Raw genomic sequence first — 143673 nt, 5'->3', positions numbered from 1 at the left:
AGCTGAGGTCTAGAACTGTTTGTACCAAATACAATGCTTTGAATTTTTAGATATGTGCACGATGAGTTTATTACTGGCCACCCATTCTAAAATTGACTGTAACTCCTTGTTACGGGTGTCAGTGACTTCGTTAGCTGTGGTTGCTGACGTGTATATGGTTGAATCCTCAGGACACACATGCTTTGTTTAATTCTAGTGGCAGGTCATTGGTAAAAATAGAAAAGAGTAGAGTACCTAGAGCGCTGCTCTTCGGTACACCACACTTCACATGTTTGACATTAGAGAAGCTTCCATTAAAGAAAACCCTCAGTTCTATTAGATAGCTCTGAATCCAGGTTGAAAAGCCATAACACATACATTTTCTCAACAACAGGTTGTGGTCAATAATATCAAAGGCTGCACTGAAATCCTCTCAGCAATTTCTTTCAATCAATCATGTCATTTGTGTCAGTGCAGTACATGTTGAATGCCCTTTTCTATAAGCATGCTGAAAGTCTATTGTTAATTTGTTTACAGAGAAATAGCATTGTATTTGGTTAAACACCATTTTTCCCCCAACAGTTTGCTAAGAGTTGGCAGCAAGCTGATAGGTCTGCTTTTAGAACCAACAAAGGCAGCTTTACCACTCTTGGGTAGCGGAATGAATTTGACTTCCTTCTCAGATTAAAGAATGACAGATAGGAGTGGCTATAGAGTCAGCTTCCCTCCTCGGTAGCTTTCCACCTAAGTTGTCAATGCCAGGAGGTTTGTCATGATTGATCGATAACAATTTTTCCACCTTTACCACACTAACTTAAAAAATTCTAACTTACAATGCTTTTATTTCATTATTTGTTTATTTATGCATGAGTACGATGGCACACTATTCGTTGGTGGCATTTCCTACCTAAGTTTGCCCACTTTGCCAATTAAGTAATCATTCAAATAATTGGCAACATCAAGTTGGTTTGTGATAAATAAGCCACCTGATTTGATGAAAGTCAGAGCTGAATTTCTCTTTCTGCCCATAATGTCATTTAAAGTATTCCAAAGTTTTTTTCCATCATTCTTTATATCATTGATCTTGGCTTCATAATACAGTTTCTTCTTCTTTTTGTTGACTTTAGTCACATGATTTGTCAATTTGCAGTAAGTCAGCCAGTCAGATGTGCAGCCAGCCGTATTAGCCACTCCGTTGGCCACGTCTTTCAGCCTTCACAATTTTAACAGTCAGTTTCTTAACAGGTGCATGTTTATCAATAATTGGAAGAAGTAATTTCACAAATTCTTCAAGTGCAGTGTCTGGATGCTCCTTATTAATAACATCAGACCTACAAATATTTTAACATCATCACATAAGAGTCACAGCAAAACCTTTTGTATGATCTCTTACACACTATTTTATTCATGGCTTTTGGAACTTTGGCTTTCCTGGATTTAGCCACTATATCATGATCACTGCATCCAATGGGTACGGATACAGTTTTAGACCAGTATTAGTAAAAATGTGATCAATACATGTGGATGATCCTGTTCCTGTAGTGTTTGTAAACACCCTGGTAGGTTGATTAATAACCGGAACCAGATTACAGTCACTGGTTACAGTGAAAAGCTTCCACTTGAGCAGACATGATGAAAACCTGTCAATATTCAGCTCCCCAAGAAAGTAGACCTCTCTGTTTACATCACATACACTATCAAGCATTTCACACACATGATTTATATACTGACTGTTAGCACTTTGTGGTCTATAGCAAGACCCCAAAAGAATAGGCTTTAGATGAGGCAAGTGAACCTGCAGCCACAACACTTCAAAAACAATTGACATGAGATATACTGTAAGCATTACAGGGATATGGCTCTGAATATATACACCAACGCCTTCCCCATAGGAATTCCTGTATCTTCTATATATGTTATATCCTTGTATTGATTGCTACAAAGGAATTATCTAAATTAATCTCAGAAATAGCTAATATATGAATGTTATCTGATGTTAGCAAGTTATTGATTTCATGAACCTTATTTCTAAGGCTACATATATTGTCAATATGGGCTATTTTCAGCCCTTTCCTGGGTAGCTTACCAGTGATAGACATAACATGGAAAAGAGCAAAGCAATGAAACATTCAGCAGTCGATTAATCAGTTGGTGTTGGTAAGTTTCTTCGTGTGCTGCTGGGTTGAAGCTACTAACCTATAGGCTTGGCTCCCTCATCCATTCCAGGCTTTTGGGAGGGAGGACAATGAGCCTGTCATAGCGGATGTAAGCAATGTCACCAAGTGCTCTAGCAGCTTTCATGGCTGGGATAAGTTCTTTCCTCTTCTGGCGCACAGCTGCAGGATAGTCCTTGTTGAGGAAGATATAAGTTCCTCTCAAGTTCTTGGCACTTTCCAGAACAGCTGTCTTGTCCTTTAACCTCAGGAACTTGACCACTATCGACCTGGGCCCGTCACCTGGGCTGGTGATGGGTTTTCCAGTCCTGTGGGTGCGCTCCACCTCAAATCGTCCTGTGATCAATCTTCAGTTTCTTTGAGATAACTTCCCTCACTTTGTCTTTAGATGCCATTCAGGTCTAATGTCGAGATTCTGCAATTCCTTCCCCAACAATGTTGTTCCACCTTGATTGTCCCTCGAGAATCTGATTTCTCAGTCATTGTAATCATGGATTCACATACAGAAATGATGTCCTCTCTCACTGACTTACAGATTGCTGTCACCTTGCAGTTTTGTTTAAACTCATCGAGCTGACCCTGGGAGAACTGCAAACTGCTCTTCGGGTCCTGTACCCCTCAGGTAGTTCATTCTTTTATTAGTTGAATCCACCAGTATTTAGACAACACTTGAAGCCATTTTCTTGTTGTAACAACTGGTTGTAGAACAATTTTTGTTAGTTTAAAAGATCATTCACCGGTGATAGACATCACAGTCCTCAACTGTACTCCCACTGGCTTTGGTCTTTGTCATAGTAGCAACGTAGGCTACGCTGTTACTCCTCGCAGTTCCAGAAAGGGCAGGTCACAAGGAAGATTGAAACAGCAGGGATCAAGACAGACACAAACCCGGGACAATCCGTTATCCCAGCTACAAGGGATAATCCCGTCGCAGGCGGCATTCAAGTCAAGAAAACCCCTCTAGCTTGATAGGCAGCTAGGCCAGCTGCTATGTCAAGCAGTTCCCCAGATCCTTGGTTGGCAGGATCCATGGACAGCTAGTTGCTGAGACCGCTGCTGACACAAACCGCATCGCGGGACCCCAAAAAAAGGTAGCTAGCTAGAAACTTTTTCAATAGAACAGTTGAGACTCAAAACAAACCGAGCTTTCCCTCAATTCAACAGGAAGTTAAAAGAACACACTGCGTTCTGTTAGACAGGTAACTCTCAAGCCACGATATGAGTGAAATAAATTGCCCGAGTACATGATTCTATATCTCTGTACATAATTTTATTTACATGGTACAATTTTGCTGTAATGTTGGGTAACAAGATTATATGTGCGGTACATAAATATAAAGATGGTTTGTACAAACTTGCATAACTAAAAAAAGGGTTAAAATGAAAAAGGTGAAATCTCACAGCCCTACCGAGAGACTAGAGCTGAGCAGCCAGACACACAAAAAAAGTCCACTGGATCAGTTCTGACTACTGAGGAACACAGGTACTTGCACACAATACTCAGCCACCATCCATCCATCAAATGGCATACATTAGACATGTGTTTAATACATAGCATGTGATTCGCACTACACAATATAAATCAGAAATATCACACATTTTCTGGGAAATATTGATCAAAAGATTAGTGGACCTAACCCTTCCAACCTCAGCAATCTGGTTAATTTAGGCTATTTGTCATTGATACAACAACCCAAGCAAAACATCCCATATCCTCAAATAAGATCACAGAATGTGCATCAGCACTGTCACATGACAACAGTTTGGGGTCACATGACCCGATCTCAATTGCAGGAAGTGAACGGTCTTCCGCCAGTCTCCCATCCAGCCAGACAAAGGCAGCGCCAAGTTTCCCCTTCAAATACACATTACATCACAGCATCAGACCTAAATACTTTTTAGAAACCCCATCTTTAACGGATACAAGTAAACCTAAGCAATGGTTTTTAGTGCAGCACACATTGCAGGAAGAATGAACCAGTGGAGCAGGCTTGTATGAGTACACTGATATTCTGTTTGATTCTGATGAGAACCTATAGGGCTGGAACAGAACACATCCATCCTCCAAGTGTCAGTGCCGCTTTCACCATTCATACTGGATGATCATTTCATAAGCATCTTGAACAGGTTGTTCTTTAGGTGATAAAAAAAATAAAAGACTTCATTTGTTAAAGTCACTTCTTCACATCTGATCTCACAATAGAGAATGTGCTTGGGGGTCTCCCCTGAATTGAGGCCCCATACAGCACAGACACAAACATGTCTGGTAGTACATATAAATGGACTGATCCGGTCAGGGCTGTAACAGTCTTATAGGCTACAACGTCCCCCATCTCCTCAGAAAAATCGCATAAATACAGAGTCAAAGTAGTAAACTCATGACAACCACAACACATCAGACCGCCTACTTGACAACAATCAGATTCCCCAAAAACACTAAGAATTAAGCCAGGTCCAGGCGTCCCTGGAAAAGAGTGTCCTAGAGTCTGCTGATTTTTTTTTTAGTTCTTATTTTGTCTTTAATTTCTTGTAAAATCGTAAGCTCAGACAGACAGAAAACAGAAGAAAAATGTGATCGTTCATGCATTGCAGACAACTGGATTCCCCCCATACTGTAAAAAAAAACTAGTCCTTTAGAACGCAGGTCAAGCGCGAGTCCTTTTTTTTGCCAATCACTCCAAGTGTTCAAGGTCAAAGTGAGAGAAGGTCTTATATTCTCTGGATCTTGTCAGCCACCACCACAGGGTTCTCCTTGCGGATCTTGGCGGCGGCGTCGGCTTTGTAGTCATACGGGCAGTTGTGCTTGTCTGAATAACGGTGGAGTCCACAGAACAGGTTCCCACAGCGGCAGTCAAAACCTGACAGAGCAAAAAGGCACAGTGAGTCAGTCACACTAATATCACCTCTGCGCAGTGTATCCTATACTCAATCATAGAGAGGCACATAAGCCATAGTCTTGACTGAGGTCTGACTGAATAAGCAACAATGTTAGGCAGTACTGGATTGTTTGTCCTCACCTGTAAGGCCAACCTTCTTGCGGCACATGAAGCACCTGTTCTTTTTTGGTTTGGCGGAGTCGGGTGATTTGGATTCATCACTGCCGGCAGCACTAGGAGGGGAAGCTGAGGCGGTGGGCTGAGTGACCACTGGAAAGACCAGAAAAATAAGACATCAAAACAACAGAGCCCAGAGACTATTCACAACCACCTCCCATCACAGGCCTGTAACCACTCACGTGACCCCCACCCAATGAGGCACTGAACACCCATATGAATCAGACACGCACCAGGTTCTGCAAGCTCTGCTTTAGGCGACGCTCCTTCCTCTTCACAGGAAATGCTCATCTCGGTCATCTGTTGGGTAACAGGAAGAGCTGCTGCCCCACTACAGTGAGAGAAAGCGAACAGGTGTATTAGGCTAAAAAAAATCCTCCACTTCATACTAGCAATCTCATTCAGATGTAACAATATAACAAACGTGGTGCGAGAGAAGTGAGTCATTTGGTGATACTTGGTCTTAAAGAATGGTTTCCATGGTCATTTCAGAGTAGCAACAGACCCTCACCTGGCAGCTTCGGCCTCCGCTTCAGCAGCAGCAGCATTATTCAAGGATGCCTCAATTCTCTGGATGGTCGAGGTCTCCATTGTGGGGCTACTGGACACACTGCCACCTAAATGAAACAATACATGATTAGATTAACTAAGATAAAATGCACTGACTGCAAAAACATGGAGTTGTAAGGCATCTGCTTCTCAAACAGATAAAGATTAACAAAACCAATTAGGGAGGAAAGGCAGATCTTACCCATTGCACTCAGGGGGCTCACTCCATTGTTCTGTCTGGTCAGGTGGTCCTTATAGCAGACAGAGCACATGCCACTGGTCCTGGGGTTTCCAAAGAAACCACAGCCGGTGGCACAAAGCATGGGCGCTTGGCTCTGATTGGTCTCCTGTGCCATCTCTGCTGATTGAATTGTCCTGGACATAATTAAAATAGAGATTCCTTAGAAAATGGGAATACATTTTTTAATAACACTTTCAATATAAAAACGCTGGTCAAAAGTTTTTTTTATGCTTTTGAGTTTTGAAAATGCAGATTTCTGAACGCTAATGTGACCTCTGTCAATAGAAGATACTGAACCCACAACCTAAGAAGCAACATGCCTACTCCAGCATTCTCAGGGCAGTCCTGTAATCACTGTAGCATTGAGCTGCTTGCCACCATTAAAAAAAATCCCTGCCACTTAATTCAGGTAACCATATATACCCAACCATTGTCCCATTACGGCGTCAGAGCACAGCGTCGCCAGTGAGGCCATCTTCCTTTTGACTTTGAACTAAGACTACTACTACGACCACTACTACCACTACTAAGACTACGTTGGCAAACAACCTGAAAGGGTGCATGCACACTGCCACCTAGAGTCTTGTTTGAACAGATATAAAGTAGGGTTGGGCGATGTCTGGAATCCTGCATCACAACTGATAATGGCGCTAACGTTGTTGGAATGGCCATGGCTGAACTGTTTCGGCCACAATCTCAATGTTACAAACAATTCTCTTAAGCAGGAAAAGGCCAACACTGACAGAGCATTTGGTGTCCGTTGAGCTATCAATGGCGTGTTCTCCAAAAAGCTAGCCGAGAAGAGAACTGCGTGATGAGTTCAGACTCACTCAACACTCCCCAATCAAACTCTATTAATTATTGTTTTAAGATGGTCATATTATGGATCGTTTGGCAATTAGATTTTTAGGAACCCTTTGGGTATAAATAAAATATTGAATTTGGCCTACTACTATAGCCCAGAGAAATGCATTGCATGACACATTCATAAATGGCAAAACAGTCAAAAACAAATCATAAGAAGTGTTTAGCTTACATCTAGGAGATACAATAAAGTTCTAGACAGAGACACACTAAACAAAAATATAAAATGCAATATGTAAAGTGTTGGTCCCTTGTTTCAAGATAATCTATCCACTTGACAGGTGTGGCATATCAAGAAGCTGATTAAACAGCATGATCATTACACAGGTGCACCTTTTGCTGGGGACAATTAAAGGCCACACTAAAATGTGCAGTTGTGTCACAACACAATGCCACCGATGTCTCAAGTTGAGGGAACGTGCAATTGGGATACTGACTGCAGGAATGTCAACCAGAGCTGTTGCCAGAGAATTGAATGTCCATCTCTACCATAAGCTGCCTCCAATGTAATTTCAGAGAATTTGGTAGTCTGTACCGGTGCGTCAATCGACTCTAGGTGGTTAAAGCCAGAAAAATATAAAATGCTTGTGTTCCTTGTCAGAAACCTTTTTGCAAGATATGGCTAAAATAATAGGCAGAAGGGTTTTATTACCACTTATCGAAAGCGCTGCTGTAGGAGCTTATGCAATGCCCTTTGCTCAATTCAAGGCTATGAATAAACCCTTCCATTTTGTAATAGATGGTTCTCGCTCTGTCAATATTACTGTACCATGTTTTTATTTAGGCTATTCACAAACATAAAACTTTGAGACTCAGTTAATGGCTTCTTACATTAATTTGAAGGTTGATCATGAAAGAGTAGGCTATATGCTTAAGCCAACAAGTCACATTCAAATAGAATGATGATTGGGGGAAAAAGGGAAAGTAAGCTTTTAAAACAAGCCAGACAATGGAGTGTCCGCTGCAAAAGGCCCATGATCATCCGACATTGAAGAGGTGAGAGAAATGTTCAGACATTCTGCACAGCTTTTGGCACCATATACATTCATTAAAATAGACTATGGCAAATAAGAATAGGTAGGTCATTTGGTATGTTTCCTGTTGAGTGCTGCCCGACTCCAGCTGTACCAGCCAAGTTAAAACAAGCGTCTGTTAAAAATTCTATTTGCTTCTGTCACATCACGACATCAAACATTGTTGATCTCCAATTACATTGTAGTATCGCCCAACCCTTATTAAGTAAAGGATGCCGATTTACCGCAATCTGTAGTTATGGAAGGTTTCCTCATGAGTATAATTCAGTGTCATTTCCTTCAGTTAACTACTTAAAATGATGAAAGTCCTCAATGGCGCTGCCCATGCTAAAGCAGGCTTCTGGGCACTAGGGTCCTCCATCTACGGGTTCAACTCAACTCGCTCACAGTGGGTTTATTTGGAGGCACATTGAATGTTCTCTAAACAGAGATTTGATAATCCCAGGGTTTTAATAGCCTCGCTGTCTGTAGGCAGTTTTTTTTTATATATATATATTTTTAACAACATTAATTTCAGCACCATCTGTCAGTCACTCTTTCAGCACTATGTTTATCAGTTGGGGTTTAGACCCAGTTAGAATTTAAACCATGATAGCACCATCGGTGAGTTCATCACAGTAAATGTGTGGCTGCCTGCCTGGTTATCGTCAACAGACAAGACAGGGGTCTAAACAGATGGCGGGATGTGAAAACAGTGTTCAATCATTGGCAAGAAGCAATTAGTCCTTCTGGTTGCTTCACTCACTATAATGTCCAGAGATGAACAGAGTGGTGTGTGAACCTTTCCCCAACCCAGAGCGTTCTGATCAGCTACAAACAACTGGGATAGTGGTACAGTAACAGTCTTAAGGCAGGTTGATAAATACCCCAAATTAAGTAGCCAGTTTCCATTAGCTTAACCGTAGCCAACTAGTCTGTTCATGGAAGAAAACGAAAAGCAAGTTGAGGCACTTGTATCAGTCTTCTAGGAACCGAGGAGTGCCGCGCAGGGGTGGGGAGACTCACAAGCCCATGCCACGCTTTCTAGCGAAATGCGTCAGAGGTTTCCCCCAGAAAGGCACTTCAATCGCCGCATCACGTGTATGCCTGCTGACTGCAGTGCTCTTTGCTGCCCCAAACTCGCATGGACGGGGTATTAGCTTTCGCCTGTCACAAGGGTGCAATGTGACAGGCTGATCTCAAAGGCGCACCCACACGACCTCGCTACGCTATTTATAGGTAACCCTGGAAGCACCACTAAAGTTTGGTTACGTCACCAAACCGTAGCGCCTGCTCACAGTGAGACGGGTCCGTTCGTAATTTGTTTCTACAGAAACGTGTGGAGGGCGCTCACGGTTTGACTGAGATATGGTAAATGTTTACATACAAGCTGCAATGCCACACACACGCCTTGAATTGTATTGACAAGAGCGGTGGCTTTGCCTTACACATATATAATAACCCGTGTGTTGCTAGGTAGCTACATTATAAGCCAACACCAACAGTCCCATTTCTTAGCACATATGATTTTGATGTCTGCAATACCGATGAGCTCCCCCCATTAATCAACTAACAATGTTATACAAAACTACAATGGATCTATCATTATCCATTTAATAAATCCCCCACACAGACTGGCAAGCAAGTTGGGACAACAGTTCCGGGGAACGAATCAGACGGTGCAATACCAGTACAGATGGAGTAGAGGCCTCGATTGCTCTTTAAATCCACTGAGTCACGCTAGGCTACGTAGCTAGTGAAGATTGTAATTCCGACATCTAACTAAGTTAGCCTACCATCACTGTACTACCAAACAACGTCGTGATAGATGTTCAGCTAACTACAAATGATCATACAGCAGTAATTACTATGATCCAGCAAGATAACTAGTGAAATGTGGTTCATCCAAGTCACGACGATTACCGTTAGCTAGCGAAGGTTAGCGCTTTGTCTTTTCCTTTTGTTCCCGTTTTGTCAATTCAACATGAACAAATGTAGTTCTTCCAGTAATTGATGTATACCAAAACATCTGTAGCGACAGTCAAATAAAACGGATGTCAATTTAAAACAGACTTTAGGGACGTTAATCATGTAAAATATTCGAAGGTTGAGCAGGTGGCCTCGCGTTGATCCACATCACAGTCAAGCTAGCTTAGCTAACGACGACGCATACGGAATCAGATAGTTGCCGTTTTAGGTCGGCGCTGGCTCATGAGAAGCCTTTGGACGATAAGTCCTACTTGCTAACAATTGTTTTCCGCGGTGTAATAAAAAAAAGATAATTGTTTGACCCCCCCAAATAAACAGCCAGCTAACGTTAACTAGCGTAACTTAACCCCTCATTTATTGGGGAAAAAGTACATATCTGTATTTAGCTAGCTATTGACCCTCATTGTGTAATCGTAAAGTAATGAAACTAGGTTTAAATAGCTAGTTAAACACATTTAAGTTGTATTTTAACGGTAAAACTAGCTCGTTAGCTACTTATCGATACCCTTTCAAAGACACTCAACAGCCAGTAACGTTCGTTAAACATCAACAATACTTTGCTTTTCATAACGCGCAAGCTAGTTCGCTGGAAAATATTTTGTAAAGGAGTTTAACTTACCGTCAGAACTAGTGTTTTTGCACTGTAACGTTAGTTGGTCGTTCGCTGTACAAAAAGTCCTGGCAGACTCTCCCCGTTACCCTTCCTGAGATACTAAGGGCTCCGTCTAAAAGTACGCCCGCTAGAGAAGCTACTGACCGTTTTCCGCTTCTGTTTTTTTTTTTTGGCCTTCTTTAGTACGAGTGGTAACATACGTCATGGAAAATAGCGACCCTCTGATTGGAAGACAGGAGTGTAGGGGGCACCTAGTTTCGGTCGTCGCTGATATGTAACCAGTATGCAACACATACCAGAAGTATTAGCTACAATGTAACCATTTTGAATAATTATTGCGGATGTTTTGGAAAGCTGTGAATTTGAGTAAACACCTCAAACAAACAACTGTCATCATTCGTAGGCTTGGACATGGTGCCCCAACAACACACAACAGGAGTAAATTAAGTCACTTGAGTAATAACTTGTTTACTTTGCACAATAGCTTACTAGAACACCCTTAAATAATATAAGTAATCTTGGGTAGCATAAAAAAAGTGTCATCTATGCAGACTGAATATCACTCCTGTCATTGATCATTATTCTGAAATGTTGAACAAAAAGAAAAGAAAAGCACAGAAACATTACAATATTAAAGATAAGGGTTAAACAAATCAAATGGTACTCTGTTACACCGTGGCCCATTTGCATAGGAAGTTGTCAACTCCAGTACAATTGTGTGATCACATTTTGAGGTGATGAGCGAAAAAGTATTTTGTTTCCCTCAATGGTCTTTGATTGTCTAAAGGTATCTAATTTGATCAAAGGACCATTGATAGAATGGGAGGGAGGGGGGTGAAACTTGTTGATTTCACACTGATGATGTCCTAAGAACTAGGCAAAGACCATTAGATTAAAAAACAAACAAATCTCATGCCCTGCTGACTGCTTCACAACAAGAACATTTAATCCACTATTAATTTGCTCAACCCAAAATAGAACAGCACTTGAATCTTTACAATTAGCATGTTATCTTTGAGATTGGAATGACTCCGCGATAAGGAGTCATTCCAATCTCAAAGATAACATTTGAACAATGCATATCGAACAGTATTTACAAAGTATCTATTTAAACAGTGTATATAAAAAAAATGATTGTGTCAACAAATCTTTTCTGTCAAACCAAAAATGAGAGCTCAGAAAATCATGAACTGGTCATTTCACTATTTGCCCTTGCGGCGGAGGCAGCGTCTCGTGAAGGCCTTCTCGTCCCACTTGTTGGGGGGCAGCATGTGAGGTCCGTTATGGACACACAGGACAGTCATCTCATCTGCATACTGGAGGTTCTGAAGGAGCTGGAGAAAAACACAAACATTAATTCACAACAATCACTAGTAAGTCACCACCTCTGCAGTGACACTTACCTTGGGTGTGATGAAGAAGTACTGGGAGGTTGTCTCCTTGCAAGCTGTCCGTACAACAATGTCAAAGACTCTCCTTTCATTGACTGGGTCCATACCCTGGGTAGAATAGGAAGAAACAAAGCCTGTGTGAATACAGTCTGGATGTGCAAGTGATTTTACCACTTAAGCAGGCAGCAGTTGGTGTCTGTTACATACCTGGTTGATCTCATCCACCACTCGGAAGGGACAGCGGTTGAGCTCTTGCAGGGCCATGAGGTAGAGCATTGTGGAGACACTGCGCTCCCCTCCACTCTGGTGGTGTGCTGTGAGCTCGTGGAGCTGCGTGCTGCTACGGAACTTCACCCGAATACGGATCCCGTATTTATCATACTCCTCCTGCAGGGAGCAGACACCAGTAAGACAGACAGACTTACTACATTTAGGGTTGTCATGATACTGGATTTTCCTTGGCAAAAAGGGAAAGAAAGGAGAAACTATTTGGTCCTTAAAAAAAATTTAAAAAAACACAAAAAAACTACTGTATGTAAAATATTGTGCTCTATAGCTTGGAAAAGATATGTGATTCTGGGTGACAACATAAGGCTTTTTGTTTCCAGCATTAGGACCGTTTTCCTCAGGGAATTCAATCCACTTCATGTTTCTTTGCCACAATACCCCTGAATATCACGATACTTGGTTGTTAAAGTTCATGTTAAGTATCCTTCTATTTCTGTTATTACGGGGCTATGGCTCTGTTAATTAGTGCACCTGCGCAGGAGTCTTGTGGTTGATGAACCTGGCCTGAGTGCAATGGCAACCACGTAGTGTGTTAATACGGTTTAGTAAACGTTGTTAAACTGGAACCTTGTCGTTGTGTCATTTCGATTGCCACCTCGGTTTGACAAGAAGAAAAATGAACATGGAATCTAGACACGGGTTACTAATCTGAACGGGAAAAGGCAGCACTTGTGGTATTATCGCTCGATGGAAGAGCGAGAGAGACAGAACTGGAAATATCCCTTGAGGATTTGAACAAGGATGACGGTATGCAAACTTTGATTAGAGCACTGGATTAGGTGTTTCTTAAAGAGAAAGACCGTGCCTACGAGGCATATTCAAACGGACAGTGTTAGAGATATTTTGTTTGCAATGACGAACTACCTCATTGATTTTGAACAGAGGTACAATAGGATGCGCAAGTACGACATGGTTCTCCCGGATGCAGTGTTAGCTTTCAAGTTGCTAGATACTGCCTGTCTGGATGGTAGGGAGAAACAGTTGGCTTTGACTGCTTGTACTGTGCTGACTTGAGTCAATGAAGTCGGCACTAAAAATATTTTTGGGTGAAAAGACGTCTGTCACGCCAATAACAGATAGAATGCAAGTGAGTGACGCAGCATATTATACACTGAGCAGCAGAGTAAAGACACCAACAAGTCACATACTCAAGACAACCAGCAGAGGGCGCCATTTCCAGGCACAAATCCACTAGACAAATATGGAAGGAGATCAAAATGTGCTATTTGTCAAAGCACTTACCATTGGGTTAAAGACTGTCCTAAAAAAATTAACAATTTAAACTAACAGGAAAATGTAAACAGAGAGCAGTGTAACATTACACTGTTTTCAAACAAATCTGCTTCTGATACGGAGATCTTTATAGTTGAATCCTTACGATCTGTTGTGATTGATACTACATGTGCACACACAGTGTGTGGTGCAAAATGGCTTGATCGCCATGTCAGTGAACTAAACATGAAAGTAGTACAAAGCATGATTGGCACACTAAACTATAGAGCTTTCAAATTTGGAGATGGGAGAATCGTCCATTCTACCAAGAGAGTCAAATACCAGCAAAATTGGTCAGACTAAGTGTCACATTGAAACAGAGGTGGTCCCTACAGATATCCCCTTACTATTAAGTAAAGCTTCCCTCAAGAAGGCAGGGGATGTACAAGGAATAAAAAATGACAAGGCAGTGATGTTTAAACAACCAGTGACCCTTGAACTTACTACCTCAGGCAATTATTGTGTAAACATTTTAGACAAAAGACATCAGAGTCCATGTAAAAATGAGATTCTGACAGACACAGAGCACATGGAGTGTACAACAAACGAGTTGACTGTCAAGAGTGGAAAGGACCGGGAGTAGTCATTGGCCAAGATGGTGTGGTGATATTTGTGAGGCACCAGTGTCAGGGTGCGTCACTCAAGGAAAGTAAACGATCAACAAGATGGAGGGTCTGTTGCTGAGAATCAGCCTGCTAATGAAAAATAACAAAAAGGACACATTAAACAGGCACAAACCTACCAGATGTCACATCCAATGATATGGACACAAATTGACACAGGAAATGGAGCAGACACCTTCAACCATGCCACAGGTAATACTGTTGCGCGTTCAAATGAGGAAAACATTCAACAGACACATGTGTTAAGACAACATGGTTGTTCCAATCTGAAAACTGGACGAACTTAAATCCATGGACAGAGAAAGTGGTACTCCGCATACAGCAACCGTCATTGGACGAGCAGGATAAGCCAAAGGAAAACAGCAGAACTGGTACAACTTGCAGTACTCTGAACCAGCTACACTTTCTGGTACAACAGGGTCAGCTGACCTGTCACTTGTAGATCTCAGAATTGAACCAATGGAAGAAAAAAAAAAACATACACAAAAAACAGAATGACATTGAAAATGATGTACTTGAAACAAAGGATGTATCATTTGACTCAGCTAAGCTTGATGAGCTCAGTAATTGGAGGAACAAAAATGTGTTTGAGGAAGTCAAAAACATTGGCCAAAAATGTGTCTCATCAAGGTGGGTGTGTACCCTTAAGAGTCCTTAACTGGAATAGTGCCAAAAGCATGGCTAGTGGTTAGAGGTTTTGAGGAGCTGGCTGCTAAACAACTCCCAAAAGACTTAGACATTTGCCTCAGAGTCATGATGATGACAGTGATCTGCCAGAAAAAAATGGAACCGTCATTCCATAGATATCAAATCTGCATTTTTGCAGGGAACAGCTGTCAGGGGACATTCACATCCGGCCGCCGTCTGAAGCTAAGAGCAAAGGAACATTGTGGAAATGAGAAAAGTGTATGCATGGTCTCGCAGATGCATCACTCTACCGGTACAACAAAGTCAAGGCAACAATTCTGAGTACAGGTGGAAACATGTCACAAGTGGATCCTGCAGTCTTCTATTGGCTTGATCAAGACTGCAATGTGACTGGAGTACTTGCCTGTCATGTTGATGACTTCATATGGGGTGGCTCAAAGACCTTTGCTACAACTGTGATTCCACACCTCAAAGCTGTTTTCCAGGTCGGCCGTGAGGAGCATGATAATTGTTATGTTGGCATAGAGTTTATTACAGTTGATGGAACAATACTGATATAACAGGAGAGCAAAATCAAGAATTTAACCTAGCCACATGGATTCTTTAAGAGCCGTACAAAGGAATTCCCCTCTCTGTGGAATTGAAGCTGATCAATTGAGGTCAAAGATAGGTCAAATTCTATGGGTTACTAGACAGAGTAGACCTGATGTAATGTTTGATGGCTGCAACTTGGCATCCAACAACACACCACTGTACAAATCATTCATGAAGCAAACAGTTGTTGTGATTACAGTTTATGAACAAGTAACTCAAGTTTCAGCATGTTGGAAAAGATAACACTGAAACTAGTTGTCTTCATCTGTAAGGTGCCCTAGGGAAGCATCACTGGAGGCACACAAGGTGGACATCTAATCGTGTTAATGGGTGAAGGAGGAAGATTCTCACCCATCCGTTGGCAGTCAAAAAGAATCAGAAGGGTTGTCCGAAGCACACTGGCTGGAGAAACACTTGCTCTTGCGGATGGAATTGACAATGCGATCTTTCTTGCAACTCTGTTCTCAGAGCTCACCACTGGTGAGACAAAACGGCACATTCTACCTGTAGTTTGTGTCACTGACAACTACTCCTTAGTTGATGCTGTGAAGTCAACCAAGTCTGTCACAGAGAAAAGACTTCGTCTTGAGATTAGCCGCATCAAGGAATTTACACAAACAGAGAATGCAGTGGATTCTGTGGTCGACCATAAAAGAAACAGCTTGCTGACTGACTAAAAAGGGCGCATCCAGCAGTCTTGTGAGCCTACGGGCACTCAGTAATGGAAAATGGCAGCTTTAGTAATACAAATAAAAACTGTCACACAACCCATTTGTAATGGGGGACTTGAATAATACTTGGACATTTAATTATGTTGTTGATGTTGTCTTTAAAGAAAAGTGGAAGATTGTTAAGTTGATGTTTTAAGTATCCCTATATTTCTGTTATTACGGGGCTATCACTGTTATTAGTGCGCCTGCGTAGGGTTCTCGTTGTTGATGAACCTGGCCTGAGTGCAATCGCAACCATGTAGTGTGCTAATACGTTTTAGTAAACATTGTTAAACTGGAACCTTGTTGTTGTGTCATTTTGAGTTAACACTGGTATAGTGACAACCCTATGTGACTGCTACTAGAGCTCCCACAAACATCTAAGACAACACTCGGGCACCTCCCCCTTAGTCCAGACAGAGGATACAGCAGGTGTTTGGCGTGCCTTACCTCGTTCTCTGAATGCAGGTCCACCTCCCCGGCACACTGCATGGAGCGGAAGAAATCACTGAACTTGTCATTGATCTGCTCTACCAGTTGCTTCAGAGGATTCAGCCAGCGCTCCTTTGCCTGTCAACACACAGAGAGAAGTCTTCAGGAGGGAAACATCTCTGTAGATGACATCAAACCTAGGGTGTAATCATTAGTCCAAACAATTGCAAAACGGAAAGTTTTAAAAACAAGAGTTTCTTTTGGATAAATTCAGGTAAGTCCTTCCCCACTTGGTTCCATTGGCTTCCATTTAGCAACAGAATTGGCATAATGAATTCAAACATGCACTATCCAACACTGATTTGCTAGGCATTTTCAGAAGGAATTTTTTTTTTTAAAGCATTGAAATGATTGGCACAGACTGAGTCACTAATCTGTCATTAGAGTACCTCTGATATGTTCTGTCTGTAGGTTTTCAGGGCATTGCTCTTCTCATCCAGTTCTTTCTCCAGGTTCTTGATCTCCTGCTCTCTCCTGTTGTACTCATCCACCACCTGGGGAAGGGGGGGGGGGGGGGGTTTGTTACATGGTGAGGCAGAATCAATACGTGCACACGCTTTGAGGAGCCTTCTGACTTACATTCTCACTGAGGCCAGTGAAGCACTCTGCCCTGGACCTCTCCTCATTCAACATGGCGTCTATCTCATCCATAGTGTCGGGCAGCTGGCTGAAGGCCTACAGAAAACAAATGAAGAAATTCACAAATTAATGAATGCATTAAAACTGGTAAAATGAATGGAGGACTCAGTGTGGAGTTGTGCAGTACTATACTGACCGTGTGTAGGTCTGGGGGTACAGCACTCTCCCCAGGGTCCATGTTACAGATCTCCCTGGCCCTCCTCATTAGGCCCTTACACATCTCCAACAGACGGGCCTTGCGCTGCTCCAGCATGGCACACGCTTGCTGAGAGGGGAGAAGAGGAAACACACACACAGTGAGTACAGATTACAACTTAATGTGTGAAATTGTATGAGTGCGTGACCTGACCTCTAGGACCCTGAGCTCGGCCGAGCCCTCCCTGCAGTCAGTCTCCAGCTTGGTCTTCTCTGCTGTCATGCCCACGGTCTCAAGAGCCATGTACACCTTCTCCATACTCAACTTAGCCCTCAGCTAGAGACGGAGGGAAAAGAGAGAATGATAAAGAGAGAGAGACTTAAGGCAGTCAGTATACACCACCCAGGTTCTGTATATATGGAGCCTTCAGCATTAACCTGTGACTGTGTACCTTCATGTGGGCCATGAACTCAGCCACAATGGCCACCTTCTGGGAGTTGACTGCTGAGATCTGGGCCTTGGTCTCCTCCTCAGCCTTCTGTAGGTCAATGCCCCCCTGCTCCATCTGCCGAAGACTACACACGCACACAAGAGGAAATGGTGTGTGAGAGGAGAAAACAACAACAGCAGACCACATGTAACCACGCCAGGCCAGCCCAGGACTTCCACATCCAGCTTCTTCACCTGTGGGATCGGCTAAGACAAGCCACCAACAGCTGATGAAACTGGGAGTATCTGTCTAATAAAACATAATTCTGAAACAATCAATTCTGATTGGCTGGGCCTGGCTCCCAAGTGGGCCTATGCTCTCCCAGGCCTAGACATGGCTGTGCACCTGAAATCCATACATTAGGGCCTCATTTATTTAAATTGACTGATTTCCTTATATGAACTGCAACTCAGTAAAATCATTGAAATTTGGACCGTTTGAATTTATATTTTTGTTCAGTATATTAAATGTTAGTAGCTTGGATTAATAAGGTTCCCAGAGTAAACTGCCTGCTACTCAGGCCCAGAAGCTAAGATATGCATATTATTAATAGATTTGGATAGAAAACACTCTAAAGTTTATGAAACTGTTTGAATGATGTCTGAGTATAACAGAACTCATATGACAGGCAAAAACCTGAGAAAAAATCCAACCAGGAAGTTGGAAATCTGAGGTTTGTCTTTTCCTATCCAAGATAGTGTACCTTTTGTCCGATTGCACTTCCTAAGGCTTCCACTATATGTCAGTCTTTAGAAACTTGTTTCAGGCTTCTACTGTGAAGAGGGAGCAAATAAGAACTGTTTGACTAAGGGGTCTGGCAGAATGCCATGAGCTAAAAAAAACGAGTTAGCTGCGTTCCTTTTCATTTCTAAAGACAAAGGAATTGTCCGGTTGAAACATTATTGAAGATTCGTTAAAAACATCCTAAAGATTGATTCTATACATCGTTTGACATGTTTCTACGAACTGTAATATAACTTTTTTTTTTTACTTTGTCTGGACTAAGCGTTTCTGCGCCTCATGAATTTGGATTTGTGAACTAAATGCGCAAACAAAAAGGAGGTATTTGGACACAAATGGACTTTATCGAACAAAAACATTTCATGTGGAACTGGGATTCCTGGGAGTGCATTCTGATGAAGACCAAAGTGAATATTTATAATGCTATTTCTGACTTCTGTTGACTCCACAACATCCACAGTATCTGTATGGCTTGTTTTGGTGCCTGAGCGCTGTTCTCAGATTATTGCATAGTGTGCTTTTTCCGTAAAGCTTTTTTGAAATCTGACACAGCGGTTGCATTAAGGAGAAGTATATATTTAATTCCATGTATAACACTTGTCTTTTCATCAACATTTATGATGAGTATTTCTTTAAATTGATGTGGCTCTCTGCAAAATCACCACATGTTTTGGAAGCAAAACATTACTGAACATAACACGCCAATGTAAACAGATTTTTGGATATAAATATGAACTTTATCGAACAAAACATACATATATATATATATACAATATATATATATTGTGTAACATGAAGTCCTATGAGTGTCATCTGATGAAGATCAAAGGTTAGTGATTCATTTTCTCTATTTCTGCTTTTTGTGGCTCTTCTCTTTGGCTGGAAAAATTGCTGTTTTTCCTGTGACGAGCCTCTGACCTAACATAATCGCATGGTATGCTTTCGTCGTAAAGCCTTTTTGAAATTGGACACTGTGGTGGGATTAACAACAAGGCTACCTTTAAAATGGTGTATAACACTTGTATGTTTGAGGAATTTGAATTATGAGAATTTGAATTTGGTGCCTTGCACTTTCACTGGCTGTTGTCTAATCAATCCCGTTAATGGGATTTCATCCCATCTCATCCCTAAGAAGTTAATTAAATGTCCCCCCCCCCCCATACCCAAACAACCTACTATTTAGGACACAAGTATGGGTATTCGGACACGGCCTGTGTGTGTGTGTGCCACCCACCTGTCCTGCTTGGTACTGATCTTCTGTTCCAACTGTCTCTTTTTACCCTTCATCTCCGAGAGCCCCTTTTTCTGGGCCCGTAGCTCATTGTCACAGTGATCCAGCTTGGCAGTACGTTCCTGCATGGCACTCATCTGGACATCAATGGCCTGCATGCTCTTTTCAGCAGTCTATGCATAAAAAAGTTACACTTAGTTACACTTAATTTCCAAGCTGTAGTGCTATATCAGTGCTTTGCTAAACATCTGGTTATTACTACAACATCACTGCAGGTTAGGCATGTCAACTTACATCATTATGCATCTATGAGTGTCTGATATCTCTAAGGTGTTAAGTCAAACTCTTGAAAAGTTCCTCTTTGGTGTAAAAGGCCAAGTGTAGTTTATTGCTAGTGTAAAGGTGTCGTTTCAAATTCATCACTTATTGGAATTTTTTTTATCCAAGTGGGGGAGGTGCTTGACCGGTGTCTCTGGCCTCACCCTGATCTGCTCCTCCAGCTGGCATTTCTCCTCGGCGTCCACGGCCATGGTGAGGTACTGGGAGGGCCGCACGGCAGAGTTACTGGTACTGGTCTTGCCTGAGTAAAAGGACTTCTTCAGGGAGTACTTCTCCTCAGCTGTGTAAAGCACCTTCAGGTAGGGCTCCTCAATCACCTGAGACATATGGTCGAAGGATTAGAGTTTGGATCAGCTTACTTTCGATTCCAATCTGTTCAGAAATTAAATAAGCTATGAAAATGAAGTAATTCATTGACATTTAGGACTCTCAATCCTCTCAGGCACTCTAGGGTATGGAACGTACCGTCTTGATCATGGCTTTGGTTTGGTCCGTTCCCACGGGAACATCATGCACCTTGTACTGGTTGCAGAGGTAGCTCATAACCTCTTCTGGAGCATCAAAGAGCTCCCGCAGGTACGCAAAGAACCCAAAACGCCTACAGACAAGAAAAGACAAAAAGGGTTAGGTATAGGGTTGATACCTTTACATTCCATCTTGGGACAGTACGAGAAGACTATTCACTTCAGAGACTCGATGGGTCGGGAGGGAGCGCGGGTGGCGCAGGATTCCTCAGGAGCGAAGACTGAATTCACCCTCAGGTTCTGGCTGTCACGCACCTGAGGACAAATCCATCATCAGAGCTCTTACTGACGCACATATTACTTTAATTAGAGCCTATAACTATGGCCGGGTTAGGTGGGTCACATATTAAAAACTCAGGGTCCTATATCATAGCATAGTGCAATGACTGAGTATTACTTTTTCTATTCTTTACCAACAGGTCCGCCTCACCTCCATCATAAACTTCTCCATGTCTTCCCTCTTCTGGAAGACAAAGGCTCGCAGGTCATTGAATGGAATGTGGTTCTCCACGTACTTAGCATGGTTAGGGTTGCGGACACTAATCTGAAAAGAGCAGAACATTTCTTTCAAAGGCTACATATGGGCTTTCAAATTATGTTTACATATCAGCCATACATGCTGTTCTTCAAACCAAGTTGTCTTTTCATTAAAATAAAAAAATAAAAAGAGCAACAGGAATTGAGCCCCACATTGGAGGTGTCATAATACCCTTAAAACAATGCAGTCAAATGGGGAATGGTTCCAATCATTTTTCACCTAGGGAATTTTAAAAGAAATGTAGCCAATGTATTAATTACTACATTTAGCCAACAAACACTTCATCTAGAGATTCTTATAGTTGCCTCGATTCGGCAGGCTTGTCCAGCTCATCATGGCATTTGTAGATCTTTATGATAGACACATTAGCATTTCATTTTCGGGGGGTGTAAATACTGGTGAATATATTGATTAGGACAAGTCCCCTTGTCCTAGAGAGATTTCCAGTTTTCAAAACATCACACCAGGCTAAGACTGCATGAAACACAGGCCTTATTTTAAGTGTTTCTAAAATACCCTATGGGAAAGATTTTATTGTGGAAAAAACAATTGGAACCATTTCCTTGGACTGCTAGGTTTAATGGGTATTATGACTCATACTGTGGTACTCTACTGTGGCCATTTTAGGATATTGGGGTGTAGAATGAAGCGTTAGTTGATAACATATCAAAGAAAACTTCAAAGTTCAGATAGGTCTCCACGAAACAGCAAACAAAGAAAAGTAGGAGGGTGCTTGACAATGACACTTCAAAGTATATGGAGAGAATTAGGCCCATATAGCCTTAACAATCCCTGTAGCGTGCCCTCACCACTAGCATCATAGGTTCATAGACATTGCCACTGAAGATGTGTTTGTTCTGCCTCAGCCACTGGACGGCAGCGTAGGTATCCTTGGAGCGCCCTCTCAGCTTCTCCTCCTTGATTTTCATCATGTCATCCAGACTCCTCAGCCTGTTCTTCAACACTACAGGAAACAAGAAGAGTTACACCAAGTCAAATGGTACGTGTAACGCTCCACCATGGTTAAAATGGTGCAGTGAGCCTCTGTGCCAAGACAGTTTGAGACCCAGAACTCCCCAGACCCTGTGTGTGTGTCTCTTACGTCTACACTCTCCGTTCAAGTTGTCCTTCTCCCTACGCATGTCGGCCTTTTCTCCCTCCATCTTTGCTTTCTCTTCCTGGATGCGCCTCAGCTCCGCATTCACTGCATTGATCCGCGGCGTCACGTCTGATTGGTCGCCTACGTTGGCCAGCTCCGCCCTCAAGTCATCAATCATGCGCCGGGTGTTGCTGATTCGCTTCTGCCGGTCCGCCGCCTCTGTCTGCTTCAGGCTGAAGGCCTGCTTGATATCCTCAATCTAGAGGGATAGGGGAGGATCAAACTTATTTAAAACATCATTCAATTTCCATTGGTATCAATAAGGCAGAAATAGATAAAAATGTGTTTAAGAAAAAAAAAAGAAGTAGTGCCAGACCTCTCTGTGCTTCCGGTCCAGCTGGTCCTGTTTCTGTTTACACTTCTGAGAGGCCTCCCTGATGCTGACCGTCTGGAACACAACAAGGATGCATCACCAGCACCAGTCTAAATTTAACTAGGCAAGACAGTTAAGAACACATTATTTTTTCACAATGACAACCCACTGTTCCCTGGTAGGCTAACTGCTTTGTTCAGGGGCAATACATTTTTACCTTGTCAGCTCAGGGACTCGATCCAGCAACCTTTAGGTTACTCAACACTAACCACTAGGCTACCTGCCACCCCACTGTGTTGTCTATGGGCTAGACAACACAGTGGTTCCCAAATGTCTTTGCAGTATCACCCACCAAGTAAATACAACACATGCTTTCTCCAAGGCCCAGTCTCAAAAGGCATAAGCTGTGAGCCTGGAGCTAAATGGACCTCCCTCTCCCTCCATCCAGCCCAGCTACAAAGCCCAGGGAGCCAGTCTCTGACCTTGTCCTTCATCTGGTTCTCGATGGGCCTCAGCTGACTGTCAATGTGCTGGATTTTCTTCAGCATGGGGGCCTGGGACTCCCTCACGGTTTTCAGCTGCTTCTTGGCGTCCTCCCTTGATTTCTTCACCCCCTCCAGCTCCTTACGGGCAGTCTCATACTCCTGGAAAGAACAGAGGGTTGTCAAAGATTGTTAACATGAATGCTGACATAACATACTTACATATTCATTTTGTTTTTAAATGGAGGAGTATCTATCCATGTCCAGGCTCTTTTAACAAGCTATAAATTACTATAGGGTTGCATTCGTAAGTGCACACTGTAGCAAAATGTTTTGCAATAAACCGTTTCCCCCACATTGTAAAGCACAGGCGTTAAACTTATTCCACGGAGGGCCGAGTGTCTGCAGGTTTTCGCTCCTCCCTTGTACTTGATCGATGAACTAAGGTCACTAATTAGTAAGGAACTCCCCTAACCTGTTTGTCTAGGGTTTAATTGAAAACAAAAAACTAAAACCTGCAGACACTAGGCCCTACATGGAATGGGTTTGATACCCCTGTTGTAGAGTGAATAAACTGTTTACGTTGGTGTGAACTAATAAATATGACCCAACCACTCACCACCCAGGGTTTCTTCTTCTCCAGCATCTTTATGTTGTCCAGGTGTCTCTTCTTCTCGTAGTAGCGCTCTACGTCGTGCTTGTTCCGTTCGTTCCTCTGCTTGAACTTCTCCAGGGCGCTGGCCTTCTCCTTGCACACATTCTACCAAACAAAACAGCTTACCTTAGAACTTACTCTCCCTGAGCCATTAACACTGCAGCAAAAGCTTCTTTATAAAAGAAAAAACAACTAATCTTCATTTATCCAGAGCTAGAACTAAAACTGTTCTCACCTCCAGTTCCCTCTCTTTGGTGCGGAAGGTTTTGAGCTCGCAGTGGAACTCATACATCTCTGGAGGTCCCACTGACTTCTCTGTGGCCTCTAGCAGCTCAATCTTGGTCATCTTGGCAAACTCACCCACCTTCTCCTGCAAAGTCACAGGGCACAAACGGTGGTCAGAGAATTTGAAGTTTGACATGAGTGGATCGAGTAAGAAAAAAAAAAAAAGTAAATGAGCAAGAAAGACAACCTCCAAGTTTACACTCACCTGTGGCAGAAACTGGCAGAGGTTGCTCACTTGGATCTGTAGAGCCTTCACCTCCTCCTCCACAGTCTTCTGGCTGGAGTGTTTCCCATTAAGCAACCACGTCGACTGGTTATTCTCCACATGGATCTCTCTATTGATCACCAGGTTCCCCTTGGCCTTGTGCCTGAAAACACAGGTAGGGTTCCCTCAATGTTATTATACAAAGACAGAGGGAATCCATGTTGGCATTTCTGAATAATCTAAAACAAACTTACAGTACAATCTCAACCGATCCTTTGTTGCACCCACGCTTCACATACAGCCCAACCTAGTCAGAATATATCCAAGTTAAAATAAAATCTCTCCAATAAAATTTAAAAAAATAAATGTAAATACAAGTCAATATAGTGTCATATATGCAATAATGAAAAATCATTCAAAGGAAAGTTTGACAACATATCCTAAGTGTAGCTAGCTAGGACAGTTAATAATAAATAGCCAACTACCTTGTCCCCTCTGCCCAGGATGGCAGTCTTTCCTGCCAGACCCAGACATATGGCACAGACAATACTGGACTTGCCAGTTCCATTGGCCCCCACAATCATGTTTAGGTTTGGTCCAGGGTGAACTATGGAGTGGTCATAGGTCCTGTGGGGGAAGTAGAGGGGAGTGTGTCAGCTTAACTTAAGTACAGCAACTTTATTAGCCAATGTTAGCACATTCAGTTAGCAGAGTAGGGCCGACTCCATTTAGTTGACTGGTCGATATCGCGGTTGACCAACAGCATTACTTTAGTCGAGCAGTCGCAATATTTCGCACCAGTCTCAGTGGATTAATCTATTGCGGAGGCCACGGGGATGGCACAGTCCATCACTAAGACATGTGATACAGAAATTGTATATATAAATTATGTAAAAATAAATGGTACAACACTAAATCAATCAGATATTATTTTATAGCAAATAAGCTCTCACATTGGATATGGTCACTGTAGAATTGCCGCCTTTCCCTATGTTGCCATGTGCATAATAGCAAAGTTAACCAGCATATTGGGATTGAGAACAATGGGGTAGTGCAACAGCAGCAGAGACGAGGAAACCAACTTAATTAGGTCTATAATCAATAGCAAAACTCTTAATGTGCCTGGCTTTATAAAATCATCCATATACAGTACCAGTCAAAAGTAGACACCTACTGATTCAAGGGTATTTATTTATTTTTACTATGCTCTACATTGTAGAATATTGAAGACATCAAAACAATGAAATAACACATGGAATCATGTCGTAACTAAAAAAGTATTAAACAAATCAAAATATTTTATAGATTCTTCAAAGCAGCCACTCTTTGCCTTGACAGCTTTGCACACTCTTCGCATTCCCTCAACCAGCTTCACCTGGAATGCTTTTCCAACAGTCTTGAAGGAGTTCCCAAATATGCTGAGCACTTGTTGGCTGCTTTTCCTTCACTCTGTGGTCCAACTCATCCCAAACCATCTCAATTATGTTGTAGTCAGGTGATTGTGGAGGCCAGGTCATCTGATGCAGCACTACATCACTCTCCTTCTTGGTCAAATAACCCTTACACAGCCTGGAGGTGTGTCTTGGGTCATTGTCCTGTTGAAAAACAAATGATAGTGGGAATAAGCGCAAACCAGATGGGATGGCGTATTGCTGCAGAATGCTGTGGTAGCCATGCTGGTTAAGTGTGCCGTGAATTCTAAATAAAATCACTGACAGTGTAACCAGCAAAGCACCCCCATACCTCCATGCTTCACAGTGGGAACCACACATGCAGAGATCATCCATTCACCTACTCTGCATCTCACAAAGACATGGCGGTTAGAACCCAAAATCTCAAATTTGGACTTGGACCAAAAGGACAGATTTCCACCAGTATAATACACATTGCTCGTGTTTCTTGACCCAAGCAAGTCTCTTCTTCTTCTTATTGGTGTCCTTTAGTAGTGATTTTTTTGCAGCAATTCAACCATGATGGCCTGATTCACGCAGTCTACTGTGAACAGTTGATGTTGAGATGTGTGCTACTTGAACTCTGAAGCACTTATTTGGGCTGCAATTTCTGAGGCTGGTAACTCTAAATGAACTTATCCTCTGCAGCAGAGGCAACTCTGGGTCTTCCTTTCCTGTGGCAGTCCTCATGACAGCCAGTTTCATCGTAGCTTTTGATGGTTTTTGCGACTGCACTTGAAGAAACGTTCCAAGTTCTTTACATTTTCCGGATTGACTGACCTTCAAGTAATGATGGACTCATTTCTCTTTGCTTATTTGAGCTGCTCTTGACATAACATGGACTTGGTATTTTACCAAATAGGGCTATCTTCTGTATACCAACCCTACCTTGTCACAACACTACTGATTGGCTCAAACACATTAAGGAAAGAAATTCCACAAATTAACAAGGCACACCTGTTAATTTAAATGGATTCCAAGTGACTACCTCATGAAGCTGGTTGATGGAATGCCAAGAGTGTGCAAAGCTGTCATCAAGGCAAAGGGTGAAGAATCTCAAATATAAAATATTTTATTTGTTTAGCAATTTTTTGGTTACTACCTGATTCCATGTGTGTTATTTCATAGTTTTGATGTCTTCACTATTATTCTACAATGTTGAAAGTAGTAAAAATGAAAAACACGAATGAGTAGGTGTCCAAACTTTTGACTGGTACTGTATCTACAGAAATAAGACAGATCTTGCTTTGGGCGCCTGTTGAATAACCTACTGATTCCATGTGCGCCGAGCCTCATGCAACGGCAAAATGTTGGATAAAGCCATTTTAGTCTGTTTTTAATCTTTGCTATGCTGTGATAAAGGCTTCACAATTTCTCATTCAAACAGACTGGTATTACTTAGTGTTGTTTACACTGATCCAAACAGGCAGAAAAATAATATTGTAATCTAACAGCACCTGTTTGTCACATGTGGACCAGAGGAAAAGTAGCTGCTGCTTTTGCAACAGCGATGCTAATATAATAACAAAAACATGTACCACAGCTCTCGCTCCTATACCCTCCATTTTCTTGAGCTCATTATTACAATTATGATCGTGATTATAATAAGTAATGTTATCATCAGTAGGCTTTGTATTGTAGCCTTGTATAACCACTAAGAGCGCAACCGGTTTAGTCTTAAGCCTATATTTCAATATATATAGGCTACTATATCAATAAATCATTTGTTCATGCCATCACACAGCATACGACACATTCATGCTTTGAAATGCAATCAAGTGTTTTATTTTTTTTAACTAAAGATAACTTTGAATAATTAGCCTAAACAAATAAACTGCAATTCACAAATGCATGCAACCGTTTTTAGTCTGCTGTAATAAAGGATTTGTATATATTTCCCCCCCGTTAGAACAGACTCCCTGGTACACTTATTTGGTGTTGTTTACTGTTCCAAATGGTCCCCCCAAAAATTATACTGTAATCTAACAGCAACTGTTTGGCACACAATACTCACGCATTGCTTGCTCATATACCCTCCTTTTCCTGGTTTCCAGTAGTTTCCGCAACTAAGGCAAATGTCTTCCACAGATCTGACATGTCCAGTAAACATTTGCCAGTTTCAAGTTTCCACATCTGTCGTATCCATTTTGCTGTCACGTGTTACTGTGTCCGGAGTTTGTTATAACCAATTTATTGATGTGATTATGATAGGCTATAGGTCAGGCCCTATTGGTCACATGCATGCGATGCTCACATGTTTCATGTAAAGAGAGCAAGGGCTGGGAAGGTTTTCCTAAACAAAATAGGGATTTTGGTATGAGAACTTTAGTCAGAAATAAGTAAGAAACTAAATGGCTGAAATTATTTTGCTTCAGCACAGGCAATAAACACTTGCTGTGGTGTGGTGCCTTTTCATTGCAGTAGGGAGGAGAGAACTTGCACCAGTCACACAGGCACGTGCTGTCATTTATTTTAAACACAGTGTAACCATCGGGTTCTTTAGTCATTTTTGTGTCATAATTACTTAATCAAACAGTGTGCTTAAAGCATCAGACAAGCTCAGTGCATCTGCAGTTGATTTTATTCAAACTATATATGGAGAATAAGGTTAAACATTTTGACCAATCGATTGGTCGAAAGAACAGGACACCTCACAACCAAGATTTTTAACTAGCCTTGGCTACAATAAAACAACCTCTGTCGGACACATGCAAATTCAGCAACATTTAGCTACCTAGCTAGATGGTTACAAGACTCGGTCACAGATTATTTTTATAATCTTTGACTTGCAAAACAGCAACATCTCACAGCTAGCTAGTCTGATTAATCAGGCTGCAATATATAATGAATTGGTTTATACAGCCTGAAACGAATGTCTGCAAAATCGTGTATATGTTCCTTACAAGTCCGAACGTTGAATAAGCTGCTCGAAATGAGACAAAACAACAGGAAACTATTGCTTACCCGACTTGAGAGCCAGTAGTTCTGCACAAAGGTAAAGTTATATTGGATATACGTCAAGGGTTTCCAGATAGCACAGACCGATTTTGTAGTGACAACAGGTTTGTGGTGTCAGTCTTCCGTTTACACAGTCACAGGCAGATAGCTAAAGTGAGAATAGGAATTGGTCTAAAGCCAAGAAAAGGACATTCACGATGTCATGACTGTCCAGTGAGGATCCAAATAGATCCGATCAGCTTTACAATAAGTAACTTCAACCAGACCCCCTCACCCACGGGGACCATTCTACTACTCTTTTCAAACCATCGTATTTCCGCTACTCTCATCAGCCCACTGGGAACCATCGGGACGGCTGGCTTGCCTACCTTCAAAAGAAGCTTCAGGAGCGAATGGAAGTAGAATAAACTAGTTCTGTTCAGGACTACACGACAAATCCCTGGTACCGGACGACTGCAGAGGAAAACAGTAGAAGACGGGTGGGGACCCCTTTTGGACAATCAAGAGCCTTACAAGCGTGAAGCATGCTGTGAAAAGGCCCGGTTCAGAGAGGTGGCACGGTTCAGAGATACACAGCGAACCAAGGCATTTTCACGTAAATACATTCATGATTTCTTACTCCAAGCGGGCGGCGGTTTGTGTGTAAAGTAAAGGAGTGCTGTAAGTTAGAGTAGTTTCTAAAATGTACCAACGTTAAGTGTCTCGCCCTCTGTCTTTTGTAACAAGCAGCCATATTGTTATCAGTCCGCTAGGGACCTATTAACGTATTAAGTGTGTAGGTTAATCTTGTGTTTCCATTTAGGTTAGCTAATAAATAAATAATTAAACCAATGTGTAGTACTGAATCGTAAGGCTACGTTTTTTTACAGCTGCAAGGAGGTTACGACTGTTCAGAATGATATGATACAAGGTTATGATTAATAAGTTGACTGTTTAGATGTGATAGGTAAAATACCTTTTAGAGTTTAATAATTGACCTACTACAGTAGCTATGTTGGTATTGGACTTCTAACTATGTGTAGTTGCTTAGGATTCAAACCCTTCTCAAAACAGCCTAATTCATACTCTTCAGAGGGATAATTAAGCAATAAGGCCCGAGGAGGTGTGGTATATGGCCAGTATACCAAGCCTGATTTGATTGTTTTTAAAAAGCAGTTGTGTACTGTTCACGTGAACGGGGCATGTTGAATCCCACCGAATCAATCCTGGATGCTCACGTTGCAAAAAGCAAAGGAAAAAAGGAGGAGGAGCTGAAGAACTGGAAAAGCCTCCTGACGGATTTAAGTCTCATATGGGAGCATTTTGGCTTCCCTGTCAAACATGACAGAAGGGTGGTAGACAACACCATTAAGGTGTGTAGGCATTGCGCCACAAGAAAGCCGTATAAATCATGGAAATACATTGAGCATGGACACCCATTTAAAGCATCATCACCCCGTTGTGTCAGTGACGGGAGGCAACTCAGCCAAGAGACAACTTCTCACCGCAGAATTTAAGAAGCCCTTTGCTGCAGAATCAGACCGGACTAAAGCCATCTCCAAATCTATTGGGATGTTTATAGCTGCAGACATGAGGCCATACTCTGTTGTGGAAAACAAAGGGTTTAAAAATACGGTGAAAGTGCTGAGCCACGCTAGGAAATCCCATCGCACACCCACTTCAGTATCATGCCAGATCTTTATGAACAGGAAAATATCCAAATTGAGCACTGAAACTGCACCACCGTCTGTGTCCATGATCCTAATCTCTGAAAACAAGGATTCTACAATCCATGGGCCCAAGTGAGGAAGACGGCACCAACAATAGAGATGTCAAGGCTGCCATTAGAGAGGACCTGAACCCCAGATAACCCCCTAACGTACAGGACTACCTTCATAGATCACCTGCACTGGATCCAAGGTTCAAGTCCCTGTCCTACACCAGAGAACATAGTGATCTCACCACTGAGATTGTGACCACTGAGGAGGTAAAAAAATAAAAGTGAATTACTTAATAAATATACTGCAGTCTAATCTTAGTCTATGCTATTGCTATTAGAATCATCCATTTTTTATTTGGAATAATGGCTTTTTATTAAATGTTATTGCCACAATTATAGTTCTATGAAATTAAACTAATTATTTATTAGATCGCCATTTTTTCTGCAGGGTCAAGCCACAGAGCCGACAGGAGCAGACTCAAGAGGCATCATATCCACAAAATAATTTGGCCACGAAGGGGCTTTTCGGGGAGACCTCTGCGAACAAGGACACAGGCAAGACGTTTGCCAACACCATCAAAGATGCAGAGGCATCCTACAAGGCAGCAAGCGGCATTCCAGTGGATGGTGATCCACTGACATGGTGGAAAGCAATGAGTGTAAATACCCTCACATTGCCATGATGGCAAGACGCTACCAGGCTGAGCCTGGCACTTCAGGTACTTGCGAGAGGGCAGGGGACATAGTGACTGCAAAGGGGCTCTACACCTCTCCCCAGACAATGTAGACATCCTCATCTTTTTGAAAAATAATTTAAAGTTATAAGCTCAGGTCTGCTTTGCTTACTTTACTTTTTTTTAATGATGTTGACAGGCAATTTTTTCATTCATTATTGTTCGGAAGAAGGTATCGTGCCTCATATTGCACTTTAATTTAACAATTGAGTATTGAATATTTTATTTTAAGATTTTACTTAAACACTTAAGTTCCTTGCATTAAGTGTTCTTTAACCTCATGAAACTCTGGGGGCAGTATTTCATTTTTGGATGAAAAACGTTCCCGTTTTAAAACAAGATATTTTGTCACGAAAAGATGCTCGACTATGCATATAATTGACAGCTTTGGAAAGAAAACACTCTGACGTTTCCAAAACTGCAAAGATATTGTCTGTGAGTGCCACAGAACTAATGCTACAGGCGAAACTAAGATGAAATTTCATACAGGAAGTGAGACATGATTTGAGGCGCTGTGTACCAATGTCTCCTTATATGGCTGTGAATGCGCAAGGAGAGAGCCTACACTTTCTGTCGTTTCCCCAAGGTGTTTGCAGCATTGTGACGTATTTGTAGGCATATCATTGGAAAATTGACCATAAGAGACTACATTTACCAGGTGTCCGCTGGGTGTCCTCCGTCGAAACTATTTCGCAAACTCCAGGTGCGCGCATTTTTCCATTTTGAAGAGAGGAGAAACCAAACTGCCAGGAGTGACTTATCTTCAAATAGATATGTGAAAAACACCTTGAGGATTGATTCTAAACAACGTTTGCCATGTTTCTGTCGATATTATGGAGTTAATTTGGAAAAAAGTTTGCGTTGTTATGACTGAATTTTTTGGGGTTTTTCTCAGCCAAACGTGAAGAACAAAACGGACCGATTTCTCCTACACAAATAATATTTTTGGAAAAACTGAACATTTGCTATCTAACTGAGAGTCTCCTCATTGAAAACATTTGAAGTTCTTCAAAGGTCAATTATTTTATTTGAATGCTTTTCTTGTTTTTGTGAAAATGTTGCATGCTGAATGCCAGGCTTAATGGTATGCTAGTACCCTTACACAAATGCTTGTTTAGCTATGGTTCAAAAGCATATTTTGAAAATCTGAGATGACAGTGTTGTTAAAACCTGTTAAGCCTACCCCCTCCTTTTTCGAACATTCTGTTAAAAATCGCGCAACTTTTCAGCGTCCTGCTACTCATGCCAGGAATATAGTATATGCATATGAGTGGATAGAAAACACTCTGAAGTTTCTAAAACTGGTTAAATCACAGCTGTGACTATAACAGATTGTGTGTTTCATCGAAAAGCGCAAGAAAAACTGCTCACTGAAAGCTAAAAATAATATCCATGCGTCACTTTCATGGGTTGTTAAAAGGGCACAAAATTAATTATGGACCTGCATGCAATTCCTACAGATTCCACACGATGTCGCCATTGTCGTCATTATCCGGGGAGTTTTTTGTTGGTAAATCCAACTAACTGGATTCCATTTCTTCCGGTCTCCGCCAGGATGTTTTGAAGTGCACATTGTCGGCCATTGATTTGAAGACGAGGAGCTATTGAATACACATCGCCCTGTAATCATTTTGATAGATTATAAACGTTTACTAATACCTAAAGTTGGATTACAAAAGTATTTCGAAGTGTTTTGTGAAAGTTTATCGTCGACTTTTTTAATTTTAAAAAATGACGCTGCGTTTTAAAACTGTTTTTTTCTGAATTACACAGCTTCCATAGATGGCTATTTTGGGTATATATGGACCGATTTAATTAAAAAAAAGACCCAATAGTGATGTTTATGGGGCATATAGGAGTGCCAAGAAAGAAGCTCGTCAAAGGTAATGAATGTTTTATATTTTATATCTGTGTTTGTGTATCGCCGGGTACGCTAAATCTTTTGTTTAGGTCGCATTCAGGCATTTTGGGGTGTTGCATGCTATCAGATAATAGCTTCTCATGCTTTCGCCGAAAAGCATTTTAAAAATCTGACTTGTTGGCTAGATTCACAACGAGTGTAGCTTTAATTCTATCCCCTGCATGTGCATTTTGATGAACTTTTGAGTTTTAACGAGTACATTTAGCATTTAGCGTAGCGCATTTGCATTTCCAGGTGCCTAGTTGAGACATCTGCGTCTCAAGTAGGATCAAGAAGTTAACAAAAGGCTAAACTTGAGAGCTAATATATTTATTTAATTTGCGATTTTCATGAATAGTTAACGTTGCGTTATGCTAATGAGCTTGCAGGGATAATTACACTCCGGGATACAGGTTTTTTTCATAGCCAAACAAAACAGAGCGATTAGTCCTACACAAATAATATTTTTGGAAAAACTGAACATTTGCTATCTAACTGAGTCTCCTCATTGAAAACATCCGAAGTTCTTCAAAGGTAAATTATTTTATTTGAATGCTTTTCTTGTTTTTGTGAAAATGTTGCACGCTGAATGCTACGTTAAATGCTACGCTAGGTATCAAAACTCTTACACAAATGCTTGTTTTGCTATGGTTGAAAAGCATATTTTGAAAATCTGAGATGACAGTGTTGTTAACAAAAGGCTAAGCTTGAGAGCTAGCATATTTATTTCATTTGCGATTTTCATGAATAGTTAACGTTGCGTTATGGTAATGAGCTTGAGGCTATGATTACGCTCCCGGATACGGGTTTGCTCGTCGCAACTGGTTAAGTAATAATTGGAATGCAAAAGTTGTCTCCCCCAGTTTTTTGCTGATCCGAAAAATTATCCGATCCTTGACTCAAAACCGGGATCCGATCCTTAACGAGTTCTGTGATCCGTTGCACCATTAGTTACCACCCATACTACAGAGTTCCAACCTTTCTCTGGAAGCAACGACAGCACAAGAACTGTTCGTTGGGAGCTTCATGAAATGGGTTTCCATTGCCGAGCAGCCGCACAAGACTAAGACCAACATGCGGAATGCTAAGCGTCGGCTGGAGTGGTGTAAAGCTCACCGCCATTGGACTCTGGAGCAGTGGAAACACATTCTTTAGCATGATGAATCACGCTTACCCATCTGGCAGTCCAACGGACTAATGTGGATTTGGTGGATGTCAGGAGAACACTACCTGCCCCAATGCATAGTGCCAACTGTAAAGTTTGGTGGAGGAGGAATAATGATCGAAGACTGTTTTTCATGGTTCGGTAAAGGCCCCTTAGTTCCAGTGAAGTGAAATCTTAACGCTACAGCATACAATGACATTATAGACAATGATGTGCTTCCAACTGTGCAACAGTTTGGGGAAGGCCCTTTCCTGTTTCAACATGACAATGTCCCTAATCACCCAAACTCACTAACGCTTGTGGCTGAATGGAAGCAAGTCCAAGCAGCAATGTTCCAACATCCAGTGGAAAGAAAGCCTCCACTCTTCTTGGAAGACTGTTATAGCAGAGGAAGGGAGGGGGGGGGCAACTCCATATGATTGCCCATGATTTTAGAATAAGATGTCCGATGAGCAGGTCTCCACATACACTACGTGACCAAAAGTATACACACACAGCACCTTCAGAAAGTATTCACACATTTTGTTGTGTTCAACCAATTTAAAATGTAGATTTAGTGTCACTGGCCTACACACAAAACCCCATAATGTCAAAGTGGAATTGTTTTTAATGATTTAAAAACAAAATGTTGAGTCAATAAGTATTCAACCCCTTTTATGGCAAGCCTAAATAAGTTCAGGAATGAAAATGTGCTTAACAAGTCACATAAGTGTGTGAAATAATAGTGCTTGGCATGAATGACTACCTCATCTCTGTACCACAAAGACAAATATCTGTAAGGTCCCTCCGCCGAGCATTGAATTACAAACACAGATTAAACCAAAGACCAGGAAGGTTTTCCAAAGCATCGTAAGGAAGGGCACCCATTGGTAGATGGGTAAAATAAATATAAAAGCAGACATTGAATATCCCTTTGAGCATGGTAAAGTTATTAATTACACTTTGGATGGTGTATCAATACACCCAGTCACTACAAAGATACAGGCATCGTTCCTAACTCAGTTGCCAGAGAGGAAGGAAACGGTTCAGGGATTTCACTACGAGATCAATGGTGGCTTTAAAACAGTTACAGAGTTCAATGGATGTGATAGAAGAACACTGAGGATGGCTCAACATTGTAGCTACTCCACAATACTAACCTAAATGGCAGAGTGAAAAGAGAAGCCGGTACAATATATATTTTTTAATCCAAAACATGCATCCAGTTTGCAACGTAGTTTAACTCAAATACATTTGTTGGTAGTCAAAGAAAATATTACTAACAGGTTGTATATCACAGCTGGCCTGGTACATTGTTTACTGCCTCCATTCGGGATGCACCATTTCAGTGTCAATGACTCGATATTTTGGACAACAACTGATAAATATAACTAAGGCTGGGAATGTCAATACAATCAAACTAGCAAGGGTAATATTCACAAGTCAGTCATAACGTTGCTAATAGGCTAGCGTATCCCTTTATGTAGCAAGCTAAAAACACAGAGCCTAACGTTAGCTAGATAGCTAGCTGCTACGAGGATGTCATGTAATTGGAGGAGTGGAGTGAGTGACAGAATTTTTCCCCCTCATTTTTTTGGTGGCTAAACACAGCTAGATGCAGGTGTCATTTGGTTAGCAAGCAAGAACTTGAACATTATCCAGTTAGCATCTCTCTTGCCTTCACAAATTCACTCTGGCTATCTACTCCGATTTCAGAGCACTCGTCATTGTGCCAGAGCGCAGAATAACTGATGAATTTACAAACGTGCAACACCCGCTGAATATTACTGGCGTTAGTAAACGTAGGCACAAAAAAAAGTTAGTCATGAACGCCCTAGATAAGTTGTAAACAGCCTAGCTAACAAGCTCTCCTAGGGAATGTAAAATGGTCAGAGTGAGGGGTTTGCTCATTTATGTTTGGAAGTGGCTAGCTTGAACTTTAACCAGTCAGCTTCGGTGGTTGGTTGGGACAAGGATGCATTGGCAGGCAAGCTGCAGGACGAGTAGGCTAGAATTCCCCATCGTTTATCAGTGAAATTTTCATGGCCAACTAGCTGCAAAAGATTTAGAAGTTTCTCTAATGTTCCTTCATGAGATTTAATCATCACATCTTGCTCTGGCTAGCATTAGTTGCTTATCTTGTTGATGTGCATAAATAAGGGAGAGAGCCTACCTTTTCATGGTTGTTTGATCAATAGGACTAAAGTTCAAATGTAAGAGGACTCCCATGGTATTGACAGAAATCCATTGAGGTGTAGTTTGGTGGATGCTTTCTAATGATCTAAAGTCACAACTGCCTGTAAACACACAGTCCACTTGAAAGTGAATGATGGCAGGCCTGTGTGGCAAATAGCTTGTTTGCATAAAGGCCTACTGCAGCTCTGATCTGACTGGTCCTGGTCAAGACAGACATTTGTATTTATGGCAGTGTCTATTAATTGGCCAAACTCAAGGTCACTTTCCCACTCTATATTGCTATAGAATTTTCACAAATGCCTTAGTACCAAACATTCCAAAAATGTATGAAAATGACTATGTCGCTTTTTAAAGTGTAATATTCTTCCTGGGGGAGTATATGAAGAGATTTTAAGATTAAGAACTGCAAAACGCTGTCAGTTTACCTGAGGTAAACATTCAAGGTTTATGTGGGTAATTCTAATTGCTAACAATAGCGAAAGCGGCATTAGCGAAACAGAACAATTTGCTCGGAATAGAATTTTCGGAATGAGTGTTGGTGCCACCGTGCTCAATATAACTAAGTAGTTGTTGACAGGATGAAAAATATCATAAAATTAGGCCTGCTTTTTCGCGATTACTTCGAAACTACGGCAAGCAGTTGGAACATACGGCAATATTATGAAACTGGGCTCCATGGCAGATGCAATTAACTAGTATAAAAAAGCTTTGTTAAAAATGTCATGTGGCCAGCCTACTCTAGTCTCCTTTTAATCGGACGTCTAGAATTTGAGCTAGGAAGGCGCAAAAAATACCCGATTTAAAAATCAAATTGTTAACGACCCTGTTAAAATCCGGTATGAGGTTATCGGTAATGGACGGCTCATGGCGAAAAAGTGTGTTGTGTCACTCACTACAAGTTGATTTACGAATGTATCGATATTGGTCATATCGGTTTAGATAGGATATTAACGTTAGAGATGTGAATTCGACAACACCATCGTCGCGTCAAACAGGTTGTCAAATATCTTCCGACCTATTTTCCGTAAACATGAGCTTTAACATAGAAATATGGCCGTGTCGGAACCCTAACCATGTAATGTTAAAAGGTGTGAGGTAACTTTTTTTGGGGAAATGATTTCTCGACGATATGAAACATACGTCCCCGATGTTTACAAAACCACACCGCAAGCAATGCATGTCAACGCGTTTAATTAGCGCAGGCGTCGGGGCTCTACGACTCTCACGGCCAGAAGATACGAGTCAATTGGCGCTAAAGGTAACGTTAGTTAGCATATAGCAGCGTCTATGAATGAGGGTACTATCTAACGTTAGGTAAATTGCTATCACGCCGTAATAGCTAGCTAACTTTTTTTCTAGCTAGCTAGCGTGTTTAGAAACATGTTACAGTTGAGTTGACTTACAGGAAGTTTTGCATTGTGATGCGAATTATGGATCCTTCGACAAATCCAGACACCTGGCCATCTCCAACGGTACCAGAGGACGAACCTGCTCCATTATTTGAAGGTTGTGTGTTCGTTACGTTACTAATTCGTTTTTTCTTGCCCGCAGAAGCCATGATGCTGACTTAAAACTTCGAAGATGTGCTAGCAGTCTTTCAGTGGAATTCGCGCGCCCAGTATGGACGGTTGTCGATTGATGATTGGAGAAGGTGGGTCACGTGTAGCGTAGTTCACCAACAACATGCAGCTCATGTCCACTAGGTGTCAGTAACGCCCTATGTTTCATGCCTACAGCAAAGAGAGTTTATTACAGCAATGAAGTATCTGTCTGCCAGATAGTGTCAGTCAGAATACAGTAAGAGGTGCATCAATACCAAATATTCTTAAAATATTAGCTATAGTTCCAGAAAATATGTGCCACTACTCTTGTAGACCTTTAAAATGAAGACAAAGTCATAAGACAAAGGCATGCTTTGTTATTGCTGCTCATGTTGTGTTGCTACCATGTTGTTGGCATGTTGTGTTGCTACCATGCTGTGTTGTCATGTGTTGCTGCCTTGCTATGTTGTTTTATTAGGTCTCTCTTTATCTAGTGTTGTCTCTTTTGTCATGATGTGTGTTTTGTCCTATATTTATATTTTATTTAAAAAAATGTTTATCCTAGCCCCTGTCCTTTTGCCTTTTGGTAGGCCATCATTGTAATACCGAATGTGTTCTTAACTGACTTGCCTAACTGACAAGGACACACATGTTGAATAAGCATCCCTCTTTATTTCAGCATTAATCTAATGCATATTATTTTGAATACAACACAGCCTCTATTACCTGGAAAATGTTGACTGACTACTACCAATTTCTCTACAAAGAGCAAGTAGGGTCAGGTGTGACTGATAATTAAAAACGTGTACAGTGATATAATTTGATTGGTTGTAAATGCAGAATCTCTTTTACTCAATTCGAGGCATTTTTTGTATGACCTCAATATGTGCAAAACGATTCAGTGCCATTAGTACAGTTGCAAAAATAAAATGTTTGTGTACATTTTTGTCCGTATGTGCAACATAGTATTGATGCATGCATCTTATTCAGCACTCTTCCTGTCCTCTGCTCCTTCACTCAATGTCATTTGAGTTTCCTGGGGAATGGGTCATTTTGACTTCAATATCTGTGGATGAAAAATAAAATGAGCCATGAGTTAAAATATTGCACAAAGCAAAACAATTCAACACAATCCTTGTTTGTAGAGGTTGTATAACATTAATCGGGCAACAGAAACCTGGGCATGGTCCACTTTCAAACACAATGTCATCGATGGCTATGTCACTCCTTATTGAGGAACCCCTGATGGCCTCAAAAACAACCTAGAACAATAGGAGAAAAAGGACAACAAATGTAATGCTCAGTAAAGAAAGTATTTAGCCTGAGCACATGTGAATAAGACTGGGTGCTTTAATTCTTCAAATCGTTGCCTGAATATATTGTTGTAATTTGGGGGTGGTGTGTAGTGGAGAAGTGACGTTTTTCACCACTTGCCTGATGCTGTTGGTCACTCTGGTATTCCACAGTTGCTTTCAGCCAGGTGATGCTCTGCTCTCCAGTGTGTTTCCATAGCAACACATCCTTTCCATCCTGTCTCAGATGGATGCTAAGCTCACCTGTGCCTGAGCCGTACATCTGGTAGAAGAAACGTAGGCACTGAGGACCACTGGACCCCCTCAGAGGACTGGAGAGTAACCGGGCATTCTGGCCAGGCAGCATGTTAGATGCCTCAATGTGCATGTAGTACCCTAACAGAGTTTCACAGGGTCAAATTCCAACTATCACAGTATAACATGGAAACAGACTACAATGTCACAATTACTCTTTTTAAGGAATGTTATAGGGCATTGGATACTCACCGACTCCTGTGGTGTGATCCCCCTTCGGCCCGGTGTAGGAGGTAGGGGTAGGCCCTCTCACCAGTACCCAGTCACCCTTATCATCCTCCTTGTCTTGAATATACCCACAGTGACCCATCTCAAAGTTACAATGCCCAGGGACAGACAGGAGTAAACCTGCAGATGGACACCCAAAATGACTCTCAAGGGACAATGTGTTTATCATAGAGACACTATAACTCCCAGAGATCCTGTGGGCATCAGTGAGGATGAAGTTACCTGCTGTAAGATCACAGTCCCCGAGGCTCACACTGATGTCATCCAGAGCAACTGAACCACAGTCCCAGAAGTTTGTACATGTGCTGACAAACACCACCTGGACAGCAGGAGCAAAGCCTTCAACAACATACATTCTCAGAGGATATAGCTTCTGAAAAAATGTAACTGCATAATGCATTTGCAGACAGACTTACACCTATTTACAGTAATTAACTGTGATAGGGTAATGTTTAGATTTTGAACAAATAATGCTTGTTTTATCAGGGCAAAAGAGTTTACAAAGAAAACCCAGTGAGGAGAATCTCTGACTACTGACTTCGGCATCCTGTTTCATTTTATGTCAAACGTATTAAACCTGGTCGTCTAACTGCTGCTGCTTACAAAGCTGGAGCCAAACCAAAGGACTGAGAATTAAAAAAATATGTCAAAGATATGAGCTATGTAAGGCTGAACAAACTTCAAAGCCCCCAACACAACAGTTTCAGTTACATATAAAACATTATAGGCAGGGCATACACAGGATATCAATTGTGACGAGGAAGGAAAACAACTGACGAACTAAAGAGGGAATTAACCCTCTACTGGGGTTACTTAACCCTCTACTGGGGTTACTTAACCCTCTACTGGGGTTACTTAACCCTCTACTGGGGTTACTTAACCCTCTACAGGGGTTACTTAACCCTCTACTGGGGTTACTTAACCCTCTACTGGGGTTACTTAACCCTCTACAGGGGTTACTTAACCCTCTACTGGGGTTACTTAACCCTCTACTGGGGTTACTTAACCCTCTACAGGGGTTACTTAACCCTCTACTGGGGTTACTTAACCCTCTACTGGGGTTACTTAACCCTCTACTGAGGTTACTTAACCCTCTACAGGGGTTACTTAACCCTCTACTGGGGTTACTTAACCCTCTACTGGGGTTACTTAACCCTCTACTAGGGTTACTTAACCCTCTACTGGGGTTACTTAACCCTCTACTGGGGTTACTTAACCCTCTACAGGGGTTACTTAACCCTCTACTGGGGTTACTTAACCCTCTACTGGGGTTACTTAACCCTCTACTGGGGTTACTTAACCCTCTACAGGGGTTACTTAACCCTCTACTGGGGTTACTTAACCCTCTACTGGGGTTACTTAACCCTCTACAGGGGTTACTTAACCCTCTACTGGGGTTACTTAACCCTCTACTGGGGTTACTTAACCCTCTACAGGGGTTACTTAACCCTCTACTGGGGTTACTTAACCCTCTACTGGGGTTACTTTACCCTCTACAGGGGTTACTTAACCCTCTACTGGGGTTACTTAACCCTCTACTGGGGTTACTTAACCCTCTACAGGGGTTACTTAACCCTCTACTGGGGTTACTTAACCCTCTACTGGGGTTACTTAACCCTCTACAGGGGTTACTTAACCCTCTACTGGGGTTACTTAACCCTCTACTGGGGTTACTTAACCCTCTACTGGGGTTACTTAACCCTCTACAGGGGTTACTTAACCCTCTACTGGGGTTACTTAACCCTCTACTGGGGTTACTTAACCCTCTACAGGGGTTACTTAACCCTCTACTGGGGTTACTTAACCCTCTACTGGGGTTACTTAACCCTCTACTGGGGTTACTTAACCCTCTACTGGGGTTACTTAACCCTCTACAGGGGTTACTTAACCCTCTACTGGGGTTACTTAACCCTCTACTGGGGTTACTTAACCCTCTACTGGGGTTACTTAACCCTCTACTGGGGTTACTTAACCCTCTACAGGGGTTACTTAACCCTCTACTGGGGTTACTTAACCCTCTACTGGGGTTACTTAACCCTCTACTGGGGTTACTTAACCCTCTATGGCACATCATTGCCCTCAGGCATTATTTTGAAATTCATGACAATATGTGATATCATGTCTGCAAAAGTTCCAATGAGATGCAGAAGTTGGTATGATGTATGAATTGGGGCAGGGGCCTTCTTTCAGGAAGCAGAGCGATGTGAGTGCATGGTGTGAGCAATACATTTATTTCATTATTTGGCATGTTTAAATAGAGAGAACTTGACAATAAAAAATATGTCCTTGTGTAGGGACCTCTAAATTAGCATATTTGATAGTTTTTGAACATATACTGATATACTGATATTCACAGGCAATGGACACATGGACATTCTATCAGTGAAAGTAGCCTAATCGAAGAGTTAGGGAGTACCATCTGATAGTGGTGGGGGGGGGGTTATATATTTTTTAAACCAAAATGTGTGCATTAGAGCGTTAATATATTTTAATACATTTTACCTTTGCAGCCTGTGGACTCTGGAAGGTGATGTCCGTTGCTATCCAGACACCTCTGGACTTGTCGTTCTGGGTCCATATCCTGTCCTGTATGATTCCACTCTGACCCTGAAGGTAAACGGTGAGTGCCTGGTCTGTCTGTAGGAATCCACGGAGAGAGTAGTGGAACCTCAGACAGTACTTCATGTTGCCGGGCAGAGGAGGCCCGAGCAGGCGGCTAATATAGCCAGCACGTGGACTCAGCCGAGAGTGAGCTAGAAGAAAGGACCCTGTGGGGAGAGAAAGAACTCTTAATATTGTCTTTGGCAGCTCTGTTTCCTGTCTATCGTTTTGCCATGGAACATTTTCACTTTGCACCAGGCACTGGTCTTTCTGACACTTTAAACGCTTTAGGTTTTTACCGAAGTCAAATTGAATGCATTGCAAATGGTCAGCAGGAGCAGCTAGAGAAACAATCTGTTGTTTACTCATTGCTTCTTGTATCTTTGTGTGATCAACATTGTATAATTTCTGACCTGCCCCTGTTGTGTGGTCCCCAGTCCTGTAGATGTTGGGCTTGACTGACACTCTCTTCCATGGGGATCCTTCCATCTGATCCTGGGTGTAGTGGCAGAAACCCACCTCAAAGTCACAGTTGGCGATGGAGGGATCAAATGTTGGCTCTGTAGCACAGATGGGACACATTAGGACGCTGCAGCCCAATACTCTTTAACATAATGCTTTTCTCCTCTTTTACCTTTCAACTCCATCCATATCAGTCATGAGAGTTAATATAAAGTCAAATGTAAATCTACTGTGTGATGGAAACAGGAGGAGAGAGACCAAACAGACCCACCTGTCTCTGCACTACAGAACTCAGGAGAGAAGGCGATATCATCGAGTGCCACGTGACCCCCTCTGGGGCTGTTGAAGGTGACTTCAAACACCACCTGTAGAGAGCCGGTGTACACATACAATCACACTCATCGAACATCCGCAGATCAGGCAAACACATGAAGAAGTGAACATGCTGCTCACTGTACTCAGTATTCAATCAGAATGTAAATCCAATGTGCACTCCTTGTGAAAACATCTGCACCCCACTGACCTGCAGAGGGAAAGGTGCCTTGATGTCCACCTGCACAGGTATCCACTCCAAGGTGGTAGCAGTCCAGTCATTAAGGCTCTGGTCCTCTGGGTCTGCTCTCCACAGCTCCTGGTACTGGCCTGCCTGGTCCCTGGTGTAGACAGAGAACAGGTTCCCTCGCTCCTCACCCCGCTGGTACTGGAAGCTTAGGCAGCCCGACATGGGCACCGTTGTCATAGCGGACACCAGTTTGGCTACCTCCTGGAATGTCTTGGCGTGCACAGAATCTACATACATGTAGTGACCTGGGAGGGCAATGGCAGCTTTGATTTTCAACTTGAAGCCATTATGGATGATACCAACCAAACTCCCTAGATTCTATTGTCCATTGTACTACAATATTTTGGCATTCTGCTGCCATATGAAAAAATAAAAAATAAATGAACTTAGCAGGAGGCCAGTTGAGTGTCCCCTGCTGAACGTACGAAATGCCCTTGTTCTGTTGAGTGTTAATACTTTATTGAGTTATTTGTTTTGGTTCTTGTTCATTTTGACTGTGTCATTTGCTTGTGGCCTGTGTTGAGCAGTGGTATATTATTTTTGAGTGTTGAGCTGCGATATCTGCTATACATCTACTAGCATTTAAATATGTGAGTTGCTAAGGCTTCACCTGCTCCGTTGTGCGTGTGGACGTAAGGTATGTTGCTCTGAGTGTCCCGGGCAGCTCCTCCTCCCCTGTACCAGTTGACATTGGTGTTCCACTGGTTTCTGTAGCCACAAAGGTGCGACTCCTCGTAGTCACACTCTTGAGACAACAGGACAGTAAACCATTAATACAACGCTTCCCTGTGAGGAAGCGGACCGAGGGGCCTCTCTAATTAAAAACTTATTGTTATATTTTATTATAGTAAATAGAGCAAGTTAAACAGGCAGATGATAAAATGAGTAAAAGAGGAAAGCACATACATTATATATCATTAACATTTCATATACACTAGATAAAATATAAATGTGACTATTGTAATGTTATTGTCACATAATGAACATGTTTTGTTGGATGAAAAGTGATACGGAATCAGTCATTGTGTTGTCATCGTGCACGCGCGTGTGTGTGCATTAATGCGTACCTGTGTGTTTGTGCATGATATCAGTCACTTTCAAAGTCTTACAAATCTCGAGGGTATATGATATGGGTGTGACTCACTGACCTAAGCAGTATCCAGGGTTGATGCGTATCTCAAAGATGGCCACACTACTACCTTTGCTCTCACCAGGTCTGCCGTCAATGGCAATCTGATGGGAAACGGATGTTCAGTAATAGCCCTCAATAGGTAAAGAATGAGGAGGGGATATGGAGGTATTGGACAGTATGTCTGTGCCCCATTATGTTGGGTGGGAATGTACAACATATAGACTATACCACCATAGGCTAATGGTACAGTTCCCAGCTCCCAGGTGAGTGTTGCTAAGGCAGGTCCCCCCAGGCAGGTTGAAGGTCAAGTGCATGGTTAGTTACTGTAATGCTTGTGCCTGACTGCCTGTGTGCAGTGCATGTTTCTATCATCAGTCAGGTTGAGTGCAGCAGGAAGCACCATTAAGATGTCACATGCAATACATAGCAGCAGTTATCAGACCAGACCTGAGATTGAGCAGCAGATACAGTACATGCATGTCATGTACTCATGTTCATGTTTGGACTTATCAATGTTTATCTTTTGGGGGGGTCTTTAGAATATTTTCCAGGCCCCATTCCTCCACCTAAGTATGGCAGTGTTTATATTAGCCCATACATTTTAACAGTGTGTATGTGCCTCCCATGTTCCTGAGGGTGTGTTGTTTACCCTGTACGGCTCGGTGCTGTTCTGGAGGTCAATGCTGGAGATGAGCCAGCTGTCGGAGGCAGTCTGGGTGCTCCACAGGGCCCGGTCGAAGCTCTCGCCCTCTCTGCGCTGTTGGACCTGTAGAAAGCCCGACCCGGAAAGTTGGTACACCAGCCTCAGACAGCTCCAGTCCTCCTGCTCCATGGATGGGCCCAGCAGAACTGCCCTGCCCTCCCCCTCTGACCTCTCCTCTCCCTCTGACCTCTCTTCCTGCCCATCCTGGTCCTCTAGGCCTGGGTCCACTGAGATGAAAGACCCTGAGAACAGAGAAACAGTTTGAATAGAGGTTCTATGAAAAGAGCAAGAGAGGAAGAGAGTATAACAGGACCTACTTAATCCATTGTCATTAGGCTTTTTTTCTAAGGATGCCTAGGGTGACAGTGGCAGGGAAGGATGGATGAAAAAAGGAAGAGAGGAAACAGATGATGAAGAGGAAGGAGGGTGGACGGTCTGCCACAACAGGACACAAGTAATGGACAAAAACAGGAAGAGACACATTCTTCTTACAGTTTAAATATAGTAGTCCCCGTCTTAAGGCAAACATAATGATTACATATAGTAGTTGTCATAAAAAATCAAATCTGCATTATTATGTGTCCTTTGATCATTCTGGGATATAATAGTACTACTAAGTACCAAATCTGAGAGCGTTGAATGCCTAAATCTGTTATTTCACTGTTTCCAGATGTGTGCTGGAAACGCAGTCCAGATGGCTCTCTCTCTCCCCACTTTCTCTCCATCAGAGCAACAACTGCATAAACCACATCAACAAGTACAACAACTAGTACAGCTAGGCCTACCACAGACACCACTACAGACACTACCACAGACACTACCACAGACACTACCACATATACTACTGCAGACACTACTACAGACACCACTACAGACACTACTACAGACACTACTACAGACACTACAACAGGCACTACTACAGACACTACTACAGACACTACCACAGACACTACCACAGACACTACCACATATATTACTGCAGACACCACTACAGACACTACTACAGACACTACTACAGACACTACCACCGACACCACTACAGACACTACTACAGACACTACCACAGACACCACTACAGACACTACTACAGATACTACCACAGACACTACTAGAAACTTAAAATCCTTGTAATAAGCCCTTATCATCTCTGCTGTATAGAAGAGAGGACAGTCTTCTCATGTTTTCAATAAGCAACAAGTTGCCATATATTTCAAGCACTTTAAGGGGGATAACCCACAGGGCACATGCTGGTTGAATCAACGTAGTTTCCATGTAATTTCAATAAAATTTAGTTGAACCAATGTGGAATAGACGTTGAATTGATGTCTGTGTGCAGTGGGAAGCTACTGTATTATAGGCACTTGTCAGTGTTATTAAAGGGGATAGTCTTCAACCTTTTTCAAAGTCTCCTACCATCTTTGTTGAGCGTCCAGCTTAAAAAGTTTGGGTCTGACGTGTATCCACAGGTGCTGGACTCAAAGCTACAGGAGCCTGGCAAATGCTGGATCTGGGCTTGGACTGTGGCTGGAAGAAGAGAGAAGATGGATGAATCATACAGACACTAAAACAAGCACCACTGCATGTATAAAAACATACACATATTCACTGTAGATTTGTTTTCTATACTCACCAAACAGGGTGAAGAGGTAGAATGGAAGCATTGCAGTCTTAAATTAAAAAAAAATCCAAAAACAGGAGACAAGCGGAAGTACCTTCAAACTAATGCACGAGCGATTGTGTGTCCCAACCAAAATCAAAGCCAGCTCGAGGTCCACACTGTCAGTATTTCTCTGTCTGGTCCTGTGTGTCTGTGTCTGTCAATCAATATCAATCTCTCAAGCTCACAAACTGCCAGCACACTGTACAGTCTCAGATAAGAAGACTCTGTCCAGACAGCAGTGCTGTGAGGAGGAGAGAGAGAGGGAGGGAAGGAAGGAGGGAGACTCTGGTAATAATCTGAACCAGACTCTTACAGAGCTCCAGAACTCTCTCTCACTTCCCTCACCTCAGATTCCCCAAGATTTTGTCTTCATTTACATTGTGGGAAGTAGCCTTTGAGGTATACTGCTTTTGTATTTATACTGAACAAAAACATAAATGCAACACTTACAAAGATTTTACTTTTACAATTCATAGAAACAAATCAATCAATTTAAATAAATTCATTAGGCCCTAATCTATTGATTTCACATGACTGGGCAGGAGCGCAGAAATGGGTGGGCCTGGGAGGTCATAGGCCCACCCACTTGGGAGCCAGGCCCAGCAAATAAAAATGTGTTTTTCCCCACAAAAGTGCTTTATTACAGACAGAAATACTCCTCAGCACCACCCCTCCTCAGAGGATCCCGCAGGCGAAGAAGCCGGATGTGGAGATCCTGAGCTGGCATGGTTACACGTGGTCTGTGGTTGTGAGGCCGGGTGGATGTTCTGGCAAATTCTCTAAAACGATGTTGGAGGCGGCTTATTGTAGAGAAATTAACATTTAATTATCTGGCAACAGCTCTGTTGGACATTTCTGCAGTCAGCATGCCAGTTGCATGTTCCCTCGAGATTTGAGACATCTGTGGCATTGTGTTGTGTCAAAAATGCACATTTTAGTGTGGCCTTTTATTGTCCCAAGCACAAGGTGCACCTGTGCAATTATCATGCTGTTTAATCAGCTTCTTGATATGCCACACCTGTCAGGTGGCTGAATTATCTTGGCAAAGGAGAAATGTAAACAAATTTGTGCACCACATTTGAGAGAAATAAGCTTTTTGTGTGAATGGAACATTTCTGGGATCTTTTATTTCAGCTCATGAAACTTTACATGTTGCGTTTATATTTTTGTTCAGTATAATGGCAATTATTTTTATTTTCTATTTTTTATTTGTCTCTAATAATGCTGGTCATCACTGCAATTGTATTGATGAATAACATAGCCTAAAATCGGTGTGTTTACCCCAGGGTATTTCTTGACCAGTCAGTCCCCAAGTAACCTGGACTCCAGCTGTTCTTGGCTGGGTTCTCCAGAACGTCAATCACTGGCTCTCAGTTCACAAGAATATGATGTTCAGTTATGGCTCGCAACTTGTCTACAGGAAACAAAATAATAATAATACAAAACACAAAACAATTTCAGCAAGTAAGACATGCTACCAATAAAAGCTGAAACGTTTATAAGCTGCAATTCCTTTTGCCTGGCCGGTCTGTGATGCATGTTGTAGGTTTGTGTACATGTCCATGACATGCAAAAATGAACATCACGAACTAGCCCTTAATTCCTTGCTGTTAAAACACACACACACACACACACACACGGAAACTTTGTAGCTGAAAAAGTGGCCTGATTGGAAGGAATTATGTGTAAAAAGTGTCAGAAGTAAATCACAAGAGGACAGCCAGCTTTAGAGTGGCTTTTATAATAAGATGGTTCTCTGTTATATTTTGTCATCTTCTTCAGAACTGAAGCAAATTAATGTCAGAGGGAGGTAAAAGTAAACAGGCTTCAGGGTGATGGATTGTGCAGAGAGGGTCTGATGCTAGTCATAAGACACATGTTATCCCACATTTGTTCTCCATATGTACTTTAACTGCCTGGTCTGTCTTTCCCTCTTTCATGAAGGTGCAGGGAAATGCTATGAGAGAAAAACAGATGGAGTCCATTCTGGGTGAAATATTACAGTATATACACTTGATTATGTGAAGGAGGGCCAGACTTGAGCAATCAATCCATTTAATTTGCTAAGAGAGAAGAGTGGGGTCATTTCTAATGTAAGGCCAAGCATTGAGAGAACTGAACCAGCATGCTACACAGAAATCCATTTTTACGGAAACTACCCCAATCGTCATGAAATGCCAATCAACAAAAACAGTATAAATAACAGCATGCCATTTCTCAAGCACCTTGTAAACATTGGGACAATAGTTTCATTAACACCCACGTGTGGTTTAAAAATATGACATCTGTAGCCTAGTTTGGGTCGACACAGTGCATTTGTGTGTAAGCTGATACCCTGACGTGTTCTGTTCAGAATGTGGCAAGGTGCCAGAGGACTGGTCCTTCTGGGCCCCACCTATCCGCGGGGTCTGCCCAGCCCAGATGGATAATAGCTAGTCCCCCCTTTCCCCCCTTTCCCCCCTTTCAGAACAATCATCAACGACAGAATCCCAAAATCATTTGTCTCTCAACCAGAAGTTACCAGTGTGAGTTTGTATGAACTCCCTGTTTTTGAACTGCACCAAAGATCATCCAAGTAATAATATTATTACTGTAATAATGCAAGAGATAGGACATTAACCTTTAATATATATTCAAATGTCACACATTGCTTATGGGAGTGGACTGTTATGGAAATGGTTTAAGCCATGTAGTGTATATATTCTATAAATACAGGATATTGATACCATGTGGTTGGTCAACTCATATCAGAAGATTAAGACCAGTTCAGCTATTGGACAGTGCCACCTGCAGCCCAGCCCAGGCAATACTACACCATCCATCCCTTGCTTTCTTCAGTGTAGTTTAAGCCTGGAAGAAGGCTACTGCATGAACAATTCTGGAGGTATTGCATGTGGCCCATTGGTTTTGCGTGACAACACTGTAATGAGCCTGATCAAACATTTATGAATGGTATTTTCAGAGATGGGTTTTAAGCATGCTCTTAGCCAGTCATGTCAGTTAAGAACACATTTTTATTTACAATGACGGCCTACCCCGGCCAAGTCCTAACCCAGACGACGCTGTACCAATTGTGCGCCTCCCTATGGGACTCCCAATCACAGCTGGTTGTGATACAGCCTGTGATCAAACCAGGGTCTGTAGTGACACCTCTAGCACTGAGAAGCAGTGCCTTAGACCGATGCGCCACTCGGAAGCCCAAGTTTCCATCTAACCATTCATGCAGATGAATTACCTGACACATGAAAAAAGTAATGACTGGGCTGAAAAACATGAAATGCCTGGACAGTTGTATAAATGCAGACAGACAATTTGTTCGTTTGACATGGTGGGATAATCTTGTGTCGGTAAAATGAACTTTGTGAGAAATGATGGTGGAAATGCCTTTATGAACAAATATTGAGATAATAATAATGATTATTATTATCCGTTATTTTACCAGGTAAGTTGACTGAGAACACGTTCTCATTTACAGCAACGACCTGGGGAATAGTTACAGGGGAGAGGAGGGGGATGAATGAGCCAATTGTAAACTGACGATTATTATAACCATCACATCAAAGTAAATTTGGAGTCACACGATGATGATATGTTGTGTGGTCCTCCCACTACGATTCAGGAAACAATGCAATTTATTAGCTACAGATTAAATAAGTTTTGATGAACTTCACAGGGTGGTGAATATGCAAGATGATGAGCTTGATGCTCCTCTCCAATAAATATTGAGGGTCTTCTGATGCTGTCTGGTCAAAAAGAGTATGATGTTGTTGCCGCCCGTAGTATTGAATGCAAGGGAAGCCAGCAAGCATTTGGCCTCCCTTGAATTTGTTTTACAATTAAATAATAACCAATCAGCTGAGTGAGCTCACATTTCAATGGTCCTGGCACACCCCCCCCCAAAAAAAAATATTGTCAAGGGAAGGCAGTTTGGATTTGGCTTCACACTAACTCCATTTACAGAAAAAAATATTATTGTTGCATCTCATTGTTTTTCTCCTCCAGTGGCTAGCTAGGTAGCTAAAATGGTCCCTTTCCTAAATTAGCCATGGATGGAGATAGGGATTTGGACTTGTGGTTTGACTTAATTCTCAGTACTGGCCAATGATTATAATGGCGATTCTGATCCAACCATTATTTCATACATTGTGCCCTTTGCCTGAGAGGATGGAAGTTCAATATGTAGCTAATGTAGAAGGCTAATGTTAACTCGCAGGCTCATCGTTGCCCATCAAAGGAAGTTAGGCTAGCGATCAAGCATTTTAGCCAGGTAGTCTAGGACAACAAAAAATAAAAGTGTGTACTGTATGACAGAGTGATAGACCGTTTAGGCAACATGACAGAGAGGAGGATGGCATTGGTGTTTCTCTACAGTTAGGGTGAGTCAGCATGTTTTTCAGCACGCACACATACACACACACAGAAATCAGTGGCATGGACAGCCACATCATATTTTGCTTATGTTGGTTGAACTAAATTGTTTTGGGTATATTTTAGTTGTCACTGTATTAGACTAAGTATTGGTGATTTGATGAGGTTGAAATGTTAACGTTTAAATGATGCTAGCTGGAATAGTCTTGTTTTCTTTGTGACTTACGTTAACTCGTGATTCTAAATCACGTTTAGTAGTCTTGAAAATGACAGAAACATGAACTTGCTTGACCAAGCTGTAGGTCATTTAACTGTTTGTAACATACAATATGCTTTGTGGACTTCACCAGACAGAGGTTGCTCTCTGGTTTTGTGATGAAACACAGATGTGGTTGAATTTATTCTGCTACTGTGCCTTCTTATTGTCTCTCAGCCTTAGCCCTAAATATCACAGTGTCAAGGCATATGAACTAACAGGTTATAGAGCAAACATACAATGATCACAACACATAGGTTGTAATATGGCACATTTCTCCTGGCTTGGCTTCCCCAGTGATTTTACCCACACACCGCTACTGGGGGAGGGGTGGTGATCAAAGATTGGATACCATTACCATGGTTACTACTCACATCAGTATCTTCAGTCACATGTTGTCACGGTAACGACAGCTCTGTTACGGTGAAGAGAGTCATGTGACTGAGGTGGGAGTGCGTTCTAGGGAATAATGTTCTCCCTAGATAACGTAGCCCACAGCCTATATATAGCCTAGTATATTCTGATAAGAGCAGGGAGCGAGTGTCCTTGAATAGCTTGTTTTGTGTGGTTGACACCGTGGTGTGGATATTTTGCTTAGTTTACACAGGTGTTTCTCAGACCCAGGGGTAGAATTGGCGGGCTCTGATATCTCACTGCGCTCACGAAAAAGTGGTGCAGAGCACACGGCAGTGTTGCCTACGAAGAGGCGGAATACGGCGGGTGCAGCTCCGTAAATATTATGTTGAAACACAGCAGTCTTTTAAAGGCGCTTTGTGCGTCGGTAATCCGCTCTGATGTCACGATCAGGAGGAGTTGACCGCTCAGGCCTAATCCATGCAAATTGTCTGAAGGTACAGAGGGACCAGCAAAAATGGTGAAACGGATTGTTACGCGACCAACCCATTCATACTGACGAACAGGTAAGATTATATTTATCATCCAGAATATAGGGCAACGATTAACATGACAGCGACTGGCATTCCGTCGGTAGTATATAGAATGGAATGGAATGATTGAAGGTAGCCGGTTGCGCCGATTATTTGACCACGAAAAGCAGCTGGCAGATGGATAATTTCATTAGATGTGTCACATTGTACAGCCTTTCATCGTCGTCGGACATTCAGACAGGTGCCTGTTTTTTAAAAATGACGACTGTCCATTCGTAGTGCAGTTGTCAATAACAAAAATGTACTATTTAACCACAGGATCGAGCGCATAAATTACTGTTTGCTTTCCTTTTGGGCTGTGACACAGGATGACAGAATCGGGAAAGCGCTTTCTCATCCCATAGAATAGTGACTGTTCTGTCTGGACTCCGGACATATCGCGGTTGAAAAGACACTTTATTGCACATAGGCCTATAACTAATACTGAACAAAAAAATGAACGTAACATGCAACAATTTCAAATATTTTACTGAGTTACAGTTCATATAAGGAAGTCAGTCAATTGAAATAAATGCATGAGGCCCTAATCTATGGATTTCACATGACTGTGCAGGAGCGCAGCAATGGGTGGGCCTGGCTCCCCAGTGGGTGGGCCTATGCCCTCCCAGGCCCACTCATTGCTGCGCTCCTACACAGTCAGCAATCATAATGAGGTTTTCGCCACAAAGGGGCTTTATTACAGACAGAAATACTCCTCAACCCCCCCCCCCCCCCCCTCCCTGACTATCCCACAGGTAAAGAAGCTGGATGTGGAGGTCCTGGGCTGGCATGGTTACACGTGGTGAGGTCGGTTGGAAGTACTGCCTAATTCTCTAAAATGGCATATGGTAGAGAAATTAACATCTAACTATCTGGCGTCAGCTCTGTTGGACATGGCTGCAGTCAGCATGCCAATTGCACACCCCCTCAAAACTTGAGACATCTGTGGCATTGTGTTGTGTGACAAAACTGCATATTTTAGAGTGGCTTTTTATTGTCCCCAGCACAAGATGCACCTGTATAATGATCATGCTGTTTAATCAGCTTCTTGATATGCCACACCTGTCAAGTGGATGGATTATCTTGGCAAAGGATTTTAGAGAACATTTTAGAGAGATAAACATAATGTGTGTATGGCCATTTCTGGGATCTTTTATTTCAGCTCATGAAACATGGGACCAACACTTTACATTTTGCTTTTATATTTTTGTTCAGTGTAGTTTTAGGAAATGGCAATTATTTGTATTTTCTATTTTAATTTGTCTCATATAATGCTGGTCGTCACTGCAATTGTATTGCATGAATAACATAACCTACCATTGGGCTGCTTCCAATGAAAATAATAGTATTTGTCACAAGGTACCTGCTGTCCCACCCTTTTCATTTCCTCACGTTCAGGCATCTTTTTAAAAATGTCCTGCCTGCGGCCATGAAACGTGGGACTTGGATAAGCTTTAGTCAGTCATCACACCACCTTGCTTATACATTAATCCCATCCTGCTGAAACAACAAACATGTCATCAAAATGTAACCAGTAGACCTATTGATGCTACATGTAAACACTGTTTTAACATTGGCCTTGTCTCGTGTGTGTGTGTGTGTGTGTGTGTGTGTGTGTGTGTGTGTGTGTGTGTGTGTGTGTGTGTGTGTGTGTGTGTGTGTGTGTGTGTGTGTGTGTGTGTGTGTGTGTGTTAGGCTAGTGTAAAATCAGTGAGTTAATGGCTTGGTTAATCCCCTCCCTGGGGCTTTCACTGGAGCCCTGACAGATGGACGAGCAGTACACAGGTCACAGCTCCCTCCGTCGGCCCGGCTGCCTGGCCCATGTTGCCCACAGCCAGACCATCTGTGACCCGGGCACTGCCCCCCAGGTGCCCGCCCAGTCAGCAGCACCAAGCACCGGGGGAAGGGCATGAATCAAACATATCATCTGCACTCTGTCCTCCTCTCTGTCTGTTTCTGCCTGCACTAAGATTACTTTTCATCCTGAGGTTCTGCATTAACCTCTGCCCCTAGTCTCCACTCAGCTATCCAGCCGTTATTAAATCTGTACATTCTCTGCTTTCTGTATCCATCCAATTTGCATTTGAGCTACTCTCATTAATTCATAAAGTATAGAAGCCTATAGCTCTTAAAACTACAGAATACTGCACCTGCAAAATTGTGAAAGCTAATCCTATACTATACTTTGAAATCAGTATACTGCTGCTGAGTATACTGCATAATCTATCCAGAGTCCAGACATCAATATTCTGTACACTGAGCATACAGTTCAGGATTCAGCCCAGCCTCCTCTCTTTCAGGTCGGTGGTGTTGGGGCTTTGTCCTTCCTACTCTTTAATGCCAGCTGCTGTGCTGTGGTGGTGTGGTGTGGTGCTGCTGCTGGGGCAGGGAGAATATACCTGAGATTAAACACACCCAGATGAATCGGATGAGATTTGGTTTTTCCCTGGAGAATAGGGAGACCTGCAGCCTCTTATCTGTCAGTGTACAGTCTGTGTCTGTGTCTGTGTCTGTGTGTGTGTGTGTGTGTGTGTGTGTGTGTGTGTGTGTGTGTGTGTGTGTGTGTGTGTGTGTGTGTGTGTGTGTGTGTGTGTGTGTGTGTGTGTGTGTGTGTGTGTGTGTGTGTGTGTGTGTGTTGTACTATGTAGATGTGTGTGGTATTGGCAAATCTCAATCTCAATATTTTTATTTGACCGAAATTGAGGATAGAATTGACATTAAAATGGATTTTGGGCGAGTGAGACATACTTCATAACCACAGTGGTGCTCTATCACTCAAAACACAATCCCATTCTCCTGTTTGTAGACATGCCTTCCTAACCCTGCTGTTTCATCCAGACCCCTGAACTATGACCTGTCTGTTCTCATGAATTTCCTGTCTCCCTTCAGGCAGTGCTGTGAGTGGTGTTTCTTTGGAGACGGAAGGACCATGTTCTATATGTAAACAGATTACAGCAGAGTGATGATCCACAAGCAGCAGGGGGAGCGGCTAGGTGATGCTGTGGGGGAGGAGCAGAAGTTTCCAGCTGCTCCCAGAAACAGGCATCCCAATGGCACAGCAGGAGGAGGCGGGGGAGAGGGTGTCCCTGTCCGGAGAAGTTGGAGACCCTGCCAAATGCTCGGTCAGGACGGGCAGGATCCTTATCTTCATCACCACCACCATCATCATCCCTCTATTCCGCACCAAGGCTCGGACCGCGGCCCCCCACGGCACCATAGGCGTTCACCCTCAGGGCAGGGCCTGTCCAGGCAGGGGGAGGGAGTGGCTATGGAGCCTCCTCGCCACACCCAGCCGCCCCGCCCTGGCGTGGCCCGCTACCGCCGCCAGGGGGAGCCCAGGGTCAGAGTTCACAGACGGAGACAGCCGCCGAGAGACATCCAAGAGATCCACGACCCGCCGTTTCCACATCATTGGTCATCTGACGCTTCTCTGACTGAGCAGAGTGACATGACTGGTCCAGCAACAATGAAGCAGCAGCACCTCATGCACTCCCCTCAACCCCACCACACACAGGACAGTGGAGCACCTGACCTTACTGCTGGTACTCTTACGCCAACACACCACACACCATGTCCCCCTGCACCTGATATACCCCCTCAAGAGCTGCTACCACCCCTTACCAACAGAGATTCTCCCCAGCCTCAGGAGGATGAGGAGAAGGAGGAGGAAGGGTGCAGCTCATCCATAACTCAGTCTGTTAGTGCTCAGAGTGGATTTGACATCCAGACAGACCTAGAGTGGAACCAGGAGCAGGGGGGCCATGGAGAAGGGGACCTAAAAGAGACGAGTCTTGGAGAAGAGGACCAAAGAGAGAGGGATTTGGGAGAGGACAACCAGGAAGATGGAACAAATGGCCACTGTTCTGACACTGATAGTGCTGCCTCTCTAAGCATGGAGGCTCCGTCCCTGAGCCCACCTCCTCGCCAATCACCACCTACCTCTCCATCTCCATTCTCGCCCCCTCCACTTCAGTCTGAGCTCTCGGACCAATGTAGTGATGAGTTTAGCCCAAGCCCCACTCACGACACTGACATAATGCCTGACGATGAGAGCTGCACTGATTCTCCACTGTCCCATTCCGAATCTTTCACCTTTACAGACTCGTATCCAAAGACCTATGCAGAATTTTATTATGAGTCCTACCCACAGTCAGAATCCATCACAGAATCCTACACAGAGCCCTACGCAAAATCTTACCCCCAGTCTTTCCCCGAACCCTTGACATTAATTAATTATCCAGACTTAGATAGAGAGCTCCACATGAGATCTGAGGCCGACCCTGATGAGCCATATGCAGAACCCTACCCAGAGCCCTATAGTTGTAGACAGAGGGAGCATGTTTATAAGGGAGCTACAGACACTGAGCCACCCACTAATCCACAACCACATGCCTCCTGGCCAGGTAGGGAGGTGGGGTTACCACAGACCAGCCCCCCTTGGCAGGGTCGCTCAGTTGGCGCAAGACTGCACCACTACGATGACACTACGTCTGATGGGGAGGGTGACAGCCTTAAAGAAAGCTCCAGCTCTCAAAGCCTGGGGCCACCTCCCAGGTACGTGCAGGGTGAAACCCAGGCAGAGTATCCCAGCTCTGGGCAGCCTAGTTCAGGTGAGTTACAGGATGAGCAGGCCAGGATGGAGCTCAGGCTTCCAGCGGAAGGCCTTTCAGAGGACAGTGTCAGAGGATTAGGGAATGCCATTTCTCTGGCCATCAGGGACATCCGAGAGGCCATAGAGGAGGTGAAGACTAAGACGGTGAGATCGCCCTACACTCCTGACCAGCCCATAGAGCCTGTGTGGGTGATGAGACAGAAAGTCAGTCCTACTGAAGAGGAGTATTCCCCACAGCAGCCACCGGGAGGCAACGTGAGTGTGAGTATGAGGCAGCTCTGGATCACTATGGAAATAATTGGTTTGAAGTGTTTACATAGTTGTTTACATATTTGTTTGAAGTGTTTACATAGTTGAGTTGCATCATTGATAATAGTGAACAACTCTATGGGTGTGTAAGAATGGGGTCTGGCCAGGTGTGATATAGTTGTTTGTGTGATGTTGTCGTTTGTATGTGTATGTTTTGTATTGTTTAAAATAAAATCTTACAACAAAAAAATTATAGTGAACAACTCAGTGGCAATAATGTTATTTACTCTGATCTGTTTAAATGTGCCACCAGAAAATATCGATAATATCATTAACTGAAGTTTTCTATATGTATTTCTTAATCTTTCCTACAGCCTGTCTCTCAGTCACCTTCACACTATACCCAAGTTCCAGCTCGCGACACAGTCCCATCCCCAGCCCAAGTTCTGGCGCAAGTCCCAGAGCCCATCTGTCCTGTGAGGGCAGAGTCCTCCAGAACACACCAGGTACAGCACAGGGAGCATAGGGAGCAGAAGGAACCGCCTCGGCCTCCATCGATTGAGGAGGTAAGTGACTGCTGTGCACTGTTTCAAATGCGGTTGACGTTTTATCATGAGTCTTGTACTGGAGGCAGAACCGAGCGATTTCTCATTAGGCCAGCTGCAAAGTCAAAATTGGCTATATTGTAAAAAGTCATCAGAACAAAAATCCCTTTTTGTTCTTAATTTAAGGTTGAAGGGATACTTTGGGATGTTGGCAATGAGGCCCTTTATCTACTTCCCCAGAGTTAGATGAACTCGTGGATACCATTTTTTATGTCTCTGTGTGCAGTTTGAAGGAAGTTGCTAACTAGCGCTAGTGCAATTTCGAAGCAGAATTAGCGCAATGGCTGGAAGTTTGTGTGCTCTCAGATACCCATAGACTTCAAGTCATCGAGCTAATTATGCTTTGTACTGGACACAGAGACATACAAATGGTATCCACGAGTTCATCTGACTCTGGGGAAGTAGATTAAAGGCTTCATTGCCAAAATCCCAAAGTATCCCTTTAAGGTTGGACATTGGGGTTAGCAGTGTGGTTAAGGTTAGGGTTAGGTTTAAATCAGATTTTATGACTTTGTGGCTGTGCCAGCTAGTGACCACTCTGCAGAGCTGCCTCTACATGATTCATGATGAACACACTACTCTGAAAAGAGATGACTGAGGTTTAAGGAAGTGCTATTCTATAGTTACTGTCAACACCATTACTGATGTATAACAGTAATATTCCAATTTCAGATCCGGAGAAGTATGCCCTTCTTTCCCTCATATGTGGAAGGTGAGTGTCTCAGTTCTTGGAGACAAAGCTTTGCTGTGGTATAAAGGAATTCAAATGACATTATGGAACAAGTCAGGAGCAGTGGTATGTTTTCACTCAAATCTGATGTACAGACATTGTAATTTCTGATGACTATTGATTGTACCCAGCCTCAATGACCGTCTTGTCTATAGTCCCAGGGCCATGTGACCCAGAGGACCTGATCGATGGCATCATCTTTGCAGCCAGCTACCTGGGCTCCACCCACCTGCTGTCAGAGAGGACACCCACTAAGAGTGCCCGCATGCAGCAGGCCCAGGAGGCTATGAGCCGTGTCAGGGTGAGAGTCACATGGGGGTCATATCAACTAGGACCCAATTCTCTTCCCTAATTTTCCTTTTCCTTTTTCAATCTTTTAAATGACCACTAACAAGGAGGTAAGAATTTCATAGATAATAATTATCATGTCCTTAGATTCATATAATTATGTGCATTACATTTTTACTGAATAGTTATTGATAGATCTGCCAAATAACATTATTTCATGTCCATAAACAAGCATTGAAGAATGCCTAGGCCATCTGTCAGTTAGTGTATGTTGTTAACACATGCAGTCTGTTTCTTGAGGGATGCTCATATCACATTGATAAAGGGGCAACTTTTGAGGATGTTTGCCTTATAACCTCTGGACCAGTAACTTTTGTCAGATGTGATAGACAGCTGACATCACACATGCCCCATCTTACTGTTCTTTACTAAGCACTGTTTTGATCGCTCTCTCTGGTTCTCTATCTCTCTCTCGATCTTTTGCTATTCCATACGGCAGACCGCCCAAAAGCAAGCTAAACACAGAAAGAAGGTACAGTGACAGTGTTGCGGCTGTTTGTTCTGTGTCTTTTTATTATTATAACTAAGTCTTGTCTGTTATTGTTGTGAATAAAGTCTCATGTTGTTGAAATGCTGCTCTCCTCTCTCCCTAAATGTGCAGACTGAGGATGAGGTTCCTTCCTCCACTGAAGTGGATCTCTTCATGTCTACACAGAGGATCAAAGTGCTGAACGCAGACACTCAGGTAAATACTGTATACTATTCACCTTTACATCGACTCAAGGATAGCAAACACTATGTTGCAGGTACCAAGCAATCTATAATATTAGAAAATCCAACACTACAAGTTATCAAACTTACCTCTCACCAGTAGTCACTGCTACCACACACACCTAAACTACACCCACATACTATACTGCCAAACACCTCTCTTTCCCTCTACAGCCACATAACCATGTCCTTATCCTGTGTTCCTAGCAGGAGTCCATGATGGACCTGCCCCTGAGGACCATCTCCTACATTGCTGACATAGGCAACATGGTGGTGCTGATGGCCAGGGGGAAGATGGTGCGCTCCAGGAGCGCTCAGGAAAACTTGAACCAAACCACTGACCACTCTGACCACACCAACAGCCCTGCCCGTGACGACCTTCCCCAGTACAGGATGGTCTGCCACGTGTTTGAGTCAGAGGATGTAAGTGTGTGTGTGTGTATTTACAAATTATCTGTTTGACTCAGACACAAGTGTGTCGATGTAGGAATTGTGTGACATATGTGATATGTGCATATTTTTGTATTCATCAGTCATGTATGATGCCTCTCCTTCTCTCTGTCCAGGCCCAGCTCATAGCCCAGTCCATTGGCCAGGCATTCAGTGTGGCATATCAGGAGTTCCTGCGGGCCAATGGAATCGACCCAGAGGACTTGAGTCAGAGGGAGTACAGCGACCTGCTCAACACTCAGGACATGTACAACGATGACCTCATCCACTTCTCCAAGTCAGAGAACTGCAGAGACGTGAGTCAACCACTAGGGGGCAGGCCAGTGTTGTGCTTGATTGATATGGGATTTTCGATCTATAGTGGATGTCAATTACTTTTAATACAGTACAAGGTAGACCTATAATACACGCAACCTTTCTTGTTAATGTAACAAATAGATGCACAAATTTCATCCTTATTGCAGTCAGAATGCTAACTAGAACCATGAAGGCATTCAAGTGAACATAGTTGCATTGACCATAATTGCGTAAGTAGTGGTATATCATACTGTTCTGTGTATCCTACCTCAGGTTAACATCGAGAAGCAGAAGGGAGAGATGCTGGGGGTGGTCATAGTGGAATCAGGCTGGGGCTCTATCCTGCCCACCGTCATCATTGCTAGCATGATGCATTCTGGGCCAGCAGAGAAGTCTGGTCGACTCAACATTGGTGACCAGATTATGACCATCAATGGAACAAGTCTGGTTGGACTGCCCCTCTCCACCTGCCAGAGTATCATTAAGGTCAGTGTTTTTCCTTCTCTCTTTTTGTGTTTCCTTAAGTCTTTTTCCACGGTATCCTCTCCCTTTCTGTGTCACTGGAGCCCAACTGTGCATTTCTGCTGAAAATCAGATACATGGTTGTCAACCTTAATCTAGTCTGCCCCACTGCAAGCCGGCACACATTGAAAACAATTGACTGACTCCTTGACCAGGCAGTTCTGCAAGCATCTGCATGTCTTTCCCTCGTCTTGGCTGTTAACTCCTGTTACAATCCTCCCCTAAATATCCATCTCTACTCTCCAGGGTCTGAAGGCCCAGTGCAGGATCAAGTTGAACATCGTCAGGTGTCCCCCCGTCACCATGGTGCTGATCCGCAGACCAGACCTCAGATACCAGCTGGGCTTCAGCGTACAGAATGGGATTGTGGGTACCATGACAATAGAAACCAATACAGATGTCCCCTTATATATATATTTTTTTACATAATTGTAGTTTTCTTTATCAGCTGTTTGTCCCTCTCTCCTCCCTCTACAGATCTGCAGCCTGATGAGGGGGGGCATTGCTGAGAGAGGGGGGGTCCGCGTCGGTCATCGCATCATTGAGATCAACAGCCAGAGTGTGGTGGCCACGCCTCATGAGAAGATTGTTGACATCCTGTCTAATGCAGTGGGAGAGGTATGAGAAGACACTTAACAGCTAGAATGTACTACAGTCCAGGGTTGAGTCAATCTATTTGAACTCAGACAATTTAGTAATGAGTTGAAATAATCCTAATTTAATCTGTAAATGGTGCTACAATTAATTTCTGGGATTTTATTGAGTTGAGAACGGTAGGAAGCCTCATGTCCGGCTGTGTAGCATGTGTCTGATCATGCAACCTGTGTTGTTTCTTTGTGCTGCAGATCCACATGAAGACTATGCCTGCAGCCATGTACCGTCTGCTGACTGCCCAGGAACAGCCAGTCTACATCTGAAAATGCTGTCCACATTAAGAGGATTTACTTCCATTGTATTTAATTACATGCATTTATTTATTAACCATGTATTCATTGATTTTCACATTCTCACTGAAATGCTTGAAATGTTTTTGTTCTTCCCCATTTCTCAGCACTGACTTGCCTTAATCTGAATCCATTTTCATTATACATATTAATGACAAGTGCATCGCTGAAGGCACAAATTAATTTACCAGACAGAGTATAAATGTGATGCGTTTGATCAATAACCAAAGAACTGAATTTAATGTGCATATTTAAGAAAAACAACGAGCAAGGAATACATTTGGTCTTTCAGGGTCCTATGAATGTACTATAATACTACACATACAAACAGTTGCCATGGGGGCATGGAAACCAAAATGTGAGCTTGCCATTGGACAAAAAAACACTTAAATTAAGGCTTGCATGTACAAATATGTAACTCTGCAAAGCAAAGGCAATGTCCTTAGATGTTGCAGCTATGCTATAATTTGCACCGGGTTGAATTACCTCCCAGAAGCCATCCTGCTTGAGCCAGCATTAGAAATACACACAGCACTGTCACCTTTATTTATAGAATGAACTAAGACACAAGTGAAAGTTAAGTTATTTATTTGTGTATTTGTTTGAGAAAGTAAAACTCCCTACAGTCGATTTCAGCAGCCTGAGGAACATGAATAAAAATAGTAGAGGAATACAGACATGTAGAGCAAAGCAACAGACATGTTAAAGACAGTAAGAGTCACTCTCCTATACACCATGGTAAAAAAACAAAAACGTATATACTGTATATGCCATAAAAATGTGATCGTCTCAGGTTGTATGGATGCAGCTAATACAGAAGTAAACTGGCATGTTTTGCCCATCACCTCTGAGAGCCAAGTGTTGACTGCTTGTTTGTTCTTTCAGTGATCTGACACTGTTACACTTTCAGAGCTAAAGGCACTTTGTATGTGCTGATCTCTAGTATTTAAGGAGACAAAATGTCCAAGTGTAGAGTAAATCAAAAGGGTATACAATGCATGATTTAAAAGGATACAGGCTAGATTCTCCACCACTAGCAGACCATAGAGCAGCAGTAGACAAAATATTCTGTCCGTCCAAATACATTTCTATTAACGTAACAAAGAATGCTTAAGATGTATAACATGTATAAAGATAAATATATACACAAATGTAAGGTTTACATTTCTTTTAAAAGACAGGATACTCAGACTCCATTGGTCTGGGCAGATATGACCGAGGGGTTGAGGGTGAAGATCAAACACTACCCATCAGGGTACACATTATGAGGTTGGGAGGTTAAAAATGCCAATTCACCATCCACATAGTGAGGCAAACAAACAGTCAAGGTAAGGACACATACTTGGTTAGTGGTCACAAGGAACGGGATATATCCTCCTGCCACTAGGTCGGGCCAAAGACTCGGATAGGCAACCGTGACACTAGGCTGTTTTGAGTGAGCACAGTGAGGGCCTCGCTGATTGGGTGAGAACGAAAGGGTGCGATAGGTGGGTCTGTCTGTCCTACAGCTCAGTGTCTTTGTATTTCTGGGGGTTACTGTAGTAGCCTCGTCTGGTCTGGTCAGCTAGCTGTCTGCGGTACTCTTCCTCATCATCGTCGAAATGACCCCTGCTCTCAGAGTACGGTGGCCTGGGGGATGGGGTCTGGGGCTCCGGGTTGGAGCTGGAGCTTGACACAGGAGAGCGAGAGAGAGACATTTTCATGAATTCTGATTGTTATGCATCAAGTCTGTAAAAAAAAACATTAACACATTCTGAACCCAACCTATGACAGGCAGTGGAAAGTTCAGTAAAAAGGCTAATTTGTGTGGTGACAGACAAGGTTAATATACAAACATACCCTATTGGCTGTGGGCGGTTGTGGTTGGGCTTTGGTAGTTTCACTGGGACTGCATAGATGTCTGGGTGCTTCTGGGCTATTTCCAGCTACAGTCAGAGATCAGGAGGAAGCCCAGTTAAGTCAAAGCACATACATTAAACTAATAAGGCAACATCCGCACTTGAATATACCTTTGGGTATATGCAATGCAAAGTTGACCAGAATATGACATGATTACACTCAGAATGCATGGTGCTGTAGCTCTATTAGTTTGTTTATGAAGCATTACCATCTATACTTAGTTTCCACTATCAGTAGTACTGACCCGTGCTTGCTCAGCCTCCTGGAGCTCCAGCATCCTCTGGGCTCTGGCCAGGTGGTCCATCTTTTCAAAGGCCTTCACCTTGCCCATGAAGGAGCGGTTGGCCGGGTCCTCTCCCTCCGGGACAGCGTGGTCCTCAGATGACTGGTTGAGTGCCCTCAGAGTAGGCTTGAGGGCCACGGTGGGCTTGAGGGCAACTGGAGGTGGGGCTGGCTTGGTCCCCCCGGCAGTGTCGCTGCTAATGGTGCTACTGGAGTGGGAGTCGTAGCCCCCGCGAGACTGCACCCTCACCTGCTGCAATAGAAGAGGATAGTAACCTTAGTAAGTCTTATAAGTGCAAGATGTGGGTCAGAGTCAGGGTTCAGGGGATTGAGAGGTGATGGTGGGCTTCAAGGGGTCTCACCTTGGGGGGCTCAGGGACGAAGGAGGGGGGTGGACTGGGGTCTCTCAGCCCCTCTCTGCTCCCTGATCTCCTCATACGCGGTATGTGGGCAAGATGGGGTCTCTAGAGAGGGGAGGGATGTACATATACATGTGTCAACAGACATACATGCGCATGTCAACAAAAACCAGACTAGTTCAACACAACTAGTCAAGATATTTGACTGACAATGGGAGATTCACAGATTATTGGAGTATACTTAAAGCTGCAATATGGAATGTTTGGGGCGATCCAAATTCACATAGAAATATCAGTTATAGATCTGTCATTATTAAAAACAAGTACAAAGCGGAAAATCTGTTCTTTGTGTGCCATTTCTATGCTTTCAAGTCTTTAGTTTTTTCATCTTTTACTTTCAGTTTTGTACACCAGCATCAAACAGTTGAAAATGCAATGTTTTGGTTATGAATAAGATTCCCAGCATTTTTGATGGTACTTATGTCACAAACTGAAATTAGGCCAACTATTACAATTTTAGCAACCAGGAAATGGCAGAGCAATTTCTGTACAGTGCACCTTTAACAGGGAGGTTGATGGACAGAGAAATGCCAGTCTATCTCGGACACTGAATGAGCGTGATAGTGATTGACAGTAGTAAAGCCCACCTCTGTCAGTACGGGCTCCGAGGAGCGGCTGATTGCCGACACCGGCTGATGGGGCTCGTCCATTGGCTCGTCCAGCTCGTTGTCGGTGTAAGCCCCGCCCTCATCGGCCGTGTCGTCGTAGTCACTGGTCAGCCGGCTGTCCATGCTCAGGTAGTCAGCGCTCATCGCTGACAGGTATGACATGCGGTCGTCATGGATATCCAGGTCCTCCTCCGAGCCGTCCAACTGAGAAACACAGAGACAGAGAGATGCAGGTTGGTGTTTCAGAAGCTTGCGTTTCAGACATAAGGAAGTGGACGGCGGCAAATGTTTCACTTTTAAACTCGGACAAAACAGAGATGCTAGTTCTAGGTCCCAAGAAACAAAGATAAACAGAAGTTAATCTGACAATGATTCTTGATGGTTGTACAGAAGTCTCAAATAAAACTGAAGGACCTCGGCGATACTCTGGACCATGATCTCTCTTTTGACGAACATATCAAGACTGTTTCAATGACAGCTTTTTCTATCTTCGTAACATTGCAAAAATCTGAAACTTTGCCCAAAAATGCATCCATGCTTTTGTCACTTCTAGATTAAACTACCGCAGTGCTCTACTTTCCGGCTACCCGGACAAAGCACTAAAGTAACGTTAGTTAGTGCTAAACACAGCTGCTAGAATCTTGACAAGAACCAAGAAATTTGATCATATTACTCCAGTGCTAGCCTCTCTACACTGGCTTCCTGTAAAGACTAGGGCTGATTTCAAGGTTTTACTGCTAACCTACAAAGCCTTACATGGGCGCAGGCCTCCTTATTGTCCCTAAAATTTCTAAGTAAATAGCTGGAGGCACGGCTTTCTCCGATAGAGCTCCATTTTTATGAAATGTCTGCCTATCCATGTGAGAGATGCAGACTCTGTCTCAACCTTTAAGTCTTTACTGAAGACTCATCTCTTCAGTAGGTCCTATGATTGAGTGTAGTCTGGCCCAGGCGTTTGAAGGTGAACGGAAAGGCTCTGGAGCAGCGAACTGCCCTTGCGTCTCTGCCTGGCCGGTTCCCTTCTCTCCACAAGGATTCTCTGCCTCTAACCCTATTACAGGGGCTGTCACTGGCTTACTAGTGCTCTTCTATCCCGTTCCTAGGAGGGGTGCGTCACTTGAGTGGGTTGAGTCACTGACATGATCTTCCTATCCAGGTTTGGCGCCCCCCTTGGGTTCGTGCCGTGGGGGAGATCTTCGTGGGCTATACTCAGCCTTGTCTCAGGGTAGTAAGTTGGTGGTTTGAAGATAACCCTCTAGTGGTGTGGGGGTTGTACTTTGGCAAAGTGGATGAGGTTATATCCTACTGATTTGCCCTGTCCTGGGGTATCGTTGGACTGGGCCATTGTTTCCCGACCCCTCCTGCCTCAATGTCAAAACAAAAAGTTTTTTATTTTTTACATTTTTGCTAATTTAAACTGAAATATCACATTTATATAAGTAGTCAGACCCTTTACTCAGTACTTTGAAGAAGCACCTTTGGTAGTGATTACAGCCTCGAGTCTTCTTGGGTGTGATGCTACAAGCTTGGCACAACTGTATTTGGGGAGTTTCTCCCATTCTTCTCTGCAGATCTTAAGCACTGTCAGGTTGGATGGGGAGCGTCGCTGCACAGCTATTTTCAGGTTCAAGTCTGGGCTCTGGCTGGGCCACTCAAGGACATTCAGAGACCAGTCCAGAACCCACTCCGGCGTTGTCTTGGCTGTGTGCTTAAGGTCGTTGTCCTGTTGGAAGATGAACCTTCACCCCAGTCTGATGTCCTGAGCAGGTTTTCATTAAGGATCTCTGTACTTCGCTCTGTTCATCTTTCCCTCGATCCTGACTAGTTTCCCCATCCCCCAAAGCACGATGCTGCCACCACTATGCTTCACTGTAAGAAGGGTGCTCGGTTTCCTCCAGACGTGACGCCTTGGCATTCAGGTCAAAGAGTTAAACCTTGGCTTCATCAGACCAGAGAATCTTGTTTCTCATGGTCTGAGTCATTATAGTGCCTTTTGGCAAACTCCAAGCAGGTTGTCATGTGCCTTTTACTGAGGAGTGGCTTCTGTCTGACCACTCTACCATAAAGTCCTGATTGGCAGAGTGCTGCAAATATGGTTGTCCTTCTGCAAGGTTATCCCATCTCCACAGATGAACTCTGGAGCTCTGTTAGAGTGACCATCGGGTTCTTGGTCACCTGGCCGGGTGGCCAGCTCTAGAAAGTCTTGGTGGTTCCAAACGTCTTCCATTTAAGAATGATGGCAGCCACTGTGTTCTTGGGGACCTTCAATGCTGCAGAAATGTTTTGGTACCCTTACCCAGATCAACACAATCCTGTCTCTAAGGACAATTCCTTGAACCTCATGGCTTGATTTTTGCTTTGACATGCACTGCCAACTGTGGGACATATAGACAGGTGTGTGCCTTTCCAAATCATGTCCAATCAAGATGTAGAAACATCTCAAGGATGATTAACCTTTTTGGGATAGGGGGCAGCATTTTCACTTTTTGATGAATAGCATGCCCAGAGTGAACTGCCTCCTACTCTGTCCCAGATGCTAATATATGCATATTATTATTAGTAGTTGATAGAAAACTCTGAAGTTTCTAAAACTATTTGAATGATGTCTGTGAGTATAACAGAACTTATATGGCAGGCGAAAACCTGAGAAAAATCCAACCAGGAAGTGGGACATCTGAGGTTTGTAGTTTTTCAAAGCTTGGCCTACCGAATACACAGTGTCTATGGAGTCAAGTTGCACTTCCTACGGCTTCCACTAGATGTCAACCGTCTTTAGAAACTTACTATAAAGGAGGGGCTCATGAGACCTCTGAGTCAGTGGCCTGGCAGAGTGCCTTGGTCTCATGACGTGCGCTCCTGACTGAGTTCTCTCGTTCCAGTGCTTTTCTGAAGACACAGGAATTCTCCGGTTGGAACATTGATGTTTTATGTTAAAAACATCCTAAAGATTGATTCCATACATCGTTTGGCTTGTTTCTACGACCTGTAACGGAACTTTGAGTTTTTTTCTTAACGAAATGCTCACGCCTCATGAAGATGGATTACTGGGCTGAACACGCTAACAACAAGTGACTATTCGGACATACATGATGGACTTTATGGAACAAATCAGTCATTTATTGTCGAACTGGGATTCCTGGGAGTGCCTTCTGGTGAAGATCAAAGGTAAGTGAATATTTATGGTGTAATTTCTAACTTTGTTGATTCCAAAATGGCGGATATTCCTCTGGCTGTTTTGGGTTCTGAGCGCCGTTCTCAGATTATGCTTTTTCCGTAAAGTTTTTTTGAAATCTGACACAGCGGTTGCATTCAGGAGAAGTCTATCTTTAATTCTGTGAATAACACTTGTATCTTTTATCAATGTTTTTTATGAGTATTTCTGCAAAATCACCGGATGTTCTGGAATCAAAACATTACTGCATGTAAGGCGCCAATGTAAACTGAGATTTTTGGATATAAATATGCACATTATGGAACAAAACATACATGTATTGTATAACATGATGTCCTATCAGTGTCATCTGATGAAGATCATCAAAGGTTAGTGATTCATTTTATCCATATTTCTGCTTTTTGTGACTCCTCTCTTTGGCTGGAAAAATGTCTGTGTTTTTTGGACTTGGCTATGATCTAACATAATCATATGTTGTGCTTTCGCTGTAAAGCATTTTTGAAATCGGACATGACGGGTAGATTAACAAGATGTGCATCTTTCATTTGCTGTATTGGAATTGTTAAATATGTGAAAGTTACATATTTCAAAAAAATATTTTAGAAATTCGCGCACTGCCTTTTCAGCGGAATGTTATGGAGGGGTTCCGTTAGCGAAACGCTGCCCTAGAAATGTTAATGGAAACAGGATGCACCGGAGCGCAATTTCGAGTCTCATTGCATAGGGTTTGAATACTTATGTAAATAATCTGTTTTTTATTTTTAATACATTGGCAAAAATGTCTAAAAAGCATTTTTCACTTCAACATTATGGGGTATTGTGTGTATATTTATGAGAAAAAAAAATAATTCAACCAATTTTTGAATAAGACTATCGTAACAAAATGTGGAAAAAGGAGTCTGAATACTTTCCAAAAGCACTGTTTATACTGTATACATGTATTATGCACAACCAGAGCTTACCTTGCCCTCACAGACCCACACGGCCCGCTCCTGCTGTGCCCGGATAGAGTCCTTCACACTCCCGTACCACCCATCATTGGCTGAGTTCAGGTCAACGGTCGCTGTGCATGGAAACAAAGCAGAAAGATTGGCACAATAGCCACCCTGGCTATCCAACACTGCCACCGGGGACCGCCAGTGTAACTGCAATTAGAGGTCGACTGATTATGATTTTTCAACGCCGATACCGATTATTGGAGGACCAAAAAAAGCAGATTTTTAAAATTAATTTGTAATAATGACAATTACAACAATACTGAATGAACACTTATTTTAACTTAATATAATACATCAATAAAATCAATTTAGCCTCAAATAATGAAACATGTCCAACTTGGTTTAAATAATGCAAAAACAAAGTGTTGGAGAAGAAAGTAAAAGTGCAATATGTAGGGCCACCCCCGGGTGGCGCAGTGGTTAAGGGCGCTGTACTGCAGCTGTGCCACCAGAGACCCTGGGTTCGCGCCCAGGCTCTGTCGTGGGACGGCCGCACAATTGGCCTAGCGTCGTCCGGGTTAGGGCCGGTAGGGATATCCTTGTCTCATCGTGCACCAGCGACTCCTGTGGCGGGCCGGGCGCAGTGCACGCTAACCAAGGTTGCCAGGTGCACGGTGTTTCCTCCGACACATTGGTGAGGCTGGCTTCCGGGTTGGATGCACGCTGTGTTAAGGCTTGGTTGGGTTGTGTATCGGAGGACGCATGACTTTTAACCTTCGTCTCTCTGTAGCGATGGATACCACGAAATTGGGGAGAAAAAGGGGTAGATTATTTTTTCAGTGCAATATGTGCCATGTAAGAAAGATAGGTAAGAAGTTCTAGGTTGTAGTTATTATAAGAATTAAAGGACTATTTCTCACTATACCATTCTTATTTCATATACCTTTGACTATTGGATGTTCTTATAGGCACTTTAGTATTGCCAGTGTAACAGTATAGCTTCCGTCCCTCTCCTCGCTCCTACCTGGGCTCGAATCAGGAACACATCGACAACAGCCACCCTCGAAGCAGCTTTACCCATGCAGAGCAAGGGGAACAACCACTCCAAGTCTCAGAGCGAGTGACGTTTGAAACACTATTAGCAAGCACCCCGCTAACTAGCTAGCCATTTCACATCAGTTACACCAGCCTAATCTCAGGAGCTGATAGGCTTGAAGTCAAAAACTGCACATTGCTTGAAGCACAGCGAAGAGCTGCTGGCAAAACGCTCGAAAGTGCTATTTGAATGAATGCTTACGAGCCTGCTGCTGCCTACCATCACGCAGTCAGACTGCTCTATCAAATCATAGACTTAATTATAACACAATAACACACAGAAATACGAGCCTTAGGTTATTAATATGGTTGAATCCGGAAACTATTGTCTCGAAAACAAAACTTTTATTCTTTCAGTGAAATACGGAGCGGTTCCGTATTTTATCTAACGGGTGGCATCCATAAGTTAAATATTCCTGTTACATTGCACAACCTTCAATGTTATGTCATAAATTACGTAAAATTCTGGCAAATTATTTTGCCATGAGCCAGGCGGCCCAAACTGCTGCATGCACCCTGACTCTGTTGCAAGAGAAGTGATACAATTGCCCTAGTTAAAATAAATTAATGTTATCGGCCCTAATTAATCGACAATTCCGATTAATCGGCCGACCTCTAACTGCAATACTGCTTGCTGTACACTGTACTCTATAATTGAACACATGAATTGGATTGTGGGTTTACTAACGCATTAGTTATAGTTTGTTGACAAAAACGTTAATATGGTGACAACGATGTAGGCAGTGTAACGGTTATGGTATGAGGGTTTGGCTTGAAGATGTTTTTGTGCCTGGTCACATTCAGCTGTTGTGGTGTGGACTGAAGTCCACAAGCGAAGGGAAAATGTGAGAGGAAGAGAGCGCGTATATGCAAGAAGGAATTATACAACTAGCAAAGTGATGATGCTGTATGTTGTTGCTATGAAAGTGAACTGTGTGTGGGTTTATTCATTCCACCAATTCTGTTGCAAATTTTAAATGGAAGCATACAGGAAAAAAACAGAGGGACCTACCTGAATTTGTCAAATAGAAACTCGTTTTGCAACTGTTTGGACTAATGATGATACCCCTGATCAGTTAGATGAAGGCAAGAGTGTGCAAAGCGGTATTGAGTGTGCAAAGCGGTATTGAATGTTTCACTGTCTGTCACCTTGATTACTCCAATTTTCTCTCGACCTGTTGTCGTTGTAAACTTCATTCATAGGCTAGGTTGTAGCAACCTCATGATGGGTATAGGGTAAATCTGAGTATCATGTAGCAGCCTAAACCTATCGCTGTTACATTGAGCTGGGTGAATGGAATATGAATGCCAATCATCTAATATGCTGTAAAAGAAATAACACCACACTCATAATTTAAAAAAAAAATCCTCCCTAATCTCAAACGGCACCGACTGCCACTGGTGTGTGAGTGTGTGTGACTGACCGGTGAAGAGGTGAGAACAGGTCTTCCTCAGTTTGACCGCCTGCTCGTAGAGTTTGCGGGCACTGCGGTTGGAGCCGGGCACCAGGCGGTTCCTCATGGTCTTGACGCCACCCTTGCTGTCCGGGTTGAGGAACACCACGATGGGGTACCACTGGGTATAATTCAGGGTGTCCACCGCCTTGGGAGTTACATCCAGCAGGGCATGGCGGTCCTGGGGAGACAGGGAAGAGTGTCAATGTGAGGGGAGGCTGGAAAAGATGATGACAGTGAAAGAAGAGTAAGGTGAGGTGGAGTATGATGGAATTGAAAATGAGGAATGCAGTGTTCAAAAGAATGAGGAATATTACTATGGTGATGAAGAGGATGGTAATGATCAGTGGTTGTCTTTACCTGTTCTATGATCTGTCGAATGGTATTGAGTCTCACCACACCGGAGGACTTCTCAGTGCCTGCATCCTTGGGCTCAGTCTCTGTGTGGGCAAATAAAAACACATCAGCTTCTCACCAAAGCCACAGACACACACAAACACACACGCTCATAGAAGCAATAAGGCAGAGCTCAATTTAGCTTGCCTGGTCAGCAAAGGGTGAGAAATTTGCATTGAAATTAAAAATGCTAAAATAGAGCGCACCGAACATAAATACATGATGCAAATTCATTCACAAGCATTAGTTAGGATCACCATACTTACTGGCTATGACAAACTCTTCAGGCAGGTCGTTTCCCAGTTTCTCATTGACTGCGTCTGCAATGGGCCCAAACACAACCACTGGTCTCCTGAAGCCAGCTGAGGATCAACACAGACACACAGTATCTCACATCTGGAATGGACTTCCTACTTGCGGTCTAGTGCAGACCATTATGGGAAAATAAAGAATAATTTCAGAAACATTCAGTTGAAGTTATGAAGTTCAAACAAAGGTTTAGTGTTTTGATATGTCCTTTTTGATCTTACTCTGTTCTTTGCAGTCAAGTGGCTCTTAGACCACACCACAACATGAGATAGGAGTCTTCTGTCTTGGGTGACCTACCTTCTCGTAAGACCACCCTCTCATAGGCAGGGAAGCGTGTGGTGACAGAGATGGCAGTCAGGTCCTCTTTGCTCTTACGGAGGTCCTTCTTCTTCACCGCTCTTTGACCTCTCAACCTCCAGAAGTCTCCTCTGTCATTGGCTGTTCCTCTCTGGGCGTTCTGCACATTTGACATTTGTTCGGCCCTGAGAAGAAGAGAACAACATGCATCATAAATTGGCACCAACTACCAATCATTGCACGCACAGACACACACATAATCCTTGACACACATACCAGCACACACATACCTGCTCTTATTGGGGATGATACCCTTCTCCAGCAGCTGGTTGTCTTTGTCAGTGCGGCTGGCCAGCCAGTTGCCAAGCTTGCCGTCATAGAGTGTGTCCGTCACCTTGAAGATCTCCCCCCGGAAGAAGGGCAGGCTCTGGGGAACCTCTTTCTCATACTCAAAGTGGGTCCTGATGAAGAAAGAGTCCCCCCTACCCGATGCCAGGATGTCCTTATAGACTAGAACAGACAACACACACCACAAACTTCAAATTACTTGACCTGCAACATGACCTGAAATAATATGACTATATGAATATGACTTGCCTTAAAATCTATAGAGTGAAGGCATTGCTCACCATCAGGTTTGCTCTGAGCCAGGATGGTGACATCATCTCCCTTTGGAATCTCCAGCAAGTACAGGACAGCATCCTCACGCACTATGCCCCTGAAGTCCATGTTATTCACCTGGACAAACAGACAAAGACATAACATTAGATCTATCACGTAAAGCACTCATGAACAGACCTAAGGGGTTTCAAACATGACACACATTAAAAACACAGGAGACACACAAACATAATCAGACAAAGATTCATATAGTGACACAGATCAAACAATGACATTAGACTAAGAGTTAACCCTTCCCCTACCTTCATGATCTGGTCCCCGGTGCGAAGGCCCTCCTGTTCTGCAGGGCTGTCCTCCTGAACGCCTGCAATGAAGATTCCCACATCGTTTCCTCCCGCCAGCCTCAGCCCCACGCTATCTCCCTTCTGGAAACGCACCATCCCCGTGCTGGGGCTGGACAACACATAATACATTTGAGACAAATGACAAGTTAATAACATTTGTACATTTCTATACATAATCTACTTTAGAGTATACTACACTGATGAGTTAACAGAATCGGCACCCTAGACAAATTCTCTGTAGATGAGGAACCAACACATACTGTGCATGTAAAGTCGATGACTCACCCGTATATGTCCTGGTCCTCTATGCTTGGCCTCAGTGGCAGCTTTGGGGAAGCGTGGACTTTTGGGGCAACATTGACTACCGGTGCTGTAAAAAGAAAATCCTAGTGAGACAGATCAGTGATTGTGTGCTTCTTTTAGCATTACTATGATGGAGGTGTAAGTAGGGCTGTGACAGTCATGAAGTTTTGTCTGCCGGTTATTGTCATGCAAAAGACTGCCAGCCAGTCTCGGTAATTCACCGGTAATTAACATAAAGATGTTGAGCATCGCCAAGCCTCCACCCATACAAGCCACGGGCGTGCTTTTTGAACATCTACATTAAAAAAAATTCTAAATAAATAAAATGGAATATACACTATCACAAATCCATTACTTATTTTATGCAGGAATGAAGAAACATTATGTTATGATGAACATGTACAGTGCCTTGCGAAAGTATTCGGCCCCCTTGAACTTTGTGACCTTTTGCCACATTTCAGGCTTCAAACATAAAGATATAAAACTGTATTTTTTTGTGAAGAATCAACAACAAGTGGGACACAATCATGAAGTGGAACGACATTTATTGGATATTTCAAACTTTTTTAACAAATCAAAAACTGAAAAATTGGGGGTGCAAAATTATTCAGCCCCCTTAAGTTAATACTTTGTAGCGCCACCTTTTGCTGCGATTACAGCTGTAAGTCGGGGTATGTCTCTATCAGTTTTGCACATCGAGAGACTGAATTTTTTTCCCATTCCTCCTTGCAAAACAGCTCGAGCTCAGTGAGGTTGGATGGAGAGCATTTGTGAACAGCAGTTTTCAGTTCTTTCCACAGATTCTCGATTGGATTCAGGTCTGGACTTTGACTTGGCCATTCTAACACCTGGATATGTTTATTTTTGAACCATTCCATTGTAGATTTTGCTTTATGTTTTGGATCATTGTCTTGTTGGAAGACAAATCTCCGTCCCAGTCTCAGGTCTTTTGCAGACTCCATCAGGTTTTCTTCCAGAATGGTCCTGTATTTGGCTCCATCCATCTTCCCATCAATTTTAACCATCTTCCCTGTCCCTGCTGAAGAAAAGCAGGCCCAAACCATGATGCTGCCACCACCATGTTTGACAGTGGGTATGGTGTGTTCAGGGGTGTTGCTTTTACGCCAAACATAATGTTTTGCATTGTTGCCAAAAAGTTCAATTTTGGTTTCATCTGACCAGAGCACCTTCTTCCACATGTTTGGTGTGTCTCCCAGGTGGCTTGTGGCAAACTTTAAACTACACTTTTTATGGATATCTTTAAGAAATGGCTTTCTTCTTGCCACTCTTCCATAAAGGCCAGATTTGTGCAATATACGACTGATTGTTGTCCTATGGACAGAGTCTCCCACCTCAGCTGTAGATCTCTGCAGTTCATCCAGAGTGATCATGGGCCTCTTGGCTGCATCTCTGATCAGTCTTCTCTTTGTATGAGCTGAAAGTTTAGAGGGACGGCCAGGTCTTGGTAGATTTGCAGCGGTCTGATACTCCTTCCATTTCAATATTATCGCTTGCACAGTGCTCCTTGGGATGTTTAAAGCTTGGGAAATCTTTTTGTATCCAAATCCGGCTTTAAACTTCTTCACAACAGTATCTCGGACCTGCCTGGTGTGTTCCTTGTTCTTCATGATGCTCTCTGCGCTTTTAACGGACCTCTGAGACTATCACAGTGCAGGTGCATTTATACGGAGACTTGATTACACACAGGTGGATTGTATTTATCATCATTAGTCATTTAGGTCAACATTGGATCATTCAGAGATCCTCACTGAACTTCTGGAGAGAGTTTGCTGCACTGAAAGTAAAGGGGCTGAATAATTTTGCACGCCCAATTTTTAAGTTTTTGATTTGTTAAAAAAAGTTTGAAATATCCAATAAATGTCGTTCCACTTCATGATTGTGTCCCACTTGTTGTTGATTCTTCACAAAAAAATACAGTTTTATATCTTTATGTTTGAAGCCTGAAATGTGGCAAAAGGTCGCAAAGCTCAAGGGGGCCTAATACTTTCGCAAGGCACTGTATTTCAGAAGAACACAATATGAGTTGGCCTACTGAATGTTATCTGGCTATGCACTATGCCATAGCATATCTTGTCTGCTAAATGAACAAGCCTATCAGTCCAGTGTGATTATTTTATATGATTTTATAGTAAGAAGAATATAATTAAACTATGCTGAATAAAATATAAAGGATATTTTTCCCATTCTGGAGCGAGTGAGCATTGAAGCGTAAAAGTGATCATTTGAAACAGGTCCTATACTCTAGATTTATAGTTATTTTGCTCATTTAGTTGTGACGGATACAAACCTTAATGTCTTAGAAATCAAAACATATGGGCTGCATAACGCAACTACAAGCTATTGATGATTTGATATCATAAAAAAATAAAGAAATTGCACTCGGTTCCTTGCTTCAGGCTACACATGCTGTTCTCACATCAAGAGGTCACATTTTTACCCATCAGACTATTCTCAATTTAATCTTGTCTTGTAAAATTAGTTTTGATATAGAACAGCCCATTATCAAATGGGCAGGGGGAAAAATGACATATAATGTAGTCAATAGCCAACGGAGGCTGCTTTCCCACCGGTTCGTTCAATCATGCAGGTAGGTTACTCCATTTATTTCACTCCATGCATCAACTCCTGTTTGAGAAGCATGCAGCCTCTTGCTGCGTGAAAGGTAATATTCCACCCAAACTCTGTATGCTATTGGCTCTCCAACCCTGTTCCTGCAGCTACCCAGTGCTTAATTTGGGAAACCAAATAAATATTTTCGGGAACATCATTAGTAGTGTTGGCAGGTAGCCTAGTAGTTAGAGTGTTGGGCCAGTAACCGAAAGGTTGCTGGATCGAAACCCTGAGCTGGGATTTGTCATTCTGCCCCTGAGCAAGGCAGTTAACCCACTGTTCCCCAGGCGCCGAAAACAGATGTTGATTAGGCAGCCCCCACCCGCACCTCTCTGATTCAGAGGGGTTGGGTTAAATGCGGAAGACACATTTCAGTTGTACAACTGACTAGGTATCCCCCTAGTAGGTCTAACATGTTTCCACAATAAAACATAATTCAACTCTGGAGAAAGGAATTAAAGAGAGCGATGTTAACGCACAGTGGTGAGATATTCTGTAGCTAAAAATGTAATTATTCATTTAATTATGAAAATATAAAAAATGCCCTATTACTAGGCTACTCCAAATCAAATACACTATAATTGTAGGCTAACTGTTGCCCTGCACAGACCTGGTGGATCTTCAAGGCATTCCTAGTCGATCGCCAAACATTGCTGTTGAAAAGCCAACGATAAATGCTTGCGCTCCTTTATTGTTCGCGTTGCACTGTTAGCGGTAGGTGCACTTGATTCAGAAGCCCTGAGTGTTCCCATTTTGAACCATTTTATTTGTCGGAAGCAAACAAGCTCAAATCACAGCACCTACAAGTTTGATACTAGCCTATGTGAGATTTCATAACTTAAAACCATGACCAGAGAGAGACGTCAAAGAATACAGCAAAGAGCTGCTGTTTTTATGAGTGAGTTAATGTTAAATGTTTTAGTTGGCACTGTCAACAGTCTTTATTACAAAAAATAAAAGGCCTTCTCCCTCCCACTTGCTCCGCAACAGCAATGAATGAGTAGCCAAGTGTATTAATAGCCCTGCGTTTGTATTATTATTAGCAGCTCGTCGTGTCTATTTTAATATCAAGGAATATTTCACATTCTCTGGTCATAGGAACATGAATTTGTGCTTGATGATGCGGTACGACTCGAGTTACGTCATAAGGTGGAAGACTGTGTCCCCTCTCTCTGGTCAGTCTCACCAGAGGAAAGGAATGAGAGAGCAGGGACTTTGAGAGGCTGACCCTTTGCTGCTCTCTCCCTCCCTCCGCAGAGACTAATGCCATGTTCAAAACAACTGGAAACTCAGACATCTCCCGACTTTAGTAAATTCAAGACAACTGGGAACTTAATTGGATTGCCTGGGAAAAACCGTTTTGAGCAGTTGTCCAAATCAGAATTCCAAGACGGAAACTCTGGCACCTTTCTAGAGCTTCGATTTTCCGACTTGAACATCACGAACAGGTGTCTTAAAAGCACCATTACCATCAAATGCAGGTATCAAATCAAATGCAATGGTCACATGGAATTTGACTGTGTTTATGACATAACTGCCGGTAATAAGGTACAGCCCTAGGTGTAAGTTACCCGATGCTGGTTATATAATAACAGGAAAAAATTAGTATCTATCGTATTCATTTGTTTCAAGGCATTGTAGTTACCTGGGGGCGTTTCTGGGCGGGACTCCTCCCTCTCTGCTTGCAGAGGGGGCGTGTCCTCCATAACTCTATCCGATACTCGTGCCGGCATGGCGAACGGTGTCGGCATGGCGCCCATCTTAGCCAGCCTTGGTGGGTCCTCCCTGATGTTAACGCACACAGAATCCTATGATTCTCAAACTCTACAGCACAGCTACAGTCAAAGTAGACTTTTCTCATAGTGATGGTAAAAACAGTCATTCTGTAAATATCTGAACTTGTTACCGGTACATAAGAGTGATCCATAGTGCAGGTGGGACCAGAGGGTGACAGGTTACCTGGGTTTGTCTCGGAGCCTCTCATTGGAGGAATGGGAAGACAGGTCTGAGGTGGGGGCCCGTCGGTCATCCTGTGGCGAGTAGGAGCGGTACGACCCGATCTCTGAGATATCTGGAACACAAAATATCACCAACATCTAGTTCATCTTCAGACAGATCACCCAAGTCATGATTCATACATACAGCCTCAGTGAAACACCAACTCAACTTTTTACCCAAGAAACATGAAAAATATTATAAGTAGAGTGAAACAGACACAGCAAACCTCACACAGTTATTACACTGTGGCAGTGATACACAGACATGCACTCCTGTACTCAATAACTTAGCTGCAGTTCCAATCTTAGACAGCACATATGCTACATTTCAGACCATAAGATAATACAACTCTGTCATATTCAATAGGTGGACTATGAGGGGTATTATATTCCCCAGGCAAGTGCTCACACACCACATCCCTGAATGGAACATTGTGGGTGAGAAGCCTCTGGGTCATGTGACATCTCTATACCAATGATCGTGTGGAGGGTGAGTAAAGTAAAATAAAATAAAGGATTATCCCAAAAAGGTGGAAAGTGCTTTCTGCGAGAATCAAACAAAAACTAAACAGACATTTCAATAAACCAGACAGGGACAGAACAATGAACAGCAGAAAACGTACATGTTCAAATCAGCAGATTATACAGAAGGTCAATGAAAGAAAAAAGCACGGGGACAGTTCTGAATCTGTCCACATAAAAAGTGTTTTCCTTAAAAAGGAAAGGAGCTGCTGCAACAGAGACAGAGTGGCGGGTCTCTCACCATCGAGCTCAGAGTCACTGTCTACCAGGGGAGGAATCCTGATGAGGACCTGTCTTCTGTCTCTCTGCACCACCAGCTGCAGCTTCCCACGAGACTTCTCGATCAGCTTCCCTGCATCACTCAGAGACAGGTTCTCTGTCACCGTACCATTGATCTGACACAGGGTGAGATGTCAAAGCACATTCACATCTGTAGCCACCTGTCTAAGAGAGTGCTGTCATGCTTTTGGCCAACTCTACACATCATTATTGAAGAGGCAGCAGTGAAACAATACTTCCCCCAGGGCAGAGATAATGGTGTGTCTGTGTGAGGCCCTTCCTACCTTCAGTATGATGTCTCCCTCCTGGAGGTTGCCATCCCTGCAGGCCAGACCTGTGCTGGTCATCTCCTTAATGAACAGCTGACTACCCAGATGCAGACCATACTCTATAACAAACACACATCAACATAAAAACTAAGCAAACATTTAAAAACAGGCAGTCTTGGAGAGGGTAGGTAGAGTCAACAGAAATGGAGGAGCAAGATCAATATAATGTAATATTTCGTATAGACCTATACTGACCTTCGTTGGGCCTGTTCTTCAGTAGCAGCACACTAACGGGTTTCTCCAGGGGCTCCAGCTCCCGAGGAGGGCGGGACATGGGGATTGGCATGGATACGGGGGAGGGTGAACGGTCCAGACGTTCCCTGCTCCCACTCCTCTTCATCTGCTCCTTCTTCTGGTCGCGGTCACTAGGAACATGTTTGCGGTTCCGCTCAAAGCTGTGGTCGCGACCGTGACTGCGGGCAGGACTGTGACCAGCTCTGTATCGCAAGTCAGGGCTGTTAGTCCGGTCCAGAGTGCGTTCGCTACGGAAACGCCTGTTAGGGCTGGGGTCGCGGTCAAGAGTGAGATCACTACGGTAACGCAGATTGGGGCTGTGGTCACGGTCAAGAGTGCGGTCACTTTTGTAGCGGCGGTCAGGGCTACGTTCGCGGTCCAGAGTCCGACCTTTGCTGCCGTCTCGTCTGTACTGCCTCTCTGGATCAAGGTCCCTCTCCATACTCCTGCCCCGGTCATCTCGACCGTAATCCCGGTCAAAGCCCTGTCCCTGGTAGCCAGCGTCTGTGTAACCTCCCCTCTCCTGTCTGTGGTCGTGATCTTGATGACCACTGCGTCCACTGTACACACTGTGGCGGTCCTGGTCATAGTCATTGTTGTTGAAGACACGGTCGTCAGGGGAAGGGCCGTGTTTCAGCAGGTTGAACGGAACCTTCCTGGGCCTCTTGACTGTCTGTCAAAACCAAAGACCGCATCAGGCACTGACTGAACAGTCAGGAATCATTGACACTTATCCAACCCTCAGATCCAAAACTCCTATACTTGAGTCCTAAATGTAAAATCACAAGCATCTTTTTTTTTTTGCAACCATAATAAAACAGATGTCAAATATTATACTCACAATTTTGGCTACTTTTCCACACTTTCTGAGGGTCTGTACAGCGAAGGAGTGTGGCACACCATCCATGGGAATAGCGTTCACCTGCACCACCCGGTCATTCTCACTACAAAACACAATTAACATGCGAGGGAAAACAAATCCACTGTGAGATATTCAAACTGCAGATTAAAATGACAGAACACATGATGCATCATTATGATTGATAGACAGGAGGTACGTACAATAGCAGGCCATCGGCGGGCCCTCCCTGAAGCACGTCAGACACTACTATGGACATCTCCCCGCTTTCCTCATTGGGGTTGTCCCGCCCCCCGGACACTGCAATACCAAAACCCATCTTGGGGTCCTGAAGTGGAGAAGACATGTATTAGAGATGTGTTTGTATGGGTGTTTAGATTAGATTTTTGTGCGTGCAAGCGCCTCTGTCCTAGTCTGTTCAGGTTAGTTTCGGAGTGAATATATCTAATTATTTTAAGTAAGTCTAAGTTTACTTTGTGTGTGTGTGTGTGTGTGTGTGGGTGTGGGTGTACCCTTCTGTCCCGGTCCTTGTTGTCTGAGTGGTGTACCTGCCCCTGCGCTGCCAAGATGAGATTGGAGCAAAGATTTGATTGTCCTCCAAGACTCCACCCCACCCCACCCTCTCCCATCTGTACAATTTTTTTAAAATAAAATTGCTCCACTCCAATGTCTTTCAATACCAGAGAGAGACAGGGACAATGGAGGCAATGGATTGTTAGAGAGCGAGTGATATGGTAAGCTAAAGAAAGAGGAAGGGAGGAAGGGTAAATTGGAACGAGGATTATGAAAGAAACTGGGACTAAGGGGATGTAGAAGGATGGATGAAGAAAGAGAGTCTAGAGAGCGCATATGACAGCTGGATGTGGAAGGGTCAGTGATGTGGTGGTCAACAAAATCTATTTGTTAAAAGCAGCTTCATATCCAGAGCATAGAGTGAGGCTATGAGACAATGAGTGTGAGCTACACACGATTAACAGTGCTGGGCAGATGTGCTGCATGCATGGAATGTGTGCTGTAGATGAATGAACATGTTCTAGATCAGTGGTTCCCAAACTTATTACAGTCCCATACCCCTTCAAACATTCAACCTCAGGCTGCGTATCCTCTCTAGCACCAGGGTCAGCGCACTCTCAAATGTTTTTTTGCCATCATTGTAAGCCTGCCACACACAATACATTTATTAAAAACATAAGAATGAGTATGAGTTTTCCCACGAGCCAGATTGTGACAGTGACAAAGAACTCTTATAGGACAAGGGTACAAATAATAATTTTGCTCTTTATTTAACCATCTTACATATAAAACCTTATTTGTTCATCAAAATTGTGAATAACTCACCACAGGTTAATGAGAAGGGTGTGCTTGAAAGGATGCACATAACTCTGGAATGTTGGGTTGTATTGGAGAGTCTCAGTCTTAAATCATTTCCCACACAGTCTGTGCCTGTATTTCATTTTCATGCTAGTAAGGGCCGAGAATCCACTCTCACATAGGTACGTGGTTGCAAAGGGCATCAGTGTCTTAACAGCACATTTTTTTGCCAAGGCAGGATACTCCTAATCCTGAAATCTGGCAGTGGCTTCTGATTAAATTACATTTTCACAGAACCGCTTGTTGCAATTTTAATGAGGCTCTTGTTCAGATATCGGTAAGTGGACTGGAGGCAGGGCATGAAAGGGATAATGAATCCAGTTGTTAAGGTCATCCGTTTCAGGAAAGTACCTGTGTAATTATGCACCCAACTCACTCAGGTGCTTTGCCATATCACATTTGACATTGTCCATAAGCTTGAATTCATTTGCACACACACAAAAAAAAAAATCATACAATGATGGCAAGACCTGTGTGTTGTCCTTGTTTATGCAAACAGAGAACTCCAACTTCTTAATCATAGCCTCAATTTTGTCCCACACATTGTATATAGTTGAGTCCCTGTAATCCTAGACTCAGATCATTCAGATGAGAAAAAAACATCACCCAGATAGGCCAGTCATGTGAGAAACTCATGCAAGTGGTCAGGCAAGTGAACATTATGATCAGTAAATAACTTTAAGCTTGTCTCTCAATTTAAAAAAATGTGTCAATACTTTGCCCCTTCATAACCAGCGCACTTCTGTATGTTGTAAAAGCGTTACATGGTCGCTGCCAATATCATTGCATAGTGCAGAAAATACACGAATGTTCAGGGGCCTTGATTTAACAAAGTTAACCATTTTCACTGGATTGTCCAAAATGTCTTTCAAGCTGTCAAGCATTCCCTAGGCAGCAAGAGCCTCTCGGTGGATGCTGCAGTGTACCCAAGTGGCTTCAGGAGCAACTGCTTGCACGCCCGTTAACACTCCACTATGTTTCCCTGGCATGGCTTTTGTGCCATCAGTACAGATACCAAAACATCTTGATCACCAAAGTCCATTTAATGTCACAAACATGTCCAGTACAATGTATGGGGCTTGCCTGTCCTAGCCACTCGGTAGCTCACCATTCTAGATGCTTTTAGCCCCTTCTTATTAATGGTATCTGTTGCTTTTATAGGTCTTACTACTCGAAAGTCTGAATTCTCGCTCAAAAAACTCCTGCGGCTTATTGTTCAAATTGGCATGTTTTGTTTCTAAAATGTCTGTGCAAGAGTGAAGGTTTCATCGAGTTGTGAGACTTTTACACATATAACACACTGTGGCTGAGGAAAGGCACTACTCCCAATATAAGTGAACCCCAAATCAATGTAGTTCATCATATTTGCGCCTCTTTGATGGGCCAATGTCTGGTTCGGTGCTTTCCCTGGGCAAGGGGGCAGTAGCTCTTCAGCTGCATCAGATTCACAACTGTCAGTGTCCATGCTAGCTGGGCTAACAACAATTGTAGAATTACTGATGCTGGCATTGGATGTGCTCGTGGAAGCATCTGTCAGACAGACTGCTGGTAGTAGCAGTACTACCAGTAGAGCTGGTATGTATGCGTCTATAGACGTGGGCCTTATTTTTTTATTTTTTTTTACCCTTTATCCATTTTCGAGCAAACGGAATGAGCTACGTTTGGCTACATACAGACTGTTAGTGGAATTTTCACGAGAGAGTAACACCGTATCGGAATCAGCTGCGCATGCGCCAATTGATTTTGTCCCCCCACACCAAACGCAATCACGACATGCAGGTTGAAATTTTAAAACAAACTCTGAACCAAATATATTAATTTGGGGACAGGGCAAAAAGTATTAAATATTTATGGCAATTTAGCTAGCTAGCTAGCTTGCAGTTGCTAGCTAATTTATCCTATTTAGCTAGCTTGCTGTTTCTAGCTAATTTGTCCTGGGATATAAACATTGAGTTGTTATTTTACCTGAAATGCACAAGGTCCTCTACTCCGACAATTAATCCACACATAAAAACAGTCAACTGAATCATTTCTAGTCATCTCTTCTCCTTCCAGGCTATTTCTTCATTGGACTTTCTATGGCGATTGGCATTGAACTTTCATAGTTATCACGACAACCGACCGAACTCAGTTCATCTTTCAATCAACCACGTGGGTATAACCAACAAGGAGATGGCATCTGGGTATCTGCTTCTATAAACCAATGAGGAGATAGGAGAGGCAGGACTTGCACCCCGTTCAGGGTCACAAATAGAACTGACTGTATTAGCGCTTGGCAACGCAGACGCTTGTTGGCGTGCAAGCAGTGTAGGTGCAATAATTGAATAACATGCATGTTTACATTTATTTTGCAACGCTTGCGCACACGACTCAACAGGTGTGGTCAGCATTTAACAGTTAATATGATTGGATGTTAATTATTTGACTAGGCTACCTGTATCTGACATTGTGTTGTGATTTTGCTGAACACTAGATGGTTTCATTTTGGGCAGTGAAACGAGGCTATTCAGGCGAGAAAAAAAACTCACCCAAATGTTTAGCCCCGTTGGAAAATATAAATGGACTGTTTCAAAATGTGAAGATGTTAATTTTATGTGGATCACATTTTTATTTGGCACACCCTCGACGGCACTCTACGTACCCCTGGGGTTGATATTATAGCACATGTTTTGAAAGAAACAGAGCTTAAAAGGATCTACAGTATATTGCATTGTAATCTGGTGGTGTAGCTGTAGATGGAAATTATAATTAATATCTGGTTTGGCTATAACCCTACAAGAAGGGTAATGTTATGCACTGAAATGTGATATGGTTGGAGTAAAGGGTGTTATGGTTGCAGTAATGGCAAGCAATATATTGTATTGTGTAGTAATCCAGTACGGTGTGTGTATTGCAAAACTAGACTCACCCTCTGCAGTGTCACAGTATACTGCTCCCACATGGTTTCCTCCATGACTGGGCTCTTTGGGAGAAGGGCACATTCCATAATAAGGGTTAGAACAGGATATATTAACCATTTGTTTCTCATTTCAACAAGACATACGGAGTCAGATTAATCTTGAATGACCATGCCAATAGAATACATCAAAACATCGTACTCCAAATCTCATATAGCCAACACAAAAGATAACAGTACTATACCTGGCACAAACAAACTCTTATGTTTCCAACACATGCTCTCTGAGCACATAGTACAGTACACACCAACTAATCACTTTGCCTGGCTAACCAGACTCCTTGCTCCCGCCAAACGCTACGCCACGCCACACCCACGGAAGAGTTCCTTCTCCATAATGAGTCTAGAGCGGAATACCCCCCCGACCCGTCACAGAATGTGAACACATAAGGAGCCGTCCGATTGGTCCAGAAACCGAGGGGTTGGGCCAGAGCCAGAACACACGTGGGTAAAGTGGCAGTTTGAAAATGTGTCATTGGCTTTGATACTTGGTTAGAGACGATCCGATCACTGATTACTTTTGTACAAGCCCCCGAACCCCATGCCACAAACAACTTCAATGATGGCAGTCTCTGACTAAAATATGTAGCAAACGACAGAGCAGTGGAAGAATTTAGTGTGAGTTATCAGTCTACTAACCAGCATCACACATGGACTACTGATTCCACACACCCACAGCCTTACAACACAGACCCCATACCACCAGTTGAAAACAGAACTCTACCAAAATAACCACTGACGCACATGTTTACCAACTTCACTCACTGAAACTACTACACCCATCATGAAACACTTGTCGCAACTGCCTGTCTACCTTCTTACCTTTCCACCCAAAGACCACCTGTCTAACTATCTAGAGCCAAGCTGGAGTCACTCACAAGCCCCTTGAGGATGGGAGTGGCCTTGTAGGTGTGGATCCATTTCCTGTGCTGGTGAAGGACCGTCTTCATGGTTTCTCCTCTGCTCCTCTACCTCCACTGATGCGCTGCTACGACTCTACCTCCTCCATTTCCACAGCAGCACCAGCGGTAACTGCAACACCCTGCTTTGGCCTGCCTAGCTTTGACATAAGCTGGATTCTGCTGGCCTACATTCAGCGCAAATCCCACCATCCACAGACTGTGTTTACACAATCGCACACAACCATGCTGATGATTAAAATACACACACAAAATAACGCACCGACCTAAATCGCACACACATACAAATGAGTATGCAATTATGTGTGTAAGCATTTAACCCAAATACTCACACATACAGAAAAACAAACGCTTTTACCACATACTTTAAAAAACACACGGGGGCACACACAGCCAATCTGAGAGCGCAGGTTTGAATAACTATTTTTTATTTTTTTTACTTAAAATTAAGTGGAGCTGAATCCCTGTGCTGCTGACATCTCCAGCCCAGGCTTTTGGAAATGGGGGCATCACTCTGGCTGACAGAGGATGGGACAGATCATAATCCACTTTTAGAAGTTTGGACTCACAGGACAGATAAGGAGTGGTAAGGGAGGACTGGGATGTATTCATTAGTGCACACTAGCAAACTGTGGCAAAACGTTGTGCAACAGAAAACCTTTTGCAGCGAAAATGAACGTTTCCTATTGGGAAAGTACAGGCTAGTCCTCTGTGTTTGGTTCCTAGTGAATAAACCCCTTGACTATTGCTATGACTCAATATAGAATGAGCATATATCGATTATACAGACTAGTAGAACTACATTGTAAATCACTTGTGATTGAGTGTGAGGAATTAGGATATAGCCACACGTGATGGAGGATATTGCAAAATCCACCATGATAAAAAAAAAAAGAGACAAGATAATTGGAATCAGTGTGGATACTAGTTAGCAGACCAGAGCGTGGGAGTCTGGGGGTCTGTAGTATGTATACCTCCAGGCAGAGAGATGGAATGTTGGGCAGTGCAACAGTGCATTCCCAAATATCTGAAGTAGCCAGCATTATGGAAAATGTATCCAGCTTGTGGATCAGCGAGGGAACATTTTACAGGACAGGAGCTCACCAAAAATACCACACACATATTCCATCTCCCACAGTACAGCATCTTAAAACCACTCCTAACAAATCCTTCCCTTCATTCACCTGACCAGCTGTCAGTGAGAGTGGTGCTACATCCTAGTGGTAGGACAGTGGTATTGAGTATTGAGGCAGAGAGAGAACCAAGTGTGTATAGTATGCTTGCTCCTACTGTACATCTGTCTCTCCTGAACAGTGATGAGAACAGGGTACAGGCAAGCCTAGTGGCACAGTGAGTCAAATTGGCTTTTTCTGCTGTGTGATGTCATTTAGTTCACTGGCAGGTCAGCTGGCTGAGTCTTGGCTTCCTGAGAGAATTACACGAGAACACAGTTTCTCTGATGAGAATGAGCATTTCTACATTGAAATGGCTGAAATAACACTGAGCTACCCTCATAGGATGTGGCTTAGAAGAACAGATCCTTTAATCTCACTCAGACAAAAACAAAAAAGTGCATGCAGCGCTGTCAATCATAAACACAGACACATAACTGCAAAGAGAGCACAAGCAAGGCAACCAACCATACTAAAAAAAAACGAATCTACACACGACAGCTAGAACTCGGGCAATGAAAATCTATAGTTCCCATTATGGCCGAGAAGTAGTGTGGTTTTATCTGAAGGGTAGCCATCGTAGCCATCAGTCTAATCCACTCTAGATTGTTTGGTTGTAGTACGCCCTCTACTTGCAGTACAGCCACATTACATGGAGTGACTACGCACTGTCTATTAAATACACGGGAACATTAAAAAAGGATCATAACTACGCTGTATATCACCTCAGTGTAGGTAACTTCTACCAACAGCAATCCATTAAAACCACTAGTAGGATTTTTTTGGGGGGGGATATTGACTCCCAAATATTGCCACCCTTGCTCAGACGCAATCATTAATTATTTTTTACTAAATTATTCCTTTGATTTCCCATTGTGCAATGACTTCAAACACCATATTAAGTAATATCTTCACTTCATACGGAATATCACAACGTGGCTTGGCATGCAAAAGTTGACAGGCACAGTCTTTTGATGGTTGCGACGAGTGAACTCATTCCTTCGTGATACTATGTAACGTTAGCAGCAGCAGGTGGAAACGTTCCAGTAAGGGTCCCGTGACAGACTTGAAACTTTATAAAACATTTGTTCTCTAGTGTGTGTCAGCGAAATTAACATCGCAACAAGATCATTAAACAATAAGGAATCATTTATAATGGACCTTAGAATCGTTAGTTTTACTTACTTTGAAATAATGTGTCTCATATCTGCTAAGACTGAAGAGTCTCCCTCCATTTACGGGCATCATGCACTTTCAAACCAGAGACCACTTTTCTTGTGATTCAAACAAAGGAAATTCGACAACGACTATTGTTAAAAGTAACATGCAGCCTATCCAATATCATATTTAACATTTTTTTCCCATGTTTTTTTTAATACATTATCAGTAAAACAACCCAGCAAATTGAGTGAGTCTGAGAGCGCTGCAAGGGAAAACCGTATTAGGATGTACCAATTCAAGATGGGGTAATCTAAGTGGTCTCGATATTTTCATCTCGACAAATATGTAGAGCAATTGCAGTCCATTGCTACAACAAAGAATCAAATAACTGATAGCAATGCTCAAATGTGCATTTTACTTTTACAAAAAAAATGTAAACACGCATTCATTTTTGCTTGGAATGCTGTACATTTTCTGGCAAAATGGATCCTTCCAGATTACTGAAAGCAACCACATTTACATAGAAATATGAGGTATAGATCTGTCATTATAGAAAGCAAGTCTAAGAAGTGGCATCTCTTCAATGTTCGCATGTTTAAGTTTTGTTTTTTACTATCAGTTTTGTACACAAGCTTCAAACAGCTGAAAATACAATATTTGTAGTTATGGAAAAGTAATTTCACAATGGTTTAGATAGTACAATGATGCTTTACACCAGGGGTACTCAACTACTATTTCAGAAGGTCCAGTGACAAATTTCCTTGGTGGCAAAGGTCTTGATGGATATCGTCCTTTATTGGCGCTGTGGTACAGCATAGCAACAAACAGGTCTGTACATTAAATGAGACTAAGAATTTGAATTACAACTCATTTAGAATGTAAACATGCTGAAGAACAAAAGTGGTTGCATATTTGTCTATGCAAAAACATTTGCTTGAAGGTAAACTAAAAGATAAACTCATGGAAAAGATCAAACAGATCCCACTGTCAGATTACACGACAGGAGGGCATTCAGAATGCACCATGCATTTAACTCTGAATGGCCTCAAGTTGTTAAATTAAATCTTCAGGTAAAATTTCAGTTCTCCGCATTGTTGTGGAATCTGACATTGGGATCAGTTTGATATTTTCCATGAGCTCATCTTTTAGTTTACCTTCAAGCAAAGTGTCAGCAACTTCACACATGCATTCTTTTACCATCTCAGCATCTGGAAAAGTTGTTTTTCTCCCAAAACCCAAGCTATCCTCAGTGAACACTCCATTGCATGTTGTTGGGCTGTCAGGGACAAGGACTTTGGTGTGGGATTTGAGTAAATTAATCTGTTAATCTGTTAACATTGACACTTTTCACAAGAGCTACGGACACATTGGTTTTGTGCTAGTTGCAGGGAGAATGAATGAATACTATTCCGTCCACTCGTCTTTGAATATGGTTTAACTTAATTTTTTATTTAACAAGCCATATTAAACAAAGATACTGGTAACAAAGCTCCTTATGTCATATTTACAGTTGAACTGCGGTCAAATCTGCTTCTTTCTGCCTGCTTGTCCCAAGGTTCCACAAAGGATATTTGAATTAATGTGATCGTGTAAGATGTGGCCACGCGATTGGATTAGTAGGCCCTAGTAGAGGTGGGCGTTGCTTCAATCGAGAGAGCAGTGTTGCCAACTTAGCGACTGTCTCTATATTTAGCAACTATTCAGACCACTAGCGGGCACATTTTCAAAAAAGCGACTAGCGACAAATCTAGCGACTTTTTCTGGTGTTATTGGAGACTGACTTGAAAGCACGTATCGTTCTTACTCTTCTCAACAAGCAGCGGGTGCTGCAGTGGGCCCCACCCCCGTCCCAAAGCACTCACAGGCGGCCCAGTCCTCACACAGCAGTCCCTCCCAGCTGCAGTCAGAGCAGGAGATGTTCACCCCTCTGCGTCCAGACTGCAAATGAATCGCGCATGGGAGAAGCCACCGCTGGCTGATCCCACTCTGGCTTACATAAAAATGTAAAAAATTAACCTGAATCAGGGCCAGACTAGTTACTTACCATAATTTTCTCACATTGCCATTGAATTTTTTTTCTATTGTCTCTTTTTGGTCCATTTAGATTGTATACAAAAAATATATTAAAAAAATGTCATGTTTTACTGTGACTTGTTGTAGGACAGTCAATAGCTACTTTCCTTACTGGGGAGTTGGCAACAGAGAGAGAGTGAGAGGTTGAAGAGGCCGCTGCGCCCGGTATACTTGCTGCTTGTTTTGTCACAACCTGAAATTAGGTGAACTATTCAAATTTTAGCAACCAGGAAATGGCAGAGCGATTTCTGCATCACACACACACACAAAAGTTTGGGAACACCTAATCATTCCAGGGTTTCTTTGTTTTTTGCTATTTTCTATATTGTAGAATAACAGTGAAGGCATAAAAACTATGAAATAACACATATGGAATCATCATGTAGTAACCAAAAAAGTGCTAAACAAATAAAAATCTGTTATATTTGAGATTCTTCAAAGTAGCCACCCTTTGCCTTGATGACAGCTTTGCGCACTCGGCATTCTCTAAACCAGCTTCATGGAGGTAGTCGCCTGGAAAGTATTTGAATTTACAGGTGTGCCTCGTTAAAAGTTAATTTGTGGAATTTCTTTCCTTAATGCGTTTGAGCCAATCAGTTGTGTAGGGATCGTATACAGATGATGGTCTTTTACCAAATAGAACTAAGTCCATATTATGGCAAGAACAGCTCGAATAAGCAAAGAGAAATGACAGTCCATCATTACTTTAATACATGAAGGTCAGTCAATCTGGAAAATAAAGAACTTTGAACATTTCTTCAAGTGCAGTCGCAAAAATCATCAGGCGCTATGAGGACCGCCACAGGAAAGGAAGACCCAGGAGTTACATTAGTTCATTAGAGTTACCAGCCTCAGAAATTGCATGCCAAATAAATGTGTCTCAGAGTTCAAGTAACAGACACATCAGGCCTTCATGGTCGAATTGATGCAAAGAAAAGACTACTAAAAAAGACAGCAATAAGAAGAGACTTGCTTGGGCCTAGAAACACAAGCAATGGACATTAGACCGGTGGAAATTTGTCCTTTGGTCTGGAGTCCAAATTGGATATTTTTGGTTCCAACCGCCATGTCTTTGTGAGAGGCAGTGTGGGTGAACGGATGATCTCCGCGTGTGTGATAAACCATGGAGAAGGTGTTTAATGTGTGGGGGTGCTTTGCTGGTGACACTGATTTAGTTAGAATTCAAGGCACACTTAACCAGCACGGCTCCCACAGCATTCTGCAGCAATACGCCATACGATCTGGTTTGGGCTTAGTGGGTCTATCATTTGTTTTTCAACAGGACAATGACCCAACACACCTCCAGGCTGTGTAAGGGATATTTTACCAAGTAAGCTTTTCTCCTTTGCCAAGATAATCCATCCACCCGACAGGTGTGGCATATGTCAAGAAATTGATTGAACAGCATGATCATTACACAGGTGCACCTTGTGTGTGTGCTGGGGACAACAAAAGGCCACTAAAATGTGCTGTTTTGTCACACACCACAATGCCACAGATGTCTCAAGTTGAAGGAGCGTGCAATTGACTGCAGGAAAGTCCATCAGAGCTGTTGCCAGATAATTGTGTTAATTTCTCTACCATAAGCTGCCTCCAACTTCAATTTTAGAGAATTTGGCATTACATCCAACCAGCTTAACAACCACAGACCACGTGTAACCACGCCAGCCCAGAACCTCCACATCCAGCTTCTTCACCTGCAGGATTGTCTGATGAGAGGTGGGAGGGATGCTGAGGAGTGTTTCTGTCTATAATAAAGCCCTTTTGTGGGGGAAAAAACTCATTCTGATTGGCTGGGCCTGGCTCCCCAGTTGGTGCACCTGTGAAATGATCACGCTGTTTAATCAGCTTCTTGATATGGTACACCTGTCAGGTGGATGGATTATATTGGCAAAGGAGAAATGCTCACTAACAGGGATGTAAACAAATTTAGGCACACAATTTGAGAGAAATAAGCTTTTTGTGTGTATGGAACATCTCTTGGATGTATATTTCAGCTCATGAAACATGGGACCAACACTTTACATGTTGCGTTTATATTTTTATTCAGTGTAGCACAACAATATGTGTTGTGATGGTTGGCCTGAATCTCTCACACGGAGTTCTCTTTGAACCGCTTCTATGGATGAGTCCTGTCTTCCTGGTTAAATTTGCATTGGGGGAGGGGAGAGAACCAGCAACTACCAAATAGGGCAATGGGACAAAGGCCTTGGATACATACGCTTTGTGAATGGGGAACATGAATAACTGAAGGAAGATCTAAGGCAATAGATATCCTTCAGAGCTTTTCCAACTGACGCAAAACCATTCTGGATTTCCTGTTTAGACTAGATCACATGGCACCATATACAGTGGGGCAAAAAAAAGTATTTAGTCAGCCACCAATTGTGCAAGTTCTCCCACATAAAAAGATGAGGCCTGTGATTTTCATCATAGGTACACTTCAACTATGACAGACAAAATGAGAGAAAAAAAATCCAGAAAAATCACATTGTAGGATTTTTAATGAATTTATTTGCAAAATTATGGTGGAAAAAAAGTATTTGGTCAATAACAAAAGTTTCTCAATACTTTGTTTATATACCCTTTGTTGGCAATGACAGAGGTCAAACGTTTTCTGTAAGTCTTCACAAGGTTTTCACACACATTTACTGGTATTTTGGCCCATTCCTCCATGCAGATCTCCTCTAGAGCAGTGATGTTTTGGGGCGGTTGCTGGGCAACACGGACTTTCAACTCCCTCCAAAGATTTTCTACGGGGTTGCGATCTGGAGACTGGCTAGGCCACTCCAGGACATTGAAATGCTTCTTACGAAGCCACTCCTTCGTTTCCCGGTTGGTGTGTTTGGGATCATTGTCATGCTGAAAGACCCAGCCACGTTTCATCTTCAATGTCCTTGCTGATGGAAGGAGGTTTTCACTCAAAATCTCACGATATATGGCTCCATTCATTCTTTCCTTTACACAGATCAGTCGTCCTGGTCCCTTTGCAGAAAAACAGCCCCAAAGCATGATGTTTCCACCCCCATGCTTCACAGTAGGTATGGTGTTCTTTGGATGCAACTCAGCATTCTTGGTCCTCCAAACACGACGATTTGAGTTTTTATCAAAAAGTTATATTTTGGTTTCATCTGACCGCATAACATTCTCCCAATCTTCTTCTGGATCATCCAAATGCTCTCTAGCAAACTTCAGACGGGCCTGGACATGTGTCCCCCTGCTTAAGCCAGTACGTCTGGCACTGCAGGATTTGAGTCCCTGGCGGCGTAGTGTGTTACTGATGGTAGGCTTTGTTACTTTGGTCCCAGCTCTGTGCAGGTCATTCACTAAGTCCCCCTGTGTGGTTCTGGGATTTTTGTTCACCGTTCTTGTGATCATTTTGACCCCACGGGGTTAGATCTTGCGTGGAGCCCCAGAGGGAGATTATCAGTGGTCTTGTATGTCTTCCATTTCATAATAATTGCTCCCACAGTTGATTTCTTCAAACCAAGCTGCTTACCTATTGCAGATTCAGTCTTCCCAGACTGGTGCAGGTCTACAATTTTGTTTCTGGTGTCCTTTGACAGCTCTTTGGTCTTGGCCATAGTGGAGTTTGGAGTGTGACTGTTTGAGGTTGTGGACAGGTGTCTTTTATACTGATAACAAGTTCAAACAGGTGCCATTAATACAGGTAACGAGTAGAGGACAGAGGAGCCTCTTAAAGAAGAAGTTACAGGTCTATGAGAGCCAGAAATCTTGCTTGTTTGTAGGTGACCAAATACTTATTTTCCACCATAATTTGCAAATAAATTCATTAAAAATCCTACAATGTGATTTTCTGGATTTTTTTCTCTCATTTTGTCTGTCATAGTTAAAGTGTGCCTATGATGAAAATTACAGGCCTCTCATCTTTTTAAGTGGGAGAACTTGCACAATTGGTGGCTGACTAAATACTTTTTTGCCCCACTGTAAATCATATGTCCAACCACACACGCTCACAGTGTTAGGGCAGAATAGGATGGGTAAAGAATACAAAGTAGGCAGAAAGGATGAGGTACCCTCAGAATAGCAGAGTAGCTGGGTGTAGAGAGTCGACGGAGACACAGGTACTGTGCTTCCTTGGTCCAGTAGAACCTATCCCAGGAGCAGCTGGACCTGAACAGATCAGTGTTGGACTGGTCAGTACTGGGTGTGTCCCTGTTGGGAAAGACAGCAGGGCTTTAGATAACCATTACTCAACATTAGGAATAGAGTTCAACTTCGTATAAAGGATTGTTATTGGTAAAATGTCAGCTGAAATGAGTAGAAACTGTATGAAATGAATTTCATTCCACATTAGAGAATTAAAACGCTGACGGGCCATTGAAGTGAAACATTAACACAGTGAAAGTTATTGGTTAAAATACCAATTCATAACAAAACAAAGCCTTGCCCTGGTCACAACCACACAAACAAACACTCACACATGCAAAGGCACAGTCTGATGCACAGGCATGCGCACACACAAACTTAAGGCCTCAACGCAGCTGTAATCTGTTTGCGCTTGAGCCAAACATTTGCTCTGCAGCCATTTGACCTCATGTCTGAATAGTAATAAATAAAGTGATTGACCTTGCTGTGATCTTTGACCAAATGCTCAGCTTGTGTTGTTTGACTTATCCTTCCCAACGAACTCCCCAATCCCCTGCCCTAGCCATGTTATAGCTGAGCAGGGAAGTGATAGACAAGCTTCTGTCAGCATGAGACCCACACAATTAGGACATCTTCAAACTGAGAACACATTCATGTACAAAGTGGAATTCCTGTACCTTGGGAGAATTACTAAGAGCAATGTTGTGTACACTGAATAATTGATCCACAACATCAACCTCAGTGAGTGGGGGGGTCACATAAATATACACACGCAAACAAAAGAACCTTCCTTGACAACTTAGTAACCGCTTGAGTGGCAATACATTGCAAATTTTATTTGCAACGATAAATACAGTAGCGGCCATGGACTAAAGAATGGTTCAATAGTGATTGTGTGCTGGATTGGTCCAGCTAAGGAGAGCCATGCTACTCACAGGAAGGACCTCTGCTACATTCATTCATCTGCTGTGCTCCAATAGCAGAGTCACAATCAAAATGCAGCATCTATGACCTGAGCAGTAAATAATGGCAACAAACATGCTCATGCTGTAGCATGTAGGCTAGTACCATCTGGTGAGCAAAGCAGAAACATACATTCCAAATAATGTTTGATTCGCCTAGCGATATTGGCAACATTTTGAATACTTGTGCATAGGATTCAAATATTGTAGAGGTACAGTAGATGCTTGTACTTTAATAGATCAACAGCTACATACAGACAGACAAACATTCATTTCATGCATACAAGCTCATATGCACACCTCAGCTTAACTCACCCTGGGGGTCTCCAGAGTTTCCTCCCAGGTGGTAGGAGCTCTCGTTTGTTGAGGGGGACGATCCCCATGGCCGCCTGCATGATGGTAATGAACTTCTTAAACTTCATATTTGAACCCTCGGCTGTTTCTCCACTTGCAACTGCATTACATACACCCCATGCTCCACTAACATCTCACTTCCCTCCGCAATATTCTGAAAGGCAGCCCTGACTTCTAATCCTCTCTGCCACCACTGTGCTCACTGCCATCATACACACTACACTGAACCCACTGAGCCCTGCCTACTTGCTACTACGTTCTCAATCACGAGCCCTGTGTCCCCTACCGTCGGCTCTGACAGATGTTTTTTTTCCCCTCAGAGAAACTAAATGGACAACAGTCATGCTACTGGCGGTGGGCAGGCCCAGAGGGGATGACAGCGCGTCACTGTTACATAACTCTGGAGATCTCTAAACATTACACTAATGAAAACACTGCTGCTGCCGTCGGGATAATTGTGGTACGAAGCCCTGACAGATCATGTATGTACACCACCCCATTTTCCCAAAATCCCTATGTAGGTTTAGTCCCCATTAAAATCCAGAGCCTCCATCATCATCTCACACACTCAACTTTCCATCATCACACCATACCCTCTTCCATCCCCCCAAAAAATATTCTCCATCTAGCAGACCATTCACTTCAACATCCACATTACCTCTCACCCTCTGACAGCATGCAGCCATGTCCCGTGAGGGGGGAAATAAATAAATGCAACTGGAGAGCTGCCAGCCAATAAAAACCTCTGGATAGGAATTATATCCCAGCAGTTCGCATGTCTGGATTACTGCTCTCTATATGGCTGGGCCATGAGAGCAGGAGATTTCACTGTGAAAGAGCAGGGCACAGAAATCCCTTAAAACTCTAAGGGCCCCAAACCAGCAGCAAACCCATAAATAACAGACTATTTATACCCAGTTAGGTAACAAAAACACTACAGAATGGAATAACTTTAATGGCTATGCATTGTGCATCATCCAGGCAACAGGCACTGCCTAAAGGGCATAGGGGACATAGGGACAAAGAGCATGTAGGATGCTTCCACTGTGCTGATTGATGACTAGGATTATAATCTAAAACCCTCACTACCTCCCAGAACAACATCTTAATAAATAAGGCATGGTCCCATAGAATCAAAAACTTTAGAATCAAAAACATCTCATCAAATACATTTCTAGTATTAATCCATGTAGTCAGTGGCACATGCACACAAGTGTCTCACTTCTCTCTTGTTGAGCGTGGATGTCAGCAGAACAAAAGCATTAATCCTGTGGCCTCGTTCAGTCTTTTACTGTAAATCTCACCAGCTGGACCCGTGTCATGGCACATTACTACACACACACTCACCCCTCCACCATGCTGTCCCAAATATCACAATATGTCTTCTACGTGATGTAATCACTGAATTCAGCATTAAACTGGTTTAAGATAAGCCTTTATGGGCATCTGAAAAGCAGTGACACCACAACAGGGGGAATGAGAATATGTTTTTACATCAAATAACATTTCCCTCAAATCAAAACAGCATCTCCTAAGCTGCAAAGTGATGCAATTTGACCAGAGGATTGTGATGCAAAGTCTCTTGTGGTGATGGGTGTGGGTTGCTACATTTATTTATACTAGTTAACGTTTTAGTCACAGTGCCTATTCTGCATGTTCTTTATGGCTTTACGTAAGTAGTCTGTTTTTATTGCGACCTTGTCTCTCACCAATTACCACTTTCAGTATTATTGTTGTATTTTTCTCAATCGGCTTTCACTTGATTATGCATTGTCCCTATGGAATGCATACAGTATGCCAGACGGAGAGCCATGTCACTCACAAATAAGTTCAATACATTTATTTGATTTCCTACTAAGTTCAATAAATTTTTGAATACTGTTGAATTCCGTTTAAATATCTGGATTCCATGATTCCATCCTCTTTTGCCGCAACGCAGATTTTCTAGGACCCTACTCCAATGCGGATATGGTTATATGGTTATATTTTTAAATCTCAATATCAAATAATTTCTGGGTAACAATTAAGTACCTTACGGTGATTGTTTTAAATTAAAATGTTCAAAAATAGCTTCTTAGCAAAGAGCAATTTCTCAAGCAAGAATAGACTGTTTGGTAGGACTGTTTGGGAATGGTCTGAGTGGGGAGGGGGAAACTGAACACTAGCTGTTATTGGCAGGTTTGGAAATACTGTATCTTTCTTATTGGTCTATTAACAAATTTAGTAGGCAGGCCAAAATTAAATCCCACCAAAACAGTCTGAATCTTCAGGCTGTCCTTTAAAAAATGTCTTCCATTAAAAAAAATTATCATAAATTTCACAATATTATTCCAACTTCAGTATGAAAATACTGAACAAAAATATAAGACGCAGCATGCAACAATGTCAAAGATTTTACTGAGGTATGGTTCATAGAAGGAAATCAGTCAACTGAAATAAATTCATCAAGCCCTAATCTATGGATTTCACATGACTGGGAATACCTGACCTGTTGGTCAGAGATGCTGTACCTTAAAAAGTGTAGGGGCATGGATCAGAAAACCAGTCAGTATTTGGTGTGACCACCATTTGCCTAATGCAGCGCGATGCAGCTCCTTCGCATAGAGTTCATCGGGCTGTGGAATGTTGTCTCACTCCTCTTCAATATCTGTGCAAAGTTGCTGGATATTGGCAGAAACACGCTGGCATACACGTTGTTCCAGAGCATTCCAAACATGCTCAATGGGTGACATGTCTGGTGAGTATGCAGGCCATGGAAGAACTGGGTCATTTTCTGCTTCCAGGAATTGTGTACAGAGCCTTGTGGCATGGGGCCGTGCATTATCATGCTGAAACATGAGGTGATGGCGGCAGATGAATGGCACAACAATGGGCCTCAGGATCTCGTCACGGTATCTCTGCATTCAAATTGCATTGATAAAATGCAATTGTTTTCTTTGTCCATAGCTTATGCCTGCCCATACCATAACCACACCTCCACCATGGGGCACTCTTGTTCACAACGTTGACATCAAACTGCACACCCAGACGACACCATACACACTGTCTGCCATCTTCCCGGTTTCATCTGTGAAGAGCACACTTCTCCAGTGTGCCAGTGGCCATCGAAGGGGAGCATGTCTACTGAAGTAGGTCAAGAGACTGGTGAGGACGACGAGCACGCAGGTGAGCTTCCCAGGACAGTTTTTGACAGTTTGTGCAGAAATTCTTTGGTTGTGCAAACCCACAGTTTCATCAGCTGTCCAGGTGGCTGGTCTCAGATGATCCCGCAGGTGAAGAAGCCAGATGGAGGTCCTGGGCTGGAGTGGTTACATGTTGTCTTGGACGCTCTGCCAAATTCTCTTTTTTTTTTTTGTTGAATTTTTACCCCTTTTTCTCCCCAATTTCGTGGTATCCAATTGTTGTAGTAGCTATTATCTTGTCTCATTGCTACAACTCCCGTACGGGCTCGGGAGAGACGAAGGCTGAATGTCATGCGTCTTCCGATACACAACCCGTACTGCTTATTAACACAGCGCGCATCCAACCCGGAAGCCAGCCGCACCAATGTGTCGGAGGCTACACCGTGCACCTGGCAACCTTGGCTAGCGCGCACTGCGCCCGGCCCGCCACAGGAGTCGCTGGTGCGCGATGAGACAAGGAGATCCCTACCGACCAATCCCTCCCTAACCCGGACGACGCTAGGCCAATTGTGCGTCGCCCCACGGACCTCCCGGTCGCGGCCGGTTACGACAGAGCCTGGGCGCGAACCCAGGGACTCTGATGGAACAGCTGCTGCGCGCCACCCGGGAGGCCTCTGCCAAATTCTCAAAGAATTATGTTAGATAAATGAACATTCAATTCTCTGGAAACAGCTTTGGTGGACATTCCCCCCTTAAAACTTCTGTCTTCTATACATTACCAGTCAAAAGTTGACACCTACTCATTCAAGGGTTTTTATTTTACATATTATAAAAGAATAGTGAAGATATCAAAACTATGAAATAACACATGATATCATGTAGTAACCAAAAAAAAAGTTAGAGAAATCAAAATATATTTTAGATTTGACATTCTTCAAAGTAGCCACCCTTTGCGTTCTATCAAGTAGGTGTATCCAAACTTTTGACTGGTACTGTGTACCTACATATACACACAGTGCAAAGAAAAAGTATATGAATCCTTTGGAATTACCTGGATTTCTGCATGAATTTGACCAAATTTGATCTGGTCTTCATCTAAGTCACAACAATAGACAAACACAGTGTGTCTATATTGAGTACATCATTTAAACATACACAATGTAGGTTGGAAAAAGTATGTGAACCCCTAAGCGAATTACTTCTCCAAAAGCTAATTGGAGTCAGGAGTCAGCTAATCTGGAGTACAATCATTGAGACGAGATTGGAGATGTTGGTTAGAGCTGCCCTGCCCAATAAAAAAACACTCAATTTGACTTTACTATTCACAAGAACCATTGCTAATGTGAACCATGCCTCAAACAAGAAGAATTGTTGCCTTGCATAAAGTTGGAAAGGGTTACAAAAGTATCTCTAAAAAAGTCTATCCACGGTAAGACAAATTTTCTATAAATGGAGAAAGTTCAGCACTGTTGCTCCCTAGTAGTGGCCGTCCTGCAAAGATGACTGCAAGAGCGCAGCGCATAATGCTCAATGAGGTTAAGAAGAATCCTAGTGTCTGCTAAAGACATACAGAAATCTCTGGAACATGCTAACATCTCTGTTGACGAGTCTACAGCACGTAAAACACTAAACAAGAATGGTGTTCATGGGAGGACACCATGGAAGAAGCCCCTGCTGTCCAAAAAAAGCGCGTTGCTGCATTTTTTAAGTTTGCAAAAGAACACCTGCATGTTCCACAGCACTACTGACAAAATATTCTGTGGACAGATGAAACTAAAGTTGTGTTGTTTGGAAGGAACACAAAACAACACTATGTGTGGAGAAAAAAAAGGCACAGCACAACATCAAAACCTCAACCCAACTGTAAACTATGGTGGAGGGAGCATCATGGTTTGGGGCTTCTTTGCTGCCTCACGGTCTAGAGAGCTTGCTATCCTCAACGGAAAAATGAATTCCCAAGTTTATCAAGACATTTTTCAGGAGAATGTAAGGCTATTTGTCCTCCTATTGAAGCGCACCAGAAGTTATGTGATGCAACAGGACAACGACCCAAAACACAGAAGTAAATAAACAATAAAATGGCTTCAACAGCTGAAAATGCGCCTTCTGGAGTGGCCCAGTCAGAGTCCTGACCTCATCCCGATTTGAGATGCTGTGGCATGACCTCAAGAGACAGTTCACACCAGATATCCCAAGAATATTGTGGAACTAAAACAGTTTTATAAAGAGGAATGGTCCAAAATTCCTCCTGACTGTTGTGCAGGTCTGATCCGCAACTACAGAAAACATTTGGTTGAGTGTATTGCTGCCAAAGGAGGGTCAACCTGTTATTAAATCCAAGGGATCACATACTTTTCCCAACCTGCACTGTTTAGGTTTACACAGTGTGTTCAATAAAGACATCCTTTTTGCGGATAAAAAAAAAAGTGTAGTCAACATTACTGACACCCGCAATGATTCTTAGAAATAAAATAGTTAAAAGTTGGTTTGGTCCCATACTCCTAGCACGTAATGACTACATCAAGCTTTTGACTACAAACTTGAATGCATTTGCAGTTTGTTTTGGTTGCGTTTCTGATTATTTTGTGCCCAATAGATATTTAAGGTAGATAATGTATTGTATAATTTTGGAGTCACTTATTGTAAATAAGAACAGAAGGTTTCTAAAAATGTTTACATTAATGTGGATGCTAACATGATTTGGATAATCCTTAACTCATCAATAATGATGAATGAGAAAGTCAAAAGGGTCAAAGATCATAACCCAAAGACATGCTAATCTCTAACCATTACCAATAAAGGTAAGGTTAGCATGTCTTGGAACTTTCCCACTCATTATTATTCATGATTCATTCAAGATATTAATTACCGTAATCATGGTAGTATCCACATCAATATAGAAGTGTTTAGAAACATATATTCTTATTTACAATAAAAGTGACTCCTAAATAACACAATACATTACCCCCGAATTAAAATTAAAAGATGTCTGCAGAAAGAATGGGGCATCAGCTATAATGAGTTAGAAAAAAATCTATTTTGGTTATTGAACTACAGTAAGTGAAGTGAATCAACACCCGGTAACAGAATGATGGTACCAGAATGAAATCATGGGCCTATACTTATGCTTATGACTTTTGCTTAGACCATGGTCTAAAATGCATTCACATAGGCCAACCTGGCCTAATCAGCAACAATGCTAGGGATAGTTAGGGATTCTAAGGGGGGTCATAATTTTTCCTTTGACATGTCTCCCTTCATAAATCTACACAACTCAGAATGGACAAAGCAAAAACAGTTTTTTAGAAATGTTTGTCAGGATGGATGGGGAGCATCGCTGCACACCATTGCCATCTTTGAATGCATCAACTTTATTTTTTGGAAAATCTTTAGGGACTATTGTGATGAGCACAAAAACCACATCTGGAGTGAATCTGACACATTTGGAGTGAATTTTACTCCACCAGAAAATATAAATACTTTAAAAAAATGTTTTATTAAGCATTAGGTGTTACATTGGCAAAAAAGTGAATTGTTGATAGTTTCCTTGTTTTTTAAAGATATCAATACTACACTTAACATGGTTCATCATGGTAATGTCTGAAATCAGATTTTTGATTTATCAATACCTAATTTGTTGTTATTTAGGCTAATGGTTAATGATAAGTTTTTCAAACGTTTTCCAAGATGGAGGAAAATCTTTCCTGACAGACCTTATGGGGAAATTATTTGGCAAATTTGTTCTGCATGAGGAAAGACACTGAAATACGAAAGTTTCAAGTTGAGGGTTTAAGCAAGTCTGCCTATAAACAGCGCCACCTATAGCAGTGGCATTATTTTTTACCAAAGTTACTCATGTCCTGTAGTTAGTTTTTTTTTTAAAGTTATCAATCTATGCTTGAGTTATTTGACTATGTCAACAACAACAAAAATGTTTCACAGCTTTGTTGTGAATCCCAAAAGGTCATAAGTTATACATTATTTAAAGATTAAATAGGTTTTGGTTGCCCAAACAGAAAAGCCAGAGTGGATAAATACATCAACTATTAGAGCGGGAAGGGTCAACAACATTGAGACCTCAGAATGTAGGACAAATCGTAACGTTATTGTAACAGAATAGCACTTCGCTGTGGGCTACAAAGGACAAACTCTGAAGCCGCCCAAGCCTGGTCAGTTATAACTGTACTCTATTTTCAGAAACTTTTTCTTATGAATTAAGCGCATGAGAAGGCTACTAAATAAGCGCAACAGAGGCTAATGCAAAGAATGGTCAATGCCCAAATAAGGCAAAAGAAGCAAGCAGACAGTAGGCTAGGTTACAAAAGGACATGTCAGTTTCGAAGTTTGACTTACCTAATGGAAGTACTGGATATTTTATAGTTTATTATGGAAATGCACAATTAAATACCGAGTATGATAGTCCACCAACAGAATGTGAGTTTTGAAGTAACAAAATAAGCATTTCGTCTTCCATCAAAGCTTTATATTTCCTGGTTTCTGCAGGTATGGGCGTGGCGTTGAAACTGAAGGTGAGTCGCACACGCTGCCGTAAACTTCCACATGAGCGTAGGTGGGTGAGTTCAGGGGTGTAATCCTTACACCAAACGAAAACTAACGTTTCTATTTGACAGATTCAGGTAGGTCCCGCCCTGTTTGCTGAACATGACCAATATAAACGCTTGTTTTTGTGTTTGGAGTAAAGATTTCACCCTAGTTTCGACTAAGGTCATGAGTCACACCACAAATGTTTACTTATGGCCCGCTTTCCGTTTGATGTCCACTCTCCAGTGAATTGTACAGAAACTGAATGTCAGCTCATACATATTTGTGAGGTGGGGGAAAGCCTATTCGCTCATCTCTACTACTCACTCCTTTGAATTCAAAGTAATCCACACTTAAACTGTATGAATCATACCTGGGAAGTGGAACATGAAAGGAAACATCCTCTACAACCAATTATACTTAACCATGAGCACACTCCAACCCCTACCTTTTATCAAAAGGCTACAATTTGAATACCTGCCTAGTTGGTTTGACTTGTCATGTAAGAGGAGGACCCTGTGGCATATCCAATGTCTATCAGACAGAAGACCTATGTATGGCTTAAATAGCACCCAGTTCAGTGTGCTAAATGAGCATGTCAATTGTTATAAGGGCTTCAATGGAATCACATCCTGAGCTGGATGTGTTAGGACTTGTACTATTATTTTGTTACTCGAGTCATTGACTTGGGTTATTGAGAATCAAGTAATGCACAGGTAAGTTGAAACAATGCATACAGCACGCTATGTTCCCAAGATGTCAGCTTTTGTTTTTTTGCATATAAAAATCACGCATGCTGGGTTGTAATGCACCCATTATTTTAGAGGGGACACAAAGTATGTAAGGATGAAACAGCTTTTTCCTGCAATCTAGAACCATAATCATTGTGCCTACTGTAATTCTATATACAAAAAAAGTGTATATTTTCTGCATATGTTATCTAAGCATACCTCTTTACCTGTTAAATTGTCATTTTGTTAAGGGTGTCATTCTGACTTTTGTAAATCACACATCTCAATATACTGTACTACAATGGTGTGTATTCAAGGATGCTAAGAGAAGCCAGGCTTCCCCAAACAATTTACCAGGAAAAAAATATACAATTTTGCCTCTTTTAGCAAGAGGCTGAATGTATCTCACCGGAGAAAGCATCCAAGCGAACAAAACAGCACCCCTAAAACAGCACCCCTCTGTCTCCAATATGTGTAGCCCATCTATTTGATGCTGTCTGGACAAAAATATAATTATATTGTTGCCGCCCGTAGCATTGAATGTAAGGGAAGCCAGTGAGCATTTGGCCTCCCTTGATAATAAATAATTATACAATAATAGCAATCAGTGTTGAGCTAAACTGAGTGATCAACTGTGAAAAGTGTCAAAAAAGTTTTGATTTGGCTTCACATCAAGCCAATCTTCATTGACAGAAAAAGATAGTTGAATTGTTGCATCTTGTTGTGTTGTTGTCCTCCGGTGGCTAGCTAGCTAAAATGAGCCCTTTCCTAAATTAGCCATGGGTGGAAATGGGGATTTTGACTTTTACTTAATTCTCCATACTGGCCAAAGATTATAACGGTGATTCTGATCCAACCATATTCATAGCCTCTGACCTGAAAGGATGGAAGTTCAAAATGTAGATAGATGTAGTAGGCTAATGTTAACTAGCTGGCTAATCGTTGCCCATGAAAGGAAGTTAGGCTAGCGAGCAAGCATTTTAGCCAGGTAGCCTAGGACAACAAAAACTAAAAGCTTGTACTGTATGACAGAGTCATAGACCGTTTCGGCAACATGACAGAGAGCAGGATGGCATTGGTGTTTCTCGACGAGTAGGGTGAGTGTTTTTTCTACTTTTTCTACATGTGTTTTCTACTTACACGCACATAAATCAGTACCATGGACAGCCACACGATATTTAGCATACGTTGGACTAAATAGTTTTTGGAATATTTTGTCCCTGTATTAGAGTAAGCATAGGTGATTTGATGATGTTTAAATGGTGCTGGAATAGTGGAGGCAGCTTCTTGTTATTGGTTTCTTGCGTTAACTCTCCAGTGTTCTAAATCAATAGTTGTTTTGTAGTCCAAATATGTTGTAAATATTAACTTGATTGACCATGCTGTAGGTCATGTAACTGTTTCTTAATTGCAATATGCTTTGTAGACTCCACCGGACAATGTTGCTCTGCAGTTTTGTGATTAAACAAAGGTGTGGTTAAATTTATTCTGACACCATCATATTGTCTCGACCTTAGGAATGTGAAATGTCAGAAAAATAGTAGAGTGATTTATTTCTGCTTTTATTTCTTTCATCACATTCCCAGTGGCAAGGCATATGAACTAACATTATAGAGCAAACAACGCAATTATCACAACACATACAGTTGAAGTCGGAAGTTTACATACCTTAGCCAAGTACATTTAAACTCAATTTTTCACAATTTCTGACATTTAATCATAGTAATAATTCCCTGTCTTAAGTCAGTTAGGATCACCACTTTATTTTAAGAATGTGAAATGTCAGAAAAATAGTGATTTATTTCTGATTTTATTTCTTTCATCACATTCCCAGTGGGTCAGAAGTTTACATGCACTCAATAAGTATTTGGTAGCATTGCCTTTAAATTGTTTAACTTGGGTCAAATGTTTTGGGTAGCCTTCCACAAGCTTCCCACAATAAGTTGGGTGAATTTTGGCCCATTCCTCTTGACAGAGCTGGTGGTGTAACTGAGTCAGGTTTGTAGGCCTCCTTGCTCACACACGCTTTTTCAGTTCTGCCCACAAATTTCTATAGGATTGAGGTCAGCGCTTTGTGATGGCCACTCCAATACCTTGACTTTGTTGTCCTTAAGCCATTTTGCCACAACTTTGGAAGTATGCTTGGGGTCATTGTCCATTTGGAAGACCCATTTACGACCAAGCTTTAACTTCCGGACTGATGTCTTGGGATGTTGCTTCAATATATCCACGTAATTTTCAGCAAGGAAGAAGCAGTGGCTTCTTCATTGCTGAGCGGCCTTTCAGGTTGTGTCGATATAGGACTCGTTTTACTGTGGATATAAATACTTTTGTACCTGTTTCCTCCAGCATCTTCACAAGGTCCTTTGCTGTTGTTCTGGGATTGATTTGTACTTTTCGCACAAATGTACGTTCACCTCTAGGAGACAGAACACGTCTCCTTCCTGAGTGGTATGATGGTCCCATGGTGTTTATACTTGAGTACTACTGTTTGTACAGATGAACGTGGTACTTTTAGGCATTTAGAAATTGCTCCCAAGGATGAACCAGACTTGTGGAGGTATACCATTTTTTTTCTGAGGTCTTGGCTGATTTCTTTTGATTTTCTCATGATGTCAAGCAAAGAGGCACTGAGTTTGAAGGTAGGCCTTGAAATACATCCACAGGTACACCTCCAATTGACTCAAATGATGTCAATCAGCCTATCGGAAACTTCTAAAACCATGACTAAAAGAGCTTGGAAAATTCCAGAAAAGACAGTCAACTTAGTGCATGTAAACTTCTGACCCACTGGAATTGTGATACAGTGAATTGTAAGTGAAATAATGTCTAAACAATTGTTGGAAAATTACTTGTCATGCACAAGTAGATGTCCTAACCAACTTGCCAAAAACATAGTTTGTTAACAAGAAATTTGTGAGAGGTTGAAAAGCGAGTTAATGACTCCAACCTAAGTGTATGTAAACTTCCGACTTGTAAACTTCCGTAATATGGCTTTTTTCTTGGCTTGGCTTCCCCACTGATTTTACTCACACACCGCTACTACTGCACTAACATATTTAGGATACAACATCCAAATTGCAACAGTCCATGGGATCATAATACAGGCATATATCATAGCATCCTATTTACTACCCAACCACAAATTACTGCACACATTTCTATCAATAATTATGATAAAACATGGCCTTAAATATACTGTAGTTTAGTGATTAATTTAACATTGAAAAATGTAAAAACAGGGGAAATCTGAGGGGGCATGTACCCTTGTGCCCCCCTTTGGGCATGACGCCACTGCATGCATGGCTTGATTGTATTTAAACAGGGTACATTGACAGCACTATGTCCGACAATATCCATAGGAGAGTAATAGCGAGATTACCTGATGTGTAGGTTTAGTGGGCTCCAAACTGTGATCCACCTAAAACCTTTTGAATTTGCCTATACATCTCCAGATAATCAAAACAATGTTTTAAGCCACAACAGCCCAGTCTTAAGCCGTGACCCAGGAGGACTTGGGTGTGAATCACCAGGGGTCCTGACCACCATCTCACTCACCATTTGGAAAATACTACCCTATGAGTGATATTGCACAACACTCAATTGACTTCCACCAACAGTTTTCCAATCAAAGATTTATGATTATTTCAAATAAGTAATCAGATTGAGGCTGTAAACAGTTGATCAATTTACTGCAAAAGCAGTTGTCTTTTAAAAACTCAGTTACTTTCTATGTTCAGTTTTTACTGAAAAAGCCTCTTCTATATGGAATTTTGATGGCATTTGCATCTACTCATAACAATCCTGGAAGATGAAAGAAAGATTAGTAATTCTATTCACATTATGCCACCTACGGATCATTTATGGAAATTATTACGCTGCCCTTTTAGGGCTGAAGAATTTAGAGATGAAAACACGTTATTGCATAAAATCTGATTTTATTTTGGCAGCATCCAGACAGGCTGTCCAATTCAGATTCTTGCCCAATAACTGGTCTTTTCATCAATCAGATTAGGTCTTTTGACAATAATTTAGCATCAAAAACAAAATTAAGCTTCCTGTATAAACTGAGCCAATTAGTATTTTCTATAAATATAACATACATTAGGCCAACTGTACATTTAATTATCTTAAATACATAATTTTACAAAGAAAATGTATAATCATGACTGATCATTAATAGGACAACAGCTACATTAAATACATAATGAAATGTGTGATCATGAAAGGAAGACAATTGATATGGCATATTCACAAATCGTTAGCTACATGACATACACCTTGGATGGTATTCCTTCACCATGGCATTGTTTTAAAATCTTGACCAAGTCATTGAACATTGATTGGCAACTCCTGTATGTCCTCTACTTTGTGTCCCCTGGTGTCCAAGGTCTGCTGCACTGATTGTGAAGTGACTTGATGGGTTGATTTGAGGACTCAGAGGTATGTCATGTAAATGAAGCATTTGCCCAATGCAATATTTTCTGGTCCTACTTTAAATTATTTATCTTCATTTCTGCAAAAAAAAAAAAGTGTCTCTGTGCATGTATATACTTTTTTTTAGTATGCTTCAAATAAAAACCTGAAGAAATGTATCTTCCAGGGATCCAGCCTCAGAGAATTTAACTATATTATTAGTGATGTCAATAGAAAATAATCAATCACATGGATGTGCATACAAATACAGATCTCTTTTAGAGAAGCAATGAATAGAAGTGATTTGACATGCTCCTCAAGGGCTGCGTTTACACAAAAAGCCCAATTCTGATATTTTTTCTACTAATTCGTTTTTCGAGCAATCACATCAGATATTGTTCAGAGCTGACCTGATTGGTCAAAAGACCAATTAGTGAAAAAAATATTAGAATTGGGCTGCCTTTGTAACAGCCTTAGTCTCCATCTCAAAACCTTAGGGCTGTCTCTGATGTTACAGTAGCAGCAAAGTGTACTGTAGCAGGAGAAAGCAGCTTCATAGTGCAGGTCACAACATTAAAAGGCAATACAGTTTGTAGAGGAGTGCTGTCATGATAGCATTTGTTGTGCAGTTGATGCTTAGAGGTCATCGTCTATTTTGTGGTGCTGTTGGATGAGACATGTCATCTTCTGCCACCAGTCTTCACTAGAATGCAGAGGTTGAGTATCAGTGATGTAACAGAGGAGCATTGTTGGTGATGACTTCATTGATTATTTGTTTGGTAGTGATTTCACACAGGATTGGGCAGAGAAGAACAAAAGTGATGCTGATGTCAGTGACAAAAAAAAAAAAAAAAATTCAGGAATAGGTTATCAATAAACGTCACAATACAGTGCAGAGCTTTCGATTTGGCTGCTGGGGGGGGCAAGGAGACCCCCAGCTTCGCTAAAACCATTGACAACCATGTGCCGTTTAATTTTTGGTTTTAGCTACCTATTGAACTACACATTTGTTATTCCAATTGAGCAGATTTATCTCTATCAGAGTTATACAGCAAGTCACTGCATGCTTTTCATGATCAGTAAACATCAATTGATCTTGTATTTTCAGATAGCTAATCAAACAGCATGTAATTTAGCTTGCGTCAGATGAGATTTTTGGTAAGAACTTGACAAAGCATGCCGCAAAGTTGTATAGTCTGTTTGTTTCTGTTGTTGGTCTTGGCTAGCTTAATGTTCCGGTCGGTAGTAAGCTAGCACTCACTCAAGTGGCTGATAGCATCGTCATGAAAAGGGGCATGAGGGAAGCCTTACAATATTACATTTCTCTAAGTAGTGAGAACGCTAGGGAGCAGGCAAAATGTTGAAAAGTAATCTTTAGACATGTTGTATTTTTCTTAAATGTAGTTTTGTAATTGACTAAAACAGACAAGAAAATTGTGTTTTTGCTGTGAGCCAATGCGATAACCTAGGTAACCACGTAGGTAAACAAGGTCATGACGTAGTATCTAATACCGACTGGGCCCCATGAGTGACTTCAAAGGGCATGGAATATTTATGATATCAGAGAAAACAAGCGGTGGTTATAGAGAATGGAAAAATATATATTCTATTAAGCAATTTCTGGCTAACTAAATACATATTGTATCTTGTACACCCACCAAGTAGACATCATGTACAGAGTCTGGGCTGCCTTGGGTAGGGGGAAAGGGGACAGTGTCATCCAGGGCCACAGTCATACAAGAGGCACTGGGAAGACAGTGGGAAGAGAAACAATAACTCCATCACTGTCTTACAGAACAAACAGTTGATTCCAGCAAGGGATGAGCCTTGAAAGGTACTGTGTATGGGTGCTAAGGTGGTTAAGGAAGGGATGAGGTGTATATGAAGTGGGGCAGTGTACAATCAGGGTGTTGAAGTGTAAACATTATATGAACAGTTGACACTGTACCTATTCTCCAGGTGCTCCTCAAGGTCTTTCTTGATAGTCTGAAGAGCGGAGGAGGAGAAGGAAACAGCCTGCTTTATACTTTTAGGGAGTGTGACTAGGTCAGGGTGCTTGGAGGAACTTACTGTTGAACAAAACAGAGAAATACAAAAAAAGCATAAAGAACAGATAAATCAGAGATTGCATGATGTGAGAAGTGTGTGTGTACAGGCCCAATAGATTGTGTAGTTTATAAAGGGTGACTACATGGTCTGTCCAGGCACTCCATGCTTTGGGCCTTCCTCTCATCCTTCTCCTCCTTTTGGGGGGACAGCACCTCTTGGGAGGCTGACCTCATCGCATGGATGGAGCTCCTCTTCCTCTTAGAGGATGCTCCTCTTAGAGCTGAGGGAAAGGGAGCATTAGTGAAATGACTAAGCAAATGAATGAGAAAATATGATAAAGGACATGAGGCAACCAGTTGAGTGCGTGTGTGAGTCAGTCACTTACGATGGATCTTTTTGAATACAGTGCCACCCATGAAATTAAGAAATCTGTCTGCATAGAAACCGGGCCTGTGAACTGAGACGGTGTCCTGAAACACAAACAGGTGTCAGGCCACTATGACAAATGGAATATGAACACAATCACACATGCATACTAACCTACCCCATCGTGTACAAGGGCCTTCCAGGAGTGCTCCATTTTCTTAATTAACCTTGAAAAGAAGCTCAGATGTTACGTGACAAAGATGTGTTTTTCTTGATGGCAGTGCCAACAGTGGTTCCACGAAAAGCTCTTACCTGTAGGACTGTAGGATATCAATGATCCCCAAGAAGATCAACAGCTTCTCATCTTTGTGTTTTGCTGGAATTCCACCCATTCTGATAATATCAAAAACACATTTATGTTATGCAGTGTATGACTGAATCATGGTGTGAATAATGCAATGTACTAACGTTTACAATGACTCATTGTGTATTCAGTGATATGTCATTGGTTAAAGGGCCTTAAGGGGAATCTTCGGCTCACGTGTCATCGTCTGCCACTGGCTCTGCAACCTTGCCATCGCCTTCCCCTTGGATGGACTCCAGGGCGGTGGAGTAGAGGACCCTCTGGCTGTTGAGGCGCTTACTGTCCCCCCTGGCCCCCCTTTCCAGACTCTTGTCCAGAACATGCACCCCTAGCAGGAGACTGTAGTCCATGATCTTAAAGCTCTCCAGGACCTGACCGAGACATAACCACACACATTAATATGTCAGGAACATAAAAGGGCCGCAACATGCTTCTGGTCAAGGACTCCTGGTCCTACATGTGAACAAAGCACAAACATGACCACATTTTGTTCCCACTTAATAAACAATCCTCTTAATTGGCATCTCCACGTGACCTTTGAAAACCACCCATGCTGAAAGCTGTAAAAGAAAGAGCTGGATTATCAAACCAAACATACTCAAACCTCCAGTCTTCTGACCAAACACTGATGTGAAGCTGTAACTCCTCTAAACAAAGGCCTTTTCAGTGCCTGGGTTACCGAACACATTTACTGTAGGCTTATACTGTGTTGCTGCCTACATACCACATTGGGTTGGGTGACTGTTATCCTGCCGCAGTCCAGTCCCTAAGCCTTGTAATGAGTCAGGTGTTCTGCTCTGGGCTGTTCTTGAAAGTAATCCCTGTTGAGGGGTCTACTGTGCTTTCCCAGTAATCAAACATACAGTACTAATGAGATCATTCAGAAGAGCTTAAGGTGGAGAGCCCCGTCATCCTTTCATAATATTAATCGACAATGAGGGTTCAAAGTTCAGTGACATCAGCGATATAGCCAACCAAATGCTACTGAAGGAACTACTATTTTCCTGTCACACCAATTTGACTAGCCTTCCTGTTTTGAATATGCAATACCAATATGTAAGTGAATCTACTGTGAGTGGCCTCACCCTGCAATCCCTCTGCAGAGTCTTCATCAAGGCACTGTACGTGTCGCCATCAAAGTGCAGGCCCTCGAGCATCTCCTGGAAGTCCAGGTCCTTGAAAGTGGGCGAGGACTTGGCACGCTCCTTGCGCGAGGCATGTCGTTTGTAGGTGGAGCCTTTCAGGTCATATTTGTAGTGCATCTTAAGGGCCCTGGGCAACACGTTGTTCATCACCACCAGACGGATGTTGACCCCGGCACACTGGATGCAGTAAAGGCCATAGAACTTAGGTAGCAGTGTCCTCGGGTTCTGATTCAGATTCTGACAGAGGGAAAAACAGATAAACGGTCATATGAGAATATGATCAAGTGTGTTACTAACACTTAAATAAAAAGAGACTTTCTGGAAGATTTGCATAATCTTTAGCAAGTAGTTCTGAAAGTAACGAGCAAAAACAGGTCTCCGGAAATTGCGTACTACGTCATATACAGTGCCTTCAGAAAGTATTCAGACCCCTTTACTTTTTCCACATTTTGTTAGACTTATTCTAAAATAAATTAAATAAAAAAACATCAGCAATCTACACACAATACCCCATAATGACAAAGCGAAAACAGTTTAGACATTTTTTGCATATGAATAAATACCTTATTTACATAAGTATTCAGACCCTTTACTATGAGACTGCAAATTGAGCTCAGGTGAATCCTGTTTCCATTGATCATCCTTTAGAAGTTTCTACAGCTTGGAGTCCACCTGTGATAAATTCAATTGATTGGACATGATTTGGAAAGGCATACACCTGTCTATATAAGGTCCCACAGTTGACAGTGTCTGAGCAAAAACCAAGCCATGAGGTCGAAGGAATTGTCCTTAGAGCTCCGAGACAGGATTGTGTTGAGGCACAGATCTGGGGAAGGGTACCAAAAAATGTATACAGCATTGTAGGTCCCCAAGAACACAGCCTATTTAATCACTCAATGGAAGACGTTTGGAACCACCAAGACTCTTCCTAGAGCTGGCTGCCGGCCAAACTGAGCAATCAGTGGAGAAGGGCCTCGGCCAGGGAGGTGACCAAGATCCCGATGGTCACTCTGACAGAGTTCCTCTGTGGAGATGGGAGAACCAGAAGGACAACCATCTCTGCAGCACTCCACCAATCAGGCCTTTATGGTAGAGTGGCCAGACGGAAGCCACTCCTCAATAAAAGGCAGAGGAGTCAGTCCATTTGGAGTTTGCCAAAAGGCACCTGAGGAATCTCAGACCATGAGAAACAAGATTCTCTGGTCTGATGTAACCAAGATTGAACTTTGTGGCCTGAATGCAAAGCATCTTTCAGCGGCAAAGACTGGGAGACTAGTCAGGATTGAAGCAAAGATGAACAGAGCAAACTAGAGATCCTTGTTGAAAACCTGCTCCAGAGCGCTCAGGACCTCAGAATGGGGCGATGGTTCACCTTCCAACAGGACAATGACCCTAAGTACAGAGCAAAAACAATGCAGGATTGGCTTAGGGACAAGTTTCAATGTCCTTGAGTGGCCCAGCCAGAGCCCAGACTTGAACCCGATCTAACATCTCGGGAGAGACCTGAAAATAGTTGCTGCACAACGCTCCCCATCCAACCAAACAGAGCTTGAGGGGATCTGCAGAGAAGGGAGAAACTCCCCAAATACAGGTGTGCCAAGCTTGTTGCGTCATACCCAAGAAGACTCAAGGCTGTAATCACTGCCAAAGATGTTTCAAAGTACTGAGTAAAGGGTCTGAATACTTATGTAAATGTGATCTGTTTATTTTAATAAATTAGCAAAAAATTCTAAACCTGTTTTTGCTTTGTCATTATGGGGTATTGTGTAGATTGTGTGGTGTAGATGTTTTTTTATTTAATTCATTTTAGAATAAGGCTGTAACCTAACAACATGTGGAAAAGGGGTCTGAATACTTTCTGAAGGCACTATGTGCAGTACGTCACTGCTCTTTCTATTTGCTGTGTCACTAAGCCATTGAGCCTGCCCTGCAACCTCATTGGATAACACTCGGCAGGCCTGAGCCAGCCTCCTTTCACTGTGCGACTGCTCGATGTGCATCTTGCTAGCTGTCACTCAAATGGCGAGGGGCTGAAGCTCATTGGCTGGAAATCGAATTGCTAAGGAGCTGGCCCATGTGGGCCAAACTTGCAGTACTCAAAATAGCACCACACAACTTCCAGAAAACAGTTGCTTTCAAACTAGGGATTTCATGGCTAATTGAAGTAAGACAGTAATTCTCATATTATGCATGCATGAACTACAAATTGCCCAAAGATGGAGGTTTAAAAAAGATGTTCCGGAATGTCTCTTTAAATAATACTTTACAATCTATGAATTTGAATTTTCTGAAAGTACTAAAGATAAAGAATTGCCCCATTTATGGAGCCAGGAATGGTGTTTGTGTAAAGGGAGAGGCTCACCATGTAGTAACCAGGAAGGAGTTTCTGCAGAAATTCAGCTTCTTTATGTTGCACAGTCTTAATGATGAACTCATCGTCGCTGGTCAGGTAGAACCAGGAACTGCTGGCCCCGGGGTTGGACAGCTCAATCAGAGGTTCGTTACAGATGGAGTACTGGAATTCATACAGGATGAGCTATTATCACGCATTCATATAGACAGGAATGCAACAAGGATGTATCAAACAAAACTAAATTGTGCTCTTATTGATACATCATGGACAACAGGGTGAATTACTACATGATTGTATGCTGCATTATCAGTGAAGAACATGGTATGTAGGAGTGTTTTCTGTGAAGGGCTTTCCACACTAACCAGGTAGTCATCTGCTTTGATGCCAAAGAGCTCTCGGAAGTAGCGGAAGGCGAGAGGGGCGTAGGTTTTGAGACGGAAGTCTGGGAAGTGGTGTGCTGGTGTCATGTTGCTCCCCTCACTGACGACACAAACAGATTAGTGTTAGTACAACACCTATATACAAACACTCATTTAGGACTGAAAATATGTATATTTGCAACAGAGAATATTGACTGAGTGATGCAAGGAAGCTATTGAAGTGTACACTAAGCATCAGTTGGGTGATACGCAGTGCCTAACAGATGCCACAACAGATGTGCGTCTTTCAGTGACGCTTAGAGGGTCACGCTAAATGTTGTAGTTAACATTTGTAGTGAAAGGGACTTCTGTGTCAATGGGAAAATTTGACCAATGCGGTTTAGATATGCTTCTTTTACAGGGTTTGTGCTGTATTAGTGTCACTAACTAGTGATGTGTAGAACCCTGCTGAGTGATGCCAGTGCTGTGTACTATACCTGGGTAGGAAGACACTCTCCACCATGTAGAAGTCCTGCATGAGTACATCTCTGTCAGGCTTGGATGTCAGGTTCCCCACTGCGTACCCAATGCCCAGCTGGATGGCTCCTTTCAGGGCAGCCGCTGTGGGCTGGGACCACACAGACATGTTCTCACAGGGTACCAGTGAAAAGTCCAATGTGCAGAGGTAATTGAGGTAGCTACAGTACATATAAATCAGGATAGATAATAAGCAGTAGCAGCAGAGTGTGTGATGAGTCAAAAGAGTTGGTGCAATGGAAGGGAGAGTTAATGTAGATAGTTAACCAAATAGCTACCTGGACTATGTAGCAGTCTTATGGCTTGGGGCTAGAAGCTGTTCAGGGTTCTGTTGGTTCTAGAGCGGCGGATAACATGATTACATTGAGTCACACAAGGCACGCTGACTGCCCTGAAGATTGTTTCTGCCTTTCCATCAGTTCAGGATCACCAACTCAGTGGCCTTGTGGTTAGTGTCCACCATGTGATTGGAAGTATGATCCCTGGCAGAGTCATACCAAAGACTGTAAAAATGGGACCTGTTGCATATCTGCTTGGCACTCCGCGTTAGGGGGATGGAGTCGGGGTAAGGCCCTGCGATAAATTAGCGTACTGTCCAGGGGGTGTACTTGTACTTCAAGCTGCTTCACGCTACAAAGGTGTTTGGCTACCTACATTGGTATAGGATGGAAAAGCCCAAATCAGTTAAAGCTGAAGGTGGTCCCGACATATCAGATGTACAGAAATTGTGTTTCCTCTGGAACCTTACCCATTATAACCCAACTTCCAATCTCAGGGTGGACACTAACCACAAGGCCACGGAGTTGTTAATCCTGAACTGATGGAAATTCAACAACAAAAAAATCCTCAACACAGTGGATGATCTACCTAGTCACGTCATCGGCTGCTCTGGATCCAACAGGACCCTGGACAGCATCTAGCCATACGATTGCTAAATAGTTATCTAAATAGCTACCTGGACTGGACTATCTGCATTGACCCCCCCCATTGCACCAACTCTTCTGACTCATCACATACACTGCTGCTTATTATCTATCCTGTTTCCTAGCCACTTTATCCCTACCCTTGTACTATACATATCTACCTCTGCAGATCGACTTGGTACTGCTACCCTGTGTATAACAAAGTTAGTTACTCATTGTCCATTTATTCCTCGTTATTAACTTTTAATATTATTTTTCTCTGCATTGTTGGGAAGGGCCCAAAGTAAGCATTTCACAGTTAGTTGACACGCTGTTTACAAAGCACGTGACAAATAACATTTGATTTCATCAGCAAGCACAAACAGACTGAGCACCATTATAACACTCCACCAACACTAGTCTCGTGAGGACAAAGAATTGACCAATATTTCAGAGGAATAGCAGTTATTCTTCTTGGAGCTCAGTTCACCAATAGGACCATGTTCATTCTCAGAAGGTCTTTATACAGGATTTGTACATGTGCTATGCAGTATAAATTAACTAATCGGGGCCCAAAGACTCCATACCTTTTTGTAATCTTTTGACCCACTGGTTCCTCCACTTTCAGTGGTTGTTGTTGCCATCTTTTGGATAGAAAGAACATCAATTAATTTAGAAACAAGTTCAAGTATACACCTTTTCACCCTCTAACATGATGTACTAATATATGTATTATAATCATGGTTCTGGTATATCATTATTAACCATCAATCAAATGTATGATAAAAATCGAATTATTTTATTCAGAAGTTGTCACAAATTGCTTTCCAGATATCCAGACTAAAATTCTAAAAGCGCAAGCAATGCCACCTGGTTCTTTTGTTAAGCATAAAAACAAGAAACAGGAGAGTTCCTATTCCATGACACAATAAAATTGTGTGATATGAGGGTTGCATCTACAGCAAATATTTTGCAATTACTGCATATCCCAGTTACACACTTCCTAGAGGAGATAGTCAAGTCCAGAACATTCTGAGCACTGTATACCACCATACAGATGTTTGTATCTACTATCCCACTCGCCATGAAGTTTATCTTCTAAACACCATTGACAAAATGAAGGTTTCTGCAATCAGCTTGCTGAAAATACATTGTACTGTAGCAAATATAAACAAACAAAGTCAAGAGTATTCAGGTGACCAAAAATATCTCCTAACGCCAACATCAATAGTCAAAAGAAGTACACCAGAACTAAATCCATCTGAGGCTTCACTGTGAGAATATTATTCAGCTCTGAAAAAGGCTTCTTCCATAACAAACAATCTTCCATTCCCAGCCACACAGTATACTCCAAACTCTTCTGCGTATGTTCCATAGTTTCTGATAATGTCCAATACCTATGGCATCTTGTAGTCTAGAATGAGAGAGAGACATACGCACCTCTCTGGGTAGTGCTGTGCTGTGCTGTGAGGAACTGTGGGGCAGAAAGGGTCTATAACTCTACTCTGCTGACTGGACCCTTCAACACAACCCTTGATCCCAATTAAGGAGGATTGAAAAACCAGTGGAGGCTAAATCTCCCCCAGGAACATTCCAAGAATTCTGAAATTCATGATTTAAAGTCTCTGCCTATATGTTGACAACTATAACCTTAAAATCATGATTAGGCCCATATAACAATGGGTCTCATGTCCACTTCACTAAGCAACTTTACCTCTGGAGCTACTTGTTGTTTTGGTTATTTGGGCAGAGGTAGCCTAATTGAAAGAGCTTTGAATTTCAGACTTCTTGGAATGTCCCTGGGGGAGATTTAGCTTCCACTGGTTTTTCAACCCTCCTTAATTGGGATCAAGGGTTGTGTTGAGGGGTCCAGTCAGCAGAGTAGAGTTATAGACCCTTTCTGCCCCACAGTTCCTCACAACACAGCACTACCCAGAGAGGTGCGTATGGCTCTCAATCTTGGAAAATAATTATTTTACACACCCACATTGTGTTGAGAAAAATTACACAATTTTTATTTTATTGTGCTGCTTTATCATGTTTTCAATGTGAATGCAATTCATCTGCTAGCCTCATACCAACCCATGAACCACTCACATTCTCAAGGAGCTAACATAAGTGACTGCCTCAGGCAAGCATCTCCGTGTTCATAAAGTTGACTGGGGCCCATCATCAAATATGCATCTAATGGACCTGCTTCAAAGTGCAAAACTGTGTGCGAAGTGTTTTATTCTTTGGAGAGGTCTGATGAGATTGAGAATACAATCATTGTATTCTCAATCATTGTGATCAGAGCTAAAGCAGACTGTTTCATACCCACTGGGCACACACTGGTTGAATCAATGTTGTTGCGACGTCATTTCAATTAAATTACGCTAAACCGATGTTGAATGCCTTTGCCTAGTGGGTATGGGTTTATTATAGCTCACGTTCCCTGCTTGCTTGTCACTGTACTGGGCTCACGTACTGTGAATGGTGTTTGGTAACACTTCATTATGATGGGGTTTCAGTTCAAACTGGTTAACTTGTTAAATGCATAAAATAATGCGCCAGAACCAAATCATGTCAATGCAGAAGCAGGACTACAGTGGAACCTATAGTCAGATTTAGGATTTGAGTGTTGGGGTTATGGTAAGGGCATCACAGTTATAGTGTGGTAGTTTTCCTGTTTTGCCCTCAAATTGCTCTTCATAACCCTGTCTCTGGATTACATTATGTACAACATAACGTGAGTAAACACAAGCAACTTTTGAGTAGTCATTGCTATTCTACTTAGAATAAGTTGAGTGTCAAGAGTTGACCAGTCGTGAAAGGCTCTCCCCATCAAAAACAATGATGCAAAGAAAAGTAGTGCTTGGTCAGGCTAGATTGAATGCCATTCAGGAGTTGATGTATAATGCTAGTACTAGGGTTCTCTGTTATGTGAGCTGAAGATTCGTTGACCATGCTGTAGTCAAATATGGTACACACATTCAGCAGATGCTCTTATCCAGAGCGACTTACAAGAATGAGTGCATACATTTTCGTACTGGTCCCACATGGGAATCAAACCCACAACCCTGGCATTGCAAGCACCATGCTCTACCAAGTCAGCCACGTGGGACAATGTCTCTTTATGAGTGACGGAGAGGGGATGCAATAAACATTTTCCAAAGTTAATATTTGGTGTGTGGAGAGGGCGAGGACAAAATAAATGACGCAAATAAGGCACGAGATCACCTAAGCAAACAATGGACTGGAAGAATTGTAGGATAGGTGGCAGGAGAGCAGATTAATCAGAGGGAGGAACCCTGCCAAATTTGAACAAAGAAATCTCTGAAAGCAAGCCTATTAAGAGCGGTCCATGGGGACTATTCTAATCAAGTAGAAGTTCATAGAAATATCTGGTTTACTGTGTATCTTATGCCTGAATGCTGAAATGCAGTCAGAGCCAAAATAGTACAGGCATCATGTTCTGTTGTTACATAATATCATATGCAGGTCAACAACTCGGGTTACTGAATTGTGTATACTTTTATCACAGGCTAATCATATTCATAACTGTCATAATGATGCATGAACAGGAGAACAATTGTAAGTAGCCTATGTTCTTCTACAGCGTGTAGTTAGTTCCTTCTGTCAGGTTATGGGGAAGTGACAAACCAGATGTATTTCCTCCTGTTGTTACGGCCAATGGTGCTTTCAAGACAACTGGGAACTCTGAAAGAAAACGAGGTGAAATCATTACGTCAGTGATCTTCAGGTCGGAACTCTAGAAAGAGGGCCATGTTCGACTTTTCCCAGTCGGAGCTCGTTTTTTCAGAGTTCAGTTGTCTTGAGCAAACTGAAGTCGGCATTCGGAGATTTCCGAGTTCAGTTGTTTTGAACGCGGCATAAGCAAATCAGCGTCTTGTCATCATCAATAGTTTGCGTTACAAAGATAAAGTAAAATCCTACTAAGACTGCTTGAATAGGCTTTACCAACAACTGCAAAAGAGAAGTGATTGAGTGCGAACTTCGACTGTCAAGAAAAGTTGTTTTATGAAACAAAAAAAGGTAACGACGCCCAAAACGTCGGCAGGTGGCGGCACCAACAATATGACCGACATCTTCAGGTGGTGACAAGTTGGCAAAAGTAATTGTTGACAAGACAACACAGTCTTTTCGCTTATAAAATATGTTTGTCCTTACCTTGAATATTATCGCCGTGTTTAAATGAAAAGACAAGTAACTTTGCAACCAGGCTTCATCGTTTCTGGCTCGTCTGAAGGCTTGTGGTAATCAGTGACGTGCGAGCATCCTCGGTGCTTCCGTGCCATTCTCCGCCTACTGTCACGTACCTTTAAGTAGCCTAGGCCTACAACCCGGAGGTTGGTGCCTACATATTCGAAGCTGTTCTCTAATGAACAAATCAATTGAAACACTTAACCTATAGTTAAATGCATTCCGGTACTCCCATGGAATTGAAGTCAAATAGCCTGCAACCAATAGGCATATTATGAGTTGTTATTTAGTAAATGCACAAAACAAAAGTGTTAAATATTAGACTACTATATATTTTTTGTGTTGGTTATGACTGGGAGATGACTGTAGCCTATACTTAGCCATAAACCATCATTTTTTGTTCAGAACTGTGAGTTGTATAGGTGTAGCCTAGTCAGTAGGGGGTGCAATTGGTTCAGAATCATAATAACCTAGGCCTACTATACTCTGAAGCTCAGCATCCCCACGTGAGAAAGTATACATTTTACAATATAATATGACAGTTGGCTACTTACTATAAAATTCTGTAGTATACTATAGAATACTATACTACACACTGTAAATCTCTAACATGTGTAGTACTTACTATAGAATGTTGTAGAATACTGTAGTAAATACTACAGTATAATCTGCAAAACAACACTGTAGTAAATACTAAAGTAATGTCTGCAAAAACACTACAATCTGCAAAAACACAACACTTTTTAACTATAGTAAATACTACAGTATTTAATTTGCATACTGACGCCTAAGAAGTGTGTCAGAGTAGGTGCTGTAAATGTAAGATCTGGTGAAAGAATAAAAGACTGTACTTAAAGGACTTGACAGTTTGGATATTTCTGATTTTGAGCATTTTAAAGCTCAAAAGATTGTATGAAAACCTTTTAAATGTTCCACCTGAGAGAGAGAGAACATGGCTTCCCACACACACAGCAGTGCTGAAGAGCTGCTTTGCGTCACTGGGGGACAGACCAACAAACCGCTCTTTGAATTGTTGTGAAGTAAGAGTAACACAGAAATTACACAATGTCAACTCATAAAACCTGATTTATAGAGGAATGAACGATTCAGTCTCTTACCACCCCTTCTTTCTGTGGCATTCGGCTGCAGACGAAAACAGTGAACATGCAATCCAGATGTTATTTACTATAAGGGAATAATTATCAGGAGACAAGGTGCTAATAGACAAATCAAGGGTAAGTCTAGAATTATTTTCTGAGTATAACAATTCAGCATGGTCTTTTCTCCGCTGCCACATGCAGTGACATCAATCAGGAAAGACGCCAATGGTTTTGATAAGTCAATGTGATTGTGTGATTATTGGATAAACGGTAGGATCCAAGGGGGCAGACGGCAGGGAATAGAGCTGCTGGGAGAAAGTGCTCTGATTATGGACAGGCTCATATTACAGTTGTGAGGGAGAGTGACCAGGTCACACTACATGCTACACTAAGGAATAGGATCGGACTCTTAGTGGACCACAGTGGGCTATTAGACGAGAAAAACTTATACTGGGAAAAAGATGAGACGAAACAAACGTACTCTAATATCATGCATTTGTACAGTAAAATTATAAATTTGGATTAGCTAACACAGCGTGCCATTGGAACACATGAGTGATGGTTGCTGATAATAGGCCTCTATACGCCTATGTAGATATTCCATAAAAAAATTGCCATTTCTAGCTACAATAGTCATTTACAACATTAACAATGTCTACACTGTATTTCTGATCATTTTGATGTTATTTTAAATGAACAAAAAATGTGCTTGTCTTTCAAAAACAAGGACATTTCTAAGTGACTCCAAACTTTTGAATGGCAGTGTATATATACAGTACCAGTCAAACGTTTGGACACACCTACTCATTCAACGGTTTTTCTTTATTTTTACTATTTTCTATGTTGTAGAATAATAGTGAAGACATCACAACTATGAAATAACACATATGGAATCATGTAGTAACCAATGTCCTAAATCAAAATATATACGTATATATATTTGAGATTCTTCAAAGTAGCCACCTTTTGCCTTGATGACAGCTTTGCACACTCTTGGCATTCTCTCATCCAGCTTCATGAGGAATTATTTTCCAACAGTCTTGAAGGAGTTCCCAAATATGCTGAGTAGTTGTTGGCTGCTTTTCCTTTTCCAACTTGTCCCAAACCATCTGAATTGGTTGAGGTCGGGTAATTGTGGAGGCCTGGTCATCTGATGCAGCACTCCATCACTCTCATTCTTGGTCAAATAGCCCTTACACAGCCTGGATGTGTGTTTTGGGTCATTGTCCTGTTGAAAAGCAAATGATAGTCCTATTAAGCACAAACCAGATGGGATGGCATATCGCTGCAGAATGCTGTGGTAGCCATGCTGGTTAAGTGTGCCTTGAATTCTAAATAAATCATTGACAGTGTCACCAGCAAAGCACCCCCACACCATCACACCTCCTCCTCCATGCTTTATGATGGGAACCACACATGCGGAGATCATCCGTTCACCTACTCTGCGTTTCACAAAGACGCAGCGGTTGGAACCAAAAATCTCAAATTTGGACTCAACAGACCAAATGACAGATTTCCACCGGTGTAATGTCCATTGCTCGTGTTTCTTGGCCCATGCAAGTCTCTTTTTCTTATTGGTGTCCTTTAGTAGTGGTTTCTTTGCAGCAATTCAACCATGAAGGCCTGATTCACGCAGTCTCATCTGAACAGTTGATGTTGACATGTGTCTGTTACTTGAGCTCTGTGAAGGATTTATTTGGGCTGCAATCTGAGGTGCAGTTAACTCTAATGAACTTATCCTTTGCAGCAGAGGTAAATCTGGGTCTTCCTTTCCTGTGGCGGTCCTCATGAGAGCCAGTTTCAATATTGCGCTTGACGGTTTTTGCAACTGCACTTGAAGAAACTTTAAAAGTTCTTGAAATTTTCCGAATTGACTGACCTTCATGTCTTAAAGTAATGCTGGACTGTCGTTTCTCTTTGCTTGTTTGAGCTGTTCTTGCCATAATATGGACATGGTCTTTTACCAAATAGGGCTATCTTCTGCATACCACCCCTACCTTGTCACAACACAACTGATTTGCTCAAACGCATTAAGGAAAGAAATTCCACATATTAACTTTTAACAAGGCACACCTGTTAATTGAAATGCATTCCAGGTGACTACCTAATGAAGCTGGTTGAGAGAATGCCACGAGTGTGCAAAGCTGTAATCAAGGCAGAGGGTGGCAACTTTGAAGAATCTCAAATATACATGATTCCACATGTGTTATTTCATAGATTTTATGTCTTTACTATTATTCTACAATGTAGAAAATAGTAAAAAATAAAGATAAAGCCTTGAATGAGTAGTGTGTCCAAACTTTTGACTGGTACAGTATATATTTTTTTGAGGAGTGGGAAAATATCAGATCATTAGGCAATGATGTCTCCCTGGAGTTAAACTGTGAACTGGATTGACTTGGCTCCACCTCTGGTGACTGTATTTGATTTACAATTAGGTTTTCTCTCGGTCTCCGTCTCTATCTCCATCTCTCTATGTGCAAGTCTTATGGATGTGATTCTGAAGGTGAGTATTGTTTGCTTATTTTATTTAAGAAAAAACATTTCCAGAAAATGTATTGGGGAGAAAAAAGCCCCCAAAAGGTATACATGTGTTCCTTGTAGAGTAAATCATCATCAACTTCAGTAATGTATTTTGATTCTGTTCACTTCTCAATCTTGACTCTCTTTAGGTGGGGGTGGAGATTGTCAAATTCCATGCAGTCAGTTGAAAACACAGAAAATCGATTAATTCAGTGAGTCAGCCTCACAGGAACTGAATAGGTCCCCGTTTGTGCTTTTACAATAATCAATGGCTCAGCACAGAGTCAGAGGGGCCACACAAGCTTTTGTGCTAAAACGGTGTATGTGTACATGCGTCTGTCTGCCTGTCTGTTTGAGAGCGGTTCATGCTACAGAGTGATTTTCTGTGTTGAGACAAAGGGAGAAACACAGATCGTAGTGTGCTGTTCAAGTGGAAGGGGTCGAGATCTGAGGACAAAATTATGTAGATTTGGAAGGAGAGACGTGGTATTCCTTGATTATGTATGGTTGGATGGATAGAGGAGGAAGGGTTGGTGTCAAAATCTCCCTAGGAGAGGTGAGTGTGGAGTCAGGCGCAGGAGAGCAAGAATTTCAAGAAGGGCGTTTTATTTACTGGTCCACCAACAAGAGGTACAGGACCACAAAAAGCAGCCACTAGAAAACAGGAACGCAGTCTAGTCAAAAACGGAGGAACACACTCCTCTGACTAAACTAACGTGCGGGAAAAACAGTCCCGTGAAATAAACCTACATAACAGGGAAAACCGCAACCCAAGCCAACGACAGTAACACATACAATCCCGCACAAAACCTAGCGGGTAGGGCGAGATTAAATACCCCACTGATTAGCCTAAACTAGACACAGGTGAACACAAGACAGACAAAGCCAAACGAAAAAGAAAAGGGATCGGTGGCAGCTAGTAGGGCGGCGACGATGACCGCCGAGCGCCTCCAGAACAGGGAGACGAGCCACCTTTGGTGGAAGTCGTGACAGTTGGAGAATAAGGGTTAGTGTTCCAACAAGAGAGAGAGATTGAGAGAGGGGTGGTATTACTGTAATCTCTCTGATCACACTCCCCCTCACGTTGCCTTGGTGTCTCGATCTCCCTGCCCCCAGTGCAGCTCTGACTGGACCCTCCAGTAGGTTTTCTCAAGGAGAAAGCCTACACATCTATGTGAAAGATAATACAACAAAACATTATAGTAAATACTACAGTATACTACAGTCCGCAAAAACACTACAATAAATACTAGTGATAGGGAAACAAAGCTTCCTGAAGCATTGAGGTTTTCCAGACAATTGTGTCAAAAATAAGTTAATTATTCAAGACTTTGGGATCAAACGTAGTAAACACTACAATATAGTACAGTCCGCAAAAACACTACTATAAATACTACAGTATACTACGATCTGCAAAAACACTACATTAGTTACTATAGTGTATACTACAGTTTTCTTTTACTATAATATTTATACTATAGTGAACTGTAAATACTACAGTATATTACAGAATCCACTGTAGTGGTTTTGCAGACTGTAGTCCACAAAAACACTACAGTGAATACTACCGTAAAGTCAGCAAAAACACTACAGTGAGTACTATAGTATTTATACCATGGTTTACTATAGTATTATTTCATGTAGGTTGCTCAATTAGACTAAGTTAGTGAGAGCTGTGAATTTATGAGGCATATAATTTACGTGACATGAGCAGCTGGGATGAGTGACAGGTTTGCTAGGCAGCTGTGGAGTGTGCTGTCACAGAACATAAATCCTCAGATTGGCTGCTGAGTTTATTTATTCACTATTGGCACCAGTTATTGTTGATGTTCATAGATGAACAACAAAAATGACTTTTTTCCAACTCAAATATGAATCCTTTTCAGATGTTTTATAAAAGTGAGACAGCTTGAAACTATTCGATATCCAAATGCAACATATACCCAGTATCCAAATGCAACATGTACCCAGTAAGCAAAATTACTTTGAAAATATGTATTATTTTCCAGACTTTTGAAGTTAGGTTCATTTTAGGTTCTGAATGAAAGGTGAAAATACGTTCCAGCATTGCCAAGAGCCCGTCCTCCCCAATTAAGTTGCCACCAACTTCCTGTGTTACATATACACAACTGTGTTTCCAGCGTATAATTGTCCGGACACTAGCCTGTAAAGCACGGAAGGAGTGTTTGAAATGTATTCCTAATCAGTTTGAGGCCCAGACAAATAATGACATAATTACACCCATTGAGATTTCTATCAGACCTAACCCACATGGTGATGTGCCACCAAAGCCTCTGCACTGTTCTCATCAGAATAACAATTCTAAAAAAGTGTGTTTGCGCATGTGTTTGTGTATGTGTGTACACCTTTACATTGTCAACCCTGCCTTTACTGCTCTTCTCTCTCTCTCTCTCTCTCTCTCTCTCTCTCTCTCTCTCTCTCCCCCCCCCCCCCCCCCCCCCCCTCCTCTCCAGCAGCTATATGACCTCCTGCTGGGGACATGCGTTATCACGAGGGGTGTGTGCTTGTTATTACATTCTGGAGGTGGCACAGAGTCCTCCTTCAGGACCAATAAAAGTGCAAGGAGAGAGCCAGGGTCTCTGCCTACGGCTGCTCTGACAGGTCATGCAGCATCTCGGCTCACATGGGAATTGGGATAGGCACATGGGGGTTTGGCTTGATACAATTCTGGAGATATTGCTGGTACGTTTTGATGTTTTGAACAACACTGTTTCTGGACTAGTATGTCAAATAAAATGACATTGTATTAGTCACATGCTTCGTAAACAACAGGTATGGACTAACAGTGAAATGCTTACTTACGGGCCCTTCCCAACAATGTAGAGACAAAGAAAATAGAGAAATAACAGAAAAGTTAAACACCTAATAATAAAAGTAGTAATAAATACATAATGAGTAACGATAACTTGGCTATATACAAGGGGTATCAGATGTGCAGTGGTATGAGTTAATTGAGATAGATACAGTTGAAATCGGAAGTTTACATACACCTTAGCCAAATTTAAACTCAGTTTTTCACAATTCCTGACATATAATCCTAGTAGAAATTCCCTGTCTTAGGTCAGTTAGGATCACCACTTTTTTTTAAGAATGTGAAATGTCAAAATAATAGTAGAGAGAATGATTTATGTCAGCTTTTATTTCTTTCATCACATTCCCAGTGGGTCAGAAGTTTACATACACTCAATTAGTATTTGGTAGCATTGCCTTTAATTTGTTTAACTTGGGTCAAACGTTTCGGGTAGCCTTCCACAAGCTTCCTACAATAAGTTGGGTGAATTTTGGCCCATTTCTCCTGACTGAGCTGGTGTAACTGAATCAGGTTTGTAGGCCTCCTTGCTCGCACACGCTTTTTCAGTTCTGCCCACAAATTTCTATAGGATTGAGGTCAGCGCTTTGTGATGGCCACACCAATACCTTGACTTTGTCGTCCTTAAGCCATTTTGCCACAACTTTGGAAGTATGCTTGGGGTCATTGTCTATTTGGAAGACCCATTTGCGACCAAGCTTTAACTTTAACTGATGTTTTGAGATGTTGCTTCAATATATCCACATAATTTTCCTACCTCATGATGCCATCTATTTTGTAAAGTCACCAGTCCCTCCTGCAGCAAAGCACCCCCTACAACATGATGCTGCCACCCCCGTGCTTCACAGTTGGGATGGTGACATTTCTCCAAAAAGTACGATCTTTGTCCCCATGTGCAGTTGCAAACCGTAGTCTGGCTTTTTTATGGCGGTTTTGGAGCAGTGGATTCTTCCTTGCTGAGCGTCCTTTCAGGTTATGTCGATATAGGATATATAGGATACTGTGGATATAGATACTTTTGTACCTGTTTCCTCCAGCATCTTCACATGGTCCATTGCTGTTGTTCTGTGATTGATTTGCACTCTTCGCACCAAAGTACGTTCATCACTAGGAGACAGAACGCGTCTCCTTCCTGAGCAGTATGACGGCTGCGTGGTCCCATGGTGTTTATACTTGAGTACAATTGTTTGTACAGATGAACGTGGTACCTTCAGGCATTTGGAAATTGTTCCCAAGGATGAACCAGACTTGTCTACAATTATTTTTTTGAAGTCTTGGCTGATTTCTTTCGATTTTCCCATGATGTCAAAGAGGCACTGAGGTTGACGGTAGGCCTTGAAATGCAACTACAGGTACACCTCCAATTGACTCAAATGATGTCAATTAGCCTATCAGAAGCTTCTAAAGCCTTTAAATAATTTTCTGGATTTTTCCAAGCTGTTTAAAGGCACAGTCAACTTAGTGTATGTAAATTTCTGACCCACTGGAATTGTGATACAGTGAATTGTAAGTGAAATAATCTGTCTGTAAACAATTGTTGGAAAAATGACTTGTGTCATGCACAAAGTAGATGTCCTAACCGACTTGCTAAAACCATAGTTTGTTAACAAGAAATTTGTGGAGTGGTTGAAAAACACGTTTTTATGACTCCAACCTAAGTGTATGTAAACTTCCGACTTCAACTGTATGTACATATAACTAGGAATAAAGTGACAGATAGTAAACAGTAGCAGCAGCTTATGTGATGAGTCAAAAAAGTTAGTGCAAAATGAGTCAGTGCAGATTGTCCGGGTAGCTATTTGGTTAACTATTTAACTAACTATTTAACAGTCTTATGGCTTGGGGGTAGAAGCTGTTCAGGATCCTGTTGGTTACAGACTTATTGCATCGGTACGGCTTGCTGTCCGGTAGCAGAGAGAACAGTCTTCCTCTGACACTGCCTGGTATAGAGGTCCTGCATGGCAGGGAGCTCGGTCCCAGTAATGTATTGGGCCGACCACACTACCCTCTGTAGCACCTTGCGGTCGGATGCCAAGAAGTTGCCATACCACGCAGTGATATGTTTGGCCCTGTCCGGGGGTGTCCTCGGATGGGGCCACAGTGTCTCCTGACCCCTCCTGTCTCAGCCTCCAGTATTTATGCTGCAGTAGTTTATGTGTCGGGGGGCTAGGGTCAGTTTGTTATATCTGGAGTACTTCTCCTGTCCTATTCGGTGTCCTGTGTGAATTTAAGTGTGCGTTCTCTAATTCTCTCCTTCTCTCTTTCTTTCTCTCTCTCGGAGGACCTGAGCCCTAGGACCATGCCCCAGGACTACCTGACATGATGACTCCTTGCTGCCAATCCACCTGGCCGTGCTGCTGCTCCAGTTTCAATTGACCTGAGCCCTAGGACCATGCCCCAGGACTACCTGACATGATGACTCCTTGCTGTCCCCAGTCCACCTGACCGTGCTGCTGCTCCAGTTTCAACTGTTCTGCCTTATTATTATTCGACCATGCTGGTCATTTATGAACATTTGAACATCTTGGCCATGTTCTGTTATAATCTCCACCCGGCACAGCCAGAAGAGGACTGGCCACCCCACATAGCCTGGTTCCTCTCTAGGTTTCTTCCTAGGTTTTGGCCTTTCTAGGGAGTGTTTCCTAGCCACCGTGCTTCTACACCTGCATTGCTTGCTGTTTGGGGTTTTAGGCTGGGTTTCTGTAGAGCACTTTGAGATATCAGCTGATGTACGAAGGGCTATATAAATAAATTTGATTTGATTTGATGCAGCCAGTCAAGATGGTTTCAATGGTGCAGCTGAATAACTTTTTGAGGATCTGACGGCCCATGCCAAATCTTTTCAGCCTCCTGAAGGGGAGGAGGCATTGTTGTGCCCTCTTCACGACTGTGTTGGTGTGTTTGGACCATGATAGATCCTTAGTGATGTGGACACTGAGGAACTTGAAGCTCTCAATCCGCTCCACTACAGCCCCGTCGATGTGAATGGGGGTGTGCTCGGCCTTCCATTTTGTGTAGTCCACGATCAGCTCCTTTGTCTTGCTGACGTTGAGAGATGTGTGTGTACGTGTGAAACTGTGTGTTCTGAGTTGTTTCTTAGACTAATCAACACTTTTATAACCTGCAGTTGATTTTCCTCACACCTGCTGTGAGATTACAGGGTCTTTGACATAAAACCACAGGCTAATCATTAACATCCGATATTGGTAGCATATAATATTTTTATATTTCAGACCAAAACTTCCTCCGAGCTCTTGAGAGTTCCTGATATAAGCGTAGCAGTTAATGAGGGAAATACCTCAAGTTAAACCGGGAGAGTGAAGGGAGGCAAGGGAAAAGGAATGTGAGAGAGGAAGAAGATATAGAAGGAGAGGAAGGACAGAAGCAAAAGAGGAGAGTAAGGTTTTTCTGATGCTAAAGCAGTGTGGAGTTCTCCTTTATTGTGGCTGTGAGGGTCTCTGGCATGTTGATTTGTGACTGAAGATGAAAATCACATTGCCAGGGATTACCACAATGCCATGGACTTGACGTCTGTGACAGTAGCTGGAGGAGACTCAACTGACACAAGAAATTTCCAAGCTGTGTGTGTGTGTTTAGCTACTCTTTCTGGCCAGGTGCTGAGTTTAGTTGACTCGTGAACAGGGAGTGTTTTCAATTTGTTCACAGTGGCTAAGTTCTTTACCTGATCAGAGACTGAGTAAAATATAACAGAAATTACTCTGAAATGTTTGTGATGTATCACATGGAAATTGCTGGGGAAATAACATTTCTTCTTTGTAGGATTGAGTTAAATATGATAACTGATGCTGAGTAAAAACAGGTCAGTTTTGAATGGGAGGAATGTAAATAACTGTCATTGTAAAAACAAATAGGTTATCATGGAACAAATTAGTCAACTAAGCAATCAAAACGTAATTCTATGAGCTGCTAAGAATGATACAACATTTATAAGTTGAATCTATGTCATGCAGTTTAACAGAATATTGCATTTGTCCTTAACTTACCCTGTGCTGTGCATTACTGTCACGTTCTGACCTCTATTTCCGTTGTTTTGTATTTATTTAGTATGGTCAGGGCGTGAGTTGGGTGGGCAGTCTATATTTGTTTTTCTATGTTTTGGGGCATTTCTATGTTTTCGGCCTAGTATGGTTCTCAATCAGAGGCAGGTGTCATTAGTTGTCTCTGATTGAGAATCATACTTAGGTAGCCTGGGTTTCACTGTGTGTTGGTGGGTGATTGTTCCTGTCACTGTGTTTGTTGTCACAGGATAGGCTGTATAGGTTTTCACGTTCCGTTTGTTGTTTTGTAGATTTTAGTTATTTCATGTATCGTTCAGTTGTCCATTAAAGAACATGAATAACCACCACGCTGCTTTTTGGTCCGCTTCTCCTCCTACAGACGAACGTCGTTACAGAATCACCCACCCACCAAGGACCAAGCGGTGTGGTAAACAGAGGCAGCAGCAACAGCAGCAGCAGGAGAAGCGACTGGTGCAGCAGGAGCAACAGCAGCAGCAGCAAAAGCAGCAGCAGGAGGAGCAACAGCAGCAGCAGCAAAAGCAGCAGTGGGAGAGGCTGCACTACTTGGAGAGATGGACTTGGGAGGAGATTCTAGACGGGAAAGGACCCTGGGCAGAGCCAGGAGAATATTGCCGCCCCAAGGCTGAGCTGGAGGCAGCAAAAGCAGAGAGGCGGCATTATGAGGAACTAGCACGGCAGAGCGGATGGAAGCCCGAGAGTCAGCCCCAAAAATGTATTGGGGGGGGGCTAACAGGGAGTATGGCTACGCCAGGTAGGAGACCTGAGCCAACTTCCTGTGGTTACCGGGGGGCTAGAGAGACCGGGCAGGCACCGTGTTATGCTGTGGAGCGCACGGTGTCCCCAGTGCGGGTGCACAGCCCGGTGCGGTACATTCCAGCTCCGCGTATCGGCTGGGCTAGAGTGGGCATCGAGCCAAGTGCCATGAAGCCGGCTCTACGCATCTGGTCTCCAGTGCGTCTCCTTGGGCCGGCTTACATGGCACCAGCCTTGCGCACGGTGTCCCCGGTTCGCCTGCATAGCCCAGTGCGGGCTATTCCACCTCACTGCACGGGCAGGGCGACCGGGACCATTCAACCGGGTAAGGTTGGGCAGGCTCGGTGCTCAAGAGCTCCAGTGCGCCTGCACGGCCCGGTCTATCCGTCACCACCTCCACGCACCAGCCCTCCGGTGGCAGCCCCCCGTACCAGGCTGTCTCTCCGGCCCATCCTTACAGGGGCTCCCTCCTCTCCAGCGCTGCCGGAGTCTCCCGCCTCTCCGGCGCTACCAGAGCCTTCCTCCTCTCCAGCGCTGCCGGAGCCTTCCGCCTGTCCGGCGCCGCTGCCGGAGCCTCCCGCCTGTCCGGCGCCTCTGCCGGAGCCTCCCGCCTGTCCGGCGCCTCTGCCGGAGCCTCCCGCCTGTCCGGCGCCTCTGCCGGAGCCTCCCGCCTGTCCGGCGCCTCTGCCGGAGCCTCCCGCCTGTCCGGCGCTACCAGGGCCTTCCTCCTCTCCAGCGCTGCCGGAGTCTCCCGCCTCTCCGGCGCTACCAGGGCCTTCCTCCTCTCCAGCGTTGCCGGAGCTTCCCGTCTGCCCAGCGCCATCTGAGCTTCCCGTCTGCCCAGCGCCATCTGAGCTTCCCGTCTGCCCAGCGCCATCTGAGCTTCCCGTCTGCCCAGCGCCATCTGAGCTTCCCGTCTGCCCAGCGCCATCTGAGCTTCCCGTCTGCCCAGCGCCGCCAGTGCCGCCCGTCTGCCCAGCGCCGCCAGTGCCGCCCGTCAGCCAGGGGCCGCCAGTGCCGCCCGTCAGCCAGGGGCCGCCAGTGCCGCCAGTCAGCCAGGGGCCGCCAGTGCCGCCAGTCAGCCAGGGGCCGCCAGTGCCGCCAGTCAGCCAGGGGCCGCCAGTCAGCCAGGGGCCGCCAGTAAGCCAGGGGCCGCCAGTGCCGCCAGTAAGCCAGGGGCCGCCAGTGCCGCCAGTCAGCCAGGGGCCGCCAGTAAGCCAGGGGCCGCCAGTGCCGTCAGTCAGCCAGGGGCCGCCCGAGCAGCTGCCCCTCTGTCCCGAGCAGCTGTCCCTCTGTCCCGAGCAGCTGTCCCTCTGTCCCGAGCAGCTGTCCCTCTGTCCCGAGCAGCTGTCCCTCTGTCCCGAGCAGCTGTCGCCCCTCTGTCCCGAGCAGCTGCCGCCCCTCTGTCCCGAGCAGCTGCCGCCCCTCTGTCCCGAGCAGCTGCCGCCCCTCTGTCCCGAGCAGCTGCCGCCCCTCTGTCCCGAGCAGCTGCCGCCCCTCTGTCCCGAGCAGCTGCCGCCCTCTGTCCCGAGCAGCTGTCCCTCTGTCCCGAGCAGCTGCCGCCCCTCTGTCCCGAGCAGCTGCCGCCCCTCTGTCCCGAGCTGCGATCGCCCCTCTGTCCCGAGCAGCTGTCCCTCTGTCCCGAGCAGCTGCTTCACCTCTGTCCCGAGCTGCCCCTCTGTCCCAAGCAGCCCCTCTGTCCAGTGGGGTCATTGAGAGGGGTGGCCATGGTGATTAAGCCACAGAGGCGGACAATAAGGCGGACTAAGACAATGGTGAAGTGGGGTCCGCGTCCCGCGCCAGAGCCGCCACCGCGGACAGACGCCCACCCAGACCCTCCCCTATAGGTCAAGGTTTTGCGGCCGGAGTCCGCACCTTTGGGGGGGGGTACTGTCACGTTCTGACCTCTATTTCCGTTGTTTTGTATTTATTTAGTATGGTCAGGGCGTGAGTTGGGTGGGCAGTCTATATTTGTTTTTCTATGTTTTGGGGCATTTCTATGTTTTCGGCCTAGTATGGTTCTCAATCAGAGGCAGGTGTCATTAGTTGTCTCTGATTGAGAATCATACTTAGGTAGCCTGGGTTTCACTGTGTGTTGGTGGGTGATTGTTCCTGTCACTGTGTTTGTTGTCACAGGATAGGCTGTATAGGTTTTCACGTTCCGTTTGTTGTTTTGTAGATTTTAGTTATTTCATGTATCGTTCAGTTGTCCATTAAAGAACATGAATAACCACCACGCTGCTTTTTGGTCCGCTTCTCCTCCTACAGACGAACGTCGTTACAATTACAGGCTGTTCGACTTTGATTCCTCTTTCTAGTGTGATGTCCAGAAGTCCAGGACCTGGTCTCCTTTACCTTCTGAGCTGATAACAGTTCTACTAAAACACTGGCTCAGTTCAGCAGGAACAGGAATCTGGCCCACTGATCATAGGGTCTCTCCAAGGTCTAAATTTCGCACATATTCGCAAATCCACTGGATGAAGTTAGAATAAAAATGGTAGTTCCATTTTGTTAAGACACTCCAGGACCAGACTTGTCCAGAGCAGATTGTGGATATATACTTTTTCATCTTTCTATCTGTAAAATACTTAAGACATACATACAATGCATCTAGAATCAAATAATTACAACATATCAACAATTCCCTCTGGGCAAATATGGAGAACATACTGTTTCTAAGGATAAGGCCGGACAAAGTTGAATTACTGTTTAACTGGTGCCCTGCCTCACTATTCTCCACACACCGGAAAAAATAATCAGATGTGTTATTTGTGGGTCAGTATGTGCGACTCTTTGTTTATAATGCACTGTCCGCTCTCCCTTGAGGATTTCCCATGTTGATGCCCAAAAGATTAAACAGCCTCTGACACGCGCTCAGATCATTTTCGAGCCTCGAATTGGACAATGAAACACACACGCTCGCACATGCAGGCGACGTGCAGATGTTTAATTTCTCTCTCATGCAGTCATGGTTGAAGCCAGATTCCTAGTATTTATTTACCAGGTTAAACGTGGGACGTCCCTCATTATAAACAAACAGTTGGTTAAATTCATAGTTATTGCATCATTTTCAGAACTATTAGAAGCGATTAATAGACAAAACAATAATGTAATTTAACCAATTGAAGGGCCAGAGATCAGGACATTCATCAGCAAAGACGGAGTGCAAGCTGATAGTATTTTGGACAATCAAATTGAACTCAAAATGATTGCGATTCATAACTTACAGTGGCACGCACACACTTCGTGCAGATCAGCAGGTGGGTGCTTTACGTGGCAGCCAGACGAGACAATCGAAGGAGGATGCGGTGAGCAAAGTTACTGGGCTCGAATTTAGTCACGTTTGCTCAATATAGATTGATGCTTCTAATTGTACATGTTATAAACAGTATAAACGTTTTTGGACGATTAAAGGTTATAGTCTATGGCTGGATTTATGTATTTTTTGTATTTATAGTCTATGTATTTATAGTCTATAGCCTAGTCTGTGAGAGTCCTAATCATATTTGTATGGATATTTTGTTAACGCCTAGGCTATAGAGATGCATTCAGGTAATTAACTCATTATTATGTATCAACGTTTCAATTTGATTACAATTATTTATTGTCACTCATTCTTGAATTTGTTAGGCTATACAATTAAGTAGATTAATGAACTGATAATACATTAATCACTTTTTAAAAAATCATTTTTGAATATGATAGGATGTATAATAGAATGCAATATTCTATGTGAATAATGTTAATTTGTGTATTAATATTAATAATCTGAAAATCAGTCTAAAATTTAACATTTCGCCTATTGTTCATGTCCATATAGCCTAGGACAATGTGGTGAAGTACTATTATTCCTTATCCACCTACTGAATGATTTTTTTTATTTTTTATAATTGTATTTTTTTTGCTCACTTGCCTCACTTTTCTGGGGGGAAAATTCATTACACAGTGAATCAATTTTGTATGGCTTAACCACACAAAAGATAAGTGAATGCATATGCTTCTGCAGCTGAGGAAGATGAGATGGCGTGTGGGAAGAGTTTGACTTTCGGGAAATGGCAGTTAAAGACAAGTACACTGAAGTACACCCATGAATATAGTGAGCTTTGAAATGATTGATGTATGTTCATTTTAAAGTGGTAAAAATTCATTCAAATGTGGATGATGGTAGTATGATAAACTACAGAAAATAAACACTTTCATCAAGTTTGACATTTTTATTTTTACCTTTTCAAAATACTAATACTAATGGACCAAAATACCAACAAATTTCAGAAGTGATAGGTCGATGCAAAAAAAATATTTTGGCTTGCTAGTCCCGGATGTTGCGTGTAGCATTCAGTCAATCGGGTTGAAGCAGTCTGTTTTTCAGTTTTCATATGTACTTAAAATAGTAGGTACCCTTTCATCTAAATGATTATTTGTTGTTTTATTTCTCAGAATAGCTCCTGATTACACTAAAGAGGGTTTTTAGTCTCTCTTACTACAAGAACCCTTGGTTTGGTCTTGAACATAAATTCCAGTTGAGTTGAATTTCAAAGCCAGATAACGTCTAGCTCAAAGGTTATGGAATAAGCTATTTTCACTTTAAATTGACTTAAATGGTGCAGATCTCGGTTCCTTATCGTTTACGTTCACTGCTCCTACGTCTTTGACTCATCCTACTACAGTTTATACTTTTATATAATCTTTGTTGTCTTGTCTTTGTCTATATTATCTCTTAATGCTAGGGGGTTACGAAACAATGTGAAGCGCAAGGCCTTATTTTTATTTGCTAAACAATTTCGAACAGATTTTTGCTTTTTTCAAGAGTCTCACTCAATTTTGGCTGATGCCAACTTCTGGAGGTCACAGTGGGGCAACGATATTTGGCTTTCCCATGGATCTGAACGTTCCGCCGGTGTCACTACAATGAAAAATACCTTTGGTGGTAATATTCTACACTCTGAATGTGACCCCTTTGGTCACTTTATTTGTCTAGTGATCAGTTACAATGACATTACGCTCATTACTGTAAACTTCTACGGGTACAACACCAAACAGGAGAATGATGAGTTACAATGACATTACGCTCATTACTGTAAACTTCTACGGGTACAACACCAAACATAAGAATGATGAGTTGCTTGAATCTATAGAGAAACATATACTTCATTGGTTATCTAAATGTACATTTCCCAATTCGTTATTATTGATAGGAGGGGACTTTAACATTACAATAGATAACTGATAGATGGCCCCCAGGTAGGCCAACCAATCAGAATTTGGGTTTAATACTTTTTATGGAAAAGTTTGATCTTACTGATATATGGAGAGAGAGGTTTCCGGCCAAAAGATCATTCACTTGGAGTAACAAAACAGGTTCCAGACAGTCCAGAATAGATTTTTGGCTTATATCCAAATGTATTGATGGTGAGTGTGTTACTACAAATATTTGTACTACTCCCCTCACAGACCATAGGGCTATTTACATTGATATCAAAATATTTACCCCTGATACGAACCTTGGTAGAGCATCCTACTGGAAGCTAAATTGCTCATTATTAAATAATGATATAGTTAAATTTGAGGTTAAAAATCTACTCTCACACTTTTGGGAAATGGCTTGTGAAGAAAAATCTTATTGCAAGAACTGGGAGCTCTTTAAATTTGAGGTGTCCAAATACCTTAGAAAATATGGTAGTAATCTTGCTAAGACCAGAAGAGATGAGGAGGAAAAGGTGATCATTAAGATAACTTCCCTTTCTCAGAGGTCCCCAGCCGACCTCTTGGGGGAGGAGAAGATGGAACTAATTGAGTTACAAAATAAACTGGATAATATACAGTGCCTTGCGAAAGTATTCGGCCCCTTTGAACTTTGCGACCTTTTGCCACATTTCAGGCTTCAAACATAAAGATATAAAACTGTATTTTTTTGTGAAGAATCAACAACAAGTGGGACACAATCATGAAGTGGAACGACATTTATTGGATATTTCAAACTTTTTTAACAAATCAAAAACTGAAAAATTGGGCGTGCAAAATTATTCAGCCCCTTTACTTTCAGTGCAGCAAACTCTCTCCAGAAGTTCAGTGAGGATCTCTGAATGATCCAATGTTGACCTAAATGACTAATGATGATAAATACAATCCACCTGTGTGTAATCAAGTCTCCGTATAAATGCACCTGCACTGTGATAGTCTCAGAGGTCCGTTAAAAGCGCAGAGAGCATCATGAAGAACAAGGAACACACCAGGCAGGTCCGAGATACTGTTGTGAAGAAGTTTAAAGCCGGATTTGGATACAAAAATATTTCCCAAGCTTTAAACATCCCAAGGAGCACTGTGCAAGCGATAATATTGAAATGGAAGGAGTATCAGACCACTGCAAATCTACCAAGACCTGGCCGTCCCTCTAAACTTTCAGCTCATACAAGGAGAAGACTGATCAGAGATGCAGCCAAGAGGCCCATGATCACTCTGGATGAACTGCAGAGATCTACAGCTGGGGTGGGAGACTCTGTCCATAGGACAACAATCAGTCGTATATTGCACAAATCTGGCCTTTATGGAAGAGTGGCAAGAAGAAAGCCATTTCTTAAAGATATCCATAAAAAGTTTTGTTTAAAGTTTGCCACAAGCCACCTGGGAGACACACCAAACATGTGGAAGAAGGTGCTCTGGTCAGATGAAACCAAAATTGAACCTTTTGGCAACAATGCAAAACGTTATGTTTGGCGTAAAAGCAACACAGCTGAACACACCATCCCCACTGTCAAACATGGTGGTGGCAGCATCATGGTTTGGGCCTGCTTTTCTTCAGCAGGGACAGGGAAGATGGTTAAAATTGATGGGAAGATGGATGGAGCCAAATACAGGACCATTCTGGAAGAAAACCTGATGGAGTCTGCAAAAGACCTGAGACTGGGACGGAGATTTGTCTTCCAACAAGACAATGATCCAAAACATAAAGCAAAATCTACAATGGAATGGTTCAAAAATAAACATATCCAGGTGTTAGAATGGCCAAGTCAAAGTCCAGACCTGAATCCAATCGAGAATTTGTGGAAAGAACTGAAAACTGCTGTTCACAAATGCTCTCCATCCAACCTCACTGAGCTCGAGCTGTTTTGCAAGGAGGAATGGGAAAAAATTTCAGTCTCTCGATGTGCAAAACTGATAGAGACATACCCCAAGCGACTTACAGCTGTAATCGCAGCAAAAGGTGGCGCTACAAAGTATTAACTTAAGGGGGCTGAATAATTTTGCACGCCCATTTTTTCGGTTCTTGATTTGTTAAAAAAGTTTGAAATATCCAATAAATGTCGTTCCACTTCATGATTGTGTCCCACTTGTTGTTGATTCTTCACAAAAAAATACAGTTTTATATCTTTATGTTTGAAGCCTGAAATGTGGCAAAAGGTCGCAAAGTTCAAGGGGGCCGAATACTTTCGCAAGGCACTGTATATATATATAAATTAAAAGCAGAAGGAGCCTTTATTAGATCTAGGAAAAAATGGATTGAGGAGGGAGAGCAAAATTCATCCTATTTCTTCACTCTAAAAATAACATTATCCATAAGTTAAACATTGATGGTGTTATTACAGATGACCAAAAATGTATCGCTAAATACTGTAGCAATTTTTACAGAAAATTGTATAGCTCAACGGATTGTCAGGAATCCACAGATATGTTTTTTAACTCACTGAATAATGTTCACTCTATCAGTGATATATAATCTAAACAGTGTGATGAACCCATCAAAGTTGAAGAGATTATAGAGTCTATCAAACATCTAAAGAACAATAAATCACCAGGTGTTGATGGAATTACATCAGAATTTTACAAATTCTTTTCTGAACAAGTAGCTCCCTTCCTATTTGATGAAACACAGTCTGGCTTCATGAGGAACAGACATATTTATAACAATGTCAGACTAGTATTAGACGTACTTGACTACTCAGACCTAATAACTGAGGATAGCTTCATATTATTTTTAGATTTTTATAAAGCATTTGACACAGTAGAGCATCAGTTTCTCTTCCACTCCCTTGAGAGATTTTTTCTGTAAGGCTATTAAGACTCTCTATGCAAATGGTAACAGCTCTATCAAATTGAAATATGGCACCTCACCTAGATTTGAGTTAAAGAGAGGAATTAGGCAAGGTTGTCCTATCTCTCCGTACCTGTTTTCATTAATCACCCAACTTCTTGCAAATTCTTTAAATAATAGTCCTGTACAAGCCGGTAAAGAAATTATTATAAGCCAGCTGGCTGACGATACTACACTTTTTCTGAAAGACGCTAACCAAATTCCCATATCGATCAATGTGATACAATCCTTTTCCAAAGCGTCTGGTCTATATCTTAACATTAATAAATGTGAACTCATAGCTGTCAAAGATTGTGTGACACCTTCATATTATGGTATTCCAGTAAAAGAAGAACTTACATATTTAGGCATAACCATTACAAAGGATCAGAAGTCTAGAGGCTTACAAAATTTTAACCCTCTTATTAAAAAAAACAGAAGAAATTAAATCAATGGCTACAGAGGGACTTATCTTTAAAAGGTAGAGTCCTAATAACCAAGGCTGAAGGTATCTCTAGACTAACATATGGTGCTCTATCTTTATATCTTGACAGTAAAATAAGCAAGGACATAGACCAGATGCTTTTCAACTTTCTTTGGAGAAACCGTACCCATTACATTAGGAAAGCTGAACACTCATGAGAATGGTGGACTGAATTTTCTGGACTTTACTACTTTAAATAATACTTTTAAGATCAATTGGATAAAACAATTCCTAAGAAGACCCACTTCTATCTGGAATTGTATTCCTCATCATGTCTTCTCTACTTTTGGTGGCCTTCATTTCATGTTGTTTTGCAATTATAATATTGACAAAGTTCCAGTGAAACTTTTTGCTTTTCATCGGCAGGTTTTCTTGTCATGGTCCTTAATTTATAAACACAATTTTTCTCCACACAGATATTATATATGGAATAATCGGGATATATTGTATAAAAATACCTCTCTGTTTTTAGAATATTGGTTCCGAAATAATATCCTATTGGTGAGCCAACTGGTAAATGCAGAGGGTCTTTTACTCAGTTATAAAGAATTCTTATCACTTTACAAGGTCCCTGTAACACCTAAAGATTTTGCAATTGTTTTAGATGCCATTCCCTCAGGTGTTGCTATGTTATTCAGGAACGTGTCAAGACCTGACCCTCAGAGCCTACCTTCTATTGACCCTGTTGACTCATCAGTAGGAAAGATTTGTTTCTCTTTTGATCCATTCAACAACAGAGCGATACGATCCTTGTTTCAGCAGGATGTTGTAATCTATACCTTATGTCATGCCTTATTGGAATGGATTTATTGATAATATCTGTTGGAAAAAAGTTTGGATGTTGCCACACACATACCTACTTGTTAACAAAATTAAGGAAGTTTCCTTTAAAATTATTCATAAATATTATCCTGCCAACCACTATATGAAGAAGTTTAGGGAAAACATCAACTCAAATTGCTCCTTTTGTAATGACCACCCAGAAACAGTTTTGCATCTTTTTTGGCATTGTATGCATGTAAGAAAACTGTGGCAAGACATCAGCAGGTTTATAATTGAACACATTTATGAAGATCTTACAATATTGTGGAGAGATGTACTGTTTGGATTCTTTACATACAATATAAATAAGCGGAAACATTTTTATGTAATTAATTTCATTATTCTTTTGGCCAAATTTCATATTGACAAATGTAAATTTACAAACAGAAAACCACATTTTCGTACCCTACAAAAAGAAATTGAACTGTATTTTAAGACGGTTAAATGCTCTACTAACAAAAAAGCTGTTAGAATTGTAAGTATATGCATGTCCCTTAAGGTCCTTGTATAATGTGATATTGTACCCCCTAGCCCTATTGTCCATTGTATATTATTTATATATACTTGTGTTCCCACATGTACTTCCTGTATTAATTTGTTGTTAATAAAATAAATACATTTAAAAAAAAATATATATATATATATATTTTTTGAAAGCAGTCTGTTTTTCACCCCAGGGGTGTAATCATTACGAAACCGTTTACCGTTTAAGAACCAAACTTGAAGCAAACAGAGCAAAACATATTTCTATTGGACAAATTCAGGTAGGTCCCTCCCCGTTTCATTCTATTTGCTTCCGTTTAAGAAACGTTTTGCAGCAGAATGGGCGTAAAGTATGCATATTTTCCCCACCTTCTCGCTATTAAAATCAAGTTGAGGAAATTGACACCTTTGCAGTAGTACTGAGCGATTAGTCCTTTTTAAGTTGTTTCGGTTCGATTAAAACAAACATCACGGTTTACTATTTCGGTTTCGAGTATTTTCGTTGGGCCAGTAACCGAAAGGTTGCTATATCGAATCCCCGAGTAGACAAGGTAGGAATCTGTCGTTCTGCTCCTGAACAAGGCACTGTTTTTTGGCCGTCATTGTAAATAAGAATTTGTTCTTAATAACTGACTTACCTAGTTAAATGAAATAATGACATACATTTTTTAATGGTAATTCAAAAGCCAAAAATAGTGAAAATTGAATTGCCAAAACGTTGAAAATATTCTATTGTAACTGTCAGGTCCACGTTGAGTAAACATCAATAGAAAAATAGTAAATAATACAATTATTTTGAATTCCTTAGTCATCATCTCATCTCTGCTCAGGCAGTAGGAGCCAAACTGCCAGACAACGTTATCTCTATAGCCTACTCCCCATACTGTTCTGTATTTAGTCATGCTGCTGCAGGACTGTCTGACAAAGATATGGCATGCTTTCACTGTCACCTGTTTTGAGCCCCACCAGTTCAGCAAAAATTAATAAATTAATGTAAATCACCTGTTTTGCATGTTATTTTTGCATTAATTCATGTCACATATCAGTTTGCAAACAATGTAAAAAAATATATAAATGTTATTAATAATTAATAAAGCCGCATACAAACATGTTTTCTTTCTTGAGTAAGGCAGGTCCAAAATGCAGGTGTTTCAGCCAAGCTCATTACTTTCTGTGGTCATGGGGCAGACAGCGAAATACTAATCAAATCAAATTTGTCACATGCGCCGAATGCAACAGGTGTAGTAGACCTTACCTTGAGCACTAAGAGGGGGGGGGGGGTTCAATGCAAATAGTCCGGGTGGCCATTTGATTTATTGTTCAGCAGTCTTATGGCTTGGGGGTAGAAGCTGTTAAGGAGCTTAAGGAGCATTTTGGAGCTAGACATGGCGCTCCGGTACCGCTTGCCATGCAGTAGCAGAGAGAACAGTCTATGACTTGGGTGACTGGAGTCTTTGACAATTTTTGGGGCCTTCCTCTGAGTGTACAGAGCGTAGGCGTTGGTAATCTTTATTTGCACTTTGATTGGCTCATGGTTCTGTCACTCATGGGGACACTACGTCACCGCAGAATCTACAGGGAGAGCTAG

The 143673-nt window shown here is 42.4% G+C and overlaps 6 protein-coding genes across 15 annotated transcripts; 1 reads left to right on the top strand and 5 right to left on the bottom strand.

Annotated features, from left to right (window-relative positions):
- Positions 1–3401: 3401 nt before the first annotated feature.
- LOC139408611 (zinc finger, AN1-type domain 5b) lies at positions 3402–10633 on the bottom strand. Its single transcript, XM_071152695.1, has 6 exons — positions 10482–10633; positions 5958–6130; positions 5718–5823; positions 5440–5537; positions 5171–5299; positions 3402–5011 (listed from the first exon to the last, which is right to left on the bottom strand). Exons 2-6 carry the CDS (start codon positions 6109–6111, stop codon positions 4863–4865), a joined length of 636 nt encoding a protein of 211 aa, XP_071008796.1. The 5' UTR covers positions 6112–6130; positions 10482–10633; the 3' UTR covers positions 3402–4862.
- Positions 10634–10927: 294 nt separating this feature from the next.
- LOC139408610 (structural maintenance of chromosomes 5) lies at positions 10928–37956 on the bottom strand. Its single transcript, XM_071152693.1, has 24 exons — positions 37716–37956; positions 24716–24857; positions 24485–24537; positions 24231–24393; positions 23976–24110; positions 23705–23845; positions 23086–23247; positions 22607–22678; positions 22234–22489; positions 21941–22095; positions 21024–21137; positions 20754–20848; positions 20535–20667; positions 20213–20386; positions 19734–19903; positions 17720–17843; positions 17482–17604; positions 17269–17397; positions 17073–17168; positions 16883–16987; positions 16452–16571; positions 12074–12253; positions 11879–11974; positions 10928–11809 (listed from the first exon to the last, which is right to left on the bottom strand). Exons 1-24 carry the CDS (start codon positions 37868–37870, stop codon positions 11678–11680), a joined length of 3225 nt encoding a protein of 1074 aa, XP_071008794.1. The 5' UTR covers positions 37871–37956; the 3' UTR covers positions 10928–11677.
- A 549-nt stretch (positions 37957–38505) lies between these two features.
- On the bottom strand, positions 38506–47038 carry LOC139408609 (MAM domain-containing protein 2-like). The gene is made up of 14 exons (XM_071152692.1): positions 46779–47038; positions 46562–46672; positions 45095–45390; positions 44462–44546; positions 43924–44058; positions 43275–43558; positions 43023–43116; positions 42703–42849; positions 42191–42456; positions 39911–40007; positions 39653–39808; positions 39288–39541; positions 39031–39115; positions 38506–38919 (listed from the first exon to the last, which is right to left on the bottom strand). Exons 1-14 carry the CDS (start codon positions 46807–46809, stop codon positions 38867–38869), a joined length of 2094 nt encoding a protein of 697 aa, XP_071008793.1. The 5' UTR covers positions 46810–47038; the 3' UTR covers positions 38506–38866.
- A 5242-nt stretch (positions 47039–52280) lies between these two features.
- Positions 52281–62677, top strand: LOC139408608 (amyloid-beta A4 precursor protein-binding family A member 1-like). Its single transcript, XM_071152691.1, has 14 exons — positions 52281–52352; positions 53114–53165; positions 55248–57231; positions 57594–57785; positions 58497–58536; positions 58710–58855; positions 59342–59374; positions 59504–59587; positions 59821–60036; positions 60180–60359; positions 60634–60846; positions 61129–61248; positions 61360–61500; positions 61728–62677. Exons 3-14 carry the CDS (start codon positions 55321–55323, stop codon positions 61797–61799), a joined length of 3348 nt encoding a protein of 1115 aa, XP_071008792.1. The 5' UTR covers positions 52281–52352; positions 53114–53165; positions 55248–55320; the 3' UTR covers positions 61800–62677.
- On the bottom strand, positions 62398–103581 carry LOC139408607 (tight junction protein ZO-2-like). Of its 8 annotated transcripts, XM_071152686.1 has the most exons (24): positions 103369–103581; positions 94505–94643; positions 85094–85147; positions 81018–81142; positions 80797–80899; positions 79917–80628; positions 79677–79780; positions 79355–79508; positions 78554–78665; positions 78240–78379; positions 73946–74030; positions 73619–73769; positions 73325–73433; positions 72986–73205; positions 72696–72880; positions 72356–72451; positions 72054–72133; positions 71664–71874; positions 69169–69269; positions 65014–65238; positions 64370–64471; positions 63970–64260; positions 63666–63751; positions 62398–63494 (listed from the first exon to the last, which is right to left on the bottom strand). In XM_071152686.1, the coding sequence occupies exons 3-24, from the start codon at positions 85136–85138 to the stop codon at positions 63329–63331; spliced, it is 3603 nt and encodes a 1200-aa protein (XP_071008787.1). In that variant the 5' UTR covers positions 85139–85147; positions 94505–94643; positions 103369–103581; the 3' UTR covers positions 62398–63328. The 8 variants fall into 8 exon arrangements, with proteins under 8 accessions (XP_071008787.1, XP_071008788.1, XP_071008784.1 ...); XM_071152687.1 differs by lacking the exon at positions 103369–103581 and having other exon boundaries at positions 94505–94644; XM_071152683.1 differs by lacking the exons at positions 94505–94643; positions 103369–103581 and adding an exon at positions 88419–88696.
- A 4625-nt stretch (positions 103582–108206) lies between these two features.
- LOC139408605 (phosphatidylinositol-4-phosphate 5-kinase, type I, beta a) lies at positions 108207–121060 on the bottom strand. Of its 3 annotated transcripts, none has more exons than XM_071152680.1 (15): positions 120950–121044; positions 117367–117423; positions 116156–116214; positions 115838–115968; positions 115344–115461; positions 114991–115143; positions 112569–112865; positions 111661–111854; positions 111432–111512; positions 111298–111346; positions 111139–111223; positions 110896–111033; positions 110653–110773; positions 110363–110450; positions 108207–109407 (listed from the first exon to the last, which is right to left on the bottom strand). In XM_071152680.1, the coding sequence occupies exons 4-15, from the start codon at positions 115876–115878 to the stop codon at positions 109405–109407; spliced, it is 1368 nt and encodes a 455-aa protein (XP_071008781.1). In that variant the 5' UTR covers positions 115879–115968; positions 116156–116214; positions 117367–117423; positions 120950–121044; the 3' UTR covers positions 108207–109404. The 3 variants fall into 3 exon arrangements, with proteins under 3 accessions (XP_071008781.1, XP_071008780.1, XP_071008779.1); XM_071152679.1 differs by lacking the exon at positions 116156–116214 and adding an exon at positions 120422–120478 and having other exon boundaries at positions 120950–121013; XM_071152678.1 differs by lacking the exon at positions 116156–116214 and having other exon boundaries at positions 120950–121060.
- Between the last annotated feature and the right edge of the window lie 22613 nt (positions 121061–143673).

Source organism: Oncorhynchus clarkii, chromosome 5, assembly GCF_045791955.1.
Source record: "Oncorhynchus clarkii lewisi isolate Uvic-CL-2024 chromosome 5, UVic_Ocla_1.0, whole genome shotgun sequence".
NCBI lineage: Eukaryota > Metazoa > Chordata > Actinopteri > Salmoniformes > Salmonidae > Oncorhynchus > Oncorhynchus clarkii.
The sequence above is the reverse complement of the archived record's forward strand: the minus strand, read 5'-3'. Positions and strand labels throughout refer to the sequence as shown.

Coding starts and splice junctions, on each gene's coding strand:
- LOC139408611 (XM_071152695.1), bottom strand. CDS start 6,111: ATGGCACAGGAGACCAATCAGAGCCAAGCGCCCATGCTTTGTGCCACC. Junction 5,824..5,957: donor GAGCCCCCTGAGTGCAATGG/GTAAGATCTGCC, acceptor TGTTTCATTTAG/GTGGCAGTGTGTCCAGTAGC. Junction 5,300..5,439: donor AGCAGAGCTTGCAGAACCTG/GTGCGTGTCTGA, acceptor TGGTCTTTCCAG/TGGTCACTCAGCCCACCGCC.
- LOC139408610 (XM_071152693.1), bottom strand. CDS start 37,870: ATGGCTTCTGCGGGCAAGAAAAAACGAATTAGTAACGTAACGAACACA. Junction 20,668..20,753: donor CGACCCATCGAGTCTCTGAA/GTGAATAGTCTT, acceptor TCTTGTCTGTAG/GCGTTTTGGGTTCTTTGCGT. Junction 16,988..17,072: donor TCACTGGCCTCAGTGAGAAT/GTAAGTCAGAAG, acceptor CCCCTTCCCCAG/GTGGTGGATGAGTACAACAG.
- LOC139408609 (XM_071152692.1), bottom strand. CDS start 46,809: ATGCTTCCATTCTACCTCTTCACCCTGTTTG. Junction 42,457..42,702: donor GGACCACACAACAGGGGCAG/GTCAGAAATTAT, acceptor CTCTCCCCACAG/GGTCCTTTCTTCTAGCTCAC. Junction 39,116..39,287: donor AGAGTGACCAACAGCATCAG/GCAAGTGGTGAA, acceptor CTATTGTTCTAG/GTTGTTTTTGAGGCCATCAG.
- LOC139408608 (XM_071152691.1), top strand. CDS start 55,321: ATGATCCACAAGCAGCAGGGGGAGCGGCTAGGTGATGCTGTGGGGGAG. Junction 57,786..58,496: donor GGCCTCCATCGATTGAGGAG/GTAAGTGACTGC, acceptor TTCCAATTTCAG/ATCCGGAGAAGTATGCCCTT. Junction 60,847..61,128: donor CCTGCCAGAGTATCATTAAG/GTCAGTGTTTTT, acceptor TCTACTCTCCAG/GGTCTGAAGGCCCAGTGCAG.
- LOC139408607 (XM_071152681.1), bottom strand. CDS start 86,091: ATGAAGACGGTCCTTCACCAGCACAGGAAATGGATCCACACCTACAAG. Junction 85,148..86,019: donor CTCCCATCCTCAAGGGGCTT/GTGAGTGACTCC, acceptor CTTCTCCCAAAG/AGCCCAGTCATGGAGGAAAC. Junction 81,143..85,093: donor ATACTGTGACACTGCAGAGG/GTGAGTCTAGTT, acceptor TCTCCACTTCAG/GACCCCAAGATGGGTTTTGG.
- LOC139408605 (XM_071152678.1), bottom strand. CDS start 117,423: ATGGCAACAACAACCACTGAAAGTGGAGGAACCAGTGGGTCAAAAGAT. Junction 111,513..111,660: donor CCAGTGGCAGACGATGACAC/GTGAGCCGAAGA, acceptor TGATATTATCAG/AATGGGTGGAATTCCAGCAA. Junction 110,451..110,652: donor GAGGAGCACCTGGAGAATAG/GTACAGTGTCAA, acceptor CTGTCTTCCCAG/TGCCTCTTGTATGACTGTGG.